The sequence below is a fragment of the Cebidichthys violaceus genome, unplaced genomic scaffold, assembly GCF_023349555.1.
Source record: "Cebidichthys violaceus isolate CVI_PGR_0920_01 unplaced genomic scaffold, fCebVio1.0.p SCAF_63, whole genome shotgun sequence".
NCBI classification, from domain to species: Eukaryota; Metazoa; Chordata; class Actinopteri; order Perciformes; family Stichaeidae; genus Cebidichthys; species Cebidichthys violaceus.
Window position 1 is genome coordinate 112,918 of NW_027176850.1, and position 144,179 is coordinate 257,096.

Below are 144,179 nucleotides of genomic sequence, written 5' to 3' on the forward strand. Positions count from 1 at the left end.
AATAAGGGTGTTTGGCCAAAATGTTAAACTACATTTTATGTCAAAAGAAGAAAGATTTTTTTGTAATAAGATTTACTTGGGACAAAGCCCATTTCATGTTTTATTGATCTCTGATTTATTGATCTATTTTAAGTTGGGAAAAAAAACCTTTCATGACTCTCTCTGGTTAGATTATTATTTAAAAAAAGATTTTGTATTTTAGTAAGGGTAGAACCTTCTGTGTTGTGGAGTCACCTTTACTTCAAATGAATACAGAGAAAGTCTAGTAAAATAAAACTTACTGTTCAAATACATTAATCTGGCACACTGGAGCTGTGAACTAATGATCAGTATAGCTAAAACTCCCCTTTGTATAAGTTGCTGAAACTCTTTTTTCCCTCTTTTCTTGTCTTCAGGACCACAGCGTTTGGCTTCCTGAATGCCCTCTGTAAGGTGGCAGCCGTCCTGGGCATCAGCATCTTCCAGTCATTCGTTGGCATCACCAAGGCTGTGCCCATCATATTTGCTGCAGGCGCACTCGCTGCAGGTAGTTTCCTTGCGACAAAGTTGCCTGAAACACGAGGCCAAGTGTTGCAGTAAAAGAAAATGAACAGAAGTGGGCAGCGGAGCGCAGCTGGAGTGAGTGTGTTTGACAACTAAGAGCCCGAACATCCCTGAGAGCTTCAGCGCTGCCCGTCATACACCAACAGAGCAGACTGCCATCCCCATTGTAAGCCCAGAATCCTTTGAAATATGGACTGCATCATTCAGAGTCTAAACAGTGATTTAAGAGAGGAGCACACAGATGTAGAAATAAATATGTTTCATGATCACACAACTACATCTGAACTTTCAGCTGCACTGTCAGGTGTAATATGCACAGGGTGATGCAGTACAAATTGTGGTGTGCAGTGAGGATAAAATGTAAATTTCTGGGAGTTTTCTCTCATCAGCCCACAAATCTACAATATTAAACACAATTGAGAAGACAGATATTGCAAAAGAAGAGATGAGACTGCAAAATAAGCCATTCATGGGAGATGGTGAAAAGATTTAGTCAGTGTATGGTTGGTTTTTAAATATGAATGCAGTGTTTTTCTTTCTCGTTTGGCCTCAGTAACTGGCTTTCAGTGCTGCTTTTTCATTTGCTGCGTGTACAGTTACCTTTACTTTTCCATTCAGGCGGATGTCTCTGCTTTGCTGAAAAGCTTTTCTTTGAATAGATCTCATAATGAATTCCAGGGTGAATATATTTTCTCTAAGAACGCCCGTGACCCTCGACCACTGCCTACTGCTGAAGCCAGATCTGTTTCTACCAAATAATATGAAAACATTCCAGTGAGGCTTGATTTATCCAGAAATGGATAATGCATTATGTCCTTGTCCCTGCATAAATCCAGTCTACTCCTCTACTCAAAGCCTCAACACACAGACAGGTGAAGATGTATTTCACAGGATTCTCTCTTGTAAATGGGAATAGTTTGATCCAGCTCCTTAGTGTTCAGTGTTAAACTAATGTTTCCCCTTGCTGGTGTTGATCCATACAGCTGTGGCAGTGTGATGTCTGCAACACAGGGATGTCTGTGGGACGGATTTTGGTCAAGTGCGTAGTTTGAGGGCAGATACTGTTGTGTAATATTTGCCTAAATTAGTCGTGTGAGTGTGCATGTGTGTCTTTGTTATGTGAGACAAGAGAAAGTGTCCATTTCATGCAAATCAGTGTAGCAACGTAGACCATATCTTGCTGATCCAACAGCAGAATGTACGGAACAACGGTCACAGATTAATTTAAAAAAAATTATGTAGCTCAGGTCTGGTGAAATGTTTAGGCCACGTTTCCAGCTTGTATTATGTTTTAGCGCCACGCTACCAAAATGTTGTTCATGCAGGATGGTTTTGTGATATTTCTGATTAATCCATCTTGTATGCATAGTGTGTTAATTAGCCTTAATGTGAAAACAAGTAATTTGAATAAGTGTGAAAAGTTCCTTCTTGACATCGTAAACAGGAGTTTGACAAAAAGGTACAATCTTTTTGCAGAGCTTCTTTCTCAGTACTTTGCTTTGTGTTCATAGAGTGGAAGCTCTAGAAAAAAAGCAAATAAGTTGACCTGGACATTTTTCTTTTATCAATGTCATTTGGTTGTTTTGCCTTTTCTGGTTTGGCCTCAAAACATACACACAATGCAGTATCCTTTCTTAAAATTGTTTGATTTGCCCCTTAAAAGTCATGATGTGACTTCATTTTACTTATAAGCACAAATCAAATGGGACCAAAAGAAGAAGTATCAGTAAAAAAATGTCCTAATGATTGGGCAGTGTGGCACATCGGGAATAACAGAGATTGCAAATCACTTGTCTAATTTAATTTGAAGGGCTCTTGTTCCTGTCATTCTTTCGTGCATCCATTTGTGCCAGAAAAAGTGAGAAGTTGTCCCTCACTGTGTTCCTGTGTGATATTGCTAAATCGAAAACTACATAGGACAATTGCTGATTTTGACTTTGATCTAAATTGGATGCAATCACTCTCTAAAGGAAAGCTACCATTATTTATACATATCACTACTTCGGTATAATTTTTCCAAAGGTGTGTATCAATATGTGTGCTGACAATCAGTGAGTGACTATGTGGGTGCTGCTGCTTCCCAGTAGAGTTTGTTGTTTGACCTAAAGACATTCTCTGGATTATGTGTGTGTGTGTGTATGTGTTTGTGTTCAGGATGTTAGAGGCTTTGGCGTTGTCTGTGGGTGAAAAAACACACTTCAGAAAGATAGCGGATATTATCTCAACTATAGGAGTTTGTCTTACTTCTTGGACTGTACGTGTCTGCGTGTGTGGGATTGAGACTTTATAAGAATAATTTGACATTTTGATAAGTACACTTATTTACTTTATTGCAGAGAGTCCGATGAGAAGATTGATACCACTCTCATATCTGTGCGTTACGTATGGAGTTGAAGCCAGGAGGTTAGCTTAGCATAAAGACTGGAAAAGGAGGGGTTTGCTAGCCTCTCTTCAAAGGCAACAAAACCATTGTTTTTTTACAGATAAAATAAAAGATATATTAGTGACCTTTAGAGGTGTTAGTAGGTGGATTTTGTTACCTTTGGATTGAGCCAGGCGAACTGTTTCCCTCTATTTCCAGTCTGTGTGCTAAGCTAACCGTTTAGCACACAGGCATGAAAGCAGTATGAATTTGAACTTGATGAAGGCCACAAGCTGAAACATGTTGGTCTAAACTGTAAAGTTGTTCTATATTCTACAAGTGCTGCTAGAGTTTTGACTTCTTCAGTTTAACTTTAACAAAAAAGCAAAAGAGAACTTTTTCTTTCACGCTGTCCAATCTAGATTGCATTCTGAGGATCAAATATTTCCTGTGTGTATTTAATGACAAATGTGTCCCGTCTTGTTCATGTTAGAGAGACTGTCTGAATGTGTGTGTGTGTGTGTGTGTGTGTGTGTGTGTGTGTGTGCGTGTGTGTGTAAGCTGACTCTAAATCGTCTGTCACATATTTTTCTACTTTGTTCTGTTGCAATGTTTTCATCCCTGCGATGAATACAGCTCAGTTGGGGACCACGGAAATATATTTACACAAAGAGAAGAAAAAAAACAATATATGCAGTGTATAATACAATGTGCTGTTCTTCATGATAGACTCGGGTGCTCTTTTGCTGATACAATTCCGTTTTTAAAACAAAATCCCATCAAAGTTAGCCAGTCTGAGAGATAACATGCGGGTTGTTCTCTGATTAGAAATACGGAAAAGGATCACATCTTAATTAATTTCACAAAGACAACTTCGCCCTCTAATCCTTCTGTATTCAACCAATCGTGACGCATGTTTGTATCGTGTTGTCTGACTTCTTGGACGTCCTGTATGCCGGCTGTTTTTGTCTAAAGCAAGAACTAGTGTTTTCATTGTTGTATGATGACATAGATTTGTTGCTTGCAGTGATTGTTCTTAATCAAAGTGGGGTTAAAATTGATGAAACTTGAGTATGTTTTCTGAAAGTAAGCTAGTGGTGACTGTGTTCCTTGTTTACCTTGGACCCAGGTAACTTTAATATATATATATATATATATATATATATATATATATATATATATATATATATATATATATATATATATATACACACCTAAATTTTAGAGGAGGTATTTGTACAATTCATCTCGTCACAGAGGTACAAGAAATGGCCGGGAAAGGGCAATATGCTTGAAGAGATGGAAATGTGCATAAATTAAGTACAAAAAGTACAATTTGACATTAACTTGTTTGTCCATGTGAGTCTGTTTTAAAAGAGGGAAGTGTGAGCAATAGTGTGGAGGCTTTCCCCACTTCTGAGGAAACAGGAAGTTAGTGTTCAATCCAAAAGGGACCACAGTTTATCACCTCATCAAAAGAGCTCCCTCTTATCAAATTGAAGCTTCTGTCCAAAATGTAAAAGTTTACTATTTAATGTCACTATGTGTAGAATTTGCATTCTATATGTATAAACTATCTGAAGGGTCACTGGTTTGAGTTTTATTCATAATGATGGCAGTGATACAGGATGTGTTAGCGAACACTTCCCTTAACGGTGGTGGACTGATAAACGGATGGGGGACTTTTTATGGCATGGTTTCTGTCTCTACTCTAGCACATGGATCGGTTCTGAATACTGGAAGAAAAAAAAAAAAAAAAAAAAGGCCGACCCATGCCAGAAAACTCGCTCATCTGCAAAGAACTGCAAGAATCCTTCACTACAGTGTGGACTGAAGGAATTTGTTTGCCTTTTTTTTTTTTAGTTTGACTCCGACTTGTTTAAATGATAAAAGTTCTACTCTAAGAGAGTTGGATTAAAAAAAAAAAAAAATCAATGTACTTTGTGTAGAAACTGTAGTTGTTTGTATGTGCAAGTTTGGAATTTGTGGAACAAAAGATCAAGGAAAACAATTCCCAAAAAAAGTTCAATATGACACAAAAATCTATTGTGTGTTGTCTGTTTTGTAAATGAAGACTGGAAATCTTGGTAAATTCAGTATTTTTTGTTATTGAGAATATTTTAGTGACGCTGAAAAGGTGCTGTATTTATTTTATGTGAGAGTTGTTCATTATGCTGGGATTTGCACTTGTGCCATTTATCCAGTTCTATGAAGCAAATGATAAATTATGGAAATAAAACTTAAGAAAACCAATGTCATGGTTTGCATTACACAGCATGAAGTCAACTTGCATTCAATTCTGAGTTTTTCTTCAAACTGTAGATGTCAAGAGAACTTGCTTTGCAATAGTATTTATCTGAAGAGGCTGCAGGATGAATTTTAGTCACACACTTAAAAAAAACAACAAAAAACAAAAAAAACAAAAAACTGCCAGACAATTCTTGGCCTTTTTCTCCTGTGTAGTTCAGGATATGAATACCTTTTTCCAGGTCCCCTTTATATCTAAAAAAATAAAAAATAAAAATAACAATACCCATATGCAGAGATGGGCAAAAATACATCAAAATGTATTTTGATACAAAATACAAAATACTCCTCAAATAAATGTATTAAAATAAAATACAAAATACTGGTGCCAAAACATTTTACAAAATGCAATACATGTATTTTGTATTTAAAATATAGGAAATACTTTTTTCTGGATTTTCCATTTTCTCACAATTTGCTATAGCAGAGCATTCAGGTTTGGGCTATGTAATGTACACAAAGCTCTGGTGAACCTCACAAGAAGGAAGAACAGTCACAGGATGTCAGTGTAACTAAGCAAAGCTATTAAAAGACAACAACTTGATTATGTATATATATATTTGTATTAATGGGACTTAACAGTCCATAAACTTTGGCTTTGTATCAACAAGAAAATATTCATCACATATGAATAGCATCACACAGTAGGCCTATGTATAGTATAAAAGCAAAATATAGAATTAAAACAGTTGTACACAGGTAAAGAACCTAGATAAATCACTGTACTGAGACATGTTGTCCACCTGGCCAACTGTAGAATGTATGAAATAAAACTAATACTTTCATAATATGCCTTTTAAATAAAATTGGATATTTAATGGGGTTTTTTTAACAAATGGACATCTACTGTCATAGCCTGGCTAACTGAACGATATTATCTGCCAGTAATTGATATGGCATTATGCCATTCACATTGAGAAGATACAGCATCACTTGTAATACAGCGAGATTAGATGGTCAGACGTCTCTTGATAAGGTTATCATGAACATACAAGCTCCCAATCTCCCTCTTCCTATAGCTAGCTACTCCACTGATAAGTTCACTTGCTAAACACTTGCTATGCACTAGCATGCTAGCATCATTAACATGTTAGCATTGATCGCTAGCTTGATATTATAACCATCACTATGTATAATAGGCTATGTAGCCAGACCCAGACATAAATTATACATGAAGCTAGTTGACATCTGTCACTCAGATAAAATATTTACCTTGACAGACAATCCGTTGAACTTTAAGATCTGAAGACTGAACTCATGAACTGTTTTTTGATTCGTGGAAAAAGTATTTTAAATACAAAACTACTCTACAAGTATTTTGTTACAAATTGTTAGATTTTTTATCGGCCCTATCAAATACAAAATACTCAAAAATTGAAATATGCATTTCAAATACAAGTCATAGAAATACTGCCCATCTGTACATTGACAACTAGGTTTAATTTGTACATGAGCAAAGCCAAATAACAGTAAAAATTACGCTTTTCACTAAGAATCAAGATTTGCCAAAAGGAAAGACTACTTGATCATTTTATTTTACATGTTACTCATCTGAAGCCATTACCAATAATGGTTGCTAATGACACTTAATTCAAAGTCTAGTAAAGATCTTTTTACAGACCAGGAGGAACACTTAAGTCAAACCTGCAGCTAAGGATGCTTGTAGTTTCCTCATGGAGGAAAGTCTCTCACCACACAATACTCAAAAAAGGTTGTGAACAATTGATCAGTTGCAGTCATTAAGTAATAAACAAATCCAGAAGTAAAGCATCAAACACTTTATTTAAAATAATGTCCCAACTACTGCTGAGAAATGTACATCCAAAAAAAAAAAAAAAAAAAAAAAAAAAAAAAAAAAAAAAAAAAAGGGTTAATCTGCTGGTCACATGATGGGGAAACAAGCATAGAGAGCGATGCCACACTGGTTGTGTTTGTTTCGAGCCATCTTGATGTAGCCTTCATCCCCGTACTTCACACCCCAACTACAATTCAAGAATATTTAGATCAGAAAACCATAAGAATCCTTGAAAGACAATCATTCCTGTAATAAAAAATTCACATTGAACATTACAATTTTTAGACACCTGTTTTTGACCAGCCAGTAGTCGTGCCTTCTCTCAGTACCATAGCCCACAACCAACACGGCATGGGTCACCTTGTGGGTGCATGTGTGGTCCCTGTACACACCTGCGCACGCACGCACACACACACACACACACACACACACACACACACACACACACACACACACACACACACACACACACACACACACACACACACACACACACACACACACACACACACACACACACACACACACACACACACACACACACACACACACACACACACACACACACACACACACACACACACACACACACACACACCAAGCCTGAGCTTTAGTTTACAGAACACATGATCCCATTTAAGATTAAACTCGTGCATTATTTTAAGAGGTATGAAGCCACTACTCACCATGGCGGTAGAAGACAAACTTTGGCTTGGAGGCATCAATAGCTACAGAGATGGGGCCGATGCTAGCCAGAGCTTCCCTCAATGTAAACTCATCCCCCTCTGGTAAGAAGACGTAGTCCGAGCAATTAGCAGCCCAGTGCTGTGAGTTATATTTGCATTGACCACGCTGAGAAGACAGTGATTTGCAGGGGCAGTCAACAGTCAAGGTTTAACCACAGTGGACCCGATACGTTACCATGCACCATATTTGAAGCTCACCAATCCGACGTAGGGGTAGCCTGCGTCAGAATCTATGCCTTGGTTTGTAATGACGTACTTGAAGGCGTTTGACATGAAGCCACCTTTACACCCTTGGTTGCCACCTTTCACAGAACAATCCACCAGGTTCTGAGCACTGAGGGATAACAGGACACCTGTAGACTTCTTGTGTTGCCCTTCCAGAGCTCCTACTGCACTGAAGGCCCAACAAGAGCCACAAGAACCCTAGAAGATAGAAAAGTTGCACATGTAGACCGTCTCTTCAGAGAAAAGTCATAATGTTCCATGTTAACGTGTACCAATACTTGGGGATATACCTCACCTGCATTTTGACCTCAGTTACCAAGCCTTCATCCCTCCAGTCCAGCGACGCTGGTAGAGAGATGTTGAGCCTGACAAAGTTTGAAGGACCCCTCTCCAGGTCAGAAGGCACAGAGGTGCCCATCAGCTTGCCAGTGATCTCCTCAGTTGTCTAAATAATAAATAAAGATTCTTTCAATTCCCTCTGCTTCCACATGCACTGTTTGTTGGCATAGCTTTGAGGCGACACAGTATTATGTTAAAACACTGTGTTGTAAATATGCGAGTAGTCCACTAACCAGATCTCCCAGGTGGTTCATTGCCAGCTCATAGGTGTGTAAGCCCAGAGAGGCTTCAAGGTTATGGACATCAATCATTTCCAAGTTTTCTTCCCATATCCGCCTGCGACCCGACTCCTCAATCTGGAAAACAGCATTAATATTAACCACGTGATGCCCGAGTTGATTTATGCGTCACCCTTAACAGATACCAAGAGGTGAAGACAGACAGTATAGTGTTAAAAAGGAGAATAAGTTATTTAAAAAAAATAAAAAGAAAAAGAAAAAAAATATGGCAAAAGTATTCCATTAATCATCAAGGAAGAGACAACAAAACTAAATCTGTTTTTTTGTCTAAACTAGATTCTGTTGTGATTTACAGGCTATTCATCTCATTGTTTTTAAGACCTTAGCATTACCTGGTGAGAATAGACTTTATTATGCATCTTCTTCCATAGCAGCCAGTGTCGATCCCGTTCAGAATTGATGGCAGCTGCTGCAAAGCCACAAACAATGGCGAGAAGAATGCTTCCAAACATCTCTGGATCCAGGAAAAGAAGAACTTGTCACTAAAACAGCAAAAACAAAAGGTTCATATAAGGTGTCCTACATCAACCTTATGGCCTGGCTCAGACTTTGATTGGCCAGCTGCAGCTGCTTGAAACACTGCCAGCTGATATCAATTGACATTGAGTAGCAGTGGAAATATAACCTGACTAAAGCCATACAATCGTGTGTTTGTTAAAGATATTTGTACATGCATGGAAATCAGTGAAGGCTTATTGTATGTTGCAAAAGTTGATGGATGAAGAAATGCATGTACATGATCAAATTATATATTGACTATTTCCAATAAATTCCAGATGTCACCAGTTCATTTAATTGGACAAATTGATTGGTAGAGGATGTAATACAGTTGAACCACTATTCTTATTTGCCTGTATACTATGCCATTATTAGAGGGAAAAAAATCATCAGTAACCAAAGTGAGCACTGAAAAGTATTCTTAGTTATCCTCAGTTAATGACAAATACCATAAAATATGACCAACCAGAGGAGATAACCAGGGGAAAATCCATGCTGAAGCTCAAAATATTTATGCATCATCATGCTCACTGCACACCGACACATAATTAAACCTCCAATAACTAAATTTGCCACTTGGGGGCAGCAGAGACAAGTTGTAAACACAACATTGACTGTATCATAGCCTCTCAAGTTGATAAGGCGAATTAGTAAAACAGCTTTAATTTACACATCCAGCAGTTGTGGAGCAACATTATTATTCATCTGGACTCCTGTTTACGGCTTTCTGGTAAATATAAGTCCATTATGCACCCTTTTTTTAGCTCTGAAATTGGCCTTCACCAACTCCTGGGGGAAGTATCTGAGAAATATCTGTGTTTTTTGTCCTCTGGGTCAGGGGAGCAGTAATGAGCCAATTACGACTTAGCGAGGAGAAGAATATGCAGCAAGAGAAAATCTACTTTTCTGGGGACAAGCGACACAAAGGTGATATGTTTAGTTTTAGTTATGATACTTCCACCGCTACTACTGCCACTGCTGCTACTACTGGTGCTAAGTACTGGTAAAAGTTGTTGCACAACACAAAGCATATGTATACCCAATGTTGTTGCTCTCCCTCTTCGCTGTACTATCAATACTTTCAGTAGATTGATGAGCTAATTCAAATAAAAATAATATCTATTTTCTGTTCAGTTTGCAATGTGACCAAAACAACAAAACATTGAGTGCAAGGTGTCTAAATATCTTTATTACCACGTGTAAAAACTGTGTACCGTTCTTTTTAGATAAGCTTCTCCTTGGAGACCTTAGTGAGGTTTTAGGAGGAATACTAAAGGAGAGAAGATCAATTAGACAGAGTGGTGACTGAAACCAATATTGACCACATCAAGTTTATAAAAAGTGTATTATTCTCACCTGTGATTATATTAAATAACTTTATTATTCAATAGTACAATATTGAACACACTGAAAGCAAATCCAACTGGTAAATATTAGGGTTAAGATTTAAATAAACACATCACATTGATAAAACAAAGTGGCAAAAGGACAAATAAAAGATGAAATCTTATTGAAGTGAGGAAAACTAAAAAATGTATTAAGTATTCATTAAAAAATATAAACATCATTGAGAGATGTTAAAGCAGAAACAGCAAACTTTGAGGGCAACATAAAGGACAGGTCTAAACAATCATCGGGTTTCTGATACTAAAGAAGTAACCTAAATTCTACCAAGATGATTCAGGTGACAGGTCACTTTTTCACAGCGTAGGGTAGACTGCAAAGCTGGCAATGCCACAGAGATTATTTTTGTTTCTGGCAATTCGAATGAAACCTTTTTCTCCCCACGCAGTGCCCCAACTGAAATCACAAAAGCACTTACATTTAATATTTAACATTGGTCAAACATTTCTTTTCACATGGGGGGTAAACACATTTTACTTTGTGACCAGTAAAGACCAATTCACCTGTTTTTCACAAGCCAGAAGTCTTGTCCTCTGTCTGTGCCGTAGCCCACAACCAGGACAGCATGATTTATGAACTTTGGGTTGCAGTTTGGTACGTTGTATAAACCTGAAAGATCCATAAGCTTATCAGTAGTTGAAAAATACAGGTAAAACAATATAATTATTTTATGAATCACCCGACAGTATAAAATACTGCTGATATTATCTTCTCTATGTACTTTGGAGGTGAAGAAACCCCCAGTCTGCATCAACAGTATTACTGGTAATATCATTCATCCCTCGTGTGTAGACGTTATCTAATTTTAGGATATTGGGAATGAGGACCATTTCATCACATTATTTAGTGGCTCTACTATCTACTGAACTAATTTAACTGAGACTTCATGTTGTAAATTCCTCCTCTTCTTACGTTGTTGATCACTTCTGACAGCTTTCTGTCTATTAGATAAAATACAGTTAATACAAAACAAAACTGAAAAGAAATCACATTTGATGTAAGTGACACACAGAGCTGCACCTGTACCCCTCTAAAGATCTAATCCACTTGCAATTGATAATGTATTTAATGGTGGTAACTCTGCACTCACAGATTGGTGGTAGGTGTATTTTGGACACTCTAACACACACATCTGAGCTTTAAGCACCCCACAATAGTTATACCCTAAATCTGTGATATTCAAATTCAGTCAAGTTAAAAGACAAATATTGAAGCAAAAGGAAGTCATACTATTTTAAGCATTGGATTTCCGTTGATGGCAGTCGTACTTTTTTTTAAAAAGAGATTTTTTTCTAAATGTTCACCATAAAATAAATGGAACAGAAAATGACGACAAAGCCTAAAAGTATAAAATAAAGTGTAAAAACATAACATGTCATGTTACCCATTGAATTCACACAGATATGTTATGCAACTGATTTCATGCACCACAACCAAAGTTTTCTTTTCTCTCGGGTGTGACTCAGACTCCGGGTTTAGAGCTACAGTAACTAACTCATCACTCATCAGTCTGCTTGCATTAAATGCTCAAATTCAGAAGCCTCACCTCCTCTGTAGAGATGAAAAGATTGCAGCATGGCGTTCACGGCCACAGCAACCGGCCCCACTGATGCCACCACAGCCTGCAGCGTCTTCTCATCTCCTTGTGGGAGGATGTGGAAATTAGAGCAGTAGCCGGCCTTTCCCTTGACAGAATACCGACATTTACCGTCCTACAAGTAGAAATGAGAATCACAATACATATTATGTATCACTATTCTATCAAATTGGTTGATATTATTCTTGTTTTTTTGTCTTAAAACACATTTTATAGAAGTTATATATCCTGTTTGTTATATAGTTGAATATGCATAGAATCATAATATTATACAGTATATTATGTACATTATTCATGCAATCACACTGCATATATACAGTGTAAATATGAATATGCAAATACAAATTTTCATATCACTTCAGCTAGAAAGAGAGCTGTTTTTTTCTGTATTTGACACATCTGTCAAAACATAATTCCAGCTCTCAAATATAACAATAAAATATGTTTCATTATTACATACAATGAATTTCATAAAACTTTAGGAAATCACACATGACATGATGCTTTGCCTTAAATTGTCCGTCAGATATTCTAAACTGAAAATCCAAACTAAAATAATTTTCTTGAAAGACGAAGAAAGGAAAGAAAGAAGCAAGCAAACAAGAAACAAACAAAAAAGAGAAGAAAACAGACAAACAAACAAAAAACAATATCAGTAGTCGCACATTTTGTATATTAGGTCAATCTTTTCTATAATAGCTAGTTAATTAAATAATAATGCTGTTACAGCAGGACGACCTGGTGTTCGTAGGGGTAGAAGCTCTCTGAGTCTACTCCTCGGTTGCGGATAATGTAGCTGAAGGATTTAGAGATGTATCCTCCTCTGCAGCCGTGATTCCCATCATTGCTGCTGCAGTCCACCAGATTCTGTGGACTCAGGGGGACGAGGACACCTGTTCGCTTCTTCATCTGTCCCTCAAGAGCTCCTAAAGAGCTGAAGGCCCAGCAGGACCCACACAACCCCTTGAAAAAGAGAAATGATGTTTATTACCACAGGTTATTTATAGATTGTTTTAATTTCCTTAATTTAAAATAGCTGATCTCAAATCATTGCTGACCTGGTTTTGGACTGGACTGACCAGGCCGTTCTTCCTCCAGTCTACACTCTGAGGTGTCAATAAGCCACTTCCATCCTTAAATGTCACATTTCTGAAATGAATAGGCTCCTCCAGCTTCAGGCCGTTTAGCTTCTCGTTGATTTCCTCAGCTGTCTTAAGAAGATAAATATAAGAAATGCAAATATTACAATGTCAAAGCTTAGCAATACGTCTTCACAGTGTTGCGGAAATTTATCATATCATTCTTTTAGTTATCACTTGTATCGCTTAAACCTGAACATATGCAGATGAGGCCAACCAGACTCATTTAAAACCTAATAATAAATGTTATCATATCGAAGGTATTTTCATGTCTGGCTTGCTGTAGTGTCATCCTGATCTCACCACTTAACCCTCTTCCCATGAAGATAACACTAAGGCAGGGAACCTGGCCTTGGTGGATGCCTCGGCGGACAGAGGAGGGGGGGGACGAGATAATGTGCATACAGTATATACTCTGTTAAACTATTCTTTGTTGTTAGACCTCCAAACCATCTGTGGGGAAAGAGCTCTATCCATTCAGCTGAATTATTATTAGTGTCTGTTCAATAAATATGTTTTTATATTTCAAGAGTTTTCTCATCTCGGTTAAAAATATTTTTTTCCACCAAACACAGCAGTGCTCTTGATCACTTTTAACACATTTAAAATTGCAATATTGTTACTGCAGATTCATCTTACACTTCTAAAAGTTTATATCAAATGTACTCTGAAACAGCTCTGCTCCAAGAAACAAATGAGCATATACAATACTGGTTCCTCCTACCTCCCAGTACCCCATATGGCCCTATTTAGGGAACTAAACTTAAGTATTTAAGTTTTTATTTTGCACATGGTGTCCCTTAGCCTCGGCGACACCAGCAAGCAATCATAAAATGAACCACAAGTTCCTCTTGTTAAGTTTTAACTTCTGCATTTCAGAGAAAGAGAACTAAATATAGACCACAAATTCAACATCATTTCTATTTTACTCGTTATGACGTCACACCAGGTTCAGCATCTCACTTCTTCCCCTTATTTGCTGATAGTCCTGTAGTGTTGGTGTCAGATTTGACTTTCGCCATAAAAAAGTTAAGGACATTTTAGCTGTCCTCACATTTATTTCCAAAGCAACTATAAACGCTGTCCTTTGGGATCTCTGATAGGAGTCCAAAAGCTCAAGTGTGTCCTAAACATTTCTGCCAGGATCTTGCAGAGTCAACACTCACACCCACCACAGCTGTCCTCTTCCTGTCGTCTTCAGAAGAAGAAAAACCCTCCTTCTTACAATACCTTCCAAGTCAGCCTCATAAATACCCTTCCCCTGTTTTGAGAGCTTTTGACTCCCTAAACCTTCATCAACACTTCAAGTCAAAATTGTTATTTTAATGCATTTTATTGCATTTTGCTGTACATTATGTGCATAATAATTTACTAAAGTTTACTCATTTCATTGCAGTCCACACTCAATATAGTTAAATGCATAAATATTATGATATACATAATATTTTTCTTTTTCAGAATCATTTAATTGTTTCTTGTTTGCGTCAAAAGTTTGTGTTTCTTTTAATACTAGAACTCACAACAAGACACAACCTTTGCGCCACAGTTACACATTAGATACTAGTTTGCATGTACATCCACCTTGTATGTAACTTTATTAGCCTTCCCAGATGGGGCATGTTTAAATGCAGATTTACAGTGTTGGTGATCTGTTTTGCACCATCAGAGGTCAATGAGTTAATGCACTGAAGATTATAATGTCAAGCATGTGTCTGAACAGATCCTGGGAGGGAGAGGAGCCAGTTCAGTGACATAATATGTATTTCAAAGGCCTTTTGGCTGATAGGTGATTATATTGACAGAAAAGGAGGTGAATATACCCCATATACCTGCGTATACCTGCGTATACCCTTCACTATACCACTGGTTATAAGTCAGTGCTTGATTTAACAGCCAGCCAACAAACTTAAGGTTCTGTAAAATAAGACTCTGATTAGACTGTGCAAACATTAATCCAAGTTATCAGACAGTTGTCCACTTTGTTGGGAGGATGCAGGTCATAGTTGATATAAGTAACAACCAAAGAAAGAAACAAATACAAGCAAACAAAACCGACAACAAACAAACTGATGAAAAGCAACAAACAAATTACAAAAAAAATAACACAAAAAAAGCAAATATACAAGCGAAAAGCAACAAACAAAAAACTAAACAAGAAAGAAACAACAAAAGGTCACCAAATAAGTCTCATTGAGCACTCAAAACATAATACATAATACAGAGCAAAGCAACAAATAACATATTGTTTTTCCACCAACAGATGTGAGTAAAGATTAGCTTGGTGGAGGTGACTGAAAATCTCCTAACCAGGTAAATATGTATTCCTTGTTTGCTTTCTGACTGACAGTTACACTGGTCTTTTACAGTTCATACTCACTGCAACCCACAGCCAAGCAACAGTAGAAACACCTTCCTGGGTTATTATTATATTATTATTCATAATGAATTATCTGTAATGAATATGATGCAAGCAAACAAGTATTTAAATGAACATCTACATTTTTTGGGGTTATTAGCTGTGGATTTATCTCAATAACCAAATGATCTGCATGTCTAAACCTTCATTCATGCACACAACTCTTTGCAGTTTTTCCATTTGCATTAAACCATTTAAATATTACTGATGAATTCAGGCTAAGATTTAAAACTCGTCTCGTTAGGAATCCAATGCTAGACAGTTTCCACAACCTTTTTTTCAGAGCAGGAGACTGAAATCACAAACTTATTCCTACCATGTCAGACAGATGATTGAGTCCCATTGTGAAGTTGTGTTTGCCTGCTGAAGCCTGCTGGTTGTGTCTCAACACCAACTGCATGTTCTTCTCCCACACTGCTCTTCTGAAAACGATCTCAGTCTGAAACAGAAACTCTGACTGAATGCTCTGATGATATACACTATATGTGTGTGTGTATGATGAAGAAGACGGAGAAATTAGGTTCTCACAATCCTACCTGATTATCATAAACCTTGCGATGTTTGATTTGCCACTCTTCCCAAACTTTGTTTAAGACAACCGAAGAGTTGCTGAGGACCTGGACGACCAAAAGCAACACAGCACACAAAATGTGCATCCTGCAGAGGAAATGACAAATCTAGTCAGATTACATTTGCAGATATGCTCCATATATAATTCTTAGCTGACACGACAAGTCGACTAAAAAAGTATTTTTATTGTTTGTGATTTTAAATATGTTTAGCCTTTTGACTGTTGGTGGGACAAAACAAGCAATATGACCCTTTAGTTCTGGGATACTGTGATGAGCATTTCCCAGGATTTCACAACATTTTGTGGACTACATGATCAGGGAAAAACTGAGGTAATGAGTCTCCCACAGTTTCAACAGTTTGTCAAGACACTAGTCTCAACTTTGCCTTGCATCATTTGTTTATTTTAATTAATTGTTGAATTACTGAGAATTTTGTTTCCCAGTATGACTAAATGTCTAAATTGTGTTTTTAAAGCCATCTGCACGCTGGCCTCGGAAATACTGAATCTAGTTGTAGCTTTATTTAGTCAAATTCAAATATATATGAAACATTTATATATACTAAAAAATATATTGGCATCCACCAAGTGTTTATTTTCAAATGTAGAATATTGATGAATCCCACAAATACTAAGAACAAGGCCTCTGTGTCCTCAGTGGTAGCTAGTTCTATACATGATGAAACAAATGTTGAGTTGAGCTTTAATTTGGCCCAATTCTTGCAAAAAATACCCCAGAGCAGTATGGACAAGCTGATCATCTTCTGTCTGATATCTTTCTGCAGTAGAAAATATGCACATATACATATGAACCTATACTAAAACTGTTTTAACTGTTGTTGTGTGCATAGTGTTTACCTAAACTTAACAACAACATAATAAACTGCATTTAAGATATAACACAGTCATGATTGAGAGCCAAGTGAGGCCTGTAAAACTTTGATATGAGAGCAGGAAATGCAGCCGGATGTTTTCTAGCATTGCAGTTTTAAAGATTTCTTCACCTCAAAGAGGAAAAGTTGAAACCTGAGCTTCTTTCTCAGCAAATAGTTTCTGCCCATACCCACACCATTTAAACACACACCATAGAGCCATGATCTTCTGATCTCTAGTCAGGCTATCAGTCAAAGTGTAATTGCATGCATAACTAAGAAGAGCATTTACCTCGTTGCAGAATAATCAACAGGGTTATTTCGTCCCGGCAAGAAAGTGCAACCGATTTTATCGAACCAGAGAACTGTCACGCATGAAAGAGGAAGTATAGTTTCCTCATACACACGCCATTGGGTTTTTTTTACCCTGTTTTTCAGCGCATCTGCTCTGTGGCTTGTCATGTGAATCTAATTTACAACAAACTGTAGTGGCCCAAAAGACCGCTCCAGTACTAGCGGTGGAAGTGACATAAGTTACATGACAGAAATACACATAAATTAAACTTCTTGTGGAGATACAAGAATACAATTCATTTTTAAAAAATCAGTGGATGGAAAAGTGATAAATTAAGAAATTATTTGGCATTATTTCGTGATAATTTAAGTGTGTACATTTTTTTTGAAAAGACCATCCATCACCATTTGCGAGTTCATATTTAATCACTTTAACACTGAACTGAATTATGTTTGACAACATGGACTGAGGGCAAAAGAAAGAAACTACAATCCAGTTTTACTAACGATACACATTCTAACAGACTGAGACTTTATTATTAGAGCTGCAGTTAGTTTGAACTTTCTGAGGAAAAGAAACACACCGTCAAGCCTCTTCACATTCAGACATATTGGATATATAAATGGACTGGAGGTGGTTTAAACTTTGGTTTTCTCTTCTTAACTATCGTGTTGTTGTACTGTGTTAAAAAAACAAAAATCCTTTAGTTTACTTATCCTCCCTAGTATTTACAGTTGAGTCTTTATGTACAAACAGTTAACACATACTGCAGCAACCAAATAAATAACAACAAAAATATATAATAATATAATATAATTATTAATATCAGATATTTCATTTTTGTATGCAAATTGCTGCAGTCCTGTAACATGCCAGTTCTTGCAAAATCATATTATTTAATGTTATTATTTACAATATGTAAATAATTAAGATGTTGACCATGTAATTTGCAATGTCCCTGGATACAATTTGGCTGAGCATCCCACATTTCCCCCTCTTTTTCAGTCATCTCTCCACTACGCTCTATCTAATAAAAAAGAGACATCACAGCAGTCACCACTACAGGGAGCAACAATGACGAAAATAAATAATGATAAATATGCAAGGGGGTATTATGCAATTAGGAGCTTTGATTTGGCCGAGGCTGTAATTGGCGTTCATCACTGATTTTCTCTTCCGGGGTTGGGCAGAGATTCGCTGATGACCGCAGGTTCCTCGAGGTACCAGATGGTACGTTCCTGACTCAGCAGCAGCTCTTCTTCTGTGGTGATCAAGCACCTTTTGTGTCCACACACACACACACACACACCTCATAGTCCTGCAGCTGAGCAGAGAGGCAAGCCAATCTGATTGTTTGTTTTAATCTCTTTTTTTTTTAAACTGTCATTGAATTAGGAGTGAGTGTTCGCTAAGTAAACAAATCAACAACTCAACTTTATTCATACAATCATGCAGCCCACAGTGCTTTACACAACAAGATAAAATAGGACAGACAGACAAGCAAGTAAAAACAAAAGTGGACAACATTGAAGGAAACTTAGCAAGATCAGAAATTACAACAATAACATGTTGCCCAAATTAATTAACTCCTGTTATATTCATGAGGCTCACAGTCAATTATTCAAATATTTTAGAGACCTGAAATCAGATCTGGCATATTTAAATGCATGTTACTGCACACCACTTTTTACTGAAACTTAATTTATATTAAATATTATTATTATATGTATTGAGTCAGCTGATATGTTCCAAAACACCTGTCATGTTATTATAAGATAATGGGATCATGAAAAATGGGACAACTGAAAAACACTAGGACATATATATATATATATTTACATGGATTGTACTTATTTACAGTGAATATTTGGAAATATCCCGATTGTTGGACTATGTTAGTGAGTTGTAGTGAAATCTAACTACATTATCCCACTCTGTGTGGTTTAAAATGACCTTGATATTTTGGCCGGTAACCAGCATTTATTGTGAGTCCACATCAGGGTTTAATCTGATTTAAATAGATTTTAGATTTCATGTCAGACCTGCAGACACACATTCACAGACTCAATGTACGTCCTCATATCATAGCTTCTTGTATCTATATTTCTCTGCCTGGTCCCCAATTTCAGCTTGTATACTTACACATAACACATGTCAATCATATTAAGACAACTGTAGCCTCACGGTACCAATTACATCCTTAACTATTTAAGTTTCACTTAAATAGTCACTCTTTTAGGATGTTTTTGCTTATTTTTAGCCTCAAGTTAATGTTACCTTTTTGAAATCCTATTTTATATGTATATACATTGCCTTGTGCTTCTTTTATATATTGTCTTAATTCCTTTTAATAGGACATTTTTAGTTTCAGACTGAACAAGCAGAACTGAGAGTCTGATGTGAACACCTGAAAGTTAGGAGTTGGGTGAGTTGACGTGTTTGCATTCATGAAACAATATTATACAAAGAAACATCAGTATTCAGGGTTATACACCATTCACTATTGCATGCTACAAAAACCACTTCGTCATTTTGTGCCACGGTCAGATGAAGTTTTCTCGAATGTTTATAATGAGGTAAGATACTGCAATTTCACTTGTTCCCTATGGCACATTTGATTCAGGAAATATTTAGTCTCAGTAACTTAAGATGTGACCGAACATTGTTAGAGCTTAGTTTGCACTAAAAGTTATGATTGAGTTTTTGCAGTTTAATATTACATTGTAAAGATCTAAATAATAACAAGATGCAGACATTTTAACCCAACACTACCCTCCAGGACAGTTGATGTGTCTTCATCAAACTTTGAAATGACCGACCAGAGAGCTGAGAAGACATTCCTTTATTTCCGAGTGGCTTAAATTCATTCCCATCTGGTGTTTGCGCCTAAATCTCTGCATTTGGCTGACCTGTGTGCTAGCCTCCTGTCATCCAGTGCAGTGTGTTGGATGCAGTCCAGGAGCTAGTGTATATAATCCCCCAGCATGCACCAAGCACCCGCGCGTCCAGAGCCAGGTTGCTGTTGCCATGAGGACAGCGAAGCAACAGGGAAACCGATTCCGCAGCAACGCGCTTCTTCAGGAGTTGAATGTTTCAGAATGGGAGGATGAAGCTATCTTGTTATGATATGTCTGTCTATTTCTCTCATATTGCAGGTTTCATCTGGATTTATTTCTGAGCAACAAAAGGTTTTGAAGATGTACTCTGCTCTTTTTAATTATCTGTCCTTGTTTATCCAGTGACAATTTCAGAAAAACCTACTTGCAAATTAAATCTTACATTTTTTTTTTTACAACATAATTGTGAAAATGGAGCTATCACAATGACGAGCCCTCCAGACTGAAAAGACGGTAAGTTACAATACTTGATTTTCTTTTGCTTCTTTCTACACAATCACTATTATTCTTCTATAATACCATCCACTATAATACCATCCACTGCATTTGAGCTCTTGGAAGCCACAGGCCCCAGCAAATAACTGTGATTTCACCTTTGTACACTGTTTTCACTCCCGAGCATGTACGCTCCCATAGGAGTTCAGGAGGAGTCAGCCTCCATCACTCAGTGCTCTGGGGAGCTGCTGTCATCACCAGCAGTCAGACTATACAGTATTCCCCAGCTCCATATACCCATTACCGTGTCGAGATAAAATGACCACCTTAAAAATATGATGTTAAACACAGTAAGAGATGGTTTTCTCCCTGATGCGCTCCTTGCATATTAGATTATAGGTGGAGTTTTCAAGGAGACCACACAAAAATTCCAATGATTTAAATTTAAAAATAATTTAGGAACTCTTTGAAATACAAGCAGAACATTTGATCAGTTGATCAGATATTAATCTAAATTCACTTTTAAACTTTTTTTTTTGTGTTTAGTGTTTTTCTTTAGTGAATGCTTTCTTTCATATTTTACATTGAGAAACACATCTTTCTGCAAACATTGTCGCAAATATTAAATAGATCAGTCCCACTGTAGTCTTTCTCTCTCTGTCTCTCTTCTCACATGTTCTATAGTGTTGCATCGTTCAACACAACAACCTGTGCAGAGACCTGAGGGTGGCATCACACTTTTTTTCCCCTATTGGCAATTTAAACGTGTTTTTTAACAAGTCACACATTTTTTGATGAGCTGATCTGTTAGTCATTTTTACAGGCTGACAGTCGGTTTGCAACCTGGTATTCTTGTTTCCAAGTTAATAGTATGATGTCTGTGTACACGTTCATATGACATGTCAATATAAATTGTTGCATTTTGGAGCTATTATGTGATTACTGATAGCACTTTGACTAACTGGGCAATTCTGCAGTTACAATTAACCTTCAAGCAGTGTTATAGAACCATTGACCCTGGACAACCTGTACAGAAATCTTTCTGCCCCCTAGTGGTAAATTTAGCAATGGTTCACTTAAAGACAGATCCTTTGATGATCTGTATTTGCAACCCCCCAGTCTCATGTACATCTTTGTCACATAATTCTGGATCTGAGCATTAAAAAAATACCTCATAAATTAATGTAAACTTTAAAGTTCAGACCTTGTTCTGCTTTTTGCTACAGCCAAACATTGTTGTGTGGTGCTTGGAAGTGGCCATATTTTAGGACAAGAAATATGTGAATTAAGACTTTTATAAGCCAACTGTCATCATATTTGTATCAGTTGGGTATGCACTTCTTCCCCTCCTGAAATTAAATTTCTAAGTTTCATATATCTCACATGTTGCATTTTACAGGAAAATATGCAAAAGGTAAAAAAAAAAAAATTTGAAAAGAGGAGAGCAATATCATCTCTTGATTGTGATAATCCCTTTATAGGATTTTGTTTCGGATTTGGTGATGGGGTAATAAAGTTTAAACAAATTCACGTTACATTGTCGTACAATATAATCCTGTTAAATAGATTCTACAAGTCTCTACAAAATGTCAAAAGAATAAATGGTCTTTTCAGCTTGCAATCTACTTCCACAGTTACCACAGTATCAAAACAAACTAAATATAAAATGTTGAATCTAATAAATGCCACGGAGTATGTGTCACTCTGACATTAATGTGCCTTGAGAGAGATTATTACAATAATTGAGAACAGATAATTGAGCAGTCATGTCCTCCATGTTATGCCTCATACAGTGCAGGTTTACACTTTCTCCCCATTTATGCTTTCAAACAGCATTAATAAAACAAAAACAGTGAGCAGTCTTTAGACAAACTGTTCTTGTTTTGCATATGTTTTTTGAAATTGACTGTAGATGTGTGGACCTCTGTGGTGCCAACACCATCTTTTAAGTGTATCTTATCACTGCAGAGAATATCAACCTCAGTATGGAGGTTCATCCTTGACACTTGGGAACAGAATGTGAACATAATAATCTGAGCTCAAAGTCCCTCTTACTAGCTTTGGAAAGCTTTCAACTGCCTCTGACGGCGGCCAGTGAATAGCGGTGGCTTAGCAAAAAAGCAAGCAAGAAAACTTTATTTATATAACTCTTTGAAGATAGAAGTTTCAAAATACTTTACAGGAAGAAGAAAAGGTAAGAGAGGGAGATTAAAGAGAGAGGAGAAGCAGAATTAAGTACAGCTACAACCCAAAAAATAAAAGCTATAAAACCAAGAATAAGCCATAGAAGACAATGAGCTACTAGCTGCTTTTTAAATATGTGTACTAATTTGGTTTGTCTGATAGTTTGCAGGATACTGTTCCAGGATGAATGACACAGCTGTTACCTCTGTAGTTTATCATTGTAGAACTGCAGTACTGCAAACAACATAATATAAACTGAAACCATTCACACTCATAGTTTGACAAAGATGATTCATCATCTGACAACATTTGACCACATTGTCTTTTTTTCTTCTTCAGTATTTGTAAAGCTACAAAGACAAGACCTTCCATCAGCACCTGTCTAATTATGAAAACCTACTTCCTGTTATCCAAGAGAATAGCAAAAATGAAACTATTATTTTAAGCCACACCTTAACACTACCAACTGCAGAAAGTCATATTTCCCCTTATTTCTACTGATATGACGTCAGTAAAAATCCCTTTCTCACTCCTTTCTCAGCTGTGTTTCTCAGAAGCAGGAAGGCAACCAGATGTTTGAGGGGATTGCCGTCCACCAATGGCTGTGCTGGGGAGCTCTCTACCTGTTGGCAGCGAGGGTGGCATTGTCATCTGAAACACGCCGGCCGTGTCCACAGTCCTGCCGCTGTAACGCCGTACTGCAGGAGGTGAACTGCTCTGATGGCCAACTTTCCACAGTGCCTGACAGTCTCCCACAAAACACCAAACTACTAAACCTAACACATAATAAAATCAAGACTCTGGTGCACCAGCAGTTCCAGAGTTTGCCACAACTTTTAGACTTGGATTTGAGTGACAATATTATGGCAATAATTGAAGTGGAAGCATTTCTCGGGTTGGAAAGATTGATAACTCTGCGTCTTGCTCGTAACCACCTGAAGATTATTCCTGTTGGAGTGTTTGCTGGTTTGCCAAAACTAAAGTTACTGGACATAAGCAGCAATGAGATCCTTGTTTTTCTAGATTTCACTTTCCGTGATCTAACTTCCCTGCAGTTTATTACAGCGTCAGACAATGACTTAGTTTTTATTTCTCATCAAGCTTTCACTGGCTTAACCAGTCTGCAAGAGTTACACCTTGACGGCTGCAACCTCACTGCTGTGCCGACAGAAGCGCTCACACAGCTCAGTGGGTTAAGAAGTCTTCATTTTCACCAACTGGGCCTCGCCACGCTGCAAAACTATTCGTTTCGACAACTAGAGCGTCTCAAGGAACTTGTCATTACTCGTTGCCGCTGGCTGGAGACCCTGTCAGGAAACAGTCTCTTTGGCCTAAATCTTACATCCCTAACCATTAAACACTGTAACCTCAGAGCGGTCCCCTACATCCCTTTACATCATCTTGTATATCTTGTATACCTTGACCTTTCTTTTAACCCAATCACCGACATTCATGGGAACCTGTTTGGAGACTTGCTCCGGCTCGAAGAGCTCCATCTGGTAGGCGGCTCATTGCTACGTATCGAAATCGGAGCATTTAAGGATTTGGCTCATTTGAAATTGCTGAATGTATCTAGAAATCTTCTCACCACACTCGAGGTGGGAGCTTTCCATTCAGTGGACACCCTAAAAACTCTGGGACTTGATAACAACCCACTAGCATGCGACTGCCGTCTGCTGTGGGTGGTGCCAAGGCGACTATATTTGGACTTTGGTGGAAATCCACCGACTTGTACTACCTCAGTTCAATTGCAGGGATGGTATTTTCTAGACTTTACTGAAGCTGAGCTATCAGGCCTGCTCACATGTCGGCAGCCTCGTATTCTGAACCGCAAACGTCGAGAAGTGAGAGTAGATCAAGGAGACACAGTGATGGTTTATTGCATTGCAGAAGGTGACCCTCTGCCATCTGTTACCTGGATAAGCCCACAGCTAAAACCTCTATCTCCCATTGGAAGAATACGGGCTCTCTCTAATGGTACACTGGAGGTTCGCTACGCTCAACCTCAAGACAGTGGCGCTTATCTCTGTGTAGCATCTAATGCGGCAGGAAATGACAGCCTGCCCATCAGCCTTCATGTCAGAGCCTTTCCATCATCTTCTAAAAAACACTTTCGTCTTAAAGGTTGGTTTGCCTTTCCGTCTGCCTCTCCAGGTGTGAATGGAAATCAGAATATCCCATTTGATGTCAAGACATTACTGGTAGCTGCAACCATTGGGCTTCTTTCATTTTTCAGCTCTGTCAGCGTATGTTTCATCTTCATGTTATTCTGGAGTAAGAGTAAAGGCCAATTAAAACACACAGCCACGATAGCATACGTCCCGCGAAGCACCGTGTCAAGTAATAACAGAGGGAAAGGCAACTATATGGAGCCAAGCAGGCTCACCATGAAACTGATATGACTTTCACGTGGTATGACTTGGTGCCTTCAAATGTAAAACTTTTGTTTCAATTTCCATAGACAGAATTAATTTAATTTTGGAGCGTGTCAACTTGTTTCCAACAGAGGCTGACTGTAGATTAATTCATATAAATGTAAGCATGTTAGCTAGAACCCATACTGTGCAAAAGTAAAGACAACACACAGTGAATTGTGTTGGTATAAGCCCTTCTGGACACAACTAGGACTTAAGTTACATTATAGGAACATCTAAACTAGCGGGGGACATAATTGATGAGCTTTTTTTTCATGCCTGTCTAGCGCCACTATAACAAAGCCTGAATGTAAAGCAACTACAGTAAGCAATATTTAATGAGTATAATGCATGTAACATGAAGAGATGTAAATTATTCAGTTAATTGCGTGTTGCTTATGCCTTTGTTGATGTATATATATATATATATATGGAAACAATTTAAGAACCTTTTTGTTTTGTACATTTAGTTTGAAATAAATTGAAACCTTATATTAAGGTTAATGTACACAATATTTGCATATAGCATGCCATTTCTATCTAATTTTATTAGATATTGTTTGCTAGAATACAATATTGTCACTTACTGTACTCATTATTTAATGGATGTGTAATGTGTGTTTTCATTCTATTCCCCAATAAAGCTCTTCATTGGTTTTCTTTCTAAAAGGAGCAATACAATTATTTTGCTTTCAAAAATGTAATTTTGTTTTGTTTGTTGTGCTTTTTCTGTTGTTCTTGGTCCAAAATATACATAGACACATCAGATTCAGTGAGCATCGTGTTTGCTCTGTGAAATCCTTAAATACATTATTTTAACACTAAATTATTAATATCAAACGCGATATGTTAAAGAAAAGCACAAACAAGGGATATTTAAGTTAAAGTATGGCATAATGGTACAGTGAGCACACATAACACGTTGTATCTTCGTAACATTAATTTCCTTTGAAACAAGCCGATGACCAAATTAATAAATTAAGGATTCAAGGATAACTTATTTTCACTATGCAACACAGGGCAGTTGTAGCCCATTGCTACACAAGAAAAACATGACGAACATAAGCAAAACAGTTGTGCATCCTATGCTTTTTTTAAAGACAAAATACGATATGAAGCAATTTCAAGTCAAATTGTATACATAGTTGTGTACAAATCGTATACTTCATCAAGTCAACTTGCATAAATATAAATATTTGAACAGTTTTATTTTGAAAAGAACTTCGTAATTCTCGACCCCGGAAGTACATCCGTTGCACCGGATGTAAGACAAGAAGACAGCGGCAAGTCTCAGTAGTTAGCTGTGTACTTAGCTTGTATTACTGCAGTTAGTTATTAGGAAACACTTTTTTGCATATAAGCGTGCATTTAAGGAGTATTCATAACTTAAATAAATATGGATACGAACAGATAATAAAGTCAGTGAAGTGAGTGGTAACAGAGGAGCCCCAAAACAACCTATTATATCTGTTAAGCTAGCACCACAATAGCTAACATTTGTTAGCATTGTTTAGTATCGCAGCCATGACTCTGGCAGTGGACCGGGAGCCCAGAAAGACTGCGGGTAACCGCATGTCTAAAGTATTGGATGCTGAAGAAGAGGATGAATTCTACAAGACTACGTATGGCGGCTTCAGCGATGTGAGTAACCAAACTGACAGATACAGAGTGAACTGATACTATAGCTAATACGATAGCCCTCCGCTAGCTTGTGTTGGTCTCGGTCGAATACTCTGATTTAATGTTGGTTAAAGGATTTCCACAAAAGGAAGACATTGTTGTATTGAATCATATTAGGGTGTCTTGTATTTACAAGACCATTCTCCATATTTAGTCTTCTCTCATTGATGTGAATGGAGTTGAATAAACAACAACAAAATCCCCTTAGTATATATTATACAGATACAGATAGATAAAGTGTTTTTTATTGTCATTGTAGTGATACAACGAAATTTCAATACAGTTGTATTGCAATACATTTCGACAGTAGCGCACATTACAGTGCTGCTGATTGAACCTTAACGTTGATTAAATGCTTCTCTTAAACATTTTAAAGAACTTATCTTCATAATGGTAGAATTTGTTTGCAGGATTGTACTATTTCTAGGTGTACCTGAGAATCTAGCGACTCAGTGTATGCATTTACACCTCAAAATCTCTGTAGTGTTAAAGGCGATGCCATTTCAACTGCTCAGGCCATCGTCCCCTACAGTTGATGCCACAGCTAATATTTAAGAAGATCATGGACTTCAGAATGCAAATTGAGTGTGAGACCAATGATCAGTGTGTTTCTCATGTATGTGAGTAGGGCTTGTCAAGTGTGCTCAAAGCCAATAGTAAGAGGAGTAAAATGCATACAAGCTCAAAGATGCAGTAGATATTAACTAACATGGAAAGGACACTCCACACGATGCATCTACAAAATGTGTCTTCGATTGAGGCCTGCAGCCGCTCTGGTTATCAAAACCACCATGCCAATGTGATTCATCCGAAACTGTGACCACGACTCGATCATTTCCTGTCCCAGTCTATCTTAACAGCTGACAAACTGTGAAGGCCGGAGGAGAGTGCCAGCCTTTTATGCGTCATCACTTAAAGAGAGAGAGAAAGGGCTGTAAAGGCCTATGTTGTGTGTCAGAACATTAAACGCTGTTATTTGATATTGCAGCTACTTTCCGAGTTATACCCTCAATTTACAGTCAAGGTCATTTTCTTCAAGCAGCTGCTAGTTTAAGGGTCAAGGGATTTCTGGCAGAGGCTGCTGTGACTTAAATCTCAGCTGAGGTTTACAAGAATAGCTAGATAAAGAGAGATTCTTCCTCACTAAATCTCATACACCCAACCTTGCTTAGCACACATGCACGTCACTCAACTCGGCTACTCTATGATACACTACTCTGTTTTAGCTCCAAAATGATGGCACGCTATCTGTTTGAACTTTACAAAAATAGTTCTATGTTGTATTCTGATTCTGTTGTTGCTTTTTGCTAAATAATGCCCTTTTGTTTCCTTTCAGGAACCGGGAGATGATGAGTATCACGGAGAACATTCAGACACAGAGGATGAGGTGGACAGCGACTTCGACATCGATGAGGGCGACGAGCCGGACAGCGACCAGGAGGACGATGCACCGAAGAGGAAAAGTCGAGTGGTTACTAAAGCATATAAGGTAGTGACAATTACTTCAGGAGAGAGTATTTTTTTTTAAATGACAATGCAACATGAAATGAACTGCTGACATATGAGTGTTTTTGGTGACAGATTCACTACATGAACACGAAAATTCATACATGAATGAAATAGATTTGCAGTTGATGTTTTTTTTTGTCTTTGTTTAATCCAAGGAACCAATAAAGGTGGCAAAACCCAAACCCAAAAAACCCTCCGAGGAACAAAAGAAGACGGAGAAAGTTAAAGTGGAGCTCAAAAGGAGGATTCCACAAGAATTCCAAGATTTTGCAGAGAGTAAGATTATTACAGGTCTCCCAAAAATGCCTACTCACTGTTTTCAGATACCTCTCCATAAATGATCCCAAAACACTTGAACTCTCTAAAACATAAACATGCACCATCACATGATGATTGCATCATGGTCAGTTTTAGACAATTCTTCCTCTTAAGGTTTTTTTAACTTTATGCTTTAATAATTTTTTAGCTCGGAAGTCTGTGCGACAGTCCACCAGTGAACACACACGAAAGACCAATCTGCGCTTGCAAGAGCGTCAGGACGCCCCTCGGCGACGGAGAGGGGCTCACCGGGACCGGCCTCTTACTCAAGATGAACTGCTGGCTGAAGCCAAAATAACAGCAGAGATCAACATTCGATCTTTAGGTAAGAACATGTTAGTCATGTGATCCAAAATGTTCTGTCTTTAGTAGAATGTTAAGTACTTTTGCCAAAGCTTCAGTGTATACACTAGTAGTACGTTACAGTGATGACTAACATGAACAAACAGTATGTCGGACTTCATCAGTGGAAGTTCTGTTTTTTTTTTTTTTTTTTTTTTTTTTTTTTATATATATATGAACATTGCTCCAAAACATATGCATGTAACTATTTCATAGGGTTTTACAGCATAAGTCACAAAAATGTCATTGCATAGACATAAGATACATTACTGCATAACAATGAGTATTCTATAATGATTCATTTTACTGTGATTATTAGTAAATTATCTATGAATATGAACAAACCGATATGAATTTCTCTCAAATTTCTCTTAACTTCACTGTAAATATGTATGGACTCATTCATTTTAATTTCTGTGTGTAGAGAACTATGAACGCCTGGAGGCGGACAAGAAGAAACAAGTCCACAAGAAGCGTCGTTTTGAGGGACCAACCATCCGTTACCATTCGGTGCTGATGCCACTAGTCTCTCACTCAGTCCTGAAAGAAGAAAACGTGGATGTTGAAGGGTACGTGTGCTCTACTTCTAGGCTTAATTGGCTTCAGGAAAAATTTATTTTTGAACCACTGTTAAAGTTTTTGTCAGCTAGAATAGTCTGCTTCAACTGCATTGACTTCCAGTATTTCAGCATGTAGACTTTTTGTGTAAGAATAGTAATGATTTCCTGTTCTTAAAGGTTGGATCAGGACGTCCCTCAGACGGCACCACAAAACCCATCTACACCGTCCCAGCAGGCTGCCGGAGGTCTGTGCTCTCGTACCTATATAACATTCAGCGAGGACGAAGCTTTCGAGGCGTCCTTTCCACACGGCGCCCAGTCGAGTCCTCCGCTGCCCGTCCAGGAGGTTTGTCCCGTCACCCACAAGGCTGCGCTGTACAGAGACCCGGTCACTGACATACCTTACGCTAACACGCGGGCCTTCCGCATCATCCGAGAAGCGTACCGCAAATATGTGGCCGCTCACGGATTTCCAAACACTTCCGGTGGGGTGACGGGACTCGACACCTCGACAACGAAGGCTTCCCGCCAGAAAATGGCTGTCAAGCAGAGTGCTATGGCAACATAGATTACTTTAACAAATAATTAATGAAGTAAGTCAGTGCTTACAAAAAACAACCAGTCTCTGTACACCACCATGGCATAAATGCCTCTTCTTCACTCAGCTGTCTACATCTAGTTTCATCTATGGTACCAGAGAGACTTTTTGGGATATATCAGTCTCTGTGATTAATATGTTACAGTTGTTCAAGCAATGAAATGCATACACTATTGTTTTTTCAGTGCTACTGTTGACTCGACAGTAGGAAAGTACAAGAAGTAAAAGAACGCAATAACGTTACCACAACCAAATCAGTTGGTACATTTTAAACTGCAAAAAAAGTCTTACTTGTGTCTGTCTCTGTTTAAAGAAATGAATGTTGTGCATAAACACCCTTACAAATCCAGGTTGACTCTAAGGCAAGGAATCTCTGTCTGGCTGTATGTGGGTATGTCCTTCGCATATCTCGACAACCGTTCATCCGATCTACTTCACACTTGTCACACTTTGCGGCTGTATTGTTGAGGGACTGCCGTGTCTGCAGCAGTAGGGGCGGGGCTTCAGGCCTCTGCGGAGTCCAGCATGTTGTCTGCATGACTTGCATTCACTGCACTTCCTTTCGCTGCTGTTTGGTGGTCAAAGCCTGCTAATGTCACATGGGTGCTGGATACACTAATGTTAAACGGTTAACGGATAAAATGTTACAACCAAACTGGTCTTCACTTCTCAACAAGAGCAACTAGCCCACTGGAAGCAGAATCTAATCAGATTGTTTCACCCGTGTGAACGAGAGTAAGTCCTTTTCACACAGGTGAGTAAATCTGTATGACTTGATACTAACTTAAAAATACCTTATAATTAAATCTAGGATGTCAAAACAAGTGACTAATATGCCTATTTGGAAATGACCTCCGCTGTATTTCAATGATATTTCTGACCGTGTGTTTTTCAGGGCAGGCAAACGCTGTCTTGTTTTACTTTTCTTTCTCTAATGTTGGTATCGGCAGTGTTAGAAGAAGTAGGTTACTCAAACCTTTTATTTTTTTTAAGTGAAACTAACAAATAATACTGCACAGTAAAAGTCCTGCATTTTACATTTTCACTTAAAGTGAAGAGTGAAATAAATGCATTATCAGCACCATGCACACAATGCATTATATTACAATTGTTCTATTTTGTGAGTTGAATCTGAATTACCTGCAACAATACACATTTTTTTTCCTCTGAAGTACAAGTACACAGTGAGTAGTATACAGCTGAGTGGCACATTTGTTCAAGTGCTTTGGGGGCTTTTACAAGTTATTTTAGGGTGCAATGACTAAGAATAGTAACATTATTCAATATATTTCATATCCAAACATCTTAATAAGTATATACGATTTGTTTTTAGATTGGGGGCTCATGCAGTTGTCTACCTTGCCAAACAGTGAAGTCGACACCTGGTGTGTCTCCCCCCCCCCCCACAATCAACCAAAGTATTTAATCGGTGTTTCTAACCGTGAGTAGCTGCTACTTTGGCTGTGATGCAACTATGTCATGGCAGGTGTATTGCTCAAGAACCAAGGAAGTGCAGTGTGGAGTGTGAGGTTGTTTGTATGAACGATTCACGAGAAAGCTGCAAGCAGCAACACCACAGGCCGAGCATTCGGCCCGTTCTGAACGACACGTTCTCAACGGAAACCGCACTAGTAGATGAGAAACTACAGATTGGCTTTGGAAGCAAAGTTGTTCTGCATCGGCAGCTTTTTTTTTCTTAATAAAATGCCCTTTTTTACTGTCAATATATTCGGTTTCTACGAATGTTCATAATTTTCAACAAAAATAAATATTTGAAGCTTAATGTTTTTAAATCTGTGGTCATGATTTACAGCCTGCAACAACCCATCCATCATCATGTTAAAATTAATTCCATCTGTAATTCCTTCACATCTTCAAGTCCATCCTGAATTCATTAACGGTAGTTTAACCTTTACCCAGAAGACAAATGACAAAATTTCGTATTTGTTTTTAAAAACCTTAATTTAGCATTCAGTTGAATGTCAATACTGAAATCACTTGAGATGGCCCAAAAGTTGAATTTACTGCCTGTATTTGGCAAATCATTGTGACAGTTTTAAATGATCAAAGCTGTAATTCCTCCCTGCTATCGTTCATTGCTAAATTTGAACAGAACAAGCATTAAACTATAAAAGACCTTGTATGGTTTGTTATTGATAGCAAACCTCTTGTTTCATTAAAGTCCAATGCTTTGTTCGGTCACATAAATCACATTACAGTGTCTGAATGAGCCACACAGTCGACTTTACCAGCATTTTGAATATGTTTGAGTCGACCGTGAAGCTATTAGAAAAAGGTGTTATTTCTGTTCTGTTGTAAATAACAAAATTGTTTGAGTCTTTAATGTCACAGCGAAGAAAAATCCTGCTATGTTGATCCCTCTAGGACTTTAAATGATGTTTTCTCTATTTATTCTCTCAGGGCACAATCACAGAGCTACAAGGTTCCTCTGAACTCCACTGAGTGTTTGTCTAGCATGGCACCTTTGACCCCTCTCACACTGAACAAGAAGCTCTCCCCTGCACAGCGTCCTATAGCTTTTGGCCATCTCGATCACTCTGTGTTACATAAAAAAGCCGCAGGGGAACAAACATAATGTAGATGTTTAGTCACCCAGGTTTCCAGGGTAAGAATCACGCTCCTGAAATACAATGAGTAGCTTTCACATTGTTTCTATCATCAGGTTGTTGTCAGTTGTGACTTTCACTCTTCAGTCGGAGACGTGATTGATGAGGCTGACCGTGAGTTCCTTTTGGAGTTTCAGGTACGAGTCTTGCTGAGTTGGCTTTCATATCAGTTCAACCTTCAGCAGATGATTCAGGCAGGAATTTTTACAATTTCAAGGAAAGCTCCCAAATTTCAGATTTGAAGTTGCTGCCAAAAGGATCATGTTGCATTCAAGCGGATTTCCTCCTGCTGTTCCTCTAATGTCCTGATAATGTTGAGCGGAGTGTCTAGCTAAGCAGCCCACCATGGCTTTGTCTTAGACACACAAAAAGCTCAGGCTTCTTTTGTTGATCTTTACCTGTCAGCTGGTCTTTGATGAAGGAAAAGAAAATGTAGAATCCCCACTCATTAATTAAAAAAATATGCTTTTCTTTCTTGTTAGAAAACTGAATGTCTTTGTCTGGTTTTTAATTGTTGGTGGAGAAGAATAAGCAACTTGAAGACATTAAATTACATTCTAGGGAATTGTAATTGGCACGTTTTCACTATTTTCTGTTTTTATAGATATGATCACCGGAAAAATAATATTCAACTTGTGAAGATTTGCTACTTTTCTTTATTTTGTTGAATTGTTAAGAGAATATCTTTACTTTTTGAACTGTTGGTCGTACAAAACCAGATATCTGAGGATGTAATTTTGATAAATTGCGACATGCATTTTTTTGTATATGTTGACATGTTATAGACCAATCGATTCATCGAGAAAATTATTTGCAGATTAATCAATAATGAAATTAACCATCAGTTGCGTTCTTATTAAGATATGTCTTCCATTACGTAATCTCTATAGACAGACGATGCATTTATATGCAGGCAACAGGACAAGATTGGAAGTGTTCTAGTTTCCGTTTTTGTAATCTGAGTAGTATTGACCAATCACGTTTGAGCAGGCTGTGGTTAAATGCAGGTGAACAGTCTGTGTGGAAAGCAAAAGCAATCTCTGAACCCAGTGGCAATTGTCTTGATGATTTAGCTTTTGATTGGTTTAGAATTAGCTTGTAAACTGCTACTTGTTAAACAATCCGGTCATACATTTCTCTCTCAACTTCAATTCCAGTGTCGCAATTGAAGTTGCTGATCGGCCTGTAAACAGTGAGCATGCACGGCTGGCTACACCAGAGCCCCAGAAATATGGCCCCTCGACCCCAGAGGCTGTTCTGTCATCAGACAGAATGGGTTCTGAGATTGTCCTTGACGAAATCCTGTCTGTTAATGGAAAGGCAACACACTGTCAATGAGGACCTTTTTTAGAATAATGTCACTTTGCACAAGTGAAGATGAACAATAAGTGCTATTAATTATGACAACGCTCTACTAAAAAGAATATGTTAATAATCCATTATACAACAGGAATTCACACAAATATGAGCAATGATTTTTATGTCATCATAAATGCAATATTGAGGGCTGTACCTTAAGTGGTGACGTCCACGTTCCTTTAACAAACCATGCTGCTCAAATGAACAAATCTGCTTCACTTGTCAGTCAGATGCTCTCTGTCATGACACAAATAATCGGGGTGAAGTGAGGAGCAGAGGCGGATCGGCCATCTGCAAGTTTTCCTGGTTCGACTACTGACCTTTCTTGCTCTGTATTTTTCATATGCCGAGTTGATAGTGACAGACTGTTTACACTTTGTCTTAATCATGACAGCCTGCCAAACAAATTAACATTGAATGACAGAAGACCGGACAAAAAGAAAATCCCCCTTCGACTGAGGTGGACAAACACCACAAATTGATAATTTTTTCTGGTAGCAGCGTGAACACGTATTCTGTATGCTAACAGCAGCATACTGCGCTGCTTTGGCAGTTAAACAAGCAGTTTTAAGACAACAAAATTAATCCAAAATAGGATGAAAGGTTCTGTGAAAAGATTGCTAAAAAAAAAAAAAAAGGGTGGTGGGTGTAGCAAAGACACATTGTCTTGAATAATCTCACCAGCCGTGTTCGGGTTAAGATATGTAATTAAGCACGCATTGTATGCCCATTTTGTTGTCCCATTTACGCTCCAGGTCAAACTGTATTCAGCAGAGTGCAACTTTACTTTTTAAGGACACAGAGTACAAAGAACATGTCTAAAGGTTTTGTCATGGTGTGACTTTACACCAGCAGCAGGAGCTAGATTGGAGAAAAATGCATTTATTTTATCATGCCTTTTTAATTCTATCAACCTCAATACTTGTTCTTTGAAGGCAACTGCTGCCCACACACTGTGCCACTTGCCTTGGCGAAGAAGGAAAAAAACACAACACATTTAATTCAAAAATAACAAGTTATCCCTTAAAGCGATGATGATGAATTCAGTGTCAGGCTAAAGCCAGAGTCTCTGGTGGATTGACGGATGTAATGTAAAATATAATAAGAAAAGATATTAAGCCACTAGTTTATTCTTTTAGATGCATTACATTGAAAACATATCATATCTGCAACATCAGAATACTGAGAGCTTTGTCTCCCACATACTGCACAGTGCATACGGTACCAATTGAACAGTTTTCAGCATTCGGAGGAGAGGGAACCGCATTATCACTGGTTCTAGTGTGGTAGTTGCCATGGAGACGAGTGTAGGTGGTGTACTGTGCTGTTCTCTGAGCTGTACTCCTTCCCTTGTCCTCTCCCCTCTTCTGTTGCCCACCCTCTCTTTCTCTCTCTCTCTCTCTCTCTCTCTCTCTCTCTCTCTCTCTCTCTCTCTCTCTCTCTTCTGCTATCTGCAACATCCGCGGCAACTTTAATTCCTTCGTATGTTACTCAAATAATTCTGCAGGATTTGGATTGAGCAAATGTTCAGTTTGAACCACACTCGCATGAAGCGTATAGCCTGTAATTAGCCCCCCACACAAAAAAAATAACTGCAATATACAGAAATTAAAATTAGGTTGAGAGCATTTTAGGTTCTACTCTTTGTGGATTCAAACGGTTTACATGAGTATCATATTATTCAGGCTCTTTGACGGCCTTTGTTGTTCTGCTTACATCCCTTTGTTCTTTCCCCCATAGATCAGTTTCTTGCTGACCATCCAAGTTCTTGTATTTGCTTTGTCAATCGCTTCTTTTTGCAGACATGCTACTCTTTTTATCAGTTGCCATGGAGATGTATGTGTTTCTTTGTGTGTGTGTGTGTGTGTGTGTGAGTGAGGATGAGAGTGGGATGTTTCATTTCCAGTTCCTGTTTTTTTTGGTGTATTTCTGAAGACTGCATGTGCTTTCCAGTGTCCCAAAGTTAGTCTTTGACATCAGCTGATGTTTGCTTCTCCACCATCCAATCTTTTCTTGCATCCTATACTTTGCGTTTGTTCGGTGCAGTTGGATCACACTTTAAATCCCAATAAAAACAGATAATAGTGAGTAAGTAAGTTTAATGCATTGTTGTCTGTGCATTGTTTTAACAAATCCAACCTTTAAATGATTCACTTAGAGGTTTATTACCATTTAGGAAAAAGGTTATCTTTAATCACGTCTCAGTTTTCTAACCATTTCATATCCACAGCATCATGTCTGTGATATAGAGACAGACAAAAAATAATCGGGGATTTATGTAACACAGTCTTTATATATGCCCACGAAATGATCTATGACACATTCAGGATTTAACAATTAGCAATACACATTTATGTAACATGTTTACATAGCAGGTATCAAAATACAAAATGCTTAGAAGCAGAACAATTGCTGGTGCCTCCACACTTTGCACCTATATGGACAGTGTTTGCTGGACTGTCAGGCATTTTTTCAGTTACCATAATTAAAGGGATTAGAGAATATTAAAATACAAATGAGTCACTCACAGACTTTGACTTTTCCTGGGCTACAAAACCCATCACTGAGCACCTTAAAGGACATTTTTTCCAAGTCTGTCACATGCCCATATATACATTTTAAGAGTTATTGGTTTTTGCTCCTATTCCTCCTTCACACATATGTAAACATCTGTGAACAACTAAATCCACAGTCTTCCTTGTGTGCAAAAACGTATTCTAAAATCCATCTGAAACTAAATAGACAGACACTCCACTGCTTTTGTACATGAGCATCAGTTTACTTGTCATTGGGAGTACTTCAGTTGTCATAATTCCTTCAGTGCTTTGGTGCAACACGAGCGTTCCAAAGTTTGAGAAACGTAACTTGGTGATGTCATAGTGATGTCATTGGGGTTAGCTCAAAATGGGCTTGTAGACTGCTGTTTTGTAACAGAAAGCCTGCGTTACAAACTGACATTTGAAAGACGGGCTTTTACCAGACGGGAAGTTTAAGGATAGATGCTATTGAGTTGATTTATGGGAAACCTAGCATCCACTGTTTTTGGACCTTGATGCATACTAGGGGCCAACTGGTCCGTTACTCAAACTGGACTTGATCGTATGTCATGTCTCACTGTCCCTGAAACAACATTCCCCCACCAACGCAACATTTTGTTTTAAGGCAGGGCAGATATCAGTCTGAATGCCCACTGAAAGTCTGGATACCTCTGCTGCTTTGAATTTAATTATTCTTTATGAGTATGGACTAGAGAAATGTTTATAACGATCACTAATTATCTTAGTGTTATGCATAGGCATGTGAGTATTGTGTAAACGCAGATGGGAACAATCTGAATCTGTCCTTTAATCGTCTCTGTGTCTTATTTGAATGAACTTTAAGGGCCCATGTGATACATCTATCCATGGCAATATTAAGGAGTTAGGGGCATTATTCCTTTGCTGAAATACTACATATTAATTTTGGAATATACATCATGTAAGCAACTAGATTTTGATGGTATTAGGGCCTCAAGAATGGGCACAACATGTCTCTTATCATGTGCTTTTTAGTAGTGCATATCATGTTCCAAAAACTATTTCTAAACTCTGAACCTGTGGTTAACACCTTGCAGCCTCACATACCACTGTCTTAATAATAAAACGTTTACATAAACAATTATTTGTACGTCTTCACGGTTCCTAAAGCAATAAAAAGCATAAAAAAACAAGTTTATGGAAATGTTTCAGGTGTGCAAGCTTGAGCCTTATTAGCAGTGCAGCAGCTCTACTATAAATAAGACTGTATGAGGACATTAAGCTCACTATACATATTCAAGAAGTAACTTGGATGAACTTTGTTGTACTCCCATCGTGATTATGCAGCGCAGTGGGCGGCCGGCCGTTATCATTTAGTTTTATTTTCGGGTGTAACACACTCAGAGACGGAACAGCGCAGGGCGGACTCGAGCTGCATTTGGAGGCGTTGGTTTCTGTTTCTGTCTATCTCACGCGCTATCTCCGCCCTCAAGGGAAAGTCTTCAACGTTTTACCGACCACCTTTTTTTTCACGCACTGCCGTTAAATCAAAATTAGGTGTGACGGACTGCAAGATCGCAAAGGACAAACTGCGTAAATTTAGCACCGGATTCCCCCTCCTCGTTATGAACGTCTGGATTATGGGGACGTCGTTATGCCACGCAGGGTGAACTAGAGCCGCTTTCCAAGATAAAAATCACCCGAGCTAAGAAGCGAGGAGCACGTCAAAAAAAAAAAAAGAATGTGCATGAATCAGATGCTGCTGCATATCATCGGGATACCTTCTGCAAAAACCTCTGGGATGTTTATTTTTGTGCTTTTGTGATTTAGTGCGCTCAATTTGCAGCAGGTCCGCGCGCTGCTCTTGAGTTGGCGTAGCCCACAGCGTCGCCTTGATAATTATTCTCATTTTGATATCGGTAACCGGGGGGGGGGATTCATGTGCAGTAGTTGTAACCATGCAGAACCCGTGTGTTGGGTCGTTAATCTCTGCGGTGTTTTTCAATGTAAATATAGCCTAAGTGATATATGATGAACTAATTGGCTCCGTGGATCTTCAGACCAAACGCGCTAATAGGACTTCTTATCGTTCCCTCATCATAAAGCGACGCAGGGGGGCTGTTTGAATTCACATGTGTGCCCAGAACAAACAACTAAGATGACAAAACCCGTCTTCAGAGGAGATTCTCTTTATTGCCGAGGAAACTGCATTGAGATCACATCTCAGTTCCTGGATTGCAATAGAGTTGGAGGACAGGGAGCAGAGGAAGAAGAGAGGGAGGAGAAGCAGAGGAGAGCTGCTGAGCTGCACAACAGAGCCACTGCTGACAGGCAAGCTTTGGCTTCCGTGATGGACTGAGCTAAAGGTGACGGGACCCCTGTGACAGCCAGCTTCACCTTTTTCCTCAACAGCATTCACACTTCACAAAAGGCATGTATGGACACACTGCAGCATAGGTGAGAACAGGAGGAGCTGCCCACATTGAACACATGAAATTGGCCTGATGATTGAAATACGACTGTCTCTCAAAGTGGACAACACTGGCCTTTTATTTGGACACGGTCTCTCAGGTCTGCACAAACTGATTCTACCTTTGTCCCAAAAAGCAAGTAAACCTGGAACCTCAGCCCCTTCCCAAGTGCCCTGGAAACCCACCGGATTCCATCTGCAACCACAGATGTAACTAAGCTGTCAAGATTTCGTCGCCAGGAAGTCCTGTGATTTTGGGTGAGTGTTGTGTGGGCGGAAATTAAAGTGATATACTCCAAATATCTAGCCCGTCTCACAGTGAAGTGTTCACCAAATGCTGGTGGCAGCTGGCCCGGAGAGGCTCACTAATCATGCTGTTGAAGCTGGTCGTCCACCTTACAGCCTGAATATTATTCTGCAGCGCAGTCAGGAGGGTCTGTACCAGCTGGTAGTACTCACCAGAGTTGCTCAGGTGTTCAGGTGTGGGGGGGGGGCAGGGTCTTGCTGAACCTGTTATTAAGGTGATGCATTATAGGCCAGATGACCGCCAACGACACAGTGAGGAAATTCAGCCAAAGTGGGACATCAGTACAAAGGTAGAAAATTTAAGATTTGCCTAATAATTGTATCCAAACGCCGGGTCCTTGTGAAAGTTGTCTTTCATGTGTTTCATGGTGCGTTTTTTAGGAATCATTTTATCAGTTTATGTTGGAGACATTCTCCTTAAGGTTGTTAAGGGAACTAAATATGTTTTAGTCAATTCATGTTTATGAATGCAGGTTTCTGGCATATGAAGCCACACGAGTCTCATGAATTTGCATTTAAAAGTTGCATTTCTAACTGCATGATTTAATGCAGCGTCTACAAATTGTCACAAAGCTGCTTTCATTAGGTGTCACTGCCGCAAGATGCATTTAGCACACATAATATTGGATATCACATTACCTATAATGTCTTGGCACAAAATGCAACATCTTTAATTTTACTTAAAGTGGACATGAAGCAGTCAACCAAGTTAAGCTGATTTAGTAAATGGATTTCCAATAATTATATAACACATGTGACTAATGTAAGCATTTAAAAGATAAATGAAGCTCCGTGACTTTAGTGGCAAGAGCGCCGCCATGTTGCAGTACTCCTGTTACGACACAAGGTTGGTTGGCTTGGCTGAGTTCAACAAATACAACGGTAGAGACGGAGACTGAGGAGCCACCGGACAGAAGAAGACAAAAGGGAGGCTGCTATTGTAAGGCTCTTGGATGTAAAAAATAGTTTACAAGGTTAAAACCAAGAGCAAAAGAGTCAATTTTCGTAAACTGCCGCTAAAACGGAGAACAGTACCGCTGTGCAAAAGCCCTCCGATGGGAACTGACTCCAGCTGCAGCTGACACGGTTCCCCCCATCTGACATGTAACTTGCTGGGAGCTTCCGCTAGCTAGCTACCAGCTCAACATTAGCAAACCAAAACCACCGCAACAAAGTAACTTTTCTTTTGACTGATGTCACCAAAACAGTCACTCGGGACCTCTAGTGTCTTTTAGCTTTTCCTGTTGCCCTCCTCCTGTTTTAGGATGTGTTCTTTTGAACATTTCTTTCTACGCGTCTTGTTTCATGGTTTTATAACGGTAGGATTAGTTGTTTACTGTCACTGCATTTTTTTTCCATATCAACTGCCGAAAATTCATCACACATGTTTAGTGTTTAGTTTAGCAATTTAAAAGAATACCGTAGCCGTTACGAATAAATGTAACGCACAAAACTTTTTTTTTTTTTAACGTCTTATTTTTTCAACCCAAAATGTTGACCATCTGACTGCCACTGGAGGCGAACCAACCCTGTTACGAATGCAACGATGTCACTCCAACATGGCGGCTTGCTAGCTAGATAGCTTGGTAAAAATTACAAAAATAAATGTATCATGTCTTATAAATCAGATTTTGTACACTACCAATGCCAACACATGCATGTTTCATGTCCTCTTTAAGCAGGACCAAAGTTAAAATGACCAAATAAGATTTGGCAGGGTGCAAATTCTCAAATTAGTTTACTCTGACTCTTAACATTTACCAAAAAGAGTCCCACTTTCACTGGACATTGCACTGGAGTTTCTGTGTGTGTTGCGGATCAATAGATGAAAAGATATGATACACTTTTTTTCCCCTCCATCGCAGTGGGCAAAAACTGTTTTATTTGATGTTTGGACACTCTGTAATGTATCACAAGTATGATTGGAGGGCACTATCTGTACAGTATATTATATTGCATGGTGGGCTCTTACATATATAGCTAAAAAAAAGACAAGGCAGTGGAGAGAGAGAGAGAAGAGCTTCAGTTAATGAAATGTCTGAGGCTGCACACCTGATAGAACGAGATAAGTCCGGCTCACTCTGACTCATTGCCCCTCGCAGGATTTCCTCATCCTCCTCCGTATGAAATGCCTTTAAGATATGACCTATCTCATACATCTTTTTATGGAATTATTTTCTTAGTTTAGCTGAAATAGAAAGGCGAGAGTCATGGACATCTATTAATCTTTCTCTGTTCCTCGTGAACTGTTGAGAATCTGGACTCCTTGCCTCTCTGCCACAGTTGTCAGCCGGGAGCCTGACAGCCGGCAAAGATCTGAATCTACTCCAACACCACGTTTCCGTCATAATTCTGCTGCTCTTCAGCCATCTTCAATGCAACGCATGGAGGGGGCTCTCTCTCGCTGCCAAGGACAGAAAGGCTTTGTCAGTCTGTTTGTCAGAATGTTCTCTAAAAAAAAGTAGGTACTCCTGTCAGCGAGGTCCTGTCCTGCAATCTTCTCAAATTGTTTTCGTTTGCCTCAAGCCATGAATTTCTTTGTCATCCTCATTTTTTTAGCAACCCAACAGAGAAAACACAAGATATTTTACCCCTCTGGTAATTCTTCTCCACCCTGAGCCTCTGTTCTCACTCAGCACAGTCAATGACAGATTATACTCTTGTTTTTTCTCTTTCAGAACCGCCTAACAAACCTCTCGTCCTATTCACCTCCTCTTAATGTCTTCCTACATTGCCACTAGTTAGCAATCTCTGATTATCCAAATGGCCCAGTTGACAAACGGAAGAAAACAATATGTGATGGTAGTTTTTATCTTATTTCCAGAGAACAAGGCACATTAAACACTGATGTGTCGGTAGGAGTGCTTATCAATTAATCATAGTAACAGCTTGTGGTTAGGCAGCATCATGACATTTAGTCTACATTGCTATAAAGGGAAGCTATGATAAGTTGAACCTTGCTTGTAATAAACGCAAGTTTATAATTTACATTTGAACTAAAATGATCAAGTTTTGTTTTCATCATATTTGTCTATATTAATGTTACTTTCCTTTTATTTAATTTTGATTTATATGCACAATAACGTTAATTTTCTTGCCATTTTTGTTGTGTGTGACGGCCTATGAATCTTAACAACTAAAGAAACAACTTGTGTCTGCGATATAGCTGCATGGACACATCTTCAAAGACGTGGCTGCCGCATCAGAGTCAGTTTGGGTTGGTTGGTCAAGCGGAGGTTTGCTGTGGCGGACCTGGAGTTTTAACCCCAAGTGAGTCCGTTTAGAAGTCTACTTTTCCCTACTGTCAACTGTACCTCACCTTTACAGCCTCTTTTCCTGTCTGTCGTGGTCCAATGAGATTTCTCTCTGTTATATATGTTTTTATATGTTCCCCTTCAACGCGCCGTTTTCTCTGACATCCATTGACACCACTGTTGCCAAAGGTAAATGGAAGGTTAAACATACACTCCAGCCTCAGCTGCGACACTGCTCCTTTTCCTCTGCCATTGCTTTTCAGTCCTTTTCAGCCCTATAAAGCTTTACAAAAGTACCTCAATATATTGAGGATTTTTTTACCGCTCAATTCTCCATCGGAGCATCACTCACCCTCTGAGCCCTGCTTTGTCACACTCCCAGAGTTTTATTTTGACATTCTCTAGGTTTGATAGGCCATTTGCCTTTTACTCTGGCTTTGATACACTCCAGTCTTCCTCCTCTCTACGCTCTCTTTACTTCCCCAGATGAAAGCAGCCATTTCTGCTCCCTCCAGGGACAAGAAGAGAAATAATTTTTGTGTTAGTTAGCGCTGTGTGAAAAGCTGTTGTTTCATTTCAAACATTAAGACCTACTCAGTAATGTTTTGAAGTCTTGGAGAGAAACAAACAAGAGGCCGTTCATTTTGTAGGGGAATTCTTGGTTAAGAATCACCTTTGTTTTAATTGTGAGCAGTCTGAGTTAAGAGCTTCAAATTGATGCTTGATCTCTAATTTCATTTTCACAATTTTCAGCTGTTTAATTTGGCTCTGCTCATTTACAAGCACAGCACTAATGTTTCTAAATACAGTAGTAGAAATGAAGGTAGTTTGATGGAGAGCTGTGCACAAGCTGCGAACATGTTCCTATGGTAACTAGGCCACACTCCCCTTGGCTAGCTCTCACACAGCCAGAGGGACAGGCAGGAGAGAGACGGGAATGCTGAAAACACACGTGATGGAGAGCAACTTCATATTGTTTTTTTCAGGTTATCGTTCTTATGCCTTCCTGCGCTTGAAGGGTATTTACATTTCAAAATGTCTGTCTCTCAGCCTTGAAACATTGTGGTTACATTGCAGGACTTTGGAAGTCACTTTCTTTCTGTTCCTCCAAAAATATCAAGCCGGTCTAAGGTCTTTTTTCCCGTGGCTTCCTCACGCCCACACAGCCCCTGCTTCCTCGACCCCTCCACCCTCCTCTGCTTTGAAATCCTGCAGCTCTACCTCTTCTGTGCATTTTACATTTACTTGATTACAGTGCTGTTTCTAAACATAGCTCCGGAGTGGTTCTGAACACCGTCAGGAGTGTCACCTGTACCTTTTTGTTTTTGCTCAACTGTTCTTAGCATAAACCCAACAACCCCTTTTTAAACCTTGTAATGAAAACACTTATTTTTTTAGTGCCGTTATATTTTAAATGTACATGTAAGTTTAGCTTTGGCTTAAACAATATGCTTGAGGTGCTTGACCAAATGCCGCCATCACTACGGCAAGCACAAACCAAGCTTTAAGCAGCTCTTAATGCCAGCAGTGTATGTCTCTGTGTTCTCGGCATCTCCAATGTCATTCTGTGTTTTGTAAGTCACTGCTCACACTTAAACCGTGTCAAAACCTCAAAAAGCCACAAGGTTGATACAGTAACGTTTTGCGTCTGTCTGTCATGTAGGCTCATTGTTTGGTCAGCTCGCTAATTATGAATGGCCTTTACTTTCTGCACACGTTTGCACTGTCGTCTGTGATGCTGTGATGAATTTATGTTTGCTGATAATACTTTTGACAAGGTGTACTTTAGCAATTGGCTTTTTTTAAAAACATATTTTTTTTAAACATGCACTTCTAGGGTTAAGCTTTGGCCTAAAGAGTCAATTCACCCATTTAAATGGTAAAAAAAAAATATATATTTTCTCACTTGCCCCTTGTGCTATCTATCCAAGTTTTTGAAGGTTTAAAGTGTGTCTTTACACCCTGATTTGGCTTGATTACAAAAATGATTCAAATCCAGCAGTCAATGATTGCAGTGGACTTCAATTTGCTTTGTACTTTGTAGGCATGGAGCACAAGACGACACTGATTTTTTGTTGTTGCTTTTATTTGTTTAGTCAAGAGTGTTTACTTTTTTGATGAGGATGTCTGAAATAACTTTTTAAAGAGTTGCGACCGACAGTATATTGCAGATTTGGTTTTACCTTGAGCAGTAATCAATCACATCTAAAATCACTTTACAAAAATCTAATCATAACATTTTTTCAGTTGTCTAGAAGTGTATAGACAACTGACATTAAACTGTTGAATATAATCAGCATTACGTTGGATCCTTTTGAATAGATACACTACACTAGTAACTTTGAACCTAAAAAGGCTAAACTGCTGTGGTATATGGATGTCAATTATTTGTCCAAATGTAGTAAACTTGCATTCATTTGACATTTAAAAAATTTCCCCCAACAACTGTTTTACGATGGGCAGATCACAACGGCATTAAAACAAGATTTAGTCAGGACACCTTGGCAGATGGACTTATGTTATGAACATATTGGAGCTGTAAGAAAAATAATAAATCCGGAGCCGTAATTACCATGTTGTTGGTGACATGAACAGTATTTACTAGTTGGAATATGACAATTAAGGAGGCTTCCATATGACATGAATGTGACATCTGCCCCAGCAGGCCCGCCTGTGAGTCACCAGAGGCTCCTCGTTGTCAGATGCTCCAGACCAGACATAACAAGATCGTGTGTGTGTGTGTGTGTGTGTGTGTGTGTGTGTGTGTGTGTGTGTGTGTGTGTGTGTGTGTGTGTGTGTGTGTGTGTGTGTGTGTGTGTGTGTGTGTGTGTGTGTGTGTGTGTGTGTGTGTGCGCGCGTGCGAGAGAGATCTGTAACTGGAAACACTGTCACTCCAAGATAAAGTGGACTGCTGCACCATCAACACTGTGGACAGTCTCTATAAAATTAAGCTCACTCAATTTTCTTGGAATGCTCTGCTTCCACCCTTGATGCAGGGAATAGGGAAACAAAACACCTGTCTGAGAGCACGCCACCTCATTTGGTAGCATAAACAACGCAGATTCTCATCACGAGGGAAAATGCTGATGATCATTTATCTCTCAGGATAAATGTGTTTTGGGACGCAGAGTGGCCTCAGTAAAAGCATCCATGTCGACATAATTTATGTCCAAATCAAAAAGTTTAAAAGGTGTTTAAATACATATAAGTATTTCTATCCAGCTGCAGGTAAAAAAGTCACTTCTCTGTATGAAACAACTTACCACCTTGACATTTACAGTATAAACCGTCCCAGCAAAGCATCACAGACAAAAAGTGTCTTTAAGATTGATATCTTATTTGTTAGTTTACCAACATCTTTCTGGAGTTGTTTCACCACCACCACGCAAACTTTATAACATTTTTCCCCAGCTGCTAGCAGCTGCTCCATTTCCTTTGTGCATTGCATTGTGGGAATAGTTTCCATCAACAGCAGACCCAAAAATCGGCCTTATTTAGTCAGCACTTTGTCCAGTGTCCAGACTGTACTTCATTTTGTCACTTTTCTCGTGTGAACGAGCTCTACACTAAAAAGCTGAATAGAACTAGTATGGATTTGGGGTATGCAGGTTGTTATTGTTAGTATTCTGGGATTAGCATTCAGCCCAAACCAGGCTAACAGAGCTGCTAACATGACTGTTGTCCACCAATAGTGCTATGGAGCAGTGTTTTTTGTGTTATCTTCTTACGTAAGGTAACGTGATGTCAGGGATAGTTATGGTTGCAGCCCGCTTGGACTGAATTAATATAACTGATAGCAGAAACACTGAATTGTTCAATGAAATTGTCAAAGAAAATGTATTTATTGTGGATTGGTGTCGTCCTAGCTGATTGCCGTCTGGCCAATAAGGTCAGTATTGGTGTTGATCTCAATCTGGCAGATATCATTAAGTAGATCTTTTGGTAAATGTATGGCTCCTGTGAGATTTCATGGTTATTAAAATACAATTTTGCAGTTTGTCCAGGGTAGGGCAGCTTGAGGGATGGCAAGAACTTGCGAAAAAGGTCATGATTTTATTCAAATTATTAAAAAGAATCAAATTTCCAAATGTATTATATTACAGCGTATTATATTAATAGAGAGATATACATATATACTGTATACTAAAGGTTGAATATGTTTCTCCAACACCCACTCACAGTCTTCGTCTCTCTGTTTTTTTTCTCCCTCTGTATCACAGTTAGCTGGAGGCTGTTGCCACCCACACACTCCGTCCTGACAGCAATTTACATTCAGAATAGCCCATGTGAACACATCCATGTGTTATAATATGTCACGTTTACTTAAAGCACCACATGTAGCAGGTGGCAGTGTTGTTAGAAATCGGAAATATGCTAAATATTCCTCCGCATGGGTCATTCATTAAGAAGTGTCAGGATTCAGCCCCACACAAGACACAAAAGGAACTGAAATGTCTTTCAGTAGAGGAAGATGGGTCTGATCAGTTCACTCAATTCACTGTTACCAGGAACACAGAGTTGTGCAGCATGCTACTTTGTGTCTTTCATCATCTTTATTGTGCAGTTTTGTGCCAATATCTTCCACAGTTCAAGTAGAAGCCCTTGGAGTTGTTTCCATGGATACCAAACAATTAGCTTGGATTCAGAATAGAACCTGGAGAGCCGCCTATTTAGAGGCTTTGGGAGCGAGGAAATCATAGGATGACAGAGTATCTTGTTCCTCTGTTGCAAAGGGGAAAAACAGCTCCTTTGGGTAATGGGGAATTAAAAAAAAGATCCATATATGTATATACTGAATATATATTGCTCCAATGGATCAGTCACCAGAAAAAAATAGAATGAATGTCAACATGAAACAAAATCATGGTTTTAGCTTTAAGACCCACCTATGGATGAATCTGTAACATTTTATGCCACACTTCCTAAGGATCAAATATATGATGAGTGGTCTTGATTACACAACCAGCTTAGAAAATGCATTCAATCCAAACAATATATGAATATATAATGATGTGGCTTTGTTGTACAACCAGGGCAAAAAAAACCCCAAATCCTCTTCGGCTACAAATAAGAGTGACGTTTTATCTTTAGACATACTTCATTCCCCCATGTATTGCTGTCATAACAAACCCTTAAAGATACAATATACAGGATTCAGAGCATCGGCGTATAGCAGCAAACCGCTATTATCTATGTGAAGATATAGTGGAGTAATGTCAACATGAGCAGAGAATAAAGTCGCTCTCCCTCTGTGTGTGTTGTTATCCAAGTATCTCCTTGCTTTGTTGACATAGCCGGGCCGGCCGAGTGTGCCTTTATTGCATCTTTGTGCATGTGAGCGTGCCCCACTGGCTAGCTCACGCACGGCACTCTGCAGTGTTACGGTGGTTACAGATGTTAATGCCGTCCCAAACGTCGTCATCGTAGAACCATAGCAACCGCCCTCCGGTTTATCCCTAAACATGGTTAGCTTGGTCAGCACTTTTGCTGTAGTCGGCCATGTTGAGAGCCATGGAGGGGCACTAAAAATGCTCAATCACATTTAAGCCACCTTTAACTGTGATTAGCTGGAAATTGCTAGCCTGATCAGACTGAATTGTGAGGTTATTTCTTTTATGTTTTGCACTAATCCATTGGTATTGACATCCTGTAACTGTTGTGTCATAATTCATTTGACACAAAAGCTGCAATAGCAAAATAACTGAGCAAAGAAATATGGCTATTTCTGTAACTTGACAACGTCTACAGCAGCGTCGGTCTCATCTATGGGTGTTAGTATTTTTCGATGCCAACAATATAGTAAGACAACGTCCCCCTTTTTCATTTCACCTTCTAAACTGTGACTGATTGATTGTTTTATCCAACACCCATCACTGGGTATAAAACCAGACCTATTTGAATTGCTGAACAAATTGCATATGTGGGTGGCTATTCAGAAGTCCAGAACCAGGCTAGGAAATAGTAACATTTTCAAGAGAAAGAAGAATTTTGCACAAAATGTCCCATAAAAATAGAAAGCTCAGTTTAAAAAACCCTGCATGCATTTCTGTTGTTGTTCGTATGGAGAGAAGAGGATGTTGAAGTCCCAAGGATGCTTTTGTGCATTGGCTTCATCTTTCTTAGCCAACACACTGCAATGTAGAGAAAGCATCAGATCTTATTCCCTACAGTCAGCTGTCTATACTTTTTATAGATCCATCATCATGTTCGAGTTTGCACAAGCCCAAAGTCAGACGAAGACCATAACGTTCAAGATAATTCATTGTTACTTTTTCCTACTAGATACGGGTCCAATGTGGTTCTCACATCAGGTTTTTCGTCTTTTTGCACTGGCCTTGGATACAGGAAGCTTCCCAATGGAGGAGTGATGAAAAGCCTCTATAACTGTCACAGTGTTGTTCTTTGTGTTTTTTTGGAGGCTGTAGCTGTCTGTCCTTGTTGGTGAGCTTCATTCACACCTCCTATTCTGCATTTTTGGTGTGATGATAGCTTATTTGTGAATATTATGCATTTGTCAGTTTTGCTATTTCTCTTTCTGTATGTGACCAAAGCAGCTGCAAGGTAAAGCCACGCTATGAATATGATAATGTTATAACTTTTCAACTTGTAATAAAATGTTCCTTTTTAAATGATTGGAAATTGAGTTAAGTGGGTTAAGACCTCTTAAAGGGTGTGAAAAAAAATTGTACATTTAAGTTAATGTAACTGTACATCAATAAATATCAGATAGTTTACAAGGAAAAGAATATAACAATTCAAGTTATTATATCATAATTCATTATTATAATGGCATTATTCGTTAAGCTGTTAAGATGCAATATTGTTCTAATGCTTTTTGTTGCTTTTGTGACCCATTTCAAGGGACATTTTGTGTAATTGTGTTATAACATCGAAACACTTTTCTTCCATAATTTATCCTTTCTTCACCAAATCTGGTAAACAAATATTTGGATGAGCTCAAAAAGTCATTGTGTTTTCTGATTTCATATCATTTTCCTGTTATTGGCTGCCAAAGTAAGCGTGACACATTTGATATTAAATTGTCATAATTGTTGAACGTGTTGTGTAATTGCTGCCTAATTTAAACGACACAAGCACAGAACAAAACCCTGAGCAAAATTTGCTGGAAATTTACTCAGCAACAGCCCTACAGCAACATGATACATTTAGATGGCCTCAACTCGGCAGTCAGTAGTCTGACTCACAGACGGGGTTTGCCCTGAGTTTGCACAGTTCATCATCAAAATCCTAATATACCAGCAATTTAGTATACTCTGAAAATCATCTTTAATGTTACATAATGTATTTTGATATTCTGCCTGAATTCAGACCCAGTAGAAAAACAAAAAAAACATTTCATATTCATTAGAATAATAGCCTACATTTAGGAACTTGTGCTTTTATGTTGAACACCTGCATTTGTTGACTAAGTATAAATATTTCATGTCTATGGTCTTATTTATTTATCTCTATTTCTTTTTTTTATTCTCAAAGACCAATCCCGCAGGGCAAGTTTTGCCTCTGTAAGACAGTCAAGCATGGAGACCCCTCCCAATGCCACCCCACAGCCCTTCAGACAGCCGGTGAGTACAGCATTACATTACATTACAGTCATTTAGCAGACGCTTTTATCCAAAGCGACTTACAATAAGTGCATTCAACATTGGTCACCAGAAGTCATAAGTACATTTCCTTTTCCAAACAAGCATCTAAGAGCATGAAGCAGAGCATAACTCAGAGTCAAAGTACAGAAACAAGAAAAACAGTTAGTGCTATAAGTAATACGAATACAATAAGTGCAACAAGCTAGTATGAAAACAATAAGTGCTAAGTGGAAGGCTCAGGGTAGCACTTCCTGAAGAGGTGGGTTTTCAGCCTGCGCCGAAAGATGGGCAGCGACTCCGCTGTCCTGACGTCAGTGGGAAGTTCATTCCACCACTGTGGGGCCAGGACAGAAAACAGCCGTGACCGAGTCGATCGGCTGCCGGGACCTCTGAGCGACGGGGCAACCAATCGCCCCAAGGCAGCAGAGCGAAGTGGTCGGGCGGGGGTGTAAGGCTTGACCATGGCCTGGAGATAGGAAGGAGCTGTTCCTTTCACTGCCCTGTAGGCTAGCACCAGAGTCTTAAACTGGATGCGAGCTCTTACAGGTAGCCAGTGTAGAGAACGGAGAAAGGAAGTTGTGTGGGAGAACTTGGGGCGATTGAACACCAGGCGAGCTGCGGCTTTCTGGACAAGCTCCAGAGGTCTGATGGCTGACGCCGGGGCTCCGGCGAGTAGAGAGTTGCAGTAGTCCAGGCGGGAGATGACAAGAGCCTGGATGAGAACCTGCGCCGTCTCGTCAGTCAGGAAGGGACGAATCCTCCTGATGTTGTAGAGCAGGAATCTGCAGGAGCGTGTAACGGATGAAATGTTTGCCGAGAACGACAGTTGGTCATCCAGGGTCACACCCAGGTTCCTCGCAGTCCGAGTTGGCGTCACCACGGTACCATCAATGGTGATGGACTGGTCCCGGTGCGGGCAACCCTTCCCCGGGAGCAACAGTAGCTCAGTTTTGTCTAGGTTGAGCTTGAGGTGGTGTGTCGTCATCCACTTCGAGATGTCAGCCAAACACGCAGCGATGCGCGTCTCCACTTGGGTGTCACCGGGGGGAAATGACAAGACCAGCTGGGTGTCATCGGCATAACAATGGTAGAAGTCATGCGAGCGAATAACAGAACCCAGAGATGTTGTGTAGAGCGAGAAGAGAAGGGGGCCCAGAACTGACCCTTGTGGAACCCCCGTAGTCAGCATGCGTGGTTCCGACACGGCCCCCCTCCAGGTCACCTGGTAGGATCAACCCGTCAGGTAGGATGCAAACAGGGTGAGTGCAGAGCCTGAGACGCCCATCCCTTCGAGGGATGAGAGGAGGATTTGATGGTTCACAGTGTCAAACGCCGCAGACAAGTCCAGGAGAATCAGGACAGATGTCGGTCACACTCTCCTGATGCATATGGAAGCTTTCTGCTCAAATAGAAGACACGTACACGACAGCTTTTTTTGGGCCCAGTCTGATTTTGTAAATTCCCACTGGGGAAGTAAAGTGAATGGGATGCTTGAGGCAGAGTCCACACTTTTATAGATGCTTTTCATACATTACGTTTCTAGCTAATCCTGCTATTACATTTTGGATATTTTTTTGTTGGGTCAGTGTTTTTACACTATATTATTTTCTATTTTACCTTGTTGAAACTTCAGAGTTTTCTCAATCGAAGGCTGAAGGGCTCCATCAAGAGGGCCAAAAGTCAGCCCAAACTGGACCGGACCAGTAGCTTCAGACAAATGATTTTGCCCCGGTTTCGAAGTGCTGACCAAGAGAGGTAAGTTGCCTTTACTGTATGGAGCATGTTATAATTCGAGGTAAAACCAACTGTTATCTAATTCAGTGTCACATGGTGGTCGCAGCCTGCGAAAGTCAGGAAAATACAGTGGACAGGTCTCCCAGTTTATCACAGGTCTGACAAGTAATTTACTGTTCACAATTCACTTGGTATACATGTCTCGTGCTGTCATGTTAGCATAAAGTGTTTCCTTGATTATTGCAAATTAATTATTGTCTCCACCAAAACGTCATGTCATTAGCAAGATCTGTTAAAATATGTAGATTTCTGATAATGCAAATATCTATAACCAGCAGACTTCATGCATGACTGTTACATGTATGTTACCTTTTGTGTTGAGTTCAAGATCATGCCATAATGACGTGATCATGCAAAAAAGAAACATACAAATATTTGCAGCATGGATACTGTGTTCCTCGGGATCATATTCTTGGAGTGTGGGAGGAAGCTAGAGCACCCAGCGAAAACCCACACAAAGCCAAGGAGCGTACTGTAACTCCATGCAGAGAGAACCGGAGACATTTTCCTATTTTTGTCTTTATTTGATAGTTGATAGTGTAGCGCCTCACATGAAACATGAGGAGAAAATGAAGGGTGTGACACAGAGGAATACTGTGGCTGTATGTGTTTTAACCACTAAGATGTCCCTTTTTTACTGTGAGGTGAAAGTGTTAAACACTGAGCCACAGTTCTGCCCCACAACCATCACAAAGACGACATACACAGTATGTATAACTTTAAATAAGTATTTTTATGCACTTAGATCAAGAGTTGCTTTTAGCTTTCGGTGCTACTTATCCATCAACAATCAAAGCTGTTCTTTCTTGGATGTTTGTCGTGCCGCTTTGTGTATTGAGTGTTATTTTAGTGGGTTAGGTGTGACTACCTACTAGAATTGCTTCTACATGGAAACCTCTCACTTAAGCAGCTGAAGACTACATTTATTTTATTTTAACATTGCTTATACCAAGCTTTAAAGTTGCCTCTTATTACAGCAAAAGCTGATTGTGTGATATAATCATACTATAGTGCGTGTAATTGATTAAAATGCACTGCATTCATTAAAGTAGAATGTGGCCATTGTTACTAAAGGAACTGTTCATGACGTTTGCATCATATTTTATACGATGCTGCCTGACACTCATAACTTGAAGTGTGGCTTCTTATGAACCACTCTAACAAAAGCAAAACCCTGCAGAAGGAAGGACATTGCATATAGTTATACATTGACAGATTGTCTGAGCTTTTTCTAGAGCCGTCAGGCACCCTGGGTGGGTTGGAGGGTTAATTACATCTGTCATCATGAAGCCTTTTGGGATACACACACACACACACACTCATATATACACACATATATATATATATATATATATATATATATATATATATATATATATATATATATATATATATGTGTATATATGTGTATATATATATATATATATATATGTGTATATATATATATATATATATATATATATATATAGTGGTTTATGCAGGTGTTACTCTTTTCATCAGTGCATATAAGAAAAAACAGAAAAAATGTCATGACTGTTATTTGGAAAAATATCTTATTCTCAAGATCTGTTGGACATTCAAGTAAAGTTGTTGGAACTACATCAGGCCTCCCATTAATCAGTTTGATTTCTGTTTTCCAGTCATCAGGATGCAGTAGCTTGTAACTGTCATGACAGCTCTTTCTTGACCTTTTGACTTGAGTTCACATCCCGGAGGGTTCGGGCCTGCAGTGTGACCAAAATTGTATGCAGTTCACACAATCCAGTCACGACGCACATATGGGAAATGTAAAGATGTAGAGCGGGAGAGGCAGAAAGTCAAAATGTAATGCTGACAGTACACTTTCCTCCTGCCACAGGAGATGCATAATAGGTATTTTCAGGGCAGGTGTGGATGTCCATACTCGGAGATGTAAAATGTGTTGTTTAGCACAGGATGTAAAAATCCTTTTTAGTAAAATGCTAGGTGAGTGCTAATGCAGAAGCCCAGTTCAAATGATAAAATTAATCACACTATTAGACATGTATTCTGTGGAGGCAGCACTTAAGAAGGTGGTGGGGGTAAAGGGACTTTCTCCCTCTAACCACGGCTGTTAACCAGCTCCGACCACTGCCTCAGACAGCTGCCTTCACAGCCTGGTTTCAGTTCTGCCCACACTCTTAATCCACTCATAGTGTTAAGTAGACTTTGCTATATACCCTCGGCGTCCAACTTCACACACTAGCTTTCCAACGCAGCTGCTCTACCTCTGCTGCCAAGTTGGTTTAAGAAAGCCTTTCTCATATACTGCATTCTGCGATGGCACTGCTCCTCAAACAAGACGATTCACTGCACCTCTGACCAACATTAAATCTGGGCTTAAATTAGTGCTCCTCATTTGCTGCATAATTATCAGGTGTTTCTTCAAAGCCTCTGCTTTTTCGTTTCACTCCATGTTCAAAGCTGGTGTTAATAATGCAGCATACTAGCTCCAGCTTCTCAGTACAGATAAACTCCACATTGGAGTACGTGGTGACTGTGGCTAAGTGGGGAGCAGGGCTACCTTTCAATCAGAGGGTCGGCAGTTCGATCCCCGGCTCCTGCTCTACTAGTCTCATGTCAATGTGTCCTTGAGCAAGACACTTAACCCCAAAATTGCTCCCGTAGCTGCGTCTATGGTGTGTAGATAGATACTGAATTGTAAGTCACTTTGGATAAAAGCGTCGGATAAATGACCGTAATGTAATAATGTAATGTAAACAGCTAGACTGGCTCTGTCCAGTGAAGAGGGAGATACACTTCTTCACTTTTTTGCTGAGATGAGAATATTGGTTCTGGAATACTGGTTCTGTTCAAAGGGAATACAATCTGCCTACCAACATCTCTAATGTTTAAAAACTAGTAAAATCACAACTTGTTTTTACACAAAGGTTTTTGCATGGATTAAACAAATAAGATCTAACATGTTAACATTAGGTGTTGGTGGGCAGATTTTGTTACCATAGTTTCCCTGTTTCCAGTCTTTATGCTAAGCTAAGCTAAATGGCTGCTCGTTGTAGCGGGCAAATATGAGAGTGGTATCGATCTTCTCGTCCAACTCTTAGAAAATCAATAAGGGTATTTCCTAAAATGTTGAACTATTGCTTTAACTTTCACCAGCTTTTCAGTGTAGATAAACTCCACGTCTTTAGCATATTGTCATTTAAAGTTTCAGAAAATGTTAAAGCAATAATTTTTGGACAAACCAGGTTAGCTCCCCCTGTTTCCAGCCTTTATGCTAAGCTAAGCCAAACACCTGCGGCTTTAGTTTCACAGCTGACACTAGCAAAATCACAATCAATCTTTTCATTTTACGCTCAGAATAAAGTGCTTTCCTCACTGCATTTTTTTTTATTGGCCCCACTGACACTGCTTAGCCTGAGAGACAAAGTTCACTCACCTTTTTGCTTCCACTACCGCTTTTCTTTTTCCTGATAGAGCTGCCCTCTTCTAAAGGTTACCCAGCGATCAGGTCTAATCAACTGCACCTTTTTATAACTGCATTACGGTATTTCTGCAGACTTAGCCCCACGGAAGAGCTTCCATTTATCTTCATTTACTCAGTAGTCAATACCAACATTACATTTAAATTAGTATTTTTAAATTCTTGTGCTGTTGTAGAACATGTAAGTATTTCCAGACAACACCACAAACTCAGATACTGTGGGCCAATTTCCCAAACATGCAGTATGAGTCACTTGAGTTGAGTCAATAAAAAACAAACACCAGAATTGAAAACCTGGTAGTCTTAGCTTTTCCATAAACTCATTTTAAAAGGATCAGAACTCAAAAATGATATTGAAATTGCAGGATGGACGATTTCTGAGCTGCAGTGACTCATTTTTGTTGTATAAACCCTTTCTGGATTGTTAATCTAAAGACCATAAAATATGATGATGATATATAATCAAATCTGAATTCTTCTCTCACCAGGACACGCTTGATGCAGAGCTTCAAAGAATCCCACTCCCACGAATCCCTACTTTCTCCTAGCAGTGCTGCGGAGGCTTTGGACCTAGTTTTGGATGAAGATGCCATAATCAAACCTGTCCACTCAAGCATTTTAGGACAAGAGTACTGCTTTGAGGTGTGTTGTATAACCATTTCCTTCTTCCTGGCTTTACCTGCTTTCTAATGGACTTATATTAAAAGAATGAATTGTCGACTTATTTAGCCAACCAACCAACTGAACTGAAAAATGTTCTTAGTATGTAAAGATGTCAAATCAAGTTAAACTATAAAGCCACTTCGCAGCTCTCTACGATATGTGATAAATAGTGTTTTATTGACTGTAAATGAATAATTCTAGAGTTATGGACAATTTAAAGACGTTAGCTAGTCTATACCACATTTCTTAAACCAACTGATTACTGGGTTAAAACCAATCAACAGATTAATCGATAGGGAAAGTTATTATCCGTTGAAGCCATAATGAGATATTTTATAATAATGAATATAATAGGACGTTATTTTTATCTGAAGGTTACCACCAATTCAGGGACAAAATGTTTTGCCTGCCGTTCTGCTTCTGAAAGAGACAAGTGGATTGAAAATCTGCAACGAGCTGTCAAACCTAACAAGGTAGATACATTCAATTTTTTCTTTTTAAATTGCCTTGAAATGTCACAATGACCAGATCCAAAGTGTAATATTAAGGACAGATGTTAATAAGGACTGTTATAATGCAGTAACAGAACTCCTCGTTTTCCTCCCAGGACAACAGCAGACGGGTGGACAATGTGCTCAAGTTGTGGATCATTGAAGCTCGAGACCTTCCGGCTAAGAAACGCTACTATTGTGAACTGTGTCTGGATGACATGCTGTACGCTCGCACCACCAGCAAACCCCGGACCGACACCGTGTTCTGGGGCGAGCATTTTGAATTTAACAATTTGCCTACCATTCGTAGCCTTCGATTGCACCTCTACAAGGAAACTGACAAAAAAAGACGGAAGGTAATGTCTTCTGTATAGATTCAACAGAGTCAAAAAAACATTTGATTGTGCTCCAAATATTTAGAATAAATGTTGTTTTTCTTGGTAATCTAGGAGAAAAGCACATATCTTGGCCTTGTTAGCATCCCCATCTCCAGCATCACGGGCCGGCAATTTGTGGAGCAGTGGTACCCGGTGATACAGTCCAGTGTCTTGAACAAAAGCGGTGGTGTTGGAAGTACCAAAGTGATCAACGCCTCACTGCGTGTCAAGTCTCGTTACCAGACAATGAACATCCTTCCTATGGAGCTGTACAAGGAGTTTGCGGAGTACATTACCAACAACTACAGAACACTGTGCGCAGTTCTGGAGCCGCTGTTGAGCGTGAAAAGCAAGGAGGAGGTGGCGTTCGCTCTGGTGCACATCCTGCAAAGCACAGGGAAGACAAAGGTATACAAGGGGTCAAATGTAACCTGATTCCAAGTGCACCTTATTTTTTACATAAACCATTGCTGTTATCTGTATGATCTGTCGATTCCTTTTCTACTGAACTGAAATTTGTCTTCTCAGGAGTTCCTGTCGGACATGGCGATGTGTGAGGTGGACCGGTTCATGGACCGTGAGCACTTGATCTTTCGTGAGAACACGCTAGCTACGAAGGCTGTGGAAGAGTACCTCAAACTGATAGGTCACAGATACCTCAAGGATGCTATAGGTAAGGCTGCTGTAGATTAACCGAACTCCATATCACTGTGTATGTAATCAGATGAAAGGAGTATTTTAAGATCAAAGTGTGTCAGACAAGGCTTAATTCCATCATAAACATCTGTCATTTAGCAGAAAATTACCATGACATTGTTTAATGTTGCGCTTGTTTGATCTACATTTGTGATTAATGTGTGACATTTTTTAAATTACTGTTATGTTTTGTGGTAACAGCATTTCAAAAATACTCTTCTTATGAAGTCTTGTCTAAATGTCACATCAACAAATAGGAATTGTGCTTTAATAACATTTTAGTGGCACAACATAATTTCTAATTTCTTCTTTTATTATCTCATACCTTGAAAGATAAATAGTAAGAATAGTTGGATTCACTGTTAAAGGTGTTTTTTCTTGATGTACACAAACAATACAATACAATACAATATACTGTAATACAAAGGAAAATGTACCAGTCATTTTTCATGTTGTATCCCAATAATTACAAATCCTGTATATTTTACATCTATATTTCTAAGTTTAAATATTAATTTCCTCCAAACAGCCTAGTAAACACATTGGCGATTCACATATTAACTATCATATTATCATATACTGTCATATTCATTAATCATCTTTATTCTCAGGGACTTTGAGAGATACAGCATTTGTGCAATTGTGTCTTCCTGATCCATCTGTCAGAGTAGTTTATGGCAGAACGTTATCTAGTGCAAAATGTTTGCCCTTTGGGGAAACATAATGACAGTGGGATCTGCAACCTACAGGTGACTTCATTCGAGCCTTATATGAGTCTGAGGAGAACTGTGAGGTGGATCCCATGCGTGTCCCACCGTCAGTCCTCGCTGACCATCAAGCCAACCTTCGAATGTGTTGTGAGCTGTTACTCTGCAAGATCATCAACTCTCTCTGGTTGGTTTCACCACAGTTATCTGTTCTGTATCTGTATTGACTTGTGCCCTGTATGGTCTCAAACCTGCTAAACGCAACTCTCTGTCAAACGTCCATTTTGGTCCATACCCATCACTTTAATAAGGAGTCTTACCTCTCCTAGTTCCTACATTTCCTGAAGGCAGCATGATTGAGCAAAGGTTTCAATCCCACCCCTAAAGATTTGAGACAGAAAACCAGATGTCTGTAATAAAAAAAACAGATCTGACACTAAAATTATTTTGTATCGAAACAATTATAGAATCTTGAAATAAAAAAAAAATTCAGAGGGCTTTACAATCTGTACAGAGTATGACGTCCTTGGTCCCTCACATTGGAAAAGGAATTATAAAAAAAAATAGTAAGAACAATATGCATATTTAAACAGTAATAACTGAAATTGCTATAATCAGTATTATTATCAACTTCATGTTCATAAACACAATCTCAAATCCGGAGCAGAGTGCGGTCAAATGATTTTCCAGATGTTTTAGTCTGCTGACCTTGCTGAATACCTGAAGGCTTTGGATAAGCTGCCGGATGTGACCTGGCCATTCACCTTGACAATGGGGAAATATAATAATCTCCTTCTTTCAGCATATTTCCCCGAGAGCTGAAGGAAGTTTTTGCGTCGTGGAGAGCCAGATGTGCTGAGCGTGGAAGAGAGGATCTTGCCGACAGCCTCATCAGCTCCTCCCTATTTCTTCGCTTCATGTGCCCAGCCATCATGTCCCCCTCCCTGTTCAACCTAATGCAGGAGTACCCCGCTGAGCGCACGTCCCGCACACTCACGCTTATTGCCAAGGTGATGCAAAACCTGGCCAGCTTCAGCAAGTGAGTCCCTGTCATTGCCTGTCCTCTTACACCAACATTAATTTGATTCAGTTCCCTTTTAGACTTCTAGACGCTGATGCCTGTGCGAGATGGGATACAAGTCACAGACATGGAGTCCCATCACGAAAATACAGGCTTGCAGTTTTGACTGCGATGGTACAAATTATTACTCACCCACAGTGAGCTCTAAGGCTTTTAGCGGCGACACATTTGTTCCTCCCTTCAGTTCTTTGAATATTAAAACAACTCTTCTGCCTTAAATATGCAGGTACACTTACTGTACAATTAAGATGTCAAAAGTTTAGTGGTAATTTAACAGACTCAACATTTCAGGAACATTGGATTCAAATGATCAGACATCCTCAAATAATATAACTTATGTAGTTGTAGTAGTAATTTATTTCCTCATTAACTCAGTCCTTCTTAACAATTTCCCAAAAGGAATGCACATGATAAAGAATAAAAAACAAAAAGGTTTCAAATTAAATGAAAAATAAAGGGAAAAAAAAGCTTAAACTCATTACAATTACCCTTTTTACTTAGCATACAAGCAACTCATTCACAAGGCTTAAGCTTTACAAGAACAGAAACAACTATAAAGGATATAGTTGTATAGAGTGCAGATCTCCGCCACGTGTGTCTGCACAGCCACTGTTGTATTGTGTGACTGAATGAATACAACCCATAATTGGCATGCCCCCTTTTAAGACACCAAAAGCCTGTAAGGAAATGTAAAACACATTTCATTCAAAGTCCAAAACAAGCGGCAATGAATGCAGATAATCATCTCGAAGTCATCAGATAAGACACTACGTACAATCTTGGCAAAAACTAAAGTAAACGCGCCAATCTGTCTGCCTGCATAGCGGTGGCTGAGTTTCGGTGAGATACAGCAGTGTGTGTACTGATAGTTGCACTAGAGAGAAAAAGATTATAAACAATGTAATAGTGGTCTATGTTCTCAACTATAATCAAAACCAAGATATGCCTCAAAATGGCGATGTAAACATACTCACTGTTAAATTGTTTTACACGCAGAGTGAATATGCGCAGGAAATCAAAAGTACAGAACAACAAAGAAGGCAATCACTGTCCCCATAACTTTTTAAGTCATAATATATATGACACAATATACAAGATGTTATTCAACTTAACTTCTACACACCCCTTAATTGTAAATATTAGATCCTTCCACAGTGCAATTTGGAGTATGTTTCCATCTTCATCCCTGTCTTCATTGTCTCTGCAGATTTGGACCCAAGGAGGAATACATGTATTTCATGAATGAGTTTCTGGAGATGGAGTGGGGCTCCATGCAGCAGTTTCTCTATGAGATTTCCAACATGGAGGCCGGAGGAAACGCTGGAGGGTTTGAGGGCTACATTGACCTTGGAAGAGAATTGTCCATGCTCCACAGCTTACTGTGGGAAGTCATGGGCCAGCTTAGCAAGGTAGGTGGAATAACACGCTGGAACATTAAATTAAACATTTTAAGGTGATTTCTTTCTCTAACTGAAGAATGTAGAGAGAGTTGGAAAATGAGGCTCTGTGGTTCTCTATCTGTCAGACAGGATTAATATTATTTGAACTCCATTAAAACTGAGGTGGAATAAGTACTTTAATATTTAACTACAGTGCTTGCACTGTTAATTTATTGAAATTGTACTATGGCTGTAACATAATGAAAGTAATACATATTTTATGCTCAGCTCTAAATTGTCTTAAAAGTATGTGCTTTTTAATATCTGTATTCTGTGTTCCTTGAAAGACATTCTCTGTGTTTTCTGAATGGCATTTGAATTTTATAAATGAACAAGTGAATCGTACAGAGGTTTCCAACCCCTGGGGCAAGTACTCTGCCGTAAAACATTTTCTACTGGGTTGCATAAAATGCTGAATAATCTAGTCTCTCTCCTGATACCTATTTAGATACCTAAAATTAGTAGATCTGCTGTTAATGAGTACCACGCTTTCTTTATCCCAAATTTAAATATTAACATGATAATGATTTTGAACTAAAGTTGGTCATCAGTACATGATATAATCAGTTTCACCTACATCATGATAAAGGGTGGGAACACCTGGTATAAGGCATGTGAGCATTGGATTTTCTTGATTTTTTTCAAACCTTTCCATGTTGAAGGATGCCATTCTCAAACTCGGACCCCTACCAAGGCTGCTGAATGACATCAGCGTCGCCCTGAGGAACCCACAGCTCCACATGCCTACAAATCACCAGCCGGACAGACCGAAGGACAGACTCTTCTCGCGCCCATCTTTCAATCGTCTGATGTCCTCTGACTTCCAAAGCCTTATGATGCGTGACTTAAACAGGTATTCTCTCATGGTTTCCTTTCTCATGTATTTTTTGTTTTTATCACTTCTACACATGAAATTTGATTTGCATGTCCTCAAAGACGATTGAGCCAAGATGGGTAATGCTAATGATTTTGCATTTGAACAGAGGATTGATCCCTGCTGTGACTTTACCAAGACAATGTGAATGGCCATAGTTGCAAAAATGCACCTACTGCACATAATCATAATTATTACAGTTTATGTGTATAATTAACAGTAGCACATACAAAGGACAAGAAAACATAATAAATGAGGATTCAGTAGCTCAAAACAAAACACTGGCATATTTCTAAAAGCACATAATGCTAATGCACCTCTTCAGGCTTTTTAAGTAGTTTATCAATCAGTAGTTGCCAGCACCATCTGTTCCCAGACTCTCTTACCCAAACCTGTTTCCTCTGTGTTTTAATTCATGTCAGCACTCCGCTATTGTCAAGAGACTGTTGCTCTCGTTACAGCATAACTGTTTAAGAGTGCCTTCTCCTCGCTGACTTTCAACATAATTCATTATGCAACAATTACATAATAAAACTTTAGTTCTTGCACAACAAAAAAATCTTAAAGACAGTTGCGTAGGACCAAATACTATTGACTGAGTACCAATGACAGAATTCTTTCGTTTCTTCACGTTTCATTATGAAATGAGAATAACAAAGGAATGATGCTACAGTTTTTTTTTTTTAATTGTTAATTTATCTATATATAGAAACATTTATTTACAGCTTCAAACAATTAACAATCTATAGCTACAGCTAATGAGTGCATTTTCTCACCACGTAATATTTATGTAAAACAGGTCAAGGGTGAGACCCTTACAAAGTGTAGCCAGATTAATATAGTGGATTATGATCATTATTTAAATGAGAAAAAAACACATTCTGATGAAGAAAAATGTGTTTGTATTTCTGACTTTTCTCTAATATTTTTTTTTTCTTGTGAAATACTGCTTTATCCTTTCAGGTGTGTGAAGATTATTCTACGGAAATCACTCTTTGATTAAACTGCTCACAACTTGCAATGTCATGCAAGCATTGAGGAGCAAGGAGATATTGCCTCATATTTAAGGGTCAGCAAGGGCCATCTGTCCTCTGCTTGTATTTTTTATTTTTTTTTTACAAATGGCCCATGTTGTTTAACATTTAATGGGATAATGCTAAATAGAATCAAGTATAAAATATCTATGAGACGGTGTAAACCCATCAGGTCCATTTGCAACATGTGTTTCTGTTGTGTATCTGCAGTTCAATAGACATCTCTCGCCTGCCATCCCCTACAACTGGAGTCTCAGCTGTAGAATCCCTCTCGTCTAACCTGAACATGAGGCGTCATGCAGAACGAGACCTCCGCTCGTCGAGGGAAGTGTTCTACGTGACTCGCCCGCCGCTGGCTCGATCCAGCCCCGCATACTGCACAAGCAGCTCGGACATCACTGAACCTGATCCAAAGGTACAATGTCAAGGTCAGGTATCGCACTGTTATTAAATTGAAGTGAGCACTTAGGCTTGATTGCTTTCTTTGTTTGTCAGTAATAATGACAGTTTTTAGGAATTTTAATAACTTCTTCTTTTAATTTCTTTTGAGAGTGGATTCAAATTGAACTTCAGATCGTAATAACAGGTTTTTAACATTGTATTATTTAATCATCAAAGCCATTTTCAAATCTCAAGACTTTCGATTTGATAACATGCAATGTAAGATTTGTAAGATTTTCACAAAATATAACATTAAAAGGCCAAACATTACGTTAATCATTCCCGGTAATCTTTATGCACTGTTTTTAAAAATGTAAGACAAATTAATTAGTTTTAAGTAAAAGATTTTGAAAGGCAGATTATTGGCAAAGCCTTTTTCAACAATGCAACAAAAAATATAAAAGAAAAACAAGCCAATACATTTTTATTTAAAAAGCATTTCAAAAAAAGCTTAAATGGAAAAAAAACAAAGAACAGGAGAGTAAAACCTTTGTGTGACATAAGTATACAAACACAATTAGCTGTCTAAAAGCATCAATGTAACTATATATGACCGCTTAATGCATTTAAAATCTAATTTAAAACAGAAAATATACACATTTTAAATGGAGTACATTAGTTTCCTTGTTGTGAGTTTTAGTATGTACCATAATATCCAGTCTGAAGTCCAGCTACAATAAATATTTGTATTGTTTTTCTCAGGTCCATAGTGTGAATAAAAGTGTGTCCATGATGGACCTTCAGGATTCCCGCATGAACAGCATTTCTAACCTCAACTCTGTGGGAGACATGCTCACCTCCTCTCAAGCCTCTATTGCCGGCCTGGGCCACAGCTTCGGAAACCTCTGTGGTCCTCTTCGTATGGGAGGGCATATGCCAGTGGGCTCTGCAGGGTCTGGTTTGAGGCTGAGCCAGATGGGCCACATAGGGGGGCCCACCGAATCCATCTCTCAACAGCAGCAGCAGGCGGCAGCCGCCATGCACTTCCCCCTGTCTTTCCAGAACCCGCTATTCCATCTGGCTGCCCAGAACTCCCCGGCTCAGTCTCAGCCTCATCCCCCTCCTCTCCTCCTCGCCCCGGAGCCAGAGAATGGCCACCACGACTATGCACCGGCCTTTGGCAACAGTGCTTTCTCCCGCAGTGAGGACTTGTCCGCCCTGCGGTCACAAAGCAGTCTGGTGCAGCCCAGCATTGTCCACTCACACAGTTACAGTGATGATTTCACCCGGCAGAATCAGAGCAATGACTTCGCCTGGCATCAACTGTCACTGCAGGTGCAGGTAGGAATCTCTCCTTTATCTTCACACACTTTAAAGTTGTAATGGTATGCACACTTTGTATTGCTTAAACAGGGTTAACTTCCTATTTTTCACAAATCTGCAAATCTTTCCCATTTTATCTGTACAGGTGACTCCCATAGTATGAAGAACTGTTTGGTGTCTACAATTATATTGATGGATGTAACCTGTAACAATCTATAATGAAGGGTTTTATTATGCAAAAACATCTTGCATAACTCCTCATTTTATAGGCAAAGAGGTGACTGAAACAGTCATCATAGATTGTAAAGTTACATTTTTAACAGCAGAACGTCTCTCGCCTATGAATGGCTGCATGACCTGGAAAAGAGCACTTCCATCAGGAGAGAAATTGGTCTCCATATTTATTCTGAGGTATAGCTGAATATCCAGAATGGTGTTTTAGCTCTTTTTTTTTATTCACAATGCTCACTGATCATTTCCGTTGTTCACTTGTATCTGTTTAAGTGTGATCTCTAACTGACTCTCTATCTATCTGTGATGTTTAAAATAATTCAGATCACATTTTAAAACTTCAAACTTGACCACTTGTTAAATGTGTTAGTTGCTTGACACTGGATGGTGCCATGGTGGTTGGTTGGTTGCCTGCCTGCCTGTCAGACCTGTCACAGTATACACTCATTTGCAGTGCATTATACTGACAGGTTCTGTTGTATTGTCCTCCCACATTTATTTCAATAAGGGTAGGCTAAATAATAGAAACACCTCTGTATATTAAAGTCACTCGAAACTCCTGGCTAGCTACTATAATTTTGAGTGGACAAATAAGGTTAATAAAATGGCGTGCCTGATTGTATAAACTTTATACCCCTCATATAAGAGTCGAATAAAGTTTCAAGGCTTTTGGGTTGTATTTTAAAACCATAAGGGACAAAAATTTCAACATTAATTGCTAAAACTTGATGGTTTTAAAGCTTGAAACTCGTACATCAGTGGATCTTCTGGTTTATGTCCTTCATTTTAGCAATCACTCAATTTCAATACACATGCAGTATAATCATTATCACTACTGGATCTACAAATGCTGTGATGAGGATGGTCACAGCCAGGAATTTATTTTCTCAGTTTTTTTATTTCAAGCCAAATTGCCCATTATAAAGTCTTGTCAATTATTCTTAGTGTGATTTTAATGCCTTTATTGAGCAACGAAAATGTCTGCAGTAATTCAGTTTCACCCTTGCAGTTCATTGGATCCTGCTGGAACTTTTGTTTTCACTGTGGTCAGACTTTATTGTCAGGTTGCAGAACAAAGCTCGAATCCAAACAGAATAGGAATGGCTCTCTCATGAGCAGCAGAATATGCAAATCTAACAGTCATATAAGGGCACTTTTGAGGGACATTTCACTTTACAGACACACACTGAAGCAGGATCATTCACTGGTCTGCTCTGCTGAACTCAGGGCAGATCATAACTGTTGATACTTCTCATAATAAGCTGTATTATACATATTTTAACCCTCTGTGTACTGTAGATCAGACTTATATCTTATATCTTGAGAGTCCATACTGGAGTTTGAGCATTTCCAGTAAGGCTGATTAACCTTTGAGAAAAATAATGTTATATGTAAGCAATAATTATATGTTTCAAACTTGTTTTTAAACACATGGTAGCCCAAATTATAAAATGTCACATGTCACATGTTCAGTAGGATTCTTGTGTTTTTTGGAACAGCTTTTAATTAATATAAACTGACCTTTTTGGCTGTGACGTGATGATGTGTGCAAAAGTCTCTGCAAAATTATAATCTTTAGTGATATGGTCATGTAGTCCTGAGCTATTTCTGTCCTGCTGCGTGGGCCTTAATGGAACAAACATCACAGGCCTCCTGTTTATTAATACAGATGGTGTGTCAGAACAAGGCGTTATCTATCTATCCATCCATCCACCTACTTAGCTTCCTAGACATTTCTGACCATCCAGACCTCTCAGGTCAACTGGGACAGGTCTGCTTCTGTCCCCAGAGTCGGAACAAAACATCAGTGCACCACATTTCTGGAACAAACCTAGAAAACCTGATGTCTGCTCCAGTTTCAAGTTATCAAAACCATTCCGTTTGCTACTGCCTTTTATTTAATCCTATAATTTGGGACTGCTTCCTTCATAACTTGGACTGCACTATAGCTAAACTGTAATTTGTATTCTGTTGTAAATCTTAAAAAACATTTTATTGTACTCCTTTTTTTTTTTTTGTCTTTTTATACGTTGATGCCTTTTTATGTTTTGTACTTTGAATGGTCTCTCTGTTCTTTCTGGTAATGGGTGGCCATGTGCATTGCTGTTGGCTTTGTGTCTTATTGGACCATTGGGGGGCATCAAACATTTGCTTAATTTTCCTGACACATTCTTTTTTGTCTGTCACCCTATTGTCTCCTCTCAGGAGTCTCTTCAGCAACAGCACCTGATGGGAGTTGTATCTCAGTCAGGCACTGGGACAGGCACCCCCGCCTCCTTGGCCACACCACCTACTACAGTTCACCCTATACGCCACTCATCCATGGCTCCGCCACAACACCTCAAGTCACAGCGGTCTATTAACACTCCAGCCACCGCCACACCTCCAAAGGTTCGCCCGCAGAGCCGGAACCTCCTCCTTGACTCTTCTGACACAAACTTCAGCGGCAGTCAGCCGAAATCGCGCCATTCTCAGCATCCACAGCAACATCAACATCAACAACAACAGCAACATCAACATCAACATCAACAACAACAACAACAACAACAACAACAGCAGCAGCATCAACAGCAACAGCATCAACAGCAACATCCGCAGCAGCAACATCCGCAACAGCAACATCAACATCAACAGCATCAACAAGAAGCGCAGCTGTCGGTGACAGATAGTCCAGCTCCCGGACTCCCATACCAGACAAGCTCCGCCAAAGAGAACCAGGGCCCTCAAGCAGCTGCAGAGGACTCAACAGACACGCCCACAAAAAGCACCAAGAAGTCTCAACAGACACAACTGCAGCCGCCACAGCAGCATCTGCTCAAACCAGGCAATAAACAGGTCAATCTAACTACAGTCTCTTAAGTGTCTCACTTTACAAAGTGTGCCATTATATTGACATGTGTTCAAGGCATTTCTAAGATGAAGACATAGGTTTAAAGCATGACTGACGTGTGTTGTTGTTGTTGTTGTTTCAGGGTTCTCAGTCGACGTTGAACACCCCGGCCCTCAATGAACGGACAGTTGCTTGGGTGTCCAACATGCCACATCTCTCTGCTGACATCGAGAGCCTGCGGCCAGACCGCGAGGGTCAGCTGAAAGAGTACTCCAAGAGCATGGATGAGTCGCGACTGGAGAGGGTCAGCAATCTTTCTTTTACTACCTTTGAATGAAGTTAACTCACTTGCTTCCTATGAATACTAAATATTAGTTTTGAAAATATAAAAAGTTTCATCTGGTGAGTTGACCTCAAAAATGATAGTATAGAACAAAAAACTCCCGCACACTGTCTTCTTCACTTGTATTCAGAGATATTTAGTGACAACATTTCAGTACATAGACCTTCATCAGGTTACTTTACAAAACAATGGGAGAGAATGTCTTAAATATGTTGGTAGGCCCACGTAGACCAATCGGGTCACACTACACGATAACATCACTGAATCAGTCAAGAATCATGAACATCGCATCATGCCACCAAAGACCTAGAATATCAGCATGAAAACATATACATAATTTAATATAGAAAGAGTGGCTTGAAAATTGTTTTAAAAAAATGCACATAATGAAGAAAAGCTGCCATACCGAGATAAATGTATATTATGTAGTTCAGAATTGGTTGGAGCTTGACAAATATGTCTTCTAGAGTCTGTGTGTATATATAATTAGGGAAGAAGCTCATAAAGACGAAATCCTTCATAAAAAGATTACATAATAATATACAAGTGTAATCCATTTGGGATGAGTACAAAACAAACAGTATATCAGAAAAATCACAGAGAATATCTCATAACATTACATTGAGAAGTAGCTCATCATTCAAACCCTTGAGAGAAAAATTGTTAAAAAAAACATTTGCTTTTTCTAATAGCATTTTCTACATGTGCATCACCTGCACTGGGGTGACACTGTTTCAACCTTTTCTGCCATATTGCAAGTATAAATCAGAGCTATAACTAAATCATACATGAGTTGCATAATGGTGGCTGTTGTGCATGTTTTATGATGAATAACTCCCACACTCTTGCCTTTATTAGACATTCATATGTGAATTTACATATTTAAGCCGACCACAGTTCTGCTGCAGGTTTGTCTGGCCTTTCCCACTTGCAGCTTAACATAAAGAGAGGCGCACTACAGAGCCGTGTCTATATTGATGACATCCCTCGTCATTCAGGAAGACTTCTGAATACGAGTGACGACACAGGTGATGTGACTTTATTTTTATTTTAGGTAAAAGAGTACGAAGAAGAGATATATTCCTTGAAGGAGCGGCTGAAGATGTCTCATCGCAAGCTTGAAGAATATGAGCAGAGACTTGTGTCGCAGGAACAGCAGACGAGCAAGATCCTAATGCAGTATCAGAACCGCCTGGATGACAGTGAGCGCCGTCTAAAGCAGCAACAAGTGGAGAAGGACTCTCAAATCAAAGGCATCATCAACAGGTGATTAGTGTTCAGCTTGAACTAGAGCTGGCAGAAATAAGGCTGTGCCAATTACTGCCTGGCTTTCTCTATTGACACAAATTTCTACCAAGTTCATAAATCCAGTAAAATATATATATATTTCAGTAAAGTTAAAATATTGAAGTGTAGCAAGTTGTGGATTGCAGCTGTAAGAGCAAATGTTTGAGGGCTACAACAAAACACATCTACAAGGTTAAATGTGGTGACTAGTTTTACAAATTATTTATTTGCCTCCATTTAAAGAAATGTTTTTGGTCTGCTGTATAAGTACTCAGACAAACACTGTGCTTAGTGAGGGAAGATGTGTCAAATCTTTTTAAGAATTTCTTCTTAAATTTAAGAGCTTCACAAAATATGATTAATGGCAGAATGAGTAGGATTTGTTTGTTGCGATTTATAAACACAACATTCAAAGTTGGCCCATCCTCCCCGGCTTAATGTCACCAGAAGCGCACTCTCCCCTGACCTCTGTTGCCAGAACACAGCCCAGTGTATCACATTTAGCAGCAATTCAAGAGCGGTGTACCTGACTTTGAGCTTTGTCTGCTTGGCGTTTGGACTGTATTTGCGTTTTTTTGGTGCGGTGTCCATCGTTTTTGTAGCTTCCTCTTGGATGGGTGCTTACAATCGGACACCTGGTCGCTATATTCTTATGGAGTCCAGCCCTCATACCCTGCGCTGTGTGGCTGGAGGCTACACACCCAGTTACCAAAGGCTGACGCCAAGAAACGTCCCGAACACAGCAAAACTAATAGAAAAGAGAGAATGCATGCAGAGGGGCAGGGTCTCTGCAGATACAGACTGCCACACACCTCCAGTGGGTCATAAGTGATGATTGAGAGTGATTACCATTGTTTAAGAAAATCCTACTCATTTTGCCTTTAAAGTAAAAATCCAAGTCAAATAGAACTTTTATGATGTCATATGTATCCATTTTTAAAGAAATAGTTCAATATTTTGGGCAATACGCTTATTTTCCTACTTGCTGCAAGTTAAGTGAGACGATACCGCTCTCATATCTTACTCTGACTTTAGCTCCAGACATAACGGTACTCCATGGAGTTTGTGTTCGTTAAGTATATATTCACATAACACCTTGCATCGTGTTATCTAAGTCCATGAATTTAGGCATTTAGGCATTCATGCGCATCTTTGGAAATGCAGAACATTTTGAAAAAAATTTAAATACAGCAAAAAAAAATAAAAACATCTTACACTTACCTGAGGAATATTTGGCGTATCAATAAAAGCAAAGTGCATCATAGTGCAATGGAAACAGACTTGGCACATAAATCATGATGCACATGTAGCATGTGACTTTAGGCGTCCATTGAAGATTCCGCTCCACTGAAGAGATGAAAAATGGCGCCAGACCAAAACATGTGTGGAGCTATGACGAGAAGGTAACGTTCCTTGAATTAATACATGAAACAAATATAAATACCATATTTTCTACATTGTTTTCTATTGTTTGAGGTTTGACTGGCGCCCGCATTACAGTAGTGAATGGAAACACACTTTGATTTGCATTTTCTTATACACATTTTCTGAAACTATTCCTCACATTACTAACTAACCCTGTAGAGCTCTAAATTGAGACACACAAAGGACTCACTCATCAACACATCTTTCCCTAGCACTAGTTGTACTGGTCAAAAACTCCACAGGGTACCTTTTAATGCACAGATAAGAGTGGTATCGATCTTCTCATCCAGCTCTTGGAGAGAAAGCAAATATGTGTATTTCCCAAAATGTAGAACTATTCCTTTAAATGTAACTCATTTAAATATCACAACTGATACCAAAAATCATACCCGTTAGGCTCATACTTTAATATGAAACACTTCACGAGGTTGGTTTTCATTTTATTTCAACAAGTTGATTACAAGGACAGAACGAAACAGATTAATTCTGACTGTAGCTACATGTACTTGAAGGAAATGTTTCATGGAACAAAGTCGGATTGCTATCCAATGAAATGCTTAGTGCACAACATTCAATTTATTTCTGAAAGCCAAAGTTTTGTATAATTTGAGTATACAGCGCTCACATCTCATCTCATTTGGTAGAAAACCTCCTTGAGTTGAATTAAACATTTTCCTCTGAGTACAGATACAGCAGATGGGTGCACACTGAACTATTTTATTTTTTACCTTTATTTAATCAGATAAGTCAATTGAGAACCAGTTCTATCCTGCACGCACTCATTTCACAAGATGTCTATCTGAACAGCTGAATTTGAACTGCCTAAATTATTCTGACCACAGTTCCGATTCAGCTTCAGGAAGCTCCGAGGATGGCTGAATGCACCCAGAAAAATGTCAAGACCTTAATATCATCATATGGCCACATAGTCCTACAGTAAATTTGAAGAACACCGGATTCATAATTCTATTTTTATCAACCGGTATGTTTGTTTCTATTTCCCTGTCGTCAGACTCATGGCTGTGGAAGATGAGCTGAGAGTGGGTGCCATTCCTGATATTAAGCCTCGAATCCTCACAGACCAGGTTTGTGCCTGTGTCTACATCTTTTATCATTCCTATTTGCTAAACCAGTCATGTCCTCAAACAGCTTGCATCATTCTTACATCACATTCAGCGCATTTGCCAAAGCCAGTGCAGGGGAAAAGTTTGCAGCTGTCATACACTTCACCTATTCCCATCTTTCAAAAGTACGTTTGTCACATCTGAAAAAAAACATTTCACCATTTATTCTGCACGCGGAGGGGGAAAATACAGTGCTCATCCTCAAAATCAAGGGCTTGATGGAGCTTCAATTTCTGTGCAGGGGTCAATCTAGGTCTGAAGGAATACCAAGTCTTCAGCACTGAAAGTGATTATTTACCACGAAAAGATCATTATCATTATACCACAGAACGCATCCATCGTCAGCAAACCTTGACTGTGACTCACCAGCGCGTCATAGTAATTCTGCAGGGCTCGGTGTCGTGAATGCACCATGTGGGCTGGATTGTGACGCAGGTGAAGAGGCTGTGTGTGTGTGTGTGTGTGTGTGTGTGTGTGTGTGTGTGTGTGTGTGTGTGTGTGTGTGTGTGTGGCTTTTACGCCGAAATAAACATTTGCTGTCGTTGAAATACACTGTCAGTCTTTTAGTGCTCAATATCAAGAGCAAATAGACAAAATTGCCACTGGGCCTGCTGTGAGATTGTAATTGTTTTTACAACAGACTTCTTAAACAAATAGGAATGCGTGATGAGAATAGAGCCTAGCTCTGCAGCCCAATTTAGAGTGTAGTAAAGCAGGATTAGTTTGCAAGCCGTCCTTTTTGGCTCAAACTATAGTCATAGCTGTAGAAGCAACACTCATGGTATTGAATGTTTCAGTTAATGGATTCACAGTCAAAGTAAGTGTTGAGAAATGCTTGCTTGTCCTTAGGATTAGAGTTTTGTTTATTACTCTGAGTGAGTGTGAACAGTTTTTTCCCATGGACAGAAAACCGAATTAAGATTTAAAGGAACAATTCAGCATTTTTGGAAATACGTATAATTTGCTCTCTTGCCAAGACTTGCCAATGAGAAGATCAACACAAGTCTTGTGTCTATATGTTAAATATGTAGTTGGAACCTGCGGCCGGTTAGCTTAGCTTAGCACAAAGACTGGACACAGGAGCAGTAATTTCCTGAGGTTTCCACTGATTAACTAAGCCCAGACCATCCGGGGCTGAGGACCAACTTTTTTCCGGTGTCACTGCTATTCTGCCTTAACACTACTGCCTAAATTACATTCAATTGTATTATATGACTACTGCAGCCATTACATTTAATGTAATAGTAATGTTAAGACAATTGCTCTGGGCAAAATGGAGAGCCGCAGGTCAGCTGACAATTCTCAAACTGATGGCACCAGTGTTTAATTGGTACTTTACTTTTTTATTCAGTTAACATTTCTATATAACTGCTGTAATATAATTTATTATTATTAATATTTGTATTATCATTATTGCTATGCAGTAGATTCGATGTGTTTGGGGCACATTCTAAAGAGTACAGTAACACCAATACACCCAGAGAGAAAGTACCAAACTCCCTTTAAAATAATGCTGAGTTTTGTGAGTTGTTGAGTTAGGGGAAATTTTATAAACTTTGTGAAACACTGTTTACAACAAACTCTTAATTATTTGTTGCCTCTTGTAAATTTGGCAAATGTAATACATTGAGTTATTCTTGTCTTAATATAAACAAAAAAGAAGTCAAAAGTCAGTTAGTCCTGGTGTGTTGCAGTTACCCTGTGTCTAGTAGTTAGCTGTAACTTATATAACTCATGCTCTGCTTATATGTTCACGTAACTTGGAACTTGACATTTACACGCTTTCTTGTCCTGGCTCAGCATGAGTTTGTACCACTGCTTTCCTTTTTTTAACCAGTAAAAAAATATTCATATCAACAACTGACTGACTAAGATCCACTAGCTAGTGATTGACAGACCCAATAAATATTTCCGCATGTTTTCCTGTAAACCATCTCTGAATTGTCTCGTCTTGCCTCCATTCTGTTTATTGAAGATACAAAATTACAACACTGCTGTCTTCTTTAGTGACAATTACTCAAAGTGGAGAATTATTCAGGGCTAAAGAAAAAAAATCTTCAGCTCAGAATGGCCAAGCGGCCCTTTTTTCCCCCGTTTCCAGTGGTAATGCGAAGTTGTTACAGACATGAGAGTAGTATTTTGGAGGGTGATCTTCTCATCCAACTCTCGTAAAGAAAGAAAACAAACAATTTTTTCAAAATGTCAAACTATTCCTTCAAACTAACTGTAAACAGAGTAAGTAGTTATTTCATCTGTTTTCTCTCCCTTCCGTCTATCAACCAGGGCTATGGCCATCCAGGATCCTGACTGCGAATACCAAAGTGACCAGACTTCATGAAGGTCACTGAAGTGTAAGAAGATTCAGATCCTACAAAAACCCCTGAAGAGAAGCTCTGCAGTGGATCCAGCAGGATCACTGGAGGCTTCATCTCCCAGCGTTCTTAAAAAAAACTTTGCACATATTCAAACTTTGCCTGTACCAGAACTTGACAATCAGTTTAGCGTGAGGACCAACGTGTGCAGTGAATTGTCTGCACATAATGACTGAAATATAAGCCAGTGCCACAACAATGGCAATACTGTACCTAGTTTCTTTATTTAATAGGAAAAATTAGAAGAGATGCGTAAAGCACTGGGGATGAAGATGGATTCATGATTCTACCCGCTACAAGCAGCACACTTGCTTCTCACTTCAGTGGCTGCAGACAACATTTAGAAAAGGCTTTAACAAGCACAATATCCCCTCATGGTGACCTGTGACAAGCAACATGCATGTTGTTAAATCAGCTGATCAGTTGCCATCTATGATCCTCAGAAGAAGGGCCCAAGCAAAGACCTATATTACTATTTGATTCTGATTAAATCATTTAGTAACATATTCTCACTGCAAAACTCTTTTCACTGACTGGGTGATTATCATTATGATTTTGCATCCTTTCTAGTACAGCCATCAATCTGAATAGATGCCAAATGTATCTTACAATCAACTAACTGCTTTAAATACAATACATACTATCTAAAACTTCTCGTTGGTAAGATTTTCCTTCGGCACACAGTGTAAAGCCAGAACTAGTCTATCTTTCATTGTATAGAAGAAGTATTTCTTAAAGCTACTAAACCTTTTTAAAAAATGGAAATACTTTACATAAATAATCTGAAATTATAATGTGTTTTGTTCACTTTGTAATAATAATATTAATCATAACGACTATATATGACAATTCAAAACAGTGATACAAAGTGCTTCATAAAAGACCTGACATGAAAGAAAAATTTACTGAAAATGTAAGAAAACATTAATTTTAAGGTGGCACTCGACCGATTTTGAAAACAGTTTTAGAATGTCTTCTGTGGCTCTGGAGGAGCCCTGTCAAGTCTGAGACAATAATATCTCAGCTTGGGCTTTGAGACTCCAAATTTATAACACAATGTCTGCCTTACAAACTGGGACAGTGGAGTTTGACAGGCATGTGCATTAACCAGGCAATGAAAAGATGCTATTGGTTGCATTATGGGAAATGCAGGGTATTTTAACTTAATGGAAGTGCAATACTACTTCACTGGAGTTGCCCCTCCCCCTTTTAAGTAAAACAAACTATACTATCTATTTAACATTGTCTTCAGAGAAAAGTTATGTTATCAGAAAAATCTGAAAGATGATAGTGACAGCTACAGTTTCTCAAGCAGCAATAGCAGGGCTCCAGCTGATCTTTAAAAGCCTCAAAAGTAATGTATCAACCAGAGAAAAGAAATCATGGCTTTCATGTCTGCCATTTTCACTATTAATCTTTTTTGCCTTTTCACGTTTTGTTGTACAGCACTTTGTATCATTGGCTTGAAAAGTGCTGTTTGAATATTTTTTGTATAACTCTGATTATATACATTATGTGCAAATGGAAACAAATCATATTATAGCAAGTAGTGAATTAATCATCTGTTGTGTTAAATGTTTCTGAAGCATAGATGTGCAACAGTTCTGCATGTGCTTTTTAAATGCGAGGAAGAGTAAGTTGATTTGTCAGATATTATTCTAAGGTACAAAAAAGGAAAACCTTTGACATGGCTTTCTTATTGGAAGGCATCTTTTTATATCCAACCTGCTGACTCTTCCATTTTTTTTTTTTCAAAAGAGAGTGGCGTTCAGCCTTTTGCATATACATCGAAGTGCTGAGAGAAATGACCGGAAAACAAAAACAGGAGCGACAGTGAAAAAAAACAAAAACAATAAAGAGTTTCCAAGCAGGGATATGTAGTATATGTGCATACAATTTGACTGCCTTACAGTCTGTGCCACAGGGCCCAAAATAACAATGCCAATACAAAAAAAACTTGTATATACTTTGTATATTAAATGTCCTATTTTGTAGTCGGGTGATGAATTAATAAGCAGTGTGTTGGTTAACTCTGTATGTTAGTCAGAATCATTTATATTACAAAATTCATGGTTGATATAATTTATCTTAACCTCTTGCCTTTGAAAAGATACAAAGGTTTATGTTTATGTTACCAGAAATGTATAAAATAGCTTAATGTATATCTATTCTTATATGTAAAATGTATTCAAATCAAGGGTAGGCCTTCAGGCATGTTTAACTTGTGGTAAAAACGGATTATTATATTATTAACTCTTAATGCTGCAATCCAGAGCTATAGTGCTATGGTGAGTCTGCGTTCATGGGATGAGAGCTGAATAAATTCCCAGCATAGCACACTTCTGTCCTGTGGGAAAATAAGAGCCGTTCTTAAAGTATCTCGCCTATGTTTGTGTAACCAAAATAGCAGTGGTGCTTTCAACAATACTGGATTGCAGTTTTAAGTTATCTTTTGAAATGTGTGTTTTATTTATTTGGCTGCATTGCAATACAGTATTTTGAAATGTTATACTGCACATCTGTTTTCATTTTATGAGAAGCTGCAATCCATAAACTGGCAGATGTTTGTTTTTAAGACCTACAAATCTATGATATGCCCATGTATTCTTGAAACTTTCATTGTGTTAGCTGAAGTGGTACAGTATGCTACCTCTGAAATCTTTATACCACAACCTGAGAGGATACTTTTTTTTTTCATGTGGCTAGAAAGCCTCCCTTTATTTCAGAGACAATGCTAACAAAGTTATACTTTTAAACATTTTTCTGGTTGCTGGTTCATTACTATTTTAGGATTTCCTATGTATAACTTTTGCCATCACAGGGCCATTTCTAAAGTTTGTCCTGTTTACTATTGTATTAAGTGCCATTACCATAATATCCATGCACATCTCCTTTTAATTACAGGATGAAATTGATTGTGTTCCAGGTATTCGTCAGACTCTCAGGAACACAGAGGTATTGCTAGCAAGAACTTTTGATATCTTCAATGCCAAATGCACAAACATTTTGAAACACAATCTTTGGCAATTGGCCAGTAAAGCCAAACACAATTAAAAAAAGAACATGTATGAGGCGTCTGTGCTAAGGCAACTACACTGCTTATATTTTGGTTGGTTCTTGGCCCACATCTCATCCATATAAATGGTTTAATTAACACCTTCTCTTGTATTATTTGTTACATAAAAAGGGAAGATGAGTTTGGATTCTCGGCCCAAATGAAAAACGTGACAAAAGATCCAGCATAAAGGTTAGATAAAGCTTGGTGAGGAATATTATTGAAGTTACTGGTGAATAAGTGCTTTATGTTTGGTAAATAATGAGATTTTACAAGATGTATGAACCTTTGTTGACCCAGGGGAGAGTAACCTCCGCTTTGCTGCAGCTAAAGCAGGACCTAATAAATGAGATATCTTGTATATTTTAAATAAGTGTATTTAACACCCATCAACACATTTAGTTTCTAAAATGGATGTATATCATAATAGAATGAAACAAGTATTTTTCTTGGCAGCTATTATTCTGCACAATTAATCTACTGTGCCAAATATATAGTTGGTGGGATTTGTGACTTGAATTGGGCCTACTGGATGTAATACCTTAATTTACTTGACATTTCTTTGAAATAAGCCATGCCCCATGGATAAGCCATACCCTCCAGTCCCCTGATGTTGTATGGTGGATGTTTAATGTTGGTAGTTTGATTTATAATGGTAGTTATGTAGGTATGATTGCTCTTGTAATTATTATTATTAGTGTAAGTACACTTGATTGATATGATTTGTTTGAACTAAGGGAATGTATTCATTTTCAGGTGATTTTTCTGAGTGATTTAAATAAACTAATAAATCCCTAAATGCATATCTTTATTTGAAGTATCCAAGTGAACAACTTAAGCATTTTTAGAAATTTGACTGAAAGAATGGTATGGTTACATTAATGTATATGAGGGCCGTAGCCACCTATCTAACACTGGGTGGGGGTGTGTGTGTGGGGGGGGCATATACGCGTTCTTTGACACAACCCTCCAAGGGGTCTGATGTGAATTCTGCCCAAAAATATTTTTTAAGTATTTTCATCTAAAAAAACAACAACTGACACAGTAGCTGAGTAGTGTTACAGTAGTGAGTAATGTAAAATATTGACAGTATAAAGTACAAAGAACAAAATTTGTTCTTAAGGCAGCCATTGGTCTACGGCTGCACTTTACTGTGTACTGAACTCTAACTTTATTTATGTCATGCTATAACAGGTCTTTTTATGATATATTATACTATGACTTTTTTAGATGCTTTTAAAAAAAAAAAATGTATGACACTTTTTAATGACTATTTAATGGCCTACAATACTAAAATGTATGTTACTTTTTTATGACGTAATATGACTTTTTTCGACATGCTATACTATGACTTTTATTTTGACTTTTTCCTGACATACTAAACTATGACTTTTTTTTCGAAATACTATAGTATAGCTTGTTTCAACATACTATGAAATGTTTTTTATGACTTTTTCGACATACTATACTGTGACTCTTCAACAGGCTATACAATAGTTTTTTTCGACATATAGTGACTTTTTTCGGACATTTTTCAACATGCTATAGAATTACTTTTTTTTACTTTTTTCATCATGCTGTACTATGACTTTACGACACCCTATACAATTTATTTTTATGACTTTTTTTGACATGCTATACTATGACTTTTTCGACATGCTATACTATGACTTTTTTTGACATGCTATACTATGACTTTTTCGACATGCTATACTATGACTTTTTCGACATGCTATACTATGACTTTTTTTGACATGCTATACTATGACTTTTTTTGACATGCTTTATTATGACTTTTTCGACATTCTATACAATGACTTTTTATGACTTTTCTAAATACTATACTATGGCTTTTTTCAAGATACTATCAAATATTTTTTTAGGACTTTTCCGACATGCTATACTATGGCTTTTTTGGACATACCAGACTATTCATTTTTATGACATACTATCATATTACTTTTTTATGACTTTTTCGACATGCTATACTATGACTTTTTTTGACATACTATGACTTTTTTTTGACTTTTTTCGTCGTAATATGGCTTTTTTCGACATACAATAAAATGTTTTTTAATGACTTTTTCAACATGCTATACTACGACTTTTTTCGACATGCTATACTTTTGACTCTTTTATGACTTTTTTTGTTATTCTATACTATGACTTTTTAATTACTTTTTTGTCAAAAAGTCATAGTAAAGCATGTCGAAAAAAGTCATAGGATATGTCAAAAAAAGTCATAGTATAGTATGTTTAAAAAAGTCATTAAAAAGTTATAGTATAGTATATCATTAAAAGATCAAATAAAGTAATACAGTAGGTTAAAAAAGTAATGGTATAATATGTCTAAAAAAGTTGAAATAAAGTCATGTTATAGTGAGTCTAAAAAAGTTTTAAAAAAAGTATAATATGTTGAAATTAGTATGAAAAAGTCTAGTATGTCGAAAAAAAGGCATGGTATAGCCTCAAGAATAATTAAATTATAGTTGTAATAGTAGTAGTATTATAAATAGCAACAAAGTATGTGAATGGAGTAGGTTGTGGTCGATGAATGGGTTGAACTCAGGATGTTACCCTAGGAGACTGGGGATTGATTCCTGTCAAAGTGTTTTTTTTACATTGTTTTCATTTATTTAATTATTATTATGGAGTACTATAGCATGACATTTTTATCGCTTAGTAAAATATGACTTTTCATGATATTCAATAAAATAATATTTTTAATGGCTTACTTTTTTATGACACATTTGGTATGGTAGAGTTTACTATGACATTTATATTTACAAAATGTTTTCCTAAAAACAAAGAGTTCATGTGTGTGTGTGTGTGTGTGTGTGTGTGTGTGTGTGTTATATGGAAAAAGACTGTTTCTAGCTCTTGTGTATTACTGATATTACTCTTTGTAATAAGCTTGCATTAGTCACTCAATTAATTTTCATTCAGTTGCAATACAATGTGGGATGTATACACATACGTAGTACATATACAGATAAATAGATGCATGTGTACTATGGTAAATATATACCATATGTCCACATGTTGATACATGCATACATATTTATATACATACTGTATTTCTGTTAGTATATGACACTGACCTTTGTATCACATTCTATTTTACATGTATTTTCTATATAAATACAGACATGTACCATTACTTAACATTTAGTCTGGTGTAGATAGTTATTCTATTAATCACACCACTGTCACTTTAACCACATCATTATCTATTCACCTTGTATTTTTTTTCTCCATAGCTCTTCTATATTTCTACTTTTATATTTTGTATTATTATTCTATATATCTTAATTTAGTTTTATACACACCTATTATTATTATTCATTATATATCTTGCTTTCTCTTTTTGTCTGTACCTCTTGCTATCCTTGTGTTAAAATAAATGTGTGTGGGATCAGTTTGAGCTTCTTTCAGTTATAGGTTTGCAGTTTTAAACTTCAACAGAAGCATCTTCTGTGTACTGGGATCACAGAAGGAAGAATAAGCAGAAAACAAGGAATTTCTATAATATTAGTCATACAGTATTTTTTTTAAATCATATATGTGAGAGTATAGAGTGACAAATAAATCAGATTTTATATAGAAATTAAAAAATCTGCAGCTATGTAAAAGAATTTCAGCAATTTGGCTGTGAAACATAGCAATATAGTCATGTAAAGCCTTTGAAAAGCCTAAAAATAAATTTACACACACGCACGCACATGCACACATATGTATAGATGATAGATAGATAGATTTGTATAAGCTTTACTGCACATGGAGGAGGGGCAAACTTGTTGTGGGTTTGGGTGACATGCACAAACACAGTGGTGCACAACGTGCAGGGTAGAACAATTCTATTTATTAATTTCTATTCAAATAAATGACACAAATGTGTTTATACCTGGAGAAGACAACCGCAATCCAAACATACAGTGCAGCAATATTAATTGTTCTAAACTGCAGTGGTAGACATTTTTACATGAGTTTTTTTCAATAAGACAACAATTAGAAGAATTGGAGAAGAAAGGGAATAGGAGGTCCATCTTGGGCAACAAATTTGTAATGAATCAGTGCATACATTTTCCTTTTTTTTAATGCCTTCACTATACAAGACACAAATTGTGCAGCCTATTTAGAAAGGTAAAACACAAGACCTACAAGAGCTTAGATGTGTTTAAGATCCAGCTTATTCACAAACTATCTGAATTACACATACTTCAAATCCTTACACAATCAAAGCACACTACCAAAACTCTTAAAATAAACATAGTATCCTTGTTACTTAAGAACAAAGTATAGGTGTAAAGAATGTGATCATTGTGTTGTGGTTTTACAGGGTGGACACCACTGTTGGAAGTGTTGTCAGGGGTTCATATCGCCTTGTGTCAGTTTCGATTGTCTCGCTGTAGATGTTATTGAGTGGAATGGCCAGCTGTCCAGTGTGTCCCGACCCCTCCTCAGAATTAATGCCATAGGGCATCTTGGACATGATAGCCATGCTCAATTTGAAGAGCACGTTATGGAGAGCCACACGGTATTCTTTCCTCACCAGACAGTAGATGACAGGGTTGAAGCAGCTGCTGGTGAAAGCTAAGCAGTTGGCCAGAGGAAAAAAGTATGTTTGAGCCAAATAGAATGAGGAGCTGATATCAACGATGTCAAGTTGGATCAGGACACTCCAAAGTGTGAGGATATTGTAGGGGAACCAGCAGGCGCAGAATGAAAGCACCACCACTGCCACAGACTTTGAAATATCAGCCTTTCTCAAAGAGTTGCTGCCCTTCAATGTATGCCGACAGAGAAAGCGCAGCAGGAGCAGGTAGGAGAGGATGATAATGGCGTATGGCAGCAGAAATCCCAGGACCACTCGCAGAAGCTGGTTTATTCCAAGCCAGGCTGTACCATCTGGGAAACGAAGCAGGCATGCTGTGTCGTTGCCACTGCCCACATGTCTCAGGTCTGCAAACACACCTCGGGGTGCTGCTGCTATGAGTGCTGAAGCCCAGATAAAAGCTGTGGCCACTGGAGAAGTGCAAGATCTACTACACAGAGAGGTTCTGGGTTTGAGAGCAGTAGCCACATAGCAGTATCGGGTCAAACTCATAGCTGTCAGGAAAAAGCAGCTAGCAAAGACATTGAGCCCAGTGAGTAAGGACACAGCCTTGCATGTGGCCAAGCCAAAAGGCCAGCTATAGTCCATTGCAATGTCTACGGCCCAAAAAGGCAAGACCATGGAGAACAGTAAGTGAGCCAAAGCTAAGTTGAACACAAAGAAGTTGATGGTGCCTGTGGTGATAGTGTGAGTTGAATACATTAGGAACATCACTAGCAGGTTCCCCAACACTCCTGCTGTAGCCACAACAAAGTATACCACAGAGATGACTATTCTTAGCCAGGGGGATCCATCATCATCAAGAATCTCCAGCCCATTGTCGAAGCTTGTGTTGTGGAAAATCAGATGGGAGTTATTACAGAATGGGCTACCACTGCAACCATTCAGGATTCTGTTGAAGAGCTCAAGTCTCTTGTTGTCAGTGTTTGACATTTTGCAAACCTGAAGGCAATCCTGCTGAGGGTTAAGGTTGTCCAGCTATTTTTTTGCAATGTTTGTCCTCCTTGTGCCAGTACCAAACAAAAAAAATTAAGTTCTGGTCTGTCTATTAGCTGACAGACATCTATCCCTGCAAGGAAGGAGGAAACGATTATTACATAATAGGCGCTGCAGTTTATGAGTAAATAAGTACATTAGCCTTGTCAGATAAACAAATTACACTTAAGTGTTGCCCACAGAGTTAGATAAGCCAATTTGGATATCAAAGATTTAAACTAAAGGAAACATAAATACAAATATAAAGTGATTCAATTAATTTCACCCTTTGAAGTGAAAAAGTATGTTATGAGCCCTCCAGAGTTTTGATTATGCAATAATATCTACATATTAATATATTATATTAATATTAAGATATTAACAATCTGCTTAAATCTGGGTCAGATGATATCTAGTATGACACTGGTGTCTTTTCACTCTTCACTTACTAAAATGGTACATTTTTAAGGAATTTCTTTCAGCTACTGCAAATTAAATTTTGTTAAGGGTTTGAAACTGGGTTAAAAATTCTTTTATTTACCACTAATTGCTTAATTCTCTCATATTAATGTCAGTATGTTTTCATCATCAAAAATCTGAAGCAGTGAACTCTGAAGCTGAGATCTGAGGCTGTTAACTTCAAAGACAAGATTACATTTTGAGGCAAGATGTGTTCGATGCAGTAGCTAGATCAGGGGTATTTTTCTCTTTCGGACTATAATAATTAAAGTTTCCATTTATTACTTAACTTGTGATTGATAAACAGTGTAATAAACAACCAAATCTAGACTCTTTAATAAATGTTAGATATAAAACACAAAGGAAATATAAAGAATATGTGCCTGTTTAAACTAAAATCCGCTTCAGCAGTTTGTCATAATTATATATATATATATATATATATATATATATATATATATATATATATATATATATATATATATATATATATATATATATATATATATATATCTAAGCTATATTGGAAAAAAAAGAATCTTACCTGGATATCACAAAGGAGGGAAATCGTCAGGGTGCAACAGTTTGATTTCTTGAAGTCACCAGCTCTGCTGCACAACATTGGATTATCTCAAGGGCAGACAACAACAACATCATGCATGTCACCCACCCTGAATTTATGCTCCACCCATCATATTTTCCCATTTGCATATTCAAACTGGAAGTCACCTGCAATGGCACAACTGAAATACTAAAAAACATCAGAGATTGAAGTGTAAAGATAAAAGAAAAAACAACTAACCCCAACAAAGAGAAAAATATCCAAAAGAGACTTAACTGCTCTGTCGGTCTTGACTCCAGACAAAGAGATTTTTTTGGGGATTCCTTGAGTGTTTTTTCACTCCACATTTCATCATATTGTCATAAAATTTAAAAGATAAAGAGAAACTAAAAAAATGTAATTCATTATTGTAGTTATTCAACTGGGTTGGAACTTTTTACCCTATAACTTGTAGACATTAAGTGTCATAACTCTTGAATACATCATGCAATTGAAAATTACACTTGAACCATTAATGCAATATTGCATTTTACCTTTATTTCACACTACGGCAGCAGCATACATCCAAATGGCCACATCACAGTTGTCGTGGGTCTGACTTGTCTGTACAAAGCTCTGAAATCAGTATGTGCTGCATTGTATTGTACTTTGACCTTACTTCTTCCTTATTGTAACTCAGACCTGCTGTTTTATGGAGCAGAACATATAACTGTTGGGTATGGTTTTATTGTCTGTTATTAGTAAAGCACTTTGTAACATTGCATTTGAAAAGTGCTACATGACAAAATGAATAAGTAAGAAATAGACCAATTGGGTGCTTGTCTAATTCAACTTTGTTACATTTTTAATTCTGCTTTATTGTGTTTTACTGAAAATCACAGTTTTTCATGTCCTTATTCAACCAGCCCATTTGTAAGGTGTCTCAAAAACGTATTGTTTAGTCTTAACTAAAACATAAAATTTAGTTCAGGATCTGTCAGGAAAGGTTAATAAATGGCATTACTACAATTTCAACATTTATACGTATTGCTGACTATTCTTTGCCTTTGCATTAATTGAATAGAACACATGCTACAATTCTTTATCCAGAGTAAACACATTAAAGGGTTAATTAGGCTTTCTAGGTCTTTGCACAGAGGCTGCAGGTAACAATGTGGTCAACATATTAATGGTAAATGTTGAAGGCACCTGGACCTTAAATGTATGTTCAAAAAAATGAAGGAATTATGAAAGAAAATAAAAGTGCATCAAAGCCAATTTTTTTTCTTCTTCTATTTATATCTGGGGCGTTGCTTCAAGATTAGATTGAGAAGCAGAGATGACTCTTAATTATAATTGGTTGATAGTGGAAAGAACATCAGCAGTAAATTTGCTAAATGAAATTAGCTTGGAATAGGCGGAAGAGTGGGGAAGTTGATTAATGCTGGTCTGTCAAAACTGAGCCATTTTCATAATCTAGCTGAACAAACCATGCAGCTCCCCAAGTGTTCGTGTTTTCATTGGCAACAATATGCCACAGAAACAACCCGTTGTTCCAACCTGAATGTTTTCATCTGTTGCGCAGCTTTATTTAGGTCCTCGTTGCATCTACGAACAGGCCGATTAATTATTGCCTCATATGAACACACAAATATATTGTTAAATTATTTTTTACATTGTGCTTTTTAAGAGCAACAGTTTGCCTTTTTGCTCTCATTCACCCTGTTAATAAGTACACCGTACTGCAACTACATAAGCCACTTGTACACAAATATGAATTTGATAATTTAGCCTGGACCTTTAAGCACCGACACAGAACACACATGCCACGAGACAGCTAGCTCCTTAGCAGACAGAGTGTAAAGAGGGAGAAACAGATAGCCTGGTTAGCTATTAACAAAATCTTCATGTCCTATATAGTTTGTGTAATTCTTACGAAAACGGAAGTGTTAAAATAATAACTTGTGGTTATAAGGGGGGTTACACTGTATGTGGGACTGTTTCTCGGCCAGGGGAAATAACTTCCTGGAGTCCTATTGTCATTGTGAGGTTGCCAGGTAATAAATTGAGACTGACATCTTTTAAAATACCCCCATTTGCTTGCTTGCTCTAGTTAGGCAAGAAGATCAACACCACCACCCTTAACTCTATGTCTTTATGTACACTTGGTGCCAGGACACCGTTAGCTTATTATAGCATAACTCTGAAAGCGGGGAAACATCAGAACCTCTAAATAAAGTAATGACTTTATTATGACTTATGACATAAGAAAATTATGCACTCCCACGAAAATACAGATATTTTTTTTTTATTTAGTATGGAACTGAGTCTTTTTTTTATATGTGCTTTAAATTATGAAATTAATCTGTAAATTAAATTCTGCAAAAAGAAACCCAAAGAACTTTTTGAAGCCTGGGTTCAGATTTATATAAAATATAAGAACTGATAGAGGTTACTTCTTTATGGTTAAGATCAGTCCATGTTAATCACTAAATTTAAAATCTTTATTAATGTCTTTATACCCTTGCTGTAAAAAGGGTAAAAGTGGTGTCACATCACATTAGAGATGAAAAGGCTCATCACATACAAGTTATATATGTAAAGGCCCATTCACCTCTAAAACAAGAACTGTAAATGAAAACCTTATTTCTCTGACAACAATCAATCAAAAAAGTACAACAAATAATCTAAATGTAAAATAAGACAAATATATTATAATTAAATATGCTAATTGCAACCCACAATTGGGTCAATGGTGTCATAAATTTAGGATTTTGCCAAACAAAAATGAGCTGGTCAGCTATATCTCCTGTGGTTCCACTTTTATAAATGGGTTACATATGTGGATTCATGCTGCATAACTGAGCATGCCAGCTGAGTTGTGTCACGGGAATTAGGGAGAGCTGTGAGAAGGGTGAATGTACTTAGTGATGTGGCTTTGTCGCCACCCATTGTAAAAACGAGAATACAACACTTCACTGTGTCGGGACAAGGAGGAGGTTTGCAGACTTTCTTCAGAAGTGTGCCCTCTGGTGACAAATGTCTGACCTAACAACAAGCAGCCTGAGCCCATTTATGGTGGGACAAGTTGTATTGTGAAAGAATATATCATACATAAAAAAGAACAAACTCAAAGCCTTCGTTTGTAGAATAAAACTATACATGTAAATTACGTCTAAAATCAAAAGCAGAATCTATGACCACCTGATGTTAACAGATTTGCAATAAAAACTCTGTTTGTTGCTGCTGTACATATTGTTGATCATCACTTTTGGTGGTGATGGTTTTGTTACTGTTGCCCCTTCATTATTGTCATAAATCTTGTTGTTGGGACTTGTAAAATGAAAACAGATAATCCTAATAACAAATTAAAACTGCACAACAATACAAAAAATACACTAAAATCTACACTCATTCATTTTACTAGGTACACCTACAGTAGCAGTAAATATACCTTCATGAAGGTTATACCTAATGTTCAGTTTTTATTGAAACAGTTTCAGAGGTGTAGATTCGACACATTTTGTAATTGTGATGGTAACCTTTTGGCAACTGTAGTTTGTGGTGCCATTGAATTGTATTGTGTTATACTGAGATGGGTGTCTAATATTTAGTGTCCCTAGGGAGGAAGAAGTATCGGAAATGCTTTCTGAGTATGACGCAATGAGTGCCACAATGTACAGCCGCAAAAATGGACCATTAAGGTCAATCAACACCACTTTTCCAAAATGTTTTTAATGTTGTATTAGACTGAAAGAGTTATCCCTAAATGTTACTGAGTTGATTTTAGAGGGGATTTTCCATATAAAACAAAAGGTTGGCTTTTTTAGAGATAGACAGTTTTTTACCATCATTCTTTTTGAGTAGAGGTAAAAATCTATGTAAAAATCTTACTTAGGCTTTAGTAAGTATTAGCATCAAAATATACTACTTAAGTCAAGTGTAAAAGTAATAGTAGGTTATTCATTATACAGAATGGCCCATTTTTGAATAATGTATATCATGTTAGCCTATAGACAATAATCTGTGATGTTTCATATAAGCATCACTAATTTCGGCAATTTTATATAGCCTACTGCCCTGCAGCTTAATCCATAATAAGTCATGATGCATTTGTTGATTGATATTTTTTTTATCAATTATCTAAATCTGCAAGGTAATAACTAATGTTGTCAAATAAAAGTAAAAAGTACAATGTTGCCTTCCAAAATGTAGTAAAGTAGAAGTTTAAAGTAGCCTATCTCAAAATTGTACAATAAGGAGGCCTACAGCACTTAAATAAATGTAGACCTACTATAATTACATTCCACCACTGCTTATTTTACCATTTTTATACCGCCATGATAAGTCACGCGGCATTGAAGCAATTGGTGTAACATGGTCTAAAAACGTAAACCAATTATTTTACTTGCTATTTTTTTGTAGTCCGCCTAATAACACATTAGGTTTGATTGAACTTTGTTTCCTTTAATGGTGGTAGTAAGGAAGGCCATCGACTGGAAACCATTGTTCGAGCACAGTCACCTTTATATTTAGGCTACGACATGTTCTCGAGTAAACTAACGTTAATCTAAGATAAGTGTTCCGCGCGCGCGCGCCCACTGGTCACCTCTCAACTCAACAGTTGCAGTGAATGAGGCTGAGCCGCGCGCACACAGAGATCACTCGCGCCGTGGCTCGTTATTAACGTTAATAACGTTATCTCTCGCGTCACTCATGTCCCCGACAACCACTGCTGCCGCTGCGCAGGAGCACCGTACTGCGGTCCAGGTGCACCGCTGTGATTGAAAGACAGTGAAGTTTCAACGCTATACCGAGAAGAAGAAAAGAAATGAACCCACAGCTGACGGATGGTCATCCTGATTTGTTTAAGTGTTAATCCGTTAAACGAAGCTCGCCGTCGGGTTTTTTTTTTTTATCGGTGATGGGATTCCTGCAGGAGCGACCTGCCGCCCAACGATAACCCCCCAAGGTAAGAAGATAAACCACGGGTAACTAACAAAAGGTAGCGTGTGCTAACAGGAGTGGGATGCTGTGGTGGGTCAGTCTGTCTGTACAAGTGTGGGTGCTCTGTTTTGGGGAGTTTGTGTGGGCAAAGTTAACTAGGCTACAACAACCCGTCCGTGTTATGGATGTCAGTTATAGTGAAACACTCGGCCAAGTGTCCTCTGGAGCGGGCTGCTGCTAGCGAAAAGTCTCCCACATCATCCTCACCTTTATTGGGGCTATTATTATTATCTTTACTGCGGTTTGGCACCGCTGGGGGACCGGCTATCAGCGAACATTTTGTCAAGGCACGCAAACTTGTGGTAAGTGAGTGCAAATGGGACAGACAACAAGGCTGCCATTGTACCAAATCAGAGGCGGATTAACGGAATTCCTTTTCTCTGCACCGTCTCAATGGCCTCCAGTCTCTCCCCTCTCTCTCTCTCTGCCTGCCTCTGTGGGTATAACATCTTGCTTTCTAGCTTCTTCCCCCTCTGGTACTTTGTTATAAACGGTAAACTAAAAACACCTCACAGCCAGCAGCTACCGAGCCAGAGATGTCCAACTGAGCCATTGTGAAACATGTGGATGGGATAGAGCTGACCAGTAGCGCGAGATTGTTGTAGTTATTGTTATTAGGGATTGTAGATTTACAATTACAAGGTAATTAGTAAACGGCAGGTCTGCAACTGACAGTTATTTTCATTGTTGATAAATTGTTAAGTCATTAAAGCGTTTGTTTTTTATTAAATTATGTGAAATAACTGCTGCATATCTAATGGTGACATCTCTAAATTGCTTGCTTTGTCCGATCTGCAGTATAAAACCACAAGGCATTTCATTTACAACAGAGATAAAATGATAATGACCATTTTTACTCAATAACTGACTGAAATTATTAATTAATTATCAAAATTTCCGTTACTGTCAATCGTTTAATCAACTTATTGTTTCATCTCAAGTCAAGCAAGGTGTTGACACTGGCCTTTAAAACCTGGGATGAGCACAAGAGGACAAATGTGTTGAATGGGTCTTTAGGGTGTTTTTTTTGTCTGTCCTGTGTTGTCTCATGACTGATCATCAGTGTTAGCATTTATGTGGGCTGTAAAAAGCCTAATTACACCCCACAGGCAATCAGACATGATGGAGGTTATATCTCCTTTATGTTCTAATACTGGAGAATAAACAAACCCAGATTTTCTATTTCTTACTCATCCACCCCTCCTTCTATACACTTGCACATCATGCACAACATGCACCATCCTCAGCCCCCCCCCCCCTCCCCCCGTGTATGTGGCCAACCAACATGTGGGGAGGTAATCCCAGCTATTAGGGTAATCTCCTCAGCATGACGATCAATAGGGGAGGGTGTGCGACGACTACTAGACAAGAGTAGCGGGGGTACAACATTTGTGCTAAAGAAAAATGATTTAATCATCTAGATTAGGTCAGGAGGCTGGGGTCTGGACAAGGGCTTGTTGCTGGAAGAGGGGGAGGGGTGCAGACAGGAAGATGTGAGGGGTAAGGCCATCTCTACTTTGGGCAGCTCCCTTGTGTGACAATGGGCTGAGACATTTGGTTTTCCTTAATCTCGAGTGAATGAAAACAACAAAAACACGGCTTCAGATGGACAGTGCCAAACTCATTATGGGACTGCTACAAGAGAGTCGGTGTCATGAGGAAACACATTATATAATGAACCAGATAACTACAAAAACATTTCTTTCGCAAGTTAATATTGAGGCTATAAAAACCTGAAATCACAAACCAAAAAAGTATTTAATAAAACAAAAAAATCCTCAAATAGCCACAAGAAACTGGAGATGACGATTAACAAATTACACGTAGAGTCTTTGAGAGGAAATTGTAAAGGGAGAAAAGCCCAGAAGAGGTGAGTGTTCAAAACAGGTCAAAGTCATTATGCTGTTGTTCCTGTGAATGCATTGTTGTTAAAACACAGCATGTGCCGATGGCTCGTATCCAAATGATCTTATATGCAAACGGCTATTTCTCATGAACATATGAGTATGCTAACGATTTGAAAAAGTCACAGGCATGCCAGTAAATTACAGCAATTATATCAACAAAGTTAATATCTCTTTAAAAGCTACAGCATGTCATCACTTGACCTGCTGCCGACATCTCACAAACTTAATTTTTGTTACTGCAATTATAAAAGTATTTAACTGTTGAGTAAGAATTGCACTTCGATGTAACTGCACAGGGTCACAAATCTGCAAAACATGCAAATCTGCTTTTTTAAAAATGTGTGTGGATACATGCACACGTTCTTGCTGAGTGTGCATCCCCTTTTTCTGATGTTATCACCCAACAACAGAGCATACAGATGGACCACATACTGGATTTAGTGCAGCGTTAACATATGCTACCCTGTCTCTGCCATGTTGTCATTGTCTGTATGGGGTGTGTCGTTTAAGCTACCTGGACCTTGAGTAGTCCAAAAATATTAAACAACTTAAAGTGGCTACACATAAAACAGATGGGAAAGGAAACGGCAGTAAAAATTATCTTTTTGAAACAAGAGATATTAGATATATACAACAGATATATACCGAGTTGCTGTATTATGCCATGGAAATAAATTTGATTTAATCATATCCGAAACAGACAAAACTTCAGCGGTTTCAGCTTTTCATCTGCATTTTTTTGTTTAAAAATACAAACATGGGCATCAGGAAGTTGTGATGGGCATTTTTCACTACTTTCTGGCATTTTATCATTATTATTAACCAGGAATCTTGCATATCAGTTTGTAATGAAAATCTGTAGGAACTGTTTCAATGTCCCTGCCATTGTAGATTCAAACACTACTTGTTTTTATGAAGTGCAAACACTGGCAAAATGTCCAGATGGAAGATGGGAGGGATGAGTAAGGCGTCCACAGATCCCTTCTGTTTGGCCCCATCGAGACAGAGGGAGACGAGATTGGATGGGTCTGAGGGAGTCGGGTTACTTATCGGCCCATTCTACTCCAAAGAAGCGGTGGTGTAAAATATGCAATACTCCCTTTGGGAAACCTAATCTAGACCCTGCTGCCAGCTGTCATTCTTTTGCTTGAGGGTAAAATCGCAGGTATCGCCTTACCCTTCAATCCTTACCTTAATCATAGCAGGAAATAGGAAATTACACGCGTTGTTCTGTACTACAACTCAACAGCTTCTTTGTAATTTGAGATTTTTGATCATTTGGATAAAAGATCCACATATCACAAAAGAGCAACCCCAACAGGCAAAGTCAATTTCAAAACTAGTTTTTACAAAATACAAGCTTCTTATGCACAGAGGAAAAAACATGTAAAGCGGTTACAATTAATACATAATTGATTAGTTGATCAAAATATAAAAGAAATTGACCAAAAATTCACTTGCTCCAGTCTCTTAAATTGCTTAAATGTAAATATTTTAGTGTTTTTTACTCGTCTGTGATGGTAAACTGAATACCTTTGGTGGCTTTTAGTCTGACAAAAAAAACTATTTAACTGTGTCAAATTAGGCTCTGGTGTTGTAGAACAAAAGATATGACTAATTGAAAAAATAATCAGCATATTAATGGGTAATAAAAATAATCATTAGCGGCAGCTCTATTACCACACAAACCTAATTGGAAACCTAGGAATTTGTCTTAAAGTGTCAAACTGAAGGCGTCATCAGGGTTTTAAATCCACAAATTGCTCCACTGAGAATAAATCAAGTCCGACTAGAACAGGCTCCTTTTCCAGGTCAAGCCATGTGAGCAAGATTGTTTGCTACTGTAAAATAATCTAATTTTAATCAACAAACATGGTGTGGGGTATTTGAAGTTTTAGTTTTTTCTGTGGCATCAAGCTTTGGAGGAGGACACTGTACCACAACGTCCTGTATATTTAATCTGTGTTAATCCGTTATGTTTTCTTTTACATTGGCAGCGTGATCTTTACTTCGGTAAAACTGCAACGAACGGCTGCGTGAACATTTACACCTGACAGGGGTAGTAGTAGGTGGCACAGAGGATGACAGAAAAACTGATCAAGCGAAAGACGGGAAGCAGAGTGATGGATGGAGAGACATAAAGGGAGACAGTCGGAGCGAGTCTGAGCTGACCTTGCCATGATAATCTAATCCCTGTCGAGAGTGCTTTTTTTAGAGAGCAAGTTAATGCCAGCAGATTATACTCCAGTGTCTCCCACACTAGCCAATCCACACTGAAAAGAGAGTCGGTCTACAGTGGATTCTCAGACCTATAAATTAATGTCAATAATAGTCATTTGAATATGTCTCCAGAGATCACATCTCTTCCCTTTTGCCTTTCAGTTGCATTGTTCTGTTCATTTTCGTATGTCTGTATTTGAGCTTTGCATGAGACATCTTGTGCATTTTTTAGAGTGACTGTTCATATTTCCACAACAGGTAAAAGCTCTGCCAAGGTTTTCTCTTCTCTCTTTGTCAGTCTCCGTTCTCAGTGTGTGTGTTTTATAGCACTAAAGGGCATCCATAATAAAAGGCCACTCATTGAGCAGCTCATCTCATGCTATGAAGAGTAATCCCTGTATATGTTGTGTAACCGAGTGCAGAGTTGGACAAGGAGGGGGATGGGCTCGATTGTGCGCAAGTTTGTCAGCGCTTGTGGCTGTTGAGCTCATGGCTTTCTAATCTCGTAGGTACATTAGGCTGTTTGCCCACATCACTGTGCTGCATTACTGTTTATCATACGATTAACTCGTTCTAGGAACAGTGGAGGTCTTGAATGTGAGCCATGCCGAGGTTATATGTTGGTACCATGTTCTGTTGAAGTATGTGTCAAATCATATTGTGCTCATTATACTGTCAACATGTTCGACACAGAACAGTGCGTCTTATGCTAGGGAAATAGAGCAAAGGGCTACAAAAATAAATCAATAATCAATAATCCTGCCCTAACATGTTTGTCCTGTGGTCACAATGATGTTGTAATGACTCTATAGCATTAACTATGTGGTCTGGAAGGAGTAATCTGGAGTTATTTGAGTAATTACCCTTTTTGTGAATTTGAAATGGAAGCTTACTTTGCTCACAGACCTGAATGTTGAGCATGCTAGCTAGTTGGATATTCATTAAACATGTCATCTTATGCAAGCACCTGGGAGTGTGTGTTGACTCCCCTACATCTGGAAGGAGTCATCTTCAACCGCACCAGCAGAGATTACATTTTCTGCATACTTGCTGCAAAACAATTTTTTTTGTCCTTTGCAGGAGCATCATTTTGCACAGGTGTTCAATATGGCAGCCTGTCAGGTCTTTGACTTTTATTTCATAAAGAGAAGGACTTGTTCCAGTAGGACTTCATAAAGGATTTATGCACATTTCATGCAATGTAATAGACATTTAGCTGTATTACACTACTGATTCGGTCAGGAAATACATCGACACTTATATCCACCACATGTTGGAGTGAGTGCAGGATAGTAAACATCCAATAAGGTAATGGATACTGTAATGTTTACAAGGTTGACATAAAAATATGAATAAAGCACTACACATTACTCCCTGTAAATTGTAACTAGTAACATGTTCCATTAGAATATTAGGCTATAGGAATCATTAACAATATAGTTTATTTAGTGGGGATTTAAATAGTTTTTCTGGGACACAAAGCCTCCAGGAATTGGAATATTTTCCATAATTATTTAATAGCGGACCATGGTTTTAAAAGTGATTTGATTTTGTGCGTGATTATATTTGCAGTGCCCTCAGCAGACAGGTTTCTGAGTTTTAGTTAAGCTCAAAGGACTTAGATAAAACAAAAAAAAATTCTCTGAAATCATTGTCCCTTTGTATTTGGACTACATCTACAGTAAATAAAACATTCTCAGTTTGTGCATTAATTTAGTTGGATGCCTCTGTTGTGCTTGCAGTTGGTGGAAACAGACAGGATTATTGGACACAGAACGGTAGATGCGAGCTGAGGCTTAGCGAGTGACTATGGCTTTGAACACTAGCATAAGGACAGTCACATGCTATCTCCAGTCAGGGGTATGTTGGCACAGGCTTGTTGCTGGTTGTTGAGAATATTTGGATGACTACAGCACACACACACACACACACACACACACACACACACACACACACACAGGCAGGCACATATACATGCACAGTGATGGCATTTATACGTACTTGTTTCTAAAGATGCTGACTTTGGCAGATATTAATATAAGTAGACATTTCTTACTTACAAAAAGAAGGTATTTGAGGTATTTTTGGTGTGTTGGATGCTATAGTATCTTGCAAAGTGAAATTCAGGGGGAAATGCCATTTCCAGATCCTGGCAGGGAATTACACCCACAGTTTCAGTGCAGTGCACACACATACGACACACTAACGGTGGATATTTTCATACACACACACACACACACACACATCACAGCACACAGACTCTCAGCATCAGTGCCCTGACCATAGGGAGTTTGTGCTGAGCTGGTCGGGACGTCAGGATGAATCAATGCAAGGACAGCTGACTGGACATGCCTATTCATCTGCCAAAGAAAAGAGAGAAAAAGGGAGCAAGGGATTCTAAAAGAAATGAGTTAAGCCCCTGGAGCAACATGTTTGGCTATCTGCATTACTTAACAGATCCTCCAAAGGGCTTTCAGTAGTTATGGGATGAAGGCAGAAAAGGTGGAAAACAGAGGGGAGAAAAAAAAAAGAGACAACTGGAGCGTTGGAATTATTTTGTTAGAAATAAATAAACTAATTCCTTGTTTAGCGCAGACACTACACAATTACATTTTGTTTGTATGATTTAGCAGAAGTAGGATACTGCAGATGCAAATATAGCATAAACTAAGTAAGCACATAGGCTTTGACAAAGGCATAAGCTCATACTGTAGAGGCGGCTAACTCCATACTGATGGCCCGTTTATTCCCATCTGTTGCCCTCAGCTCTCTGACTTCATCCCCATTGTGGTAACTCATTACATTCGCCTTAACCTTAACCCCTTAATTGCCACCCTCCAGTTTTTTCTTGCACATCCTCCCCCTCTTGGAGACAGTGTGCCACATTGCCCATACACTAATCTGATGGCGTCTGCCTACCAAACACCTGCCATATGTGGAAAAAAACCTCTTAAACTCCTCCCATATTCCAAATACAACACCCATTCCAGTGTGAGCGGATCAGCACACATGGCTGCAGGCAGGCAGGCATGCAGACAGATGCGACTGTGGATGCAGATACAGATAATTAGACAACCTCATGCCTTAAAAATCACGGACAGAGTGACCATCTCTGTATTTCTAACCTTTATGTGTTATGTGCACCTAGTTTTTCCTTACACCCAAAGACTGACAAGACAAACGAGAGTCACCCTTTGTCCTGCCTCTTAGCTCAGGCATGTGCTCGAAGACAGTGACGTGTAGGCCCAGGCCTCTTTGCTTTAACAATAACTCTCTCGACCCCCCAAAGAGGGGTGGAGGGCCAGACATGAGGCGATGTGACAGTTCTGGTGCGGCCGACACAATGGCAGGTTTTTCTTTCGACTGCCTGGCTGGCTGTACGCCACTCCAACAAATAGTCATATTTGCCTGAGGAACATGTTTAACAACACGAGACCCTGTCTGTACCATGTATCGTTTCTCACGTAGAGAACAAAACAACAAAATATGTACCTTGTTACTGATACCCACAATTTTATGTAAGCACTTACCCCAGAATTAGGGCCTGTGTCTGTATGTGAGCTTCTAAAATGAAGTTTGTTGATAATGGATTATTGATCGTGAATTAGAGTGGACTGCCCCCTCAGGGCTCATCCTTGTTGGTCAGGAATGAATACATCTCTTCATGCTTCACCTCACACACTCAATTTAGGCATAGGAAACCAAAGACCGACACGCACGCATGTTGAGACACTGACCCGCGCTCTAATACGCACAGACAGGCGTCGCTCATCCACTGAGGGACAAAGGTTATTCTAAAATCAGTGTGATGCAAATTGCCTCAGTGGGCTGTCCCTCCGGTTTGTTGTTTTTACACACACTAGAGGAAACTACCTTACATGTAAGCAACCTCTGCCTAGTCTATTTCACTGAATCCAGTGTGTAACTACGTAAAAGCAAAAGGAAACAAAAGAAATTATTTTGATTGACAGAAAAAGTCATGACTCTTCTAGCAGTTCTTTGATTCAGGAAGACAAAGAAGTGTGTTTTAGGCAGAATTGTCACCAATTTATGATTTAAATATCATCCATAGTCTATAGCTTTTATCTAGATATAATTTTTACCGGAACCACATTATTAAATTATTGTAAATCCTTGATTCTTGAAGACTGTGTAGTGTTCAGAGTGTATAAGGCGACAAGCCCAAAAAAATCCACTGATAGTTTAATTTTAAACCCTAGTAGTTTGTTTTCTGAATTCTAAAGTTTGCCTTAAAACCTTAAAAACATATTGCCTCAGGAATTGTATGCTTATGTTTTATAGGTTGTACACATTTTGCATTTTTTGGGGTTTTATCAGTTTTATTGGTCTTATTGTTTTTTACTGTTGAAAGCCTTTTTTATTGATTTGTTTTGTTCTTGGTTTATGTATTCAATGTATTCAATCTGGATGTATGCTCTGTGAAGCATTAAATTAAGCCCAAAAACATTTGGACACAAGAAAGTAAATACATAACAATGTGTTGAAATAATATCTTTTGGGGGAATTCATTATCATTTTAAAAGCGATTTGGCTTAGTCATATTATCAACTCCTCTTAAGACTAATTGTATTATATATAATCATTTTGGCAATATTATTTTACTGATCTTTTTGTAATTATAACAAGCCTAATTTAAATTCTTTTGCTAATTTTTCCAGGTATTCTTGCCATAAGTATGCAACGTGAAAAAGAACATCTCTTCAAATATCAGGATGGACACTAAAGCTGTGACTTTTTGCAAGTTTTTTACACCTATTCTGAGAACTCACTAACTTTTGGACGATAAACTTTGCATAGTTAGAAGATTTATTACACAGTTGTGGTTTTTGACCGGTGCTCCAGGAAAAGTAATGGAGACAGAAGAGAGGGAGGATGAATCACAAAAGCTCACCGCAAACATAAAGACAGAGACGGTGGATGAGACCTCTGGCCACACCTGTGGGGTGTGCGGCCGCAGCTTTCCTCTTCTCAGCTCGCTGTCGCAGCACATGAGACGACACACGCGGGAGAAGCCGTACAAGTGTCCGTACTGTGAGCACAGGACGGCTCAGAAGGGCAGTCTGAAAGCCCACATTCGAAGCCATAAACTAGGCCTGTTCAGCCATAACCTCAGTGACAAGGGAGGGGGTGGAGATCAAGAGCAGAAAGATAACTCCGAGACACCCAACCCTCCTGAAATTGTCAGCACATCTGACAAGGCTCATAATGTCAACAGGAAAGTTAAGAAGAAAGGAACAAAGAAAAAAGTTAAGGGTAAAGATGCGATTGACGACGGGTCCTGTACCTGCAGCATTTGTGGCCAGGTTTTCCCTCAGGTACTACTCCTTAAAGCCCACATGAAAAGGCACCGCAATTTACAGGATCATGGTTGCCGGATTTGTGGACGCCGTTTCCGCCAGGCATGGTTCCTCCAAAGTCATATGCGCATTCACCGGGTCAAAGCCCAGCTACGTGGTGGCAAAAGCAATGAGCCGCCTGCCACCATCAATGGAGTTCCTCAGGACTCGGCATCGCTGACCAATGAAGAGTGCCTCTTTGAGCTCTGTGCTGGCTGCGGTAACTTCTTCAATGACCGCAAGACATTACGAATACATGAAAAGCTACATAAACCGGCCCACAGCCACTCTCAGACACCACAGGAAGACATTGACGCCTCTGAGCTGCACATTGACAAGAGGCACTTTTTGGAAAGCCTGAACCTCACGCGTGCTGGACCGAGGGAAACGTCGGAGGACAAGAGCCTGGGCAGGCGAATTCCAGAGCTGGATCCAATTTGTAGTTACCAAGCATGGCAGCTGGCCACAAGAGGACGACTCGTGGAGGCCACCGACAAATGTCTGGGATGGGAGGAGAGGCTGGCAGATGCTGAGGTGGCATACGACACAGAAAAGGGCGAGTATGTACCGCGGAAGCAGGAGAAGAAGAGGAAGCAAATAGACACCTCCAACTCCAACGTTAAGAAGATTAAGGGTGAAACGGGTCTTGATCACTCATCAAACAGCCTGGCTCACACTAAAGGTGTTGACAAGAGGATTTCTCAGAAAGACCGTATTTTGTTAAACGGACTTGGTCATGCGTTTTATGAGGCACTGCAGACGAAGAAAGTCAAAGATGTTCACCTCACACCCAGACACAACAACAGCAGCAGGAGTCAAGACCAGGAGGGTAAGCCATGTACACCACACCACAATATCTGCGCTACCGTTGGGATCAGACAATAATTCAAAATCCTTGAAAATGGGAATCAGTTACCAGGCCAAGGTTGTGCTGACGGCAGTTGCTTTCTATTGAATATTGCACCCTTTTTGTTAAAATTAAGATATCAAAGGTCGTGTTTGAGGACATGCAGATGTGCCACTTTTTCTGGTAAAAAAATGACTTCAGTAGACAGATGAAGATCAGACTGGCTGATATTACTGAAAGGGAAGTCATCAATGTGAAAATTCAACATTTAACATTGTACTGTGGAAAAGGGAGACATCTAGTGAGTTTATAACTGAATTACAGCAAGTGTAAATGCACTTGTTTATACAAAAAGATTTTGCGAATGCTTATCCATTAAGGCGTTGTCACCTAGGCTTTAGAACTAGTCTTCACGGAATTATTAAGTTTCATTGCAAAGTGTTTTTATTAGCTAATTATTAAGTAATTGGTTTGTTAGCCAAAGATCTGGTGGTTTTAACACTTGGAACGGCTGTAATTAGAGAGCAGGTGCCGATTTATTAAAAGATTATTTTTAATTTGGCAATTAGAAATCAGTGTCTTTCATATTGATAAAGAACACTTTGCTGTGGTTGTGGAGAATAAAAATCCTGCTTTTGTGTCAGGTAACACATAAACCTAGCCTATTGCTAAATAAAAACCTAAAATCTTGTTTTGTTCAACTAGATTTAGATCTGCTGCTGCCTGAAAAGAAGGTTTTCTACCCCATTCACAAATTTATGTTTACGATTAAGATAACAATCACTTTGCGTTTTAGTTGAATTAACTTCTTTTAATTGAGAATCTTAAAAGCGACTAAAACATTAATTATACGACTAAGATCTATATGTCTGTCAAAGGTTCATTAAAATTGGTCAAAACCTGCAACATCAGTGTCAGCAATGAAACAAGGATTTATGTATATACTTATATACAGATGTTTATTCTATTATGAATCTTAGTATGGTCTCTATGGTCGTTCCTTAAGTTAAAGTACCTCCAGACTTTTAACAATGCTTTTCTTGCTAATGTAATCATGCTAGTGGCTATGTTGTATACATACACACCACTTATATATATCAGGTACGTACTTTACATTCCTTCTTCTGCTCTTACCTACAGATAAAAAAGCATACTTCTGCGAGCACTGCGATTTCCACACTGCCGACGCCTCACTACTCAGGTCTCACCTGCACAAGCAGCACCAGGACTTCCTGGGTCCCTCCAGCAAACACAGCACCATTCTGGACAACAGCAACCAGAGTGGTTCCAAAGCCTCACGATACATGGACTACCTCAGAAACAGGAGTTTGTTGCTCAGTCAGCCATACTGGAATCCTTACACCTGTCTGCCTGGCCCGGGGTCATCCGAATCCAACATTAAAACAGAGAAGTCAAATGGTACTGAGGTCAAAGGGCAGGGACAAACTACTACTGATGCTGGAAGTCTTCTTAATCTGTCTTCATTACCCATAAGTGAAGGAGAAGGCCCCGTAAATGATCCAATAAAGACAGAGGGTCTGGTAAGACATCAGTGCCCATACTGCTCACACACTAGCAACTACCCAGAAGTCCTGTGGATCCACCAGCGGGTTGCACACAGGGTGGATGGCAGCAGCTCCATGGCGCCAAAGTGGGCCCCCTGCATGAACAGCAACAAGAGTCCGAAGGCAGGCGCAACCCAGTGGAGACGCACCGGGCCTCCACCATTCCTCGAAGGCAAGGACTGCCCTGCTTTACCTGCTCCAAGAACACAGCGCACACAGCCTCCAGGTTTGACAACCAACAGCAGCAGCAGCAGCAGTAAGCACTCAGCTCCCAAGAATCAATCAGGCGTCCCAAAGTCCAAGCATCAGTCTAAGGACTCGCGCTCTTTAGATGGGACACAGTCTACACAGTCTAGCGGGAGGATGGGACTCTCACCTCAAAAGAAGTCTGGTGAACATAACCGGGCAGAGAAGGGGGGGAGTAAAAGCTCCAGCACTAAAGCTACTTCATCAAGCAGTATTGTGCCCAACAAGAGCTCCCCTAGTTTCCAGCCTACAAACAGCCCCAAACACAGAAGCCACAGAGCCGCGGTGGAAGGACACTTCCCACAGGAGGGTTTGGGTTTTATGTTGGCCAGAAATCATGGCGGGACTTCCTCTAACGTTTCCGCAGATAGACCCCATCCCCGAAGGCAGTCATGTGACTCCTCTTCAGGTCCTAAGGTTCCTGATCTGTGGGCTGCCATGAACATGTGGGGTCACAAAGCCTATTTAGAGCCAGTCCGTTTTGCTCAGGTAAAGAATGAATCGACAGGAGAAATGCCAATGGACATTGATATTTTGAGTCTCCTGAAAAACTACAGTCCCCATGATCTGGCTGCTGTTTACCAGCACTGGGGGTTTGTTGATCCCAGGATTGATCCACAAGGTGAGGAGGAGCTTTGCCTCTCGGTTAGATTTATTGTAAATGGACTGATTAATGTTATATTTTACAATGAAGGAGCATTGATGGTCAGCAGTAGGCCTTCATTTTGTGAAAATCAGTTTTGTTTTACATGCTCTTTTTATACTCCTGTTACAGCAATGTTGCAGTTAAATGGAAATTTTGGCAAAGAAGTCCACTCCACCTCTGAAGCTTCCAAACAAGTATGTTTTCTTTGATATTGTAGTTTTGATAGAAATCATCTGCTTGTCTTCAGCCTACAGACAAGTCATGGACTTTATTTCTTATAAATTAAAGGCCCACTCATTCCATTTTTACTATTTATATTATGCATGTATATGTATATTTACAATTGAATAGTTTTACAACAGAATTGAAAATATAAGCCTGTTTCACGTCTGTGCACACGTGCATCTGCGGATGTTCATTTAATTTGCGTGCGTGCTTGTCAACTTGGCTGTCTTTTCCTTCATCGTTTCCGTAAGAGAGGCTGACAGGGATGAGGCAAACAAATGATAAAAAAAACATTGTTGTCCCCCTCAGGGTAAAACTCAACCAGCATCTCCATATGGTGTGTCATCGGCCTGTCAGTCAGGCCTACCCTGATGCTACCTACAACTGTTCTTGCTTTCTCCTCTTTCCCCCTAGAGTAATATGTGGGCAACTTTTTAAACACTAGAGATTGGCAGTTGCAATGTCCGTAGGTGTGAGGAATTACAAATTAGATAAAACTAATATGGATAACACTGTGGGGGCAGTAGAACATATTTTGTGCTATAATAGCTTGCCAAAGTATGAAAGATTGTTGTATTTCTTCTTTGTTTGTTTCTTTGTTTTCTGGTCTTTAAAGACTTATTTTTAAGAAGGAACCAGCTACACTCATACATGAAGCCTTTTTATGCACAGCTTTACTGTACATTATGGATGCCTTGTATGTCAACTAATACAGAAACTACTGCATAAAACATCATAGCATAGTGTGATAAGGCCGGCTCTAGACAACATCATATCATCAGACATTTGATTATAATCAAAGTGTAGCGGTATTAACACACACTGTAATATCCCCAAACTGGTTATTTATATAATATTTCATATAGGGGACTAACTCTAAATGGACATAAAACATACATGCAAAATATGGTTGCTAGTTTGTACTGGATAAAACAATTAGCCAGGGTTGATAAAATGCACATCTCGTTTTGCAAATCTTAGGAGACAACTAATGCATGTTATTTGGTCATTATTAAATGAAGTTAGTTGATAATTTATTGAAAAATATTTGCTGTAAAAATATATAGCAAAAGTACAAGACTAAACCTTGATGCAATGCTAAATTACCTTTAGCTGTACATTATGAAAAAAATGTTAGCATTCTAGAATAAAAACTAACAAACTTTGTAAAATACAGATACCTACCTAACCTAACAAAATAGTTGTGAACAAAATACAACTTATAAATATTATTATAAATTGTCTGATTAAAAAAATAATCTTCAAATAGCATTGTGGCCCTTTAGGTGTGTATACTTGGTTATGCACTGCTGGGTCATTTATCAATAGTGTAACCATGTGCATATACACTATTTGCGCACACGCACACATTCCGTCTCAGTGTTGTCAGATCAAATCTAACTGGTGTGCCTCCTATTTGTCTCCTCCAGGTCAACAGCCGCTCCACTTCCTCCTCAGGGTCTCTTCATAAAGGAACGTGAAGTTACACCGTGTTCCTGTTTGTTTGCTTCCAGCCTGCATGGTAGTGCAGAACAAAGAGGCCCGCTGTTCTTCAAAGGAACCAGCCATAACTCCTAAAGGACTGAGTCACTGGATGATGCAGAATATATGCAATGCAATGAGGTGGACTCCTATTTTGTAATATGGTTGTTTAATTTGAAGTGTTTTGCATGTTTTTTTTGTTTGTTAAGAGTGTAGATATGTTAGTTACAAAAAACACACATGAAGATATGTTCTCTGGACATGAGGTAAAACTGTTTGAGATTTTTGTCAGGGGGTTAAATGAAATGTTAAGCTACATTTGCTAAAGGATAAAGACGACATTATATTGGCTAAAGGAGCACAGATATCAGCTGGTTTTGAGTAAAATACAATACATTTAAAAAAGAAACAGGATGCCATTAGAAACAGTCAGAAGCTGTGACCTGAACATCACAATTACCTCTCTCTACACTGTACGTTTCAGTTTGTTGTTTTTTTTAAGGGAGCTTACATGGGTGTAAAATGGCATTTTTGTTTTGTTTTTTGTTTTAAGGTTAGTACCAGATTTTATTGTCTCAACATTCTGCTTATTGTCACTTTGTGGGCTGAAGTCAGTTCAACCAACTGGAAAAATATTTCTCCTAAACATTACAGCTGCTACACATAAAACCTGTTATATGCTTTTTGGCCAAATACTACCAAACCTTGCATTAATTTTGACAGAACAGGATGATCATATTCAAGGTAATTGGATTTTCTTTATGTAAATTCACTCTTGATCCGTATTTACTCACCAACAAACATAGTGCTGAAGGGCATCATCAGTGTATCAGCTATCTGCCGTCGTCTGCTACGATCTGTTCGTGCCAAGTTAACTGACTGCTCACTTCCAGTTCACAGGTGCAGATTATACCACTTGTTGTAAATCTACAACTAGTCGAGCATTTCGTCCTTGCTTTTTTGACCAGTTTTGAATCCATGTCAAACAGAGAAAGCAGCACCACGGCCGTTTTCACTCAACATATATCCGGGGAAAATTCATAGCTACTGCCAAATTTAAGATCCAGAATAGACAATATTTAAATGTCAGAAAACCAGAGAAAATACCTAAATTGGTAGACATCGTCGTAGCCAGTCTGTCGATTACGTTAATGTGTCAAAATGACACAAACAATGAAAAGTGGTGTCCTGCTTTATCATTCTAAGTTTGAAATTGAAATGCTATAGTTTGTCCTTTTTTTTCCTCTCAGAAAGGTAGCGTAAACATCTGCACTCATTTCACATTGTGCTGGTGACGTAGCAACTTAAAGCTGTGATTTTTAGAAGTAGGAAATGTAGCAATAACGATTTATACTGATGTGGCCCTGACTTAACAGTAATGCTACTAAAGAGACCGCAAAAATATTTTTTTTACTTTTTGAAGTTCACCTCAGTCTAAAATGTGTTTCCGTGTGTTGTATGTGTGCAGATTTGCTTAGTGAGTTTATATTTTAGTTACAATTCAGTGTATTCATCTCCCATAGAAAAATAGTCTATGCATTTGACAAAAAGCCATCAACTTATGGATTCTTGGGTGATCTTGAGAATACACAATTTATTGTTGGAGTATTGACTTTGATCTATGTGGAAAACAGTTTTTTGATAAATATTGTAAATGTTAATTTTATTTAAGGTATTTTTCTTGTTTACTAAGAGTATGATTTTAACACTCCAAAGTACTTGATATTTGTAGTAACAACAGAAAAAAAAATAAAAATAAATTAGTGACCCACTTGAGGCCAGAGTGCAGGATCTGTAAGGAGTGATCCTCCTGCAGCAGGTTTTATTGAGCCTGTGATCCAACAGCTGTTTGTAAAGAGACAGTGAGACAGGAAACCGTGAGACAGGGATTTTCATGCAAACCTGAACTTTTATGCAAACCTGAAGCTTAAATTTGAGCTCTCACTGGGTTGATGTTTGTGACTATGTAAACATAGTTAATAGTTTAAAATCAAAATTTCTATTTTCACCAGTTCCACATTTTGTCTGACTGTTAAAATACACAAATAAAGTTGGTCAATGTAGATTTACACCATGGTAGTACTGTTGTCATTATCTCTCACACACACACACACACACACACACACACACACACACACACACACACACACACAATCCAGTCTTTGGTTGAATCACCATATGAGGCATCACATATTGCTTGGTCAAAAGCCAAAAAGCCCAAACAAAGCCGTTTGTGGTCTATAGCAGTCACACTTTACTTAATTTAAGTAGAATCCAGACAGTTGAAAGCTTTTATATAGAGAATACATGAGGATTATTATTAGCTTTCCACTGTGCCCTCAGTTTCATGACAAGAGATGAATTTGTAGTCATCACTCTGTACCTCTTGAAAAACAACAATAAGAACTACACACTATAACTTTGGTTTATAAATGCTGTGTCAGTATATCACATCCCTTCTCACATTTAAAACTTAAATCAGAGCAGAGCCTAGAGGGCTATTTCACAAAAGCAGAATTAAGAAATCCCGGGTAAAAGAAAAGGCCAGACTTGACCTGGTATAGTCAGTGCATTCTGGATGAGGAGGTGCAACAAGGTAAAGCCAGGTGTAAGTAGTCCAAATATATGCACTTTCACAGCTTGTTGCAGCAGACCACAAGGTTGATTAACTGACGCTAAAATGGAGAAAAGGCGTTCTGCATACTTAACACTACTAATGGAAGTTTACTGAGAAGCAAAGCATATAAAATGAAAAAAAGGAAACACAGCCAATGTGTTAAAACTGCGAGAAAAAGCGTGGCAACAAAAAGCAGACTCACTGAATGCAAAAGCTTAAAAACATACATTTACTAACCACAGCTCTTAAAGTGAGTAGTGGGGTTGCTCAGGAAATTCCCCATGAAGATTACAACCAAAAATCCATATATTAACTGGGTAGAACAGGACCAGACCAATGATGTGATCATAATAAATCACGGATAAACTGTATGTTATTTTTTTGTATTTTTGATTTTTTTTTTGCTTAAAGGAAAACATACAGGTCATAATGACCACAATGGTAAAAATGATAACAGTACTTAACTGAATGGCATACTTGCGGTATTTTAATAGAAATAAGACAAAGTACATCCACAAGAACATAGAATAACTGTAAATAAAACCAACACTTTGGTTTCTGATCAGAGTGACTGCTAAATGAACAGATAAAGCACTATTACTATTCAAGTCTCTCAATGGTAACTTATGTGCCACTGCTTTTATGAAACCCAGTCACGACTAAATTCAGCCAGGATAACTGGAAAATCACAGCTAAATCCACTCTAGGTCTTGTGAAATAGCCCCCAGGACTGACTAACGAAGTTAATTAGTAAATACTGATCTTTTGTAGACAATTTTTCCAGTAATTTACACAATATAAAAGGATTAAATGGACCCCAAACTCATGTCATTGGATGCATTAAAACTTCTAATTTTAGGCATTTTAGAAATCTGTGTGATTTTTTCTGATTTGTATTTCTCCTGTCCTTAAGTCAGGTGAAATTTTGATCCGTGATTAAATAGTAATAATAATGATAATAAAATCAGGTCTCATACTTGCTGCAGTTTACAGCTTCTACCAGTAGATGGTAGGCAATGTCAAGAAATAGCGGATCTAAATACAGGCGCTGCTTTGTTACAAATTCCACCTTCCTGTTTGTTGTTGTTGGGAGGGATTGCTAACTATACCACTTCTTCATGTGGCATTATACTGTATGTCATTTAATCTTTGTGACCATAAAACCAAGTAAAAACGTGTTTACACTAAAACCTCCTCTATAAGTTGAAACTGTAAACAGCTTGACATTGTACAAACTTCAAATTATTGATGAGGCCTTTTTTCCCCCCATCATCAGACAGCTATTTGCCTGCAAGCATAATTAAGACTTTATCACGGTGGTGAATCTCAAACCTGGCCACACTTGGTCCACAGGCAACTTTTAGCATTTAGCTTTTTAAACATATTACAGAAAAACATTTTGACTGAATATAATTTATGACTGTCAACGTGTCGCTGACCACATCTGGTTGCTTAAACTCAGAGGAGAAAATAAATTCTGAATAAAGGTGGTACTTGTAGCAACTGTTGTCTAGCACATCGACGAGTACTTGTTCCGCTGAGCGTATGTGTGTCTGTATGTCCTTGTCACAATGTGTTTGTCAGTGGGTCGTGTTATATCTTGGTGCAGTGACAGCATCAGTTAGCTGCCTGAGAGACATCAGAGATCATGTTCGCAGTGCCACCAGCAACAGGGCTGAGAGTTGGAGCTGGCCACAGGGTCTGGGAGTAGATACTGTCAGGCGGCTGGGAGCAGCAGAAATGCAGTGGCATATGTTGTCTGACAGGGAAACGCCTGGCTGTTGTCGAGCAGAGAGGAGAGACGGACTGGTGGCCGATCGGAGTGACAGCTGTCCTCAGTATGATGTGTGTGCATTGTTGTACTGCTGTCCTTATGAGAACTAGTCTGAGATCTAAACCTTGATGGTGAAGACAGTATTGTAAAGTGACTTTATTTTGGGAGGTGGTCTTTACTTTTTTAGCAGGGTGGTTTACGATTAGAATTCAGGTTGAGCAGATAAACCAGAATTAGGATTTGGTTTAGGGTTAGGCTAAATGTCAAAGTAAAAGTAAAAAGGTTGTTTGGGGTTTGGACTGAGTTTCAACATTAGACTTGAACACAGTGAAGTCATGGCCTTGTTAATATTACTGGAAATGTTGGGGGGGTTATCATTACATGAAGATGAGTTTGCACACACATTACATTACATTTACATTACATTCATTTAGCAGACGCTTTTATCCAAAGCGACTTACAATTCAGTTTCTATCACATTTCTACACCGTAGCCACAGCTACGGGAGCACATATAAAACATATTGCTTTTTTTAGGTAAGAAAATAATTTAAATTGGATAAAAATAAAGGAATGTGTTCTCCAACAGAGAATAATTGTGATGTTCATAAATAGTCAGAACATTTGACAGAGTTTGGCAGGTGGCTTTTCAAAATGTGGGTGGGGTTCTGCATGCACTTAAAGCCTTAGTATTTCTAAAATTATAGAAGAAGAACAATTATAATTAGTTGGTTCCTGGTATGTTAATTAATATTATTTTCCAATAAGGGTTTAAATAAGGTGAGAACTGTAGAGCTGACAATTCAGATTAAAGAGGAAACTACTGTAGTCATTGTAAACTGAGACCTGGGATAGGGACCCCATCAGGGTCGCGAGATGATTGCCAGTGTAGAAACTAAGGAAAACTGGATTCTGTTCAAATCAAATACATTTTGTTTGTAAAACACAAAATCAGAAATGTGCCTCCAAAGGGCATTACCATCTTTACAATACAAAACATTTAATATGCTTGGACCCTCAATTTGGGCAAGGAAAAGAAAAAAAACTAAAACAAAGCTTTTGTCATACACAAAACTGTTTAATTCTCTCAGTTTCTCTTTTTGTGAAATACTGTATAGTTGTACCTGCTCAGGCATCTAAAATGTATTACAATAAACAATCTAAGAAAGTAAAAATCACCCTCAACTCTCTCTGTCATGAGGGGTAAGCCGATGGTGATCTTCTGTATCAAATGACAGACATACTGTATTTACAATGGCTTTAAAACATTTCTTTTCGTCCATTGTATACCAGCAACATATATACGTTTTATTTCTTAGAAATCTGTATTTGTTTTCTTTAGTTATGCATGTTGTATTTACATATAAAAGTTAATTTGAATTTGTGCGGTCCTTCACATGTATTCCAGTCTGAGTTTTTGATACTGAGGCCCCACTGTGATAGTAATGACTAGACAGCAGGCTGAAATACCGAGCTCCGCCTCAGACAGGTGGACACTGGTGATAAGGAGATTTCCCAGCAGTCACAGTAGGTGACTGGAAATGTTGTTCTGTATAGCTCAATTGTTAGAGCATGGCATTAAAATTGCCTGGGTCAAAGATGTGATTCCTACCTGCACCGGTGTAACGTATACTCCTATAGGATGCTTTGAATACAAGCAACCACTAAATGCAATATTCTATTATTCATTTATTGCAAGAAATATTTGGAAAATACCAGGTTAAGGATAATTCAAGCTTAAAAAGTGTTTCTCTATGCAAATATTTCCTTCCAGTTACCGTTGTTTACCCTTTTCTGAAAATTACAATTCATATTTCAATAGCTTTTAAAGTGTCTAGCTTAATCAAGAACTGTATATTAAAATGAACAACCAAGAATTAGAAGATAACAGCAAAAGAAATTTGTGAGAGCATCATTATGAACCTGCTTTCAACACAGTAAAGATGAAGTGTGACACTCTAGGTAGAGAGAGACATGCAGGAAGAAGAAGGCATATCCATCAGATTAACACACAGTAATGTCCTCCTGGTCTGGCTCCCAGCATCAGTGATTTATCAATGCAAAGCTAATAGCATCAATATGAATCTAACTAAAAATCAATATTTCATTACCTAATTGTTAGTGGGAATGAAGAAGGATGATTGTATGAGACAGCGTTTGAGAGCATCTGGAGTTCACAGAGACATCTGGAGGACAAACTCGAACTGTAACTGCACTCTCAGTTACAACACACTTTTAAAGAAGAGGGAAAAAAAAATCAATGGACTCTGCTTTAAAATGGTAAAACACTAACAACAAACAGACAAAATCCAGTGATTTGTTGCATAATGCTTCTTCGGGGTTAAAACCATGTTACAACCTTACATTTTATCAACTAGATCGTTGACAACAATACCACACACACACACACACACACACACACACACACACACACACACACACACACACACAAAATCCATTACAAATAGACCAAAGAGGCTCACACACAAAGATGTCAAAGCCAGACAGTCATCTTAGACATTCATCACTTACATGTTGTTAAAAAGAGTCGGTTGGCAAAAGTCAATATCAAGCAATTTGGTGACAACGTCACATAAAATAAAGTAAGTTGAATCCCCTCAGCTACTTTGAAAGTCATATTGATAATCACACACTTACTTCCTCAAACCCTCACCAAAAATGAATAATGTCTTGTGAAAGCACACATTTAGCCTTATAATATACTACTCTTGTGTCTTGGATTATTTAATTTGCCATTTGTACAACCACTAGTACTGTATGGTTTCCACTTCTGGTCTCTAGCCTACTAATCAGGCATGATTTGCACTCAGAATACAAACTGAACACTAGTTACTGAAGTAGTCAACTTGATGGACAGACCAGCAGCATTTTATGGCTCCCTTAAAAAAAAAGGTTGACATTATTTTTTATATATAGACCTCCCTGTAAGAACCTACAGCTTTAAGAATATCAGCAATATATAGTTTCAAAAAGACTAAATCATTTCTAAACACAGCTGGGCACTCCTGTTTTTAATATTACTTAAAAAGGAGTAAATGGATCATTTGTTGGTGACTATTTTCAGACGCAGATTAATACATTTTGGGACTCAAGTGCATATTTATTGCAGGAGGATGGTGTACATGGGAGTCATTCAAAATAAACTACAGTGGCTGTGTTCACGGCAATGAAGGAGCATGTCATCTTTCGCATCCTGTGGATTAATTGTGTTGGCTTTGGTATACATGGGATTTAATGACAAGAAAAAATATCGTCAGGCATATCCTAGAGAGTCTGAAAGGTTTTATTGTATCTTTTATAGCATGAGGCAAGAACATTTTTCATGTACACTGAGATAATGGTACTCCAAAGTACAAAAAACTCTTTTAAAATTTAGTGTTTTTCAAACAGCAGCACTTGGAGTATTTAGCCTTTATTTTATAATTGAAGATATTGTCGAAAAACATGTGAAATGCATGCATTAGATTGTATGTAGTAGGAGAATTCGCCAGATACATTATGATAATATGTTATATTGTACATCTTTAGGTTATTTCCTTGGATGAAACGTATCCCGAGTTTGTTGTATCTGCCCTCAAGCTCTTCTTCACGTTTTATTTTCTAGTGTCAACGGATGGAAATTAAAATAAATATGTATTCTTAACCTTATAATACTGTTGCTATAATTATCATTTACTCTTTAAGTTGTAAAACGCACCCATGTATTTGGTCAATTTCCGCAGTGTGTTCCATGTATCCCACACATGAAAATATCAAAGTTAATTTGTCTAAAACATAATAAATGACAAAAATGATGAATGTTAATATGATTACTGTAGTTAGACGAAGCACCTGAATATGTGTTATCAAGGTATCTAAAGATCCATATCTATCTTTTTTATTAATAATTAAGTAGAGTATGTGAGTGGTAAGACTAATTGTATGAACACAGTATAATTTAAGCGTGTGGTTACACTCGTGATGTAAACCTGCCTGAGTCTGAGCGACATGAGGTCAGCATAAACTAGTTTGAAAATTAATTTAATCTTGCTCTTGAACTGTGAGGTTGTGTAATTCACCATCTTCCTTCACATTACCTTTTGTGCTCTCTTCAGCAGTTCTTGCAAAGGTAAGACAATAGACCAGTTGTAATAAGTTCTTAAAGTCAGGGACAATAGAAAATTGAACAATCGTGAAATTGAGGAAAGCAGACTATCACTTTTGTGCCACAGTCCCAAACGCATATGCCAGAGGTATAAATTAAGTCAAGTTGAATGAGTTTGACAATATCTGTGTACTGTGCACATAAATTTACATAGACGGCAGATGAGACAGTATTTAAAAACAGCTCACTCCTACGTCTTTGCTCCCTACTTGCAAGTTAAGACTATTCTGATAGGTTGGAAGCTGTACTCTTAAAAATGATGAGGGCGTTCTGACATTCATTCTTCTGACCTGGTATCCTGCAGGAATCTCAGAAAATTAAACAGCTGGTCATCGCAATTTGTAGCACTTACATAAGGCAAAAAAAAAAAAAGTCAGTGATTTGCATCTTTTAAAGTTTCATTAACAAGTGGATCGAACAGCGCAGGAATTTCTTACTCTGCTGGTAAAACAAGGTTTCCATTTAAACAAGTGTAGATCTGCTGATAATATCCAGCTTCCTGAAGCACTTCTCATTCATTTTGGACAATATATTGTGAAACTCTCTAAATGTTGAGTTAGTCTACTCCACAACACTTCACGATTTCACCTCAAGCAAACTCTGAACAGAGATACATTGGTTATACATACTTTGGCCATTAAAGGAACAAGAGGTGGAGTGTGACAAAATAAAGAGTAACCTGATGATGGGCATGAATATGAGAGAGTCTATCTGCATTATCCAAGACCATGAAGGTATCACACTCATATACTGTCATTGTTAAAAAGACAGAGGATCTTACCTCGATGGAGCCAAAATAAATCTCTCAGCTAAAGGTATTATTTGTTATGTCAAAGATCTCATCGCTTGCCGACACTTGTTAATGCTTTTGTAATTTATGAAACGGTCATTTACAGGCTTTGAATCTGCAGCACAGAGTGGAAAGAGGGGTTTTGGTTTAATTGCTGTGGAGCAAAGCACACAACAAGGCCCAGGGACTGGAAAGAAGCCAGATCCCTCCACTGTCAGGCACTAATAACACATCACAGTGACAGAGATGCGCCTCCTCTCTACCTTGCTGTATTGATCTTCCATCTTGCTGTTAATAGTGCTGTTAAACACCAGCTCTTGGCTCTTTACTGTGTCCAAGCCCACTTAACAATAAAACTCCCCCTTCGCTCACCTTTTAAAATGTCTGAGAGATAGCGAGACAGCCGTGGGCAAAACTGTTGGCGGTGGTGTTGCGGATTCACTTGCCTTCAGGATAGTAGGTTCACATTTGTAGTCCCTAAAATGTTTCGTAAGCAAAAAGGTATTGTAAATATTGCCTTGCTTGTAGTTATATGGTTGTTGACGTTTATGCTGTGATCTTTAGGCTTTAGCTACTATCTTATCTTAATCTTTTCAATCTGTTTTGGCTGCTGAATCAGTTTGACATACTGGATATATCCTTCAAACGCATTTGGTAGACCCTTCTGTCGGCTTCTCACTGAAATCACTTTTTTGTTTTTCCAAAAGTTAGATCATATTTCTTCAGTGAGTGCAGTTAGTGACCGTGTGGGCTCCATGGTAGCTCTGCCAGCTTGACGGAGGAGCAGCGGGGGCAGGGCTTAATAAAAAAGGTCAATTAGTCAATGTTAGCATACTAACACGCTAAGCTAAGATGGTAAATATGGGAAAGATTAAAGGTGTTCCGGATAAAAGATCAGCCAAGCTAGCGATGCCATTGTGAGCATGTTAGCATGCTGGCATTAGTATGTAGCTCAAAGCTATACATATATATATATATACATATATATATATATATATATATATATATATATATATATATATATATATATATATATATATATATACATATATATATATATATATATATATATATATATATATATATATATATATGTGTATATATACATATATATATACATATATACATATATATATATACGTATATATATATATATATATATATATATATATACACGTATATATACGTATATATATATGTATATATATATATATATATATATATACATATATATATATAGGGTCAGATGTGCTTTGAGCTACATACATACATACATACATACATATATATATATATATATATATATATATATATATATATATATATATATATATATATATATAAATATAAATAAACTAAACTTCGATCGATAAACTTCAAGCCTTCAACGTGTGCAGCAAGATGTTGGAGATGTTCTATCAGTCTGTTGTGGCCAGTGCACTGTACTTCGCCGTAGTCTGCTGGGGGAGCAACATTGGAGCCGGAGACACCAATAGACTTAACAAACTGGTTAAGAAGGCCGGCTCCATCATCGGCTGTAAACAAGACTATCTGGAACAGGTGGTGGAGAGGAGGACACTGAAGAAACTATTATCCATATTGGATAACCAGGACCACCCTCTCCACCACCTACTGCAGGGACAGCGGAGCACTTTCTCCAACAGAATGATCCAGCTCCGCTGTCATAAGGACAGGTACAGGAGAACATTCCTGCCTACTGCTATAAGACTGTACAATAAATCACCTCGGGCCAAATCAAATTGTTAAACCTCTGCACTACTGTTTATTTAGTTGATTTAATATTACTCTGTTCTATTCACTGTGTATATAGTGTGCATTGTTTATATAACATCTTTACTATATTATAATTGTATATATTGTGACATGTGTATTTTTCTTGGATTTTTCTTTTTCTTTTTTTCTTTATATATAATAAGATTTTTTACCTGTGACCTATTGCTGCTCTGTAACCTATTGCTGCTTGTAACAAAATAATTTCCCCTCGCGGGATCAATAAAGTTAGTATCTATCTATCTATCTATCTATCTATCTATCTATCTATCTATCTATCTATCTATCTATCTATCTATCTATCTATATATACACACATACAACCTCAGAAAGCTGCTAGCATGGCTTTAGACTCTTAGTCTTGTTCTAGTACAACTGGTGATGTACATTTTTTACCCTCAAAAACTTTGAATGTCTTATTTTCTCCCCCTGACATCATTACAGCAGGAGATTTATGTTCAAAAAGTAACTAACTCTTTTGGAAATGTCTTCAGTGAGTTTGTTTTCAGATCTTTCTGAGCTTGTATTCTACGCAGACTCGAATGTTTTGTATGAGAACAACTAGCTAAAAAAGACATTGAGATGAGTAAATAAGATGTTTAAAGAAGAAATGGTATCATTCACATGAGCATATTTCTAACTAATGGTAAATGAACATGTTTCGTGCATTAAGTAGGCTAGGTGCCGATGTGGGAAGAGATAGAGGAGTGCGTTTAAGGAAAACAATTGCTGCCAATGTAGAGCAGACGTCCAGAGGGAGTCCAAGTCTTTAGTCAAGGACTTGTGTTTTATTAGTTGAACGATATAAAACATGACAAAATGCCTACTCAAAGAGAATCAAAGATTCTCAACCCTTCCCTCGGGGACTTCTATATAGGGCAAGAGCTCCTCGCATCTCTCTCCGTCTCTCTCGCTCTCTCTCCTGGGTGGTGTGTCGGCATCGTCTGAAACTGGCTCTAAAAACCTCCGCTATCGACAAACAACCACCATGAGCATTTGTAAAAATATGGATACAACAATTTCCCTCATCACTAAAACTAACTCCACATTGTGGCATGAGAAACTTTAAATGTAGATCTTTTTAATGTTGTCCATTCTATGTTGGTGGTATATTTGTAACTATAAATTTGACTTGGTTTAATCAAAATCTTTGCAACAGTGCATGGCATAAAAGTATTTATTATTTCTGGCAAAGCTTTAATTATTTAATGTATTAGTTTAAATCCTCTCTTTCTAGTGCAACCCAACAAAAACAAGGTAAATTCAAGGTAAAGCGATTTGTCACAATTTGACAACCTTTTGTCAGAAATTCACGTTGCAGGAAAAACAAACTCTGCATGCGTCTGCTTTGAGCACGCCAAGATTAGAAAGACAAAAACTGATACATTCTTACGGGGGGGGGGGGGGGGGGGGGTATACGCCGTTTGTGCTTTGAAACTTTTTTGATAGTGTCTGAGCATAGTTCCTTTTAAGCAGAAAAAACAACAACATTTGAGTTACTAAACAGGAGCATAAGTGTGATGTTTGTTGTTTTTGATTTCACTGATGCCTCAAGAAGGAATTTCTAGCTTTGGCGGTGAAGCTTTGAAGAGAGTTTTCTTAAAAGATGTGCAATGTTTTTCTTGTTTGGAAACAACATTTGATTTTTATTTATCCTGCTAATGTCACGTATCAGGTACACACACAAAATACACACACACACACACACACACACACACACACACACACACACACGGATCAGAGAAATCCACATAAGTACTTACTTACTTAGATAAAAATGCATAAACAGCATATAAATGCATATATATAACAAGCATTACAAAATACTGTTCACTATGTACATAGTGACAGCATGCATATGGGATTTATAGAACAGTTGTGGTTGTTTGATTATTTAATAACAGTTCATAAATTAAAATGTGATTGCATTCTTGATTCTCCTGTAACCACCGTTTTAATGTCATTTTCGGTCATTTTTCATAGAAATCTGGGGAAGTTCTGATATTGAAGGGAGGTAGTTCCATTTTTTGGGGCTTTATTAGAAATTGCAGATTTTGTGGATGTTGAGGGGAGAACACAGTCACCTGTGAGTGAGCTGTGAGTGATTTTATATACTAACCATACATCAGAGATAAAAATGAAATTCCGAGGCTCAAGAGATTGAATGTGATAAGTAAATTAATTTCAGTCCAAATAGTATATCTTAAAAATGGACACACTGGGCCCTGGTGCCCTATGGTTAAGGTGGTGATTATGGACCACAACATTCCTGGTTTAAGTCCTTTGTTAAATGTAATTCCTGTCATCTCCTTACTGCCGGCTACAGAATAAAGGCATCTGATGCACAAGAATTAAAAAAAAACATGATTTGGTGTATTTCAGCTGAATCTAAAGACTCAGTTGTAGTTGTCTGAACCTATTAGTTTGGAAGAAAAAAAAGTTTCATAACAGCATCTTACATTTTCCTCAGAGGATTTCCTCACCAAGCAAACTCAATCCACTGAGCAAGACAATGAGACGTGGTTGAAAGCTCCATAAAAAGATTGTAAGTCACTCTTGAGAATTTATTTTGTCCAACTACGGTTTACGAATAAACGTTCAAGTGACAATCAGAATACTTTTAAGGAATTAAACTAACTGACAAGCCCCCTGACTTTGGGATAGAGGAGTTCAGTACACATATGAATGAATTGTCCCATGAATCAGAAGCTGTTAGCAGTGGAACGTTTTCAGCTCAGCCCTACTTCCTGGTTAAAAGCTTACTGAAAGTCAGCCACAGCCAAAGCAACATTAATGTTTAAAAGGCATGTCATGCAATAGGTTCCTGCTGTGGGGAAAAGGAAAACACTGAAACAACATACTTTAATTAAAGTATCTCTTCTGTTCTGAGCTGAGGACCCGCATATAAATAAAAGCATTATTGGTCGAGGAAAATTACTCTGAGGCTAGATACAGCATGCTTTGAATTATGAGCCATCCAGGACTGCAACAGTAGTACACACACAGTCAACAACAATAAGTCTTTGACTATTTAGCATCAGTCCTTGACTTGTTCACACCACTCTCTCTTAGCAACAGCTGCATGACTCAGATGACATTTATACTTTACTGCTGAAGATATTTATTAGTTGAAAATGAACAAAGTGTGCTGTGTTTAACTTTTTCTAAAAATGGGACAATAATGACAAGTTTATTAGGTTTCGTGTTTATCACGTCTTCATTTAGAGTAACTTCACAGTCTGCCATCTGTTGAAAAAATAAAGTCCAAAGCTGTCTTAATGTGCAACATGGGACACGTAAAATCATGTGAACAAGCAACATGAATGTCTTTATTATGAGGATAGATGCATTTGCTTTTTGTTCATCCCTGCTCTGGTGGGAAAGTGATTATTAGTTGGCGATAAAAAAAAGTGTTTTTGACGAAACCGTTCCTTATTACTTTACATGCTCGACAGTAGATCAATAAAACACTAGAAACTACTACTTAGCATTCAGTATTTATTTCATCTGATCTGATCTCATTTTATTTCAGCAGGTAAAAAGCAAATCCCACATTCACTCTCTTTTTGGAACAATCGTCCGCTTGGTGTTTTTTTTTTTTTCTGCGCTTTGTCTTCCATTTTTATAACTTCCTCTTTGATACGTGCTTCAATCTGGCACTTAGTCGCTACGCTTTAGTAGAGGTTGCTGCCCAGAGACGTCTCGAAAACAGCAAAATGACAAGAAAAGACAATGTACAGACAGAGGGCAGTCTCTCTGCAGATACAGACACCACCACACGCTTTGGTGATTGAGAGGGATTCTATACATTGATTTTTTAGGAAAATCCTACTCATTGTGGCTTTGAACTGTCTCTTTCCTAACAGCGGTCTACTTGAGTGCTTGTAGGCGTATTGTTATTTTCATGTTAGACCCTCTCAGTCATTTTTTGGAAGATATTGCGAGGAAATCAAAAGAAATGTTTGTTTACAGGAACATAATAGTAATGATATGTGAATGGCTCTATCTTTCATTGTGAAGTGATTTTATTTTACGCTCTGACATCAGTGAATATTTCGAACCTCTATCCCTCCCGGCCTTTCAGAGGAAGCGACCTCCAGGAACATCGAAATGACGAGCATGACGAGTCCTGTGTCGTGTTGAGGGATCCAAGAGCAGAGCCTTTCTTTCACTTTATCTTTCATCTCTCGGTTGAGTCATTTCAAATAGCTCAATAAAGAAACAAAGATAATCTGCAGCTGCTGCAGCTTCAGTGTTGATATGAAACAGTTTAAAAAACAGTTGTATTGATCTGCATTTATTTTGCACTGAGAGAGTTTGTGTGCATTTCAGTGAGCCAGAGAGAGAAATGTGCAGGGTTTGTTGTTGATGGAGTCCAACTAAATTAAGCAGTGCATGGACAGCTGAAGCTCTGTTCTGTTAGAGAGAGACCTGTGTTGTCGTTCTCTGTACTTTCTCCTTTTTTGTCAAATTTGGCAACATGATTGCCACCTTTAGCAACGCTATAATTCAGAATGGAGCTATTATGGAGAACGTTTCAGGAGAAAAATGTCCACATTCAGGCAAAGTGCAGACTCAGCAGAGTTTATCAATCATTTGGTAACACTACAGGAACACACTACATTCGGAGAAACTGAGTTTTACAACCAGAACTCAGTGCAGTGATGATTAACACACATCAAGGGAAAACGTATCTTTATAGTGCAAGACCTGTAAAGGGTATATGTTCAGTAGAGACATATTTGCAGCAAATGTACAGCAAGTACACAGTTTGTCATTTTTGAGAAGTTGAGTAAATTTTATGATTGTGTAACATTTGACACTAGCAGGATCTTTTCAGCATGAATCATTGATTAACTTAACTGGTCCGTTTCCATGCTGGTTTTGTTGCAAAATAGAAGTGGAAAGGAAAAATCACTAATTCTGGCTGTCTTCAGTTCAGTCTGTTGCTGGTTCAAACAAAGATGTCATATCATATGATTGTAAAAATGAGGAAGAATTATGTTTTTTTTTGTGATTATTTTGCAAAGTGCAAAGATGTCGAGCTTTGAAAGCAGCTGAACTCTTTGTGCGATCTGCAATCATTTTGCACAGGCACATTTTTCATTTTGTCAAAGTTATGAAGAGAAACCACAGATAAAATAGCTGTTACTGTTACTATTTACATAAGTTTGTAATGGAATTATGTGTTCCGAGTTATTTTATAGAGGCAGTGCATTAATGTATAACATTTATTCAGTGTACTATCACTTTCTGTGGGTCCATTAATATATTGGCTTCCTTGTATTATCTCAATGGAAGCCAGGAGACATTAGGCTAACAATGCATTTTAAATTAAATTCAATCGGTTATGTTTGCACAAAAGAAATGTCAGGTGTGCAAACAAGACTCCTCGTCTTTTAACGTCTTTAAAAAGATGCAAAGTGTCCTTGTCTTATTCCAGGGTTTCTCTAAAGGTTGTTGTAGTTCCCGTTGGTCACCAACAGAGGTTGATAAAGGTTATGGATGACTTCATGTCCTGTGGAGCACATAGTGATACAGTGGTGAGCATATTAAGGTAATGTGATATTTACAATCTGTTGTGTGTCCTGCACTGGTTCCAATCTCTCTCCAGCTTCGCTTCAATTGTCTCCAGTTTAATTGCTTTACTGCCTCCTGAATACCATCATCTCCTTTCTGCTCCTCTCTTTCTGTCTTTTTTTTCCCTTTTACACACACACACACACACACACACACACACACACACACACACACACACACACACACACACACACACACACACCCCCCCCCCCCCCCCCCTCTGGCCCTGAGTCAGCCAGGGCAGCTGCAAAAGGCCTCACCAATGCGGGCTGACGAGAAGTGACAGCTCTCTGTATCACTCCCTGGCACTGACAACTGACAGATGGATACCACTCACACACACTGCAGGGGGAGAGAGAGAGAGGACAAGAGAGAGAATCAGAGGTCGAGGAAGGGGAAAGCAGCAAGGAGGATGATTCTCCAGCATCATTCTCTTTTCATGGGGATGTTGTGTGATTGAGTGCTGGGTAGAATAACAAGCTTTTGTCAGGCCAAACAGATGATCTTTTCTCTTTCCAGACACAAACTCTGTGCTTGACACTGCACTTAAAAGAAAAAGAAAAAAAATCCCAATAAAATAGATACAACACAGACATAAATTGTCTTATGTCTTATGTAATGATCCATTTGCGATGCATTGTTCTACTGCAAGGTATGAAATTTAAAGTGACATAGCACAGTATTTATTCTTTTTGGTGTGTATATTCAAAAACACCTTTTGTTTTCTTGATCACCAACATGCCAGATGCTTTAACATGTTGTCACTGATGTGAATACGTCGCTTGATTGATGCCAACACATTCAACTTGTGAATGCAGAGATATTTACAGTTCTCTGTTCTGACAGTTTGAGGATCCATCAAAGCATAATGTCTGTTCCCTTAAATCAGCAATATGATTTAGCATGTGAAATGGGCTGGAGCATAAATGCAAATATGTTCATTTTCCCATTAATTCTCTGCGTTAATGCTGCTTACGTAATCAATGAATTGTTGAAATATCCACTTGTATGATGGAGTGAAATAGACACATTTACAGTTGGCTGGAGAAGATCTTTCTGCTCTGCCATTGACAAATGCTGATTGGCTTGTTGGCTTGCACCTGTTTTTCTGACATTGCCAATAATGTGAATTCAAAATGGAGTCCGGATAATGGACGCAAAGCATTTCACACACCGCGTCTTCATCATCATGCATCAACGGCTCAAGTCCAGTGGCGTCAAACTTTAGCTGGCATGTTTTGCGGTAGTTGATGGAAATAAAGAGCAGCCGTTTCCACAATCTTCCAAACAATTCCATCTGAGCTGCAGATCTCTCACAGCTGCAGAGGGCAATAACATGCTGAAAATATTAGATTACATTATAGTCCTTTGGCAGATATTTTTGTATGGAGACACATACTCTGGGGGCAATTTGGGATTTAGTGTCTTTCTTAAAGACTCTTTGATACAAAGGACACAATGGACCCAGAAGGAGATTGTGAATTGTGATTAATCACTCACTTTACAAACTGAGCTACAACCACCACAGTTTTACATTTAAGTTTCAAGTAAAAGCAGAATGAAAGGAAACCAAACAGGATGAAAATGTTCAGGGAGTCATACATTTCAAACTGTAGATTATAATGTAACATAACTTAGTAAAATATAAAGTATCTCTTGTTAAAACAAGTTGTCTCCTGTCAACTCTTTATCATGGACAGAAAAGGAGTTTTGGTTGCAATCCCAGCCCTGTATGCCATTTCATATTTAGTTTGGTGTAGAGCTGAAAACATTAGTTGACTAATTGATTGACAGAAATATAATTGGCAGCCATTTTGCTAATCATTCAATCATTTATATAATTTTTTTCAAAGGAAAATGCCGCAAGTAATATTTGATGATTTAGAGTTTGGGACTGTTGGTCAGATAAAATTATACATTTTATTATGGACTCTAGGAAACTGGGATGAACCAATTCATATTTTCTGACATTTTACAGACTAAACTATGAATTGAGGAAATAACCTGCGGATTAAAATATAATGAAAACAACTGTTGGTTGCAGCCCTAGTTTGCTGTGCAATTATTTTGTCAGTCACACCTACAGGGAGTAGGGTTTGGAACACGTACATAGCCATACTTTGCTTTGATATCATATTCAATCTTCCTTCTGTAACTGGCATATACATTTTGACCTGGTGAGATGTCAGGCTGCTCTTTAAGAAGAACAGAAAGGCCTCCAGTATCCTGAACCATGAGGTCAGTAAGTTTTTAAATGATATAAAGTCGATAAATATGAATGCTGTTTTTGGCATGTTTGGGATTCTATGAAAACCCAAACACAGATTTTAGATTTTTTTTATTATTATTTTTTAAAACAAGGCCATTTACTGTAATTATGCTTTGATCTGGTTTATGTTACAGTTATTAAATATGGTGAAAAGTGGTGCATGGCATAAATCTTGTTGCAGGTATTCCGTTAGAATGTAGAGGAAAACTTAATATGGCATAGACATCCCCGTGAGAAAATAAAATCAAGCTGTTATCACAGTTTGTAGAAAAAAAATACATCATGTGCCTGCAGATTGGAGCTCACTGCCTCAGCAACAAAACAAATCTATTTTCACCTCAGTTGTTTGGCTTGGTCGTATTCACATGAGAATCAAAAGCCAGGTGGTGATTGTGGTGGCAACTGACTCAACAGTGCAGAAAAGTGGAGAGTGAGAAATGGGAAAGATGAAAGGAAGTATCGTGGCAGTAAAGGAAATCCCTGGGGAATAACGCTAAGCAGACACAAATCAAAATGGACACTGAGACTGTGCATGACAACATCAGACACTTGTGCCTCAGTAATATGAATATTACCTCAAAACTCCTGCTCGCTGCAATGTAAAAATCTACCTAAAAATGCAACACTTTCCCCCCGAACAACATGAAATTAAAAGTCTCCTCTCAGATCCGTCACTGTGACTGCCGTAAACCACCTTCTACTCTAAGAAATCAAATTTTACACTTCACTATGGGAGTCACACGGGGAGAAGTTGGCATTCAAGTGCAACATGTTCAGATTTGATTTTAAGTTGGCACACACTAAGCAGCCGCACTGAGTCTGATTGAACTAATAAGCTCATGCCTGAAACCTTAAGTGACACTCTAAAATAGCAACAGTGTCAAGTCTCAAATGGGCGATGCCACACCAAGGCAATGATGACACGAGTATTGTATATAGGAGGTGAAAAGTATGGTAATGTTGTCAGTGCACCCCGAGGCCTTGGAGCCATCATACAGCAAAACAAGAAGCTCTGCAGTTCGCTGTCTCGTTACTGGCTGGCACATATTCTGTCAGTCTTCCTAATGCCAGACTGTTGCTCTGATTACTTCCCCTCCACTTCCTGCATCCCTCACAGACGGCTTGACCTTTTGTAATTACGTAAAATTATATTTATTTTTGCTCTTTCTGGAGGGTAAATCTCACAAACATGAAAACTTGTGATCATGATAGCTGGAGTCTCATGTGATCATCAGAGCTACGGTCTCTCGTGAGTATGTTTGCTAGTGTGTTGATAGCTAAAGGCAGCTTGTTTTCTTGGAGATAATGGCGTCTGAGGAGTTTGATTCTCAGCCTGGAGGAGTGGACTTAGAGAGGCAGGGGACTCTGATGCTGTCTGGAAGCCCCAAGAATATTGAAGATGTAGTCACAATACATCTTGTGTTTTTAGCTTTTGTATCAGTGACAAAATTGGGTTCTTCTGCAGAATATTTGTTTAGACGACAAAAATAATTTCATGATTTGTTTTTTTTCTGATCGGATGCACCCATCAGCAGGACAAAATCATTTGTCTGACCCTTAGAAAATTCTTCCAAATTATTTGGAAAAATGGAAAAAAAGGTTTTATGATCGTACACAGGTGCTTAGTTTAGCTAGTGACAAAAAAGGAGAAAAAACTAAAAATATAAAGACAACCAAATCATTTGCCTGGTTTAGTGTCTGGATAAGCCACACCTTATGGATAAAGGCATATTTTTATGGAGTGAAGTTGATCTCAGAAATATCAAGCAATTTAAATACATGTAAAATAGCTTTACAAATACACACATCAACATCTGAATTAATAGCAATATTTTATGTACAGATGTTTAACAAACTTCACAGATCTGATCATTTTCACCTTCAAAAGGCTTCCTGTGTATACACATGTCTATGTCTTCTCATCTAGGGGTGATGAGCTATTCTGTCTACTCTGGTTCTGGATCTGTCTGGAGCTGGAGACTGTGACAGTCTCAAAACTCCACATACATTTGTATACAAGCAAAAATTATCAGATCTGTGAAGATGAAGTTAAAAATCTGTATATATTTATATTTACTCAGGTGGTAATGTGTGCATTTGTAAAACAAACTAGTTCAAATTGTTTGATATCTATCTGATATCTGTAGATTGGAATACGCATTTGTGAATACCTAAAGATACGTACTAATTGCTTGTAAATCTTATTTTTCATTTGTAGATCATGCAATATATATGTGACCATTTTGAGATCAATTCACTCCATACATTTCCCCCCTTCTCACCCCATTTTTGTTAACCAAGAGCGGCATTGTCACTTCGGGTTTCACAGTAAAGTCCTAACGCTGCACTTTTTTGGAAAACACAAGCTGGTTTGATGAGACAGTATCAGCTGTAGCTTTAACTCATTACTAGTCAGTGGCCCACCATGACCGAACAAATACAACTTATGGTGGAAACACATAACTGACTTTTACAACACTGTCAAAAATTCACTGCATTTAATGTCTGTCATTGAATACAGCAAATACCTGACCTGCTTAATAAGGTCAGAGTCTGCACGGATACCGATCCCAACCTCATACTAATCCACTATTTGATTAATGTACACTCAGTGGAGGAGATAATATTCAACGTACAGGAAAATTCAGCTACTTCATCTCCCAGTCTCCCACTCATAAAAGCTGGGTTTTTTTTAAACTATCTGCTGTAATAAAGTAACATCTGTACATTTTCAGTCTCTAAAATAAATCCCTCCCACACACACACACACACACACACACACACACACACACACACACACACACACAGGAACACAGAAGAAATCTGCCATGAAACTTAATCACAAAAGGTCATGTTGGCGAGTGAAGAACAGATTAAATTAGCATAGTATTAGATATGGAAAATGATTTCTGTCAAATCAAACTGTAGCACAATTATAATATGTTAATTACTTATTTCATTACGGAAGTTGATTGCAGTTCACAGATGAAATCATGCGGGCAGAGACACCTGGAAAAAGGTGATGAAGCTTGAAACCCGTCCCGTGTTTCCTCCCAGTTTCCTCGTCATCGTGTCTCATCTGTTCTCGCTTTGGCTTTTCACGTACGCATTAATTGCCTGAGCGTGCCGCACAAAAAAATGCTTCAAAGGGCGCAGGATTTTCATTTGTTCATCAAAGGGAAGATGATGAGTAGTGAGAGATCACATGACCTAACTGTAATATGCTCCTCAGGGGAACCGAGGAGCAGAATCAAGTGTGTGAGGCCGCCAGTAAAAACATGGGAAAGAATGTTTGTTGTAGCAGAAAATACGATCTGTGTTTGTGTGTTCATCTCATACCGAGAGTGAAGTTTAAAGCCTGAACTGCACATTTGTCTTGTGGGATGTCTAATCTCGGGATATGACCTGCCAACAATTCCTCACTTTTGTTAACACAGTTAACAGGCAGCTGCCAACTGCTTTTGTTTTCAAAAGAATGAAAAATGTGAGGATTGTTTTTGAGGCAACATTGTGAACATTTAGTTCTCTGTAGTTAGATTGATAAAACTGGCCATCAGCTATATAAATAAACTTCAAATAATAAAGCAAGTAATACATGAGTGAAACATATACAGTTTCAGTTTTATAGTTTGAGGACATCTTTTAACTCACATGGAACACATATATTATGTCCAAAATGTATATTTGTAAATTTAATGGGGACAACTGTGGCTCGCTGGGTTAAGAGGGTCGTCTGGTAACCGCAAGGTTGGCGATTCGACCCTCGGCTGGTACGTGTCCTGTGTCGAAGTGTCCCTGAGCAAGACACTGAACCCCTAACTGCTCTTTGACTGCTTCTCAGCAGCCCACTGCTCCCAATAAGTTGGTGATGGGTTAAAAGCAGAAACTAAATTTCGTATATGTGTAAATGTTTATGACAACATAATACATTTCTTTCTTTCTTAATATTTCCCTCCCAACTCACCACAAATGCAGAAAGCTCAGCAATGCAGAGATTGAAAGAGTGACCATAGTAAAGCACTGAATATCTCATTAAATACAGAGCCCAAGATCAATTATGATACCATCTATCCAGCAAAGCCAACAAAGCACCTCAAATTATTGATGGGAATGTACCGTCTAGTAAATTGAGTGGGAACAATCTTGACCTGGTACGCAGCAGCAGGTGAAGACACATACACTATGCAGCAGAACATTATGAACATAATAAATTCAAAATAAGCATCAGATGATCATTATTGTGTATAGTGTAAGCTTAAAATTGGAAATTAGTGCAGCTGGGTTTAGCAGCAGCATGAGGCATAATGTAGATCAGAAGCTCATCAGTTAGATGCATCTACAAATAATAAAACAAGCCGACATATAACCCACGCTTTGAGTTTAAATGTTAATGCTTTACTTGAGACATGAGATTTGAGTAAATGGGTAGTAGACTCTAGAAAGTGACAAAGTGACAATAAAGTACGGGTTTCACAGGAAACCAATACCACAGGAAAAAATGCTGCAAAACAATATTTATATTTGCGTCCCTAAATTCAACATACAATTAAACCCTGTACTATAGAGTCGAGTTTGCATTGAGATAATGGGAAACAGCACCAGCTAAGGAGGCAATACGTCACACAACAATTCAACACATTAAATACGAACACTCAATTATGAATACTCAAATGTGAGTTTTAATTTTCACTGTCACAAATCTAGAGCATGGAGGCAACACATTGCAGGTAGAAAATAACAACCAGCAAAATAACCATAGATAACAATGAAATAATGCCAATGAAAATATTGCACATTGTACACAGCAGCAGCATAAGAGCAGAAACACAGAGCAGACACAACACAGTCAGATGTTCAGGAGAGCACAGCAGTGGGCCAGCAGCGTCACAACTTCAAGTTACTGCATTCAAACAACTCATAATATGCTAGTATGAGCAGCAAACACTTACACTGATGAAGGGAAGCTGTACCGTAAACCCCAGGGGATGATGCGATGTGACGTAATCCCAATTTGCAACTACAGGCCTACTACTTCCGGTTTTAAGTGTTCATGGAAACCTTCAGCCGATTTCAGATTCAGAAGCAAACAGGGACGTTTCCTTGATAAGACAGTCCTGCAGTGACATGTTTACACATTGTGGACTGAAGCAGCAAAAGTTGGCCGCTGCTTTACAGCTGATTTAGCACACACGTTGTCCCACAGGTGAGCAGGCGCAACAATCGAGTGGGCGGGGCTTCGACGGGTTTTAAACAGACCGCCTCCAGCAGAGGGGTGCGTTGGATTTACAGTATGTTGCAGTCAGTAGAGTTTGTCAAATGAGTGTAAAAGCGCATTTTAGTTGTCAGCCTGAACCTATACACAGGCTTCACAAAATTCCAAAAATTCAAATTTTCTGGAGATTTTGTGTGCATGCACGTGCAGATTGTGTATCTCAGGATGATGTAGAGATATGTTAAAATGTTTAACGAGATTTTGTTTCACAATGTCCTTGTGATATCTTTGGGTTGAACTTGATTAGTCTCTCTCACCTACATCCCTGCAGCCTTTCAGTGGAGCTGGTGAGCTCTATTTAATAAGTGTCATGATGAAAGCAAATGTAGGTCTGATGTTGGATGAGCAGAACAAGGATTGTTCACAACCAGAGGAACAATCAGGGAACAGCTGACAAAATAATCCCACCTCATGGTTCATTTAGTAGCTGTTCTGTTGCTTTCATACCACATCACATGATCTTCATCAGCAGATTGTCCAAGTGGGCTTTAAAGTTGAGTTTAATTTTTTACCTTAAAAACAAGAGATGGCAGTGTGGTAATACACATGTGTTACAGTATAGCCCAGTGAGGACACAGGGTGCTCAGCTTTGGCTGTTTGCCTTGTAGTATGTATGCTGCTTATTGTATCTGTGTAGAGAAGTCCATCAGTGCTTGAGTATATATGTAAACCACATCCACATCTCTGGAGCTATAAATCATTCTACAAAGTCTCCATATTTTGCCAAATTGGATACATTTCTGGCATCATTTATTATCTAATCAATGGCCAGAAAAGTTTAAGCTGATCTGAAACCTCTTTGCCTGATTGAAAGACTGACTCGTCTTCTATGAGTTACTGAAAGGCTGAAATACTGTGCGATGATGGCAACGCTCAATGACACTTGCCTCTGACAAGTGGCAAATGGAGAGGATTAACATGAGCCAATGAGCTACAGAATGAATATATGTTCAAACCTCATTTGAAGTGGCATCTGTGACATTGCCATGCCAATTTAGAGAGAATTCAATCTGCCGGCATCAACTCTCTAAAACTGTGATTGGACTTGTGAAGAGACCAATTCGTTTCTAAATGTGTGCAGCCAAGCCTCTTTGTGATTATGATACGATATCTGTATTTATTCTTGAGCTTCAGCTGTATTCTCAACTCCATCAGCACTCAAATTAGCCTTTCTTATCAAGTATTTGAAGGAAGATTAGAACATAATACAGCCTATCATTTTGAGAGGCAGGGTTAATGTTTGCTCGGATGTCTGAGAGGTTATCATCTGTCAGTACAAATTGCTAGAAAGTTGATGAAGCCTGTGTTTCATTTGTGTCTAGCAGTTAATCCAATGTACCAGATTTGTATTCTGGGATGAATATTTTTTTTTGATGAGCCGGTCATCCCTTTTCTTGTCATTTTCATGCATGTTTATGCGGTCCATAAATGTAACTGTCACTGTCAGGGTTTCGCCATTTTTTCTCAATGTCTCCTACCATCAAGTTTTGTTCCAAAAATATACAGTATATGCATCTTTTACAAATACGATGGTAGCTTTTTTTCCACACAATGCTTCTATATTTCATACTAGTTTTATTGTAAATATACTGCGTAGATACAACCTTAAATGAATAGTTCATTTTGGGAAATACTCTTTATGGCTTTCTTGCCAAGGATTGGCTGAGAATATCGATGCCACGCTCATGTTTGTACGGAAATATGAAGCTTCAGCTAGCAGCTGCAGATTAGCATCACGACTGTAAACAAGGGGAAACAGTCAGCCTGGCTCTGGTCAAACGTAACAAAATTCGTCATCCAGCACCTTTGGATGAACATGTATTTTGTTTATTTAATCTAAACAAAAAACTAATTGTGAAAACTCCAAGTTTTCACTAGTATTTATGCTAAGCTAAGCTGCTAACTGCACGGACATGAGAGTGGCATTTATCGTCTCATCCAACTCTCAGCAAGAAAGCAAATAAGATTATTTCCAAAAATGTCTAACTATTCCTATAACAAGTATGCCTTTACAATATGTTGTCATATAAAGGCTTCTTACCAAAAACTAAATAAAACAATGACAACAAAACTAAGATTCAGCAAAGAAATAAAAAGTTACCAGATAGTTACTAAAAAAGTCGGCATAACAAACACATATAATCACAAAGAAAAGTACAAGGACCATACATAAATACTGTATATTTGTGAAAGGTTGCTAACAGGTCTGCCATGCAAATGCTATGAAAGACAAAAGGAATGAGAAGCTTACAAACAATCAATATATAGTATTTTATTTGAAATTCTTCCACAAGCACACCACAGCTTTCTGTTATGTACATTCGTAACCTAAAATAACCTATTTTCTTTTAGTCAGATGTTGCAGGAAGCTGCATGCAATCCTGTGTGTGTCTCATTGTTTGATTATTGTGATGAATGATTATCATCTTTCTTGCTCTCACAGGGCAGCAGTATAGGAATGACCAGTTTCTTAGACTATTATCTCTCATCTGTGTGTGCAAACGGCACTTTAATGCTTCAGAGGAGATGTGTCTGAATAAAATTAGAATAACTGGATGTGAAAGAAGAGGCTCACTCTGGTGAGGCCTGGTGTTAAAACAAATTGTGTGTACTTGAGTGTGTGCGTACGTGTAGTGGGAGACAGGAGTCCTGTGTGTGTGTGTGTGTGTGTGTGTGTGTCTTATGTGTGCAGGAGAGCTTGTGTATGCCTTGTCATATGATAAATGTTCTCTCTCTTATAATCTATGTGCTTCAAAATATGATGTATGTGAGGATGAACTTTGAATTATAACCTAAAGAGTGACTCATTAATCTTCTGACTTTGGTGGGGAGTGGACCGGTGGAATCCATTTTGCGTGTTTATGTTTTATGAATAATGCAATATTGCGACTGGCCAGCTGAATCTGGACGTTCAGACATACAGAAGTCAACATACAAGCAAACAGCTCTGTTTGCTGGAATAAAAGGAGGTGAATACATATTAGCATTCACAAGGAAGGTCAATAGATCCTATTAGGGTTTCACCATGTGCCATACCTAACCGCAGCGTTAATTTCCGGGTCTATTTCATCACTTCAGTGTATTCTGAACGAATGAATCAGCTCACTAACAGACAGCAAAGCAAGAGAAAGGTGAGAGTAACTGTAGTTTCCTTATCTCCCCGAAATCACTGCTGCCAAAAATGTTGCATTCAAGAGCCTCCAGTAAAATGTTGTTTACAGGCTTTTAAATGGGAACTGCAACTTCTTAAATCTCGTTGAAATAAAAGTCTGTTAAGTCTCTATCTATCAGGTAACACAATGGTGATTGAGCCTATAGCCCAATAATTAAAGTATTGCCATTTTTTATATGTTTTTAATCTTGCTATCTGGGCATCTGTGGCAACATTCCAGGGGGGGAAAAAAATCTGTTTTTCTCCAATTTATACTCACAGAAAAATGGAGCTCATGTATCAACAAAAGACTCCAGACTACTAAACTAAATGAAACTGCTACTCCAAGCAAGCTTCTACTGTTTTCAGTCAAACACAAATTCAAAATCAACCAAGATTGAAATCTTAAGACTAGCCACTCTATTGAATTTGGTGGTCCTCTGACATTTCCTTTAATTTTTGTTGGTCCAAAAACTAATGGCATTCCCATCAGCTTCAGTTCTACTTTGTGTTTTTTGCTAATTAGCAAATGTTTGCATGCTGACAAGCTAAACCTGCCTTGTCGGCTCTCTGCTGTCACCAAAGGCTCATCACCTTTAACCTAATCAGCCAGAAAGAGGCACCTGTAGAAAACATGTTAAAGATGTGTACGTGACATATAATGTTTGCATTAATGCCATATACTCTAACCACAAAAATATTGAGAAATAAAAACACAGCCAATCTTATCTTATTGGATATATTTTTTCTTATCAATTAATCTTCCAATTAATCTTGATTAATCAATTTATCATACATTGAGAGGACATAGTGAAATAGAGGACTTTCTCAGAGGCTGAGGTGACGCCCAGCTAGAAGTCCAAAACCCAAAGATATTAAGTTCAACATGTGTGACAAAAAAGAAGCTGAAACCAACAAAGTTTTGGCAGAATTTCCTGAAATGTGACATTTAATTTTCTTTTGATCATCTGATGGATTAAAAGACTAATTATTTCAGCTCTGCCTCTTACAATAAGACACAATATCTAAAGATTTCTAACAAAAAACATGCCTTGTAACAACTTTACAGTCATTTATGCATCTTCTGGGTCAAATAATGTTTTCCAAAGGGAGTGCAAAAAATTATGCACAATTGTCTGTGCTGCAATTTTAAATTGTCATTATGAGTCCCGAGGACCCAGTGGTGTCTTCAACCTGAGTGACAAAATCCTTTTCAAAGGGAAATGTAGAAACCTACCAAGTTATCAGGTGAGCCAGACACAATGTAAGAGGTGATTTACTCTGAGCGGGCTACATGTCACCAGGGCTTTCTTTGTTTCCCTGAGGTCTGATTTGAACCTAAATTGCTTCCGTGAAGACTCGGCTTGGCTTCTCATTATTTTGCCCCTCCTTCTGCTCAAACATTAAGGAGCCTGATGTACTGTGCTGTACTGTATCCTCAAATGGTAATGCCCTCATTCGTTACCACTATGCAACCATCTGTCAAACTGCTGTGGAAGTCTTATACGTCTTACATCCCAGGTCATCACAAAGAGAGAGGCACAATGTTTTAAATTTGATAAAAATGGCTACATTATGGGTGAAATACATTTTAAAAATCATTCACATGCAGATGACATGATACAAAACATTGCAGTGAGTTTCATTTCATTAAAAAAATAAACCTGCTGAAGAATATGAACTAACACAGTAACAGGCTACCATTTTACTTGATGTAAATAATGAATGTCTGGGAAACTATATGAACTTGAATATGTTATAATCTTTGCATTAAGTGTCTGCAATCACTCCCTTGTTCACCCATTCACTACTACTACTCCCTTTATAAAAGACACTTGATAGTGAGCATGAAATATGTGTTAACTAGTGACCTTTGTAGGTGCTGGCAAGAATATGTTGTTACATTAGGACAGAGCCAAGCTAGCTGTTCCCCCTGTTTCCAGTCTTTATGCTAAGCTAAGCTAACCAGTTCCTGACTGTAGCTAAATACTTGGCAGACAGACATGAGAGTGGTATCAATCTTGTCATCGAACAACATCAGCAAAAAAGCGAATAAACATATTTTCAAAAATGGCTAATGATAAGAGATGTTTTATAATTTACAGTGTATTTCATTGCAAGTAAACTAAATGTGCTTTAACTCATTGTTTCCCCCATTAATGATGTGTTGGAATTACTTAATTAAATAAGAATAAATGCAAAAACTGTAACCTTCCTCACAAGGTTCATTTCTATAAATTACTTTAATTTCAATCATCATCATCCGGTCATCTGCCTGCCCTGTCAAAGGACAAATTGCTGAGCTTGCAGCTTCAATATTTATCATTATTTCCAATATTCAGTTGTTGGAGATGACACACACACACACACACACATCTGTACACAAACACTATCAACGCCGTGCAGCTGGCCGACTCACCACAATCCTCTCAAACAAGATAGAGAAGGATCTAGCAGGCAGGAAAGTATACATTAACAAACTTGTAACTGCTAGCGGAGTGCCTCTCACCCTTCCTGTGTGCAGCCAGGCAGCCATAACCAGATGCATCAAGCACACATTACATCCCTATACCCTGAGTATTTACTCTGCCATCCAGCCAGAGAGATTAGTTTAGCTGGAGAGTTGATTTATGGACGACAGAAAGTAATCCCTTCTTGTCCTGCGTGCTGTAGTCGTGCCTCCTCCTTTGCCACCACTGCAAGCTTACACAGTCTGAAAGCCCTTGATACCGTGTTCGCCCTAAGGTGTAATGTTTGATAATATAACTACTGCTTCTGTCACCAGGACCCCCCACCCCATTTGCACCCACAGCCGAGCCCCCACCCCCCACAAATACATTACAGCCCCACAATGCTTTGAGATTTATGAGGGAGTAGTGGCATAGGAAAGAGAGAGGGAGAGAGGGAGAATATGCATTGATTGAAAGCCCCAGATAGTCCCATCCAATCCCGTCCCGAAGAACATCAGTTATTTTGCATCCTGACACAGCGATTGATAACTCGTAAATGTGTGCGGGGATGACAAATGCAGATGGAAACTGACTCTGACAAAAATGATAACGGCATCGGTCTCGAGGGGGTGACGGAGGTGGAGGCGGTGGATGCTGCTTAAAATATTTAATAATTGATACGGAGGCAGTGAGATGTTGTTTGACCCTGGAGGAGTGTGAATGTCATCAGAAAATTGCCAAGACTTTGAAGTGAAATACATTAATGATGCGTGTGTAAGTGTGTGTGCATATGAGCATTTGTGTGTGTTTGCAGAGGAGGCCAAGAGGTTGTGGCCTTTTAATGGCTACTGAATTATATCAGCACTACAATCAGTATTTGTCTTCAGGATATAAAATTATATATTGTTTAACTTCTCAAGACAGGGAGCGTTGTAAAAACTTAGTTTGAACAAGTTTTATCGAGCAGTGTTGAAGGCCTCAAATCAACGGTGTTTTGCTTCCCACGGCAAGGATACACTAACAGATAAACTACTGTGCAAATAAATGCTCATAGATCTCATTTTTTCAAACATCTTCAGATTCTTCAGACAGGATTCGTCGGTTAAAAATGTTTTGGCACATCAGTTTTGGCTAGATCATGAAATATATTTTTTCTGTCTGTTCCGTGTCTTGTTTTGGTGTTTTGGCCTTTAGGTATTTATATCAACAAACAGGTCATCTAGTTTATTAGATGTGTTAATTAAAAGAGCTCTACTGGATGTTTCAGCTGTATGGATCATTTTTTAATCATTTATGTTTTTGTAACTTGTAGATACAATAAACTTCCTACATGTTGATCATTTTCAGTATATGAAAAGACACTCCAAGAACAGTGTAATGTGCTTTTAACTAGGATTGTTATCTTTACTTTTACAAACTGGATAAAAACATCTATATACAAATTCTGCAAGCACAAAACACATCTTCTAGTAATTTCATTGCTCTGTGTACGACATCGGATCTGATGCTGTTGTCCTCGAACATAATATTTGTATTGATTGATGAAAAAAAGAACAAAAAGAAATCCTGAGCTGTCAGTTAACAGTCATGATAATATGTGGTGGGTGTGTCAACCCTGTTTACATACAAATATTTTGCAACAGAAAATACTTTGTGGAGGAAGCATATTGTAATGCAGATTTACGTTTTCATCAACATAATGAGGATGTGTTGTTAATTAATCTGATATGTATCGAACACATCAATAAAATATTCATTGACAATGCATCTCTTTTGTTTCCAGCCCAAATATTCGATCTTACAATATCTGCTCATAGTGATGCAGAACTACATTTAACGTATATATAGTTATGTTTTGTAAATTGGCAGCCCTTGGTAAGAGATAGGGAAGGTTGGGAAAAGATCATGGTCTTGGTTTAATTCAGAAAACGTATGCAGTATCTTGAGATAGAACAGGTTTATCAACATTTAACTGAAACCACAAGCTTTCCCCAACCTTCATTAAAGTGCTTTTGTTACCTAAACACTCAAAAATGTTGCCTCGGAATAAAATACAGGCAGCAATTATATCTTTCATTGCAACGTAATTGGGAAAACAATTTTGTACTATATAAACATAATTCCTAGGAGACAGGGTTGCAGAATTTCCTGGGTAGTTTCCTGGAAAGATTTGGCACTAATAACAGAGAAAACAGCAATGCCTTTGAAAGAAAAGCTCCAGTTACGCCCAAGTAAATATTAATTCATTCTAATTTATTTCTGTACAGGATACTTCTTGGAAAATAGTAATAAAGTATTCAGAAATTGAGGTATAAATGAAAGTGTTAGTGAGACTTACAAGAGGAGAGGTTTACAAGTGTGGAGGTTCTCATACAGGACAGAGTAAAAGGTGAATGAACCCAGGTTCTCCTTGCAGCTATGCACACTCCATATACTGTATCTATGATACTGTGATGTACTTTGGATTAAAGCAGCATCCAAATCTCTCATGTTAAGACATCTGAATTCCTCTCCATATGGTAAGTTGTGCACCCCTGTGGTGGACACAGTGGGACGCTGACAGTTTCAACCCCATAACCCCTCATACCTTCAGCTAGACAGCCCTCAAATCTTTCAGCTGTCTAGAGTGGCATTAAGACAAATCAGTATCAAAAGTACAGTATGTGAAGCCTTTCAATCCTCTTACACAAGTCTGACGTCTGAAAAGAAACAGACAACTTCGAAGCTCCAATTAACAAAGTGCATGAGATTAAGCATCATAAGTCCACTATGTCGCCTCAGGGAGCAAACAGAGACAGGTAAACAAGGTCTATTTTATAGCTTTATTACAAGAGAAAATTAAACCTTGAAATTTTTCTTTTGCTCAGAGTTTCATCACAGAGCAATCTAATCTTCTTCAAAGCTTCTTACTGGACTGAGTCTTTCACAGAAGTATAACTGGAAACAGACAGACAAAATTGTAATGTCCAAACAAAAGCCATTATCATACCCCTACATGATAAGCCTCAATCATGGAAATTGTGATAAATCTTTGGTTGCATTGCATCAACGCAATGCCAGGCCTACATCTAGAAATGAGGTTGAGCATCACAAAAAAACACTGGTTCCTGACACTCAGCAGCCTCACTGATGGATTACTGAACCGAGCAGACACAAGCCTAGGGACCCAAAGTGGCCCCCTTGGCCTTTACCTGCAAAAATTCACACGAAGAGACACGTACAGACCAAGAGAAGCAAAATGACCATAAAACTACATAAAAAAACAAAGCTAAGAGACACAAAACAACTAAATAGAGACACCAAAAAGCACAAAATGACCACAAAGAGGCAGAAAAGAAAACAGAGTGGTGTGTGATGTAAAGTACCATACAGAAAAGAGGCAAAGCATCACAAAGTCTGTGTCTTGCTTCTACAGTATGTAGGAGAGATGATGGGGCCTTTTGCATGTCTGTGCCCAGAGGCCCATTGTCTCATAATCAGTCCATGCGCAGCACCATGCTTGGCTAAATGGATGTTAGTGGGATGGATACAACACTGTACGTGCCTGCTTCTTACGCATGAGGACTGGGAATGATTGGGTTTGTCCTCTCCTGGGAATGCGAAAACAGGTGCAGAGCAAGATGTTACAAATGCCATCACTTTTATAAATGAACTTCTCCTTAAAAAGCTGCAGTAAAATTCTGATTAAAGCTCGACTGATGTTCCTCAGAAGTTAGTTCAAACTTACTTTTTTTTTTTGATAACGCCTACCTCCAGGAAGAGGGATGAGGAGACTGAAGAAGCAAAGTAGAGGGAGACGACAGGAGCCGAATGTGAAGAGACATTAAAACATTTCAAATGAAAGGTGCGTCAGAAGAGCTTGTCAGTGCATTACCGCCAAGATTAAAGGGGTCTCGGTGTCTTCTGTCGGGTTCAAGGGAGACTGCATGAGGATTTGGCTCAGACTCTTAAATACCTCTGTCGACTAAGATTCAAACAAACACTTCCACAATAATTACAAGTTGACTTTTCTTCATTGCTAGAGGAGAAGGTGAAGCATTTTCAAATGAAACCCCTACAATGTCAGCATAAGTACCCAGAGCTGTTTATTCAAGTTGATATATTTTTGTTGAGACTATTATTCACTGATTAGGGCACATGGCATAGAAAACATAATGCCAGCACATTTACGAGCCTTTGGAGTTCAAGAGGAATGAGGTATTTAGTTCAGGTATTAGTTTGGAAATGAATGTGCCATTGGTTGTCAAAGTTATTTCTTAAAGGTATCCTGCTTATAGCGTTGACATTTTGTGCTCAATTTGCAGATTTTTAGCTCTTTCGTGGGCTTAACACACACACACACACAAATGCACTAAAAGTTATTTTTGACTGTACCATATCTGAAGTACTCAATGTTTCTCTTTCTTCTTTTTCTTGCTCTTGCGTCTTACAGCAAACTAAATCCCTCACCCAGCCATGACCTTTAACCTCACTGCAGATAGGCAATTATTATTTAATTATTTCTGCACTCAACTTTCATGTTTAAGACTTTAAAGCTGGGGAGTTTTGAGGGAAAACATACTCACACACTGTGTTCTCTAAACCAGTCAGTAGCTCAGTGGGAAGCCGTGGACTGCTGGCGTCCTTAATAGCAGAAGCTGTCAACACAGTCAGGGTGGCTGAACTCTAGATGGGCCTGTCAGACGTCCAAGCAGCTGTGACCGGTGCTGCTGAATGCAAACATGAGTGGCCATTTGTATGAACTTGGCAGGCTGAGAGGTGACTGTCAAAACCTGGTTTGAGGAGAGAGAGACGCTCATATGGTGGAGAAAAGAAAAGAAAACGGACAAATAGTGACGGCAATTCACAGTGTTTTGACATTATCTTGACTTTTGAAACAACGGTCTGACAGAACAATCTCAACTCAAGGTCCACTTCAGCCTTATCACAACATCTGAGCAAACTCCATCTGCTGATGAAGGCAGTGCACTGGTGTTGAAAGCTCTAGAACTAAATTGTAAGTGGACCTTGAGATTGAAACTACTTCCTCCACTGTCACAAAAAATTGGCATTGAATGTAAATTACGCAATGTAATTCCTCTACTGGGCGGGTATTTTAGACAGTACAGAACCACAGATAATATTGATAGAGTGACAAGCATTCAATATTTGCACAGTTTCTCCGTTAAGTTATGTGAAAGCATGACTTATGTCCAAACTACTTGTGCATAATGTTACTACTATATATGTAAAATTAAATGATTGTTGGTACTGGATACTGTGACAGACAGCATTTTTTAAAGGTTTATTTTTCTTCAAACTTATCAGAATGATTTAAGAGATTCTACAGTATTACCACATTAAAGAATTCTAGTCAACACTAGTTTCCCAAACTCCCGTAAAGAATTATGTAATTTGGTACTAATTATGGGGCAAATACAGACATTGTTCAATATGGTTCTTTCAAAGTAATTCATAAAATAATTGAACATTTCTCATTTTTATTTTCTTTCTTAGCAAATAATTGAATTGCTTACACCATAATTCATAAGGAATTAAAAAAAAAAAGATGCATTTGATTTTGAAAACAAACGTCCTCATGGAAATCACATTGGGATGCTTTGACTGTTTTGACCGGATCAACACTAAATCTTTTGGTCTATTATCTACAGTATGCATATTCATATATTTCACATACTAAATTTGTATAATTTGCACACATAATAAAATGTTGTGCCTCAAACACATTTTCAGAGAAAGCAATTAGGTGGTTTAAGTAGATAATTTACAGTCCGTACAGTTTCAAAAATTATTACTCCACCACTAATAAAATATGGCATATTTCTGCCTCTAATGTATAGAGATGACTTATATGATGAATTATATCTGGTTTGACTTTCTTGTCAGCCACAAGTACACAACACATCCTGTTATATTTGAGGTTAATAAAGCAGAGTGCTTCATGTGGATATACACCACAACATTTCACTGAAGAGTCATTAATTCAAATGCTTTAACAAGAAAGACAACAGAATATTCCACACGTCAATGTTTGGAAAACCAACCCAAACAAATGGACGTATCAGTAATGAAAAATGGCAGCATATAACAACCCAGGGTGATGCTAAAATACTTAATGTAAATTCTGCCCTGGAGAAGAAAACCGCGCTCTTTTTAGTTGACCGGTGCAAGGACGTGCACACATCACAACAATGAAGACAAAAAGAAGCAGAAATAAGCTGAAAAAACTGCAGACTGAAACAGAAGTGGCTGAAAATTGATTTCAAGTTCTGTCAGTGATGGTGAACAAAACAACTGCACACACAAAAAAAACAACATCTCTCACAGACTGCCTGGAGAAAACAAATCTGTGCCATTAAAAATATAATAGGATTATCGTTTCTGTTTGTTTGTCACGGTGGATCAAGAAAATTACAGTTAAGAGAAGAGCTTAGAGCCACATTGTTATCACCACTTCAGACAACGAGGCGCAGACACAGGCCATTTGCATATTCATTTACTGCTTTTGAAATGCACCTTTTTTAATTAGTCTGCATGTAACAATCACTTAATATCTGCAAACACCTTGACACCGAGAGCTGCCACAAACACGTCCTCAGCCGTCGCGCACTTAACACAGGGTCATCAAGCAGCGGGGAAGTTACACAATGCTGATGTGTGCGGGAGTGATTTCTGAGTGGGAGGAATAGAATGGAAAAAAAAGAAACATGATCGAGGCTAACAGTCACTCACAAGGTTGTGGGAGCTTTGTTTGTTTGTTTGTTTGGTTGTTAGACTAAGGGACAACAAAAAAATAACAAGACAAAAGCTACAAAACAGGACGCTGCTGCAAAAGCCCTGATTCAGATCATCCCAGTGTCTTGTTTGTTGCTTTTTGTTTATTCTCTTCTAGATGGTAGCTTCAGAGAGTAACAAGGAAGTCTATTGGTCCTCGCCTGCCACAGCACTGGACCATCCCTCCCTGTTTGCTTGTTTTTTTCTGTCATAATCATCCTGGAGGGAAGGGGGACCGTGTGGATCAAAAATGTGATCCAGGGAAGGGCTGTGTGGAGCCGCGGGCCCAGGCAGGCTTGTGGCGCCCAGGAAAAGATGTTTCTAATTATGTGAAGTTGGCAGCAAGAATTCATTTTTCTTCCAACACCTTGATTTCAAGTGAAAAGTCAATTTTCCCACCACATAGCTGCAGCAGCTCGAAGAGGACAACAAATAAGAAAACATATGTGTGTTTACATTTAGAATGTGATATGAGTGCATTAGGCATAATGTTTCATGAAGAAAGGATCCTGCAGTAACACTGATAAAACCATCTGCAATAAACTACCAGCAGAAACATGATGAGAGCTCTGATATTGCCTTTCCTCTCTGGTAAATGTCCCAACTTGTATACTCCTTGGATGCGACTATACAATTAACACACTCCTTCTGACCAATATTTAGTTGTTCTTTAAGATCTATCTGCAAAAAGTGCTTCTCAGCTCAAACCACCAGCAGTCTCGTGAAGTGCAGTTTGAAAAGTATACTGAAACAGTCTAAAAACAAACTCATCAGTGCTACTTGCTTTCATTTTTCCTGTTACCCTCTGGTTTCAAATATGCTTTCTATTTAATCTCCATTAACTATTCCACATTTCAATTTGACAAAGACTTGCATTTTCTAAAGGTCCATTATCGATGTAGAACCAGGTGCAGATGACAATATCAGTAGGGTAATAATATAACATTGGCACAAAATAATAAGATGACAGCAGAAATTGTGCCAGAAGGGCTGAATGAAAATGGTATAATATACAAGGTTAAATAAAATAAGAAAACAACTGTGTGTTCCAATGTTGTAAATACTGTTATGTGTGTTTGTGATTGAGCACCAATTCTGTTTGAATCTTATTTATGTTACTCAAGGTTTAAATCTTTAAAAAAGAAGACGTAGTATGGGGCGAAAAATAAAGAAAGGATGGTTTACAGGTTTAGTTCTGCTATGTAAATTTGGTTAATTTTTGTCAAAGGATTTTGATGTAGAAATGACCACTTGATTTACTGGTGTTGACTGACAACAACTGTTACGTGAAAATAAGAAGTGAAAACTAACAATCTTGCTTCTGCTATCAGGTTTTATTACTGAATTAACTTTTGTTTGAGGTTTTATGTATGATTAGATTTGATAACAGATTGAATCTCTACTTGCACTTGATTTTGCTACACATATTGGGAATGCAGTATTAATGTATGATACATTTTAATGATGCATTAAATGAGTTAATCTTAAAAATTCAAATTAAATTGAATTGTCATTTCATCCATAAAAAAATGAATGCTGAGATGAAAGATTGAGGCACACTGTGGATCCAAACATTAGATACTTCTAGTCTTTTCTTCATTAAACACTTTACAATGATGTGACTTGTTTGTTAGGACCAGTCAGTATTATTTCACTTCAGGTCTCGTTTTTGGGTTGACAGCTGCCACTCAGGCCTCTCTGATGTCTCTCTGAGCAGTAATTTTCCAGCTCTAGTGGCAGTTAGTGTTATAATGATCATCAGCAGTGACAGATGTGCAGCTAATGAACAGCAGCAGCTCACAAATACATATACAACATGAAGCACGCTGGAGTATCTTTTGATGTCATCATTGGTTTCAATAAAGCGCCGCAGTGTGACGGTGGACTCTTCACATGTTGATACCCACAGATAAACTGACAAAGACAGCAAATGATATGAAGCTAGACACACTGTCTTACAGCTGATTGATGCTTCTTGTTATTAACAGCACTTGAACACAGCGAAACCCAACGAATCTAACAAAACCTTTTCAGCACAACATACAGGACTAAATACGTTAGTCACAGTCAGTTAATGTTTTTATATGTGTGTATCATGAGTTTGAGCACCATTGCAGAATCTTCTGTATTTTTTGACCCTGGCATTGAGTGAGTTTGTAATAAATATAAATTCAAACTAAGTCATAATCAGGTGAGCCTTGTTTTGGGTCTTTACCTAATTTTGCAAACACAAAAATATTAAATCTGTCAACTTAAAGAAAATGTAGGTCACTTTATGTGGAGCAGCTGGGTAACATTAGATAAAACAAACTCAGTTTAAAGCTTATCAAAAATAATATTACTTGAATATCCAAAAGATATTTCTTTTAACATATTGAAGCAAGTGAGACAATGTCCTCCCACCACTCTTAAAAAATAGAAATAAATAATGCTTTAGAGATCCCCTTTTATTTCCATTATTCATGCAGATGGCAGCTTGGCTCCTCTGACTGGCAGTTAGACTCAGATGACATGACAGATGTTATTTCATTTCTCTGTTTCTTGTTTTTTTTCTCTGTTTGGACGGAGAACGATAATTGGATCTATGGAATTGAACTTCGTGAGACTTTTCTGTCTGTGCTAGCTCTATTTTATTATCAAACTGCTGCAGCTTTTTAGCTACTCTTTCAATTGTAGGATTAAACACTTTGTCTTAAACAGGACAATCACAAGTACAACGGAATGTTTCAATCTGACTCACTCTCAATTCAAAATGTCTTTAGTTAACAAAGCTGCACCAAAAGGATTCATGGGAGTTGATTGCTGGTCCTAGTGGCACATAAATAATGCTCAACACCAAAATAATTTGGATAACTTTTATGCAGTTTACAAAGCCACTGCATGTTGCCTCTCTGTGTTTTTCTAGGGGGGGTATCCCTGCAGCACTGGCAAGATGCGCTGCCAATTCACTGTGCAACCAAACTTGTTTTATTCTTGGGGTTGGTACGTAGCACCTTCTGACATGTTTGATGTGTTTGCGCATCTCGGTGTGATTTGGTGTACATAAATAACACAACTCTGAATATCTGTGTGTGTACAGTAGGCTAAGGAGGGAGACATGCGAATGTTCTTTCTGCAGCGCTGTCTTGTTGCCGCATTTCTTGCTGACAGGTCTGATCAGAAAGTGATGACAGCCTATGATTGTCAAAATGGCTGTCGTTGAGTGGCAGCTCGGCTTTGGCGCTTCCTTATTTTCCACTTCCCTTCCCCCGGGTTTTGTCACATCTCTTTCCCAGCGGTGGGGTTGGTTTAGCTCAGAGTGAAGGTAAGAGGAGACGCGTGGAGGCAGAATGAGGAACTCAATCTCGGCGCGTTGCGTTAAGGCCATTGTAGATGTCACACGTTAATACTATCTCAGCGGTGGAGAAGCGAGCCAGATAGTGACAGTGTGGGAGTTAAACCAGGAGTTGGAGAGCCGAGTTTGGCGAGTGTCTTGACAAACAAAGCAGAGCGTCTCCTTGCATTGTGTGCTGGACAGGTATGACAAGAGCAATATGTGTAGTTCCACTCGAAGGATGCTCAAACCAAAAGCCTCGAATGGTGCACCAACAGATACATTTCACAATAAAGTTCCTTTTCTATTTAAAGGATGGAGTGCTTTTAAGACTATTAGATGCCCTATAAAGGATTTAAAAAGAGCTTACAGGTGATCTTAAGAGAAACCATGCATTTGTTCTGCAATTTGCATGTTTAGTACTTAGTTTTCTGAATAAATCATCTTCTATCCTTTCATCCAGCATAGTTTTTGAACAAAGTATGGAATTAATGTGCACATTTTTCAATGAACGTCCTGGCAAAGGTCAAGGAATTCATCAGTTTTTGAGAAGATACATTAAGAATTTCAGAGCATGGGTCTGAATTTGAGTGTGTCCCACACTGCATTGAACAAAGTTGTTTAAAGAGCTTCAAATGACCTTTTCCCTACATTTATCAAATGACATACAG

General features: G+C 38.4%; 8 protein-coding genes across 13 annotated transcripts in view; 5 read left to right on the top strand and 3 right to left on the bottom strand.

Annotated features, from left to right (window-relative positions):
- The window catches only part of LOC137890200 (synaptic vesicle glycoprotein 2A-like), a 17,379-nt gene extending 12,489 nt beyond the window's left edge, over positions 1-4,890 (top strand). The window contains exon 13 of the mRNA XM_068734337.1: positions 396-4,890. Within this exon, the coding sequence (XP_068590438.1) occupies positions 396-579 (184 nt within the window). The 3' untranslated portion in view covers positions 580-4,890. The remainder of the gene's footprint in view (positions 1-395) is intronic.
- A 2,204-nt stretch (positions 4,891-7,094) lies between these two features.
- On the bottom strand, positions 7,095-9,068 carry LOC137890204 (cathepsin S-like). The gene is made up of 7 exons (XM_068734341.1): positions 8,949-9,068; positions 8,551-8,673; positions 8,274-8,423; positions 7,952-8,176; positions 7,694-7,859; positions 7,297-7,399; positions 7,095-7,194 (listed from the first exon to the last, which is right to left on the bottom strand). Exons 1-7 carry the CDS (start codon positions 9,066-9,068, stop codon positions 7,095-7,097), a joined length of 987 nt encoding a protein of 328 aa, XP_068590442.1.
- A 1,213-nt stretch (positions 9,069-10,281) lies between these two features.
- On the bottom strand, positions 10,282-17,498 carry LOC137890203 (cathepsin K-like). The gene is made up of 8 exons (XM_068734340.1): positions 17,406-17,498; positions 16,207-16,327; positions 15,987-16,109; positions 13,174-13,326; positions 12,854-13,078; positions 12,065-12,230; positions 11,022-11,127; positions 10,282-10,914 (listed from the first exon to the last, which is right to left on the bottom strand). Exons 2-8 carry the CDS (start codon positions 16,324-16,326, stop codon positions 10,815-10,817), a joined length of 993 nt encoding a protein of 330 aa, XP_068590441.1. The 5' UTR covers position 16,327; positions 17,406-17,498; the 3' UTR covers positions 10,282-10,814.
- Positions 17,499-20,420: 2,922 nt separating this feature from the next.
- LOC137890201 (leucine-rich repeat and immunoglobulin-like domain-containing nogo receptor-interacting protein 1) lies at positions 20,421-25,938 on the top strand. The gene is made up of 2 exons (XM_068734339.1): positions 20,421-20,758; positions 23,466-25,938. Exon 2 carries the CDS (start codon positions 23,497-23,499, stop codon positions 25,324-25,326), a length of 1,830 nt encoding a protein of 609 aa, XP_068590440.1. The 5' UTR covers positions 20,421-20,758; positions 23,466-23,496; the 3' UTR covers positions 25,327-25,938.
- A 676-nt stretch (positions 25,939-26,614) lies between these two features.
- vps72a (vacuolar protein sorting 72 homolog a) lies at positions 26,615-32,253 on the top strand. The gene is made up of 6 exons (XM_068734374.1): positions 26,615-26,979; positions 28,355-28,507; positions 28,683-28,803; positions 28,994-29,170; positions 29,612-29,756; positions 29,925-32,253. Exons 1-6 carry the CDS (start codon positions 26,863-26,865, stop codon positions 30,313-30,315), a joined length of 1,104 nt encoding a protein of 367 aa, XP_068590475.1. The 5' UTR covers positions 26,615-26,862; the 3' UTR covers positions 30,316-32,253.
- Positions 32,254-38,258: 6,005 nt separating this feature from the next.
- On the top strand, positions 38,259-76,925 carry LOC137890199 (ras/Rap GTPase-activating protein SynGAP-like). 6 transcript variants are annotated; one of them, XM_068734332.1, is made up of 22 exons: positions 38,259-39,304; positions 39,455-39,575; positions 41,907-42,084; positions 42,790-42,893; positions 50,372-50,460; positions 52,115-52,236; positions 56,227-56,380; positions 56,776-56,874; positions 57,009-57,248; positions 57,342-57,677; positions 57,798-57,942; positions 58,715-58,859; positions 59,475-59,711; positions 60,961-61,162; positions 61,855-62,045; positions 63,311-63,515; positions 64,244-64,822; positions 67,241-67,870; positions 68,008-68,169; positions 69,263-69,474; positions 71,933-72,005; positions 74,328-76,925. In XM_068734332.1, exons 3-22 carry the CDS (start codon positions 41,999-42,001, stop codon positions 74,349-74,351), a joined length of 4,035 nt encoding a protein of 1,344 aa, XP_068590433.1. In that variant the 5' UTR covers positions 38,259-39,304; positions 39,455-39,575; positions 41,907-41,998; the 3' UTR covers positions 74,352-76,925. The 6 variants fall into 6 exon arrangements, with proteins under 6 accessions (XP_068590433.1, XP_068590432.1, XP_068590435.1 ...); XM_068734331.1 differs by having other exon boundaries at positions 38,259-39,575; XM_068734334.1 differs by lacking the exon at positions 71,933-72,005 and having other exon boundaries at positions 38,259-39,575.
- Positions 76,926-81,387: 4,462 nt separating this feature from the next.
- On the bottom strand, positions 81,388-84,140 carry LOC137890216 (relaxin-3 receptor 1-like). Its single transcript, XM_068734370.1, has 2 exons — positions 84,065-84,140; positions 81,388-83,155 (listed from the first exon to the last, which is right to left on the bottom strand). The coding sequence occupies exon 2, from the start codon at positions 83,017-83,019 to the stop codon at positions 81,805-81,807; it is 1,215 nt and encodes a 404-aa protein (XP_068590471.1). The 5' UTR covers positions 83,020-83,155; positions 84,065-84,140; the 3' UTR covers positions 81,388-81,804.
- A 4,640-nt stretch (positions 84,141-88,780) lies between these two features.
- Positions 88,781-105,632, top strand: LOC137890220 (zinc finger protein 516-like). The gene is made up of 5 exons (XM_068734375.1): positions 88,781-89,033; positions 97,875-99,381; positions 100,540-101,832; positions 101,986-102,050; positions 103,512-105,632. The coding sequence occupies exons 2-5, from the start codon at positions 98,067-98,069 to the stop codon at positions 103,560-103,562; spliced, it is 2,724 nt and encodes a 907-aa protein (XP_068590476.1). The 5' UTR covers positions 88,781-89,033; positions 97,875-98,066; the 3' UTR covers positions 103,563-105,632.
- The last annotated feature ends 38,547 nt before the right edge of the window (positions 105,633-144,179 follow it).

What these genes read in the sequence shown, in the direction of transcription:
- LOC137890204 (XM_068734341.1), bottom strand. Translation starts at nt 9,068, where the DNA reads ATGTTTGGAAGCATTCTTCTCGCCATTGTTTGTGGCTTTGCAGCAGCT. An exon ending in TAACTGAGGTCAAAATGCAG is followed by an intron (nt 8,177 to 8,273) that starts GTGAGGTATATC and finishes TCTATCTTCTAG; the next exon opens with GGTTCTTGTGGCTCTTGTTG. An exon ending in GCTACCCCTACGTCGGATTG is followed by an intron (nt 7,860 to 7,951) that starts GTGAGCTTCAAA and finishes CTGTCTTCTCAG; the next exon opens with CGTGGTCAATGCAAATATAA.
- LOC137890203 (XM_068734340.1), bottom strand. Translation starts at nt 16,326, where the DNA reads ATGCACATTTTGTGTGCTGTGTTGCTTTTGGTCGTCCAGGTCCTCAGC. An exon ending in GCAAGGTTTATGATAATCAG is followed by an intron (nt 16,110 to 16,206) that starts GTAGGATTGTGA and finishes TTTCTGTTTCAG; the next exon opens with ACTGAGATCGTTTTCAGAAG. An exon ending in TCAGTCCAGTCCAAAACCAG is followed by an intron (nt 13,079 to 13,173) that starts GTCAGCAATGAT and finishes CTCTTTTTCAAG; the next exon opens with GGGTTGTGTGGGTCCTGCTG.
- LOC137890201 (XM_068734339.1), top strand. Translation starts at nt 23,497, where the DNA reads ATGTTTGAGGGGATTGCCGTCCACCAATGGCTGTGCTGGGGAGCTCTC.
- vps72a (XM_068734374.1), top strand. Translation starts at nt 26,863, where the DNA reads ATGACTCTGGCAGTGGACCGGGAGCCCAGAAAGACTGCGGGTAACCGC. An exon ending in TGGTTACTAAAGCATATAAG is followed by an intron (nt 28,508 to 28,682) that starts GTAGTGACAATT and finishes GTTTAATCCAAG; the next exon opens with GAACCAATAAAGGTGGCAAA. An exon ending in GATCAACATTCGATCTTTAG is followed by an intron (nt 29,171 to 29,611) that starts GTAAGAACATGT and finishes TTCTGTGTGTAG; the next exon opens with AGAACTATGAACGCCTGGAG.
- LOC137890199 (XM_068734331.1), top strand. Translation starts at nt 41,999, where the DNA reads ATGCAACGCATGGAGGGGGCTCTCTCTCGCTGCCAAGGACAGAAAGGC. An exon ending in AACTGTCACTGCAGGTGCAG is followed by an intron (nt 64,823 to 67,240) that starts GTAGGAATCTCT and finishes GTCTCCTCTCAG; the next exon opens with GAGTCTCTTCAGCAACAGCA. An exon ending in ATGAGTCGCGACTGGAGAGG is followed by an intron (nt 68,170 to 69,262) that starts GTCAGCAATCTT and finishes TTTTTATTTTAG; the next exon opens with GTAAAAGAGTACGAAGAAGA.
- LOC137890216 (XM_068734370.1), bottom strand. Translation starts at nt 83,019, where the DNA reads ATGTCAAACACTGACAACAAGAGACTTGAGCTCTTCAACAGAATCCTG.
- LOC137890220 (XM_068734375.1), top strand. Translation starts at nt 98,067, where the DNA reads ATGGAGACAGAAGAGAGGGAGGATGAATCACAAAAGCTCACCGCAAAC. An exon ending in TCCCAGGATTGATCCACAAG is followed by an intron (nt 101,833 to 101,985) that starts GTGAGGAGGAGC and finishes CTCCTGTTACAG; the next exon opens with CAATGTTGCAGTTAAATGGA. An exon ending in CCTCTGAAGCTTCCAAACAA is followed by an intron (nt 102,051 to 103,511) that starts GTATGTTTTCTT and finishes TGTCTCCTCCAG; the next exon opens with GTCAACAGCCGCTCCACTTC.